Genomic DNA, 121896 nt, shown 5'->3' on the forward strand with positions numbered 1-121896 from the left:
AAAATCTAAAACACAGATAAGGGAGACTCAACCTGTACTCTGCTAACAAGAGGGCTCATGTTTTGAATCTTTCTCACTATATACTGGCATTAAATACTGGCAGTTCATGATTTGAACAGGAGTGGGTGCTCAACCTTACCACTTTGGGGTGAGGCATCCTCCTGCTCAGAATACAGACTTCCCCTGGTATTAAGTAGTCCTCTCTTTCCAGTAGGTAACAGAGACTTAATTTTATTTTTAAAGCTCCTGATGAAATAGAAAACCTCTAGAGCACTTGAACTGCTGGAGAGAAAGCTAAATGACATGACAACACTACTGTGAAGCATTCCTTCAAAGATGGGTCCAGGAGCTCCAACTATTCACCGTGGAAGGCACAGTTCTCACAGTGCATAACTGGAAGATAAAGACTAGACTTCCGAAAGGGATTCACTTTCTTGGACACAGCCCAGGACTGATGCTACAGGAAACTAAGCACAAATGCTTGGGTTACTTGAGGGCTGCTTCATTTGGTACAAGACTTGGATAAGTACAGCTCCATGGAGGATAAGCATAATAGCTAATTGCTGCTGACTGAACTATCTAAGCTTGCAGCAGTGATGTAGTCAAGGGGGGAGTCCTTGGGGTCTGGACCCCCCTTCCGTTAGATAAAATGAATGGTGCGTGCTGCCGTGCCACTGCACCCAACCCCCATTATAATGGTGGCATTTAGTCTGTATCCCCCCTTCCCAAAATCCTGGCTACGTCCCTGCATCAGAGACGGTGTGAGACCATGCATTTTCATGAGCATTTCTCCTAATATATGCATTTCTGTATGAACTAAAATATCATTGAGTTTCAATCTGCATTATAGGTCAGAAAGTACAGATTGGATGCAAACTGAATGACCTTCTCCCCTGTTTGTTTTTAGCACTAAGTGTACATTTCAGCCTTGATTGAGTCAGTTCTCCATTAATTTTGTTAGAAAGTCAACAGAACTCTGTTGATAATGTTGTTACAGGCTGTCTTCCAACTGAGTTGGAAAAGCATGCGGAGCGGGGGGAGATTGTAAGTAAACTTGCCTGAACACCATCTGAAGAGTACCATCCTTCATTGCAGATAAGCTGAAAACGTGCATTAACCAATTACTTTATTTACACATCTGGGAGACTACTTGGCTATGGTTAAAATCTTTGAGAACTGGGATGTATGTTTATATTTAAAACTGGTTTGTTTTCATTATAGTCTTCCAAAATGCATTTTTGTTACTTTCCAAGTTCTCAATCTGAAATATGTGAATAACTCTATAAGTGTCACAACCCAAAATAAATTGTTCCTTAGTTTTCTATACTGTTTTTAATATACTGTGATCTTTGAGCAAAGATTAATCTTACTCTTATGCCAAAATGCAGGTGTAAGTTCATGTATATATTTTTATTTTTTAAAAAAATAATAATTTTACTACATTATAGTAAATTGATCTGCTTTTATTTTGATCAATTAATTTCTGGATGATTGACCATATTTAAAATAAAAAAATACATTGCCTGTAGGCTAGCATTCTGTTAGTGACATACACATGTGTAAGTCATACTGCACAAATTATTTGCCACAATGCAATTGACATTCTGCTAAAAGCAGCAGAATTGCAGTTGTGCATACAGCAATATTCCCTGTGCTTTGTGTTTGTGCACTGTACATTGTGGCTGTGCATTTCAATTGTGCATTGCACATTACACAGTGGTACCCAGTCATTGACGTGTTGCACAATGTTGCTGTTCCACAAGGGAGTTGTGTCATACTGGTTCAGGTATGTCTGTGTGTGAATATTTATGCTACTCTGAGAGGATGTTGGATTGTTGTCACAGATCACCATTTGCCAGGTGATCACAATGTACATATACATTCAGCTTGGTAAGCAGGTTGTCTGTATTGTCTGCCATGTTCTGTTGTTGTTGTTGTTGTTGTTGTTGTTGTTGTTGTTGTGTGCCTTTAAGTTGTTTCCAAACTATGGCGACCCTCATCAGGCAAATCAATCATGGGGTTTTCTTGGCAAGATTTGTTCAGGGGAGTTTGCCATTGCCTTCTCCCAAGGCTGAGAGCATGTGACTTGCCCAGTTGGTTTCATGGCCAAGATGGGAATCGAACCCTGGTCTCTAGAGTCATTCCAACACTCAAACCACTATGCCACACTGGCTCTCTATCTCTTTTTCTTTTGTGGATTTCTGTTTGGGTGTAGAAATGGGGATGAGACCTCTGCTATCACTAGGCAGCACAATAAGAGTTGGCCATCACAGTAGTCACTATTTTATGTGAACCACTGTGCATGCAGCATAGTAAAAAATGCAGTATATATACTGCATGTATAGCTTTACCATATGATATATTGTACTAGTATAATATTAATGAGATATTAAACTTTTTTATAAACCATAATAGCCCAACAACCATAGTACCTAAGAAAAACTATAATATGTACTCCTATAAAATTGCATAGAACATCAACAGTTGGTTGTTCATCTCAAACATGTCAAAATGTTAAATAATCAGAAAGTAGCCTTTCCTACGCAGCACTCTCCAGTTGTATTGGACTATACTGTAATTTCTATATTCCCCAACAGGAATGACATTGGCCATGATAGCTGGGAGTGATGGGGATTGTAGTCCAACACATTTGGAGGTTGGAGACTTCTACCTATGGATTGTGTGTATCCTCAACATTTTGGGCTTCAAACATTTTGGGCTTCATTTTGGAGACCTTCCCCACAGTATTTCCTAGTTTATATGAGAATGCTCAAGATGTCTAGGTCAAAAATCTTGGGTCATGTTTTGTTTTTCTTTGTAATCTGCAGTTATTTTCCAGAGGAAAATTTATGACTCTTTTAATGCTCTTTAGGCACTTGGAAGATGTTTACAAATTAGTTTGTGTATCACTGGAATGTGGTATTTTATTTGCATAGGTTGTCAGTTTCCTAGGAGCTTTATTCTGAATGCATCTTTCAGCCTTTAATTCTTCATTTGGATTAAGCCTAATGGAATCTATCTTTAAAGTAAACTTGAAGTAAATGGATACTAAAAGCAAAATGTGTTGAAAGGCTCCCAGAGAAACTTTAATACTCTGTATGTAGGGGAATAATGAAGATACTTAGGATATTCTTCAGATGGACAATACCAGACCTGAAACAATGCATGCATATGTTTCCAAAGGCAGTGTTGGCTCTGTCAATACAGTGGGGTCCTTGGTATCCACTGGGGTTTGGTTCCAGGACCTCCCATGGATACTAAAATCCATGGATGCTCAAATGCCATTAAATACAATGGTATAGTAAAATGGTGTCCCTTGTATAAAATGGCAAAATCAAGGTTTGCTTTTGGGGATTTCTATATTTTAAAATAATATCAAGCTGTGGATGCTTGAATCCGTGGATAAGGAGGGCTGACTGTGTTAACTTAATAGAGGTTTTTACAAAATACTATGCATTTATTAAGTTCTGGATTGGACTGAAAAAATACATTTCTGGAAGTATTAAACAGATTGGAAAGGGCCTGGATTTATTTTCAGATATGGTTCCCTCCCTCTCAGTTTTATTTAGCCTTCATACAAGTTTTTATGTTGTTTTCAGCTAAATTGGAAAAAAAGACTGAACAATCTTAAGGTCACAAATTTAGTTTTCTAAGGGCTAATCATCACAGTGGGTAGCTGCATGCAAGACTGCTGATTACGACATTTGTCAAAATCTGGTTTATGAAACTAAGTAGGTACTGTTGTGCATCATGATGGGTGCCTTGTAAGAGGAGTAACTGGATGCCGTCTTCCACAATGTCCAAAAAAAGAAAACAACCCCACTGGTGATAGTACAGAGGGAGACCTGTCACAGATCTGCCATAAAAATGTAGTGAGATTTAAATACCATGAAAATGCAATTTCCTTTTCACAGTTCTGCTCCGCAGGGGTGAGATGTCAAATTTCCTCACAAGAGGGAAACAGGTACATGTGCATTGGACAATAAAGCAATTGGCTAGAAAGGTGACTGGCAGAGTGCTCCTTCTTTTGTCCTAGAAAAGAAAGCATGCTCTGCCATTTTCCCCTTAAAAGATATCAGCCTGCTAGAAGCTAGCAAAAACTTAAGAATGCATATCTATGGTAGTAAACAGGCATCCCTCTTGGGTTCACTTGGCTGGGCGTGTATGTAGCAGAAGCTCAGAATTTCCCTCATGAACAACCACTTTGAAGAGGGAATATTTTGCATCCTTCTGGGAGCTATTTGACAGTGAAGTGTGCAGATCATGCTAAATATACATCTCCTCAGCTGCCCATATGTATGAATCTGAGATAAGTATTGGGCTGGTTTCCTTTTGTCATCCTGGGAAAGTCCCACCCAGTTTCCCTACTCCTACTTGTCTACTTCTGCCCTAAGAAGATATGAAACTATATTGTGCTAGTGGTAGTTGGGCTGAAATCCTCTTTTTAAACACAAAAACAGAACCTGATAACATTCTTTAAAAAATGTGCAAAAGAGCAATGGCAGAATTCATATAAAAGGCATAGCCCTGTATAGCAACCATTCGGTAAGTGGTTGTTCACAGAAGTAACTTTTCCAAACTCTGGATCAAAGGGAAGTTACTTACATAATGTAGAGACCCTGATCATTATGCTAAAGCTTAAATGTATGTAGAATTGTCACTGTCTATTGATAAACTCTGGCTGTTATTCTGTTATTGACATATGCAGACATACGTCCACTGTGTTTTGTTTGGGGTATTTTAGTTGTTGTATTTGCAGATCTCAGATTCAGCTATCTCAAATTCATGTTAGTATTCTCTTCACCCTCAACAACAACCAAAGCCCTCTACCCCCAGTGTTAGAATTAACTGAAGACACCCTGGCACTGGTAAGCTATGGTGTCCATAATCTCTTGCTTGAGAATTTTCGACACAACCAAGGGATGGGGAACTTGTGGCCCTTAGGATTCTTGTAATTCCCCAGACTTCCACCAAAGTCCCTGAACCACAATGGGGAAAAAAACTTTTCTGGGCAATTTATTCTTACACATACATACACATACAGACCAAAATCCATAAAAACAACCTTCATCAGACGTCTTGCAATTGCAATTTATGGCCAGAATGGCTGAAAACATGATTAAGAACTGCCAGAGGAGGTACAGGATGGCCAGCACATGCTGGCTGTAAGCACTTTATATACATGCTTCATGAATGGAAGTTCGGCCTTTACATCTGATGGAAACATAGAAGATGACCAACTTGGCTGGACCTTCCTCTTACAAAGTCTAGAATGGCTCCATCCTTATGTCCTTCCATCGATAAGTGAAAACTTTTCTACTCAGAGAGGAACTAACTTGCAATAGTGTGCTGTTTTACTGACTTTTGCCTTGATAATAGATTTACTTAGAAGGTTTAAATTCTATGGATAGTTTGTGTTCTAACAATATTAGCTGGCGTTTTGTAACCAAGAGTTGTGGATCTGGAAAGCTATGTAACTATCTATGTAACTATCATCTTAGCCCCCCTTAACAGCCAACTGCACTGTATGAAGGCAGTTTGTTCTACTGCCAATTGAGGCACAAGGAGGAAGAAGCCTCTGGGCCCCTACCAGCGAGCAGGAGCAATTCTTCCTTGAATCCTGATCAGTGACTGAACAGATCTCTTTTGTCTCATTCAGGTGCTTGGTCTTAAGTGGATGTAAGTGGGGAGATCTGGCCCAGAGATGTTACTTAGGGGTCATTCAGATGTCAGTTTTTTTTGCAGGATTATGTGAATAGGTCAACTTCTGCATTCCGGGTTTGTTATTCACACCATTTTTTCATCAGAACTGCATCTCTCCGCAACTCTCTTGTGTTCTGTAGCTCAACCATGCTCGCCAGCCCTGCATCTCCCCCACCAAGTGTGCCAGTGACCCCTGGGAGAAACTGTCCTCCACCGAGTCTCTTGAGGTGGCAATGTCTCCCACTTCTCCCTGGAGCCACTGGCTGCCAAGAGACAGGGGGAGGGGAGACATGCGAGAAGGAGAGTGCCCCGCTTCTTATTGGAGGGGAAAGATGAAGCCAGGCATGCAGGGCTCAACCCCGGATCTATTCAGATCATTATTCACACTGCCAACGATGCAAATCTTTTTTTTAAATGGGGGAAAGGGGAAACGGTACTGATTATCCTGGGCTAGATGGCTTTTTTGGCATCCCCCCGCTCCCCCCCAAAAAACCACCCTGAATCGAGTGCATTCGGAATGCATGCGAACAACAAAGATTCAACCTGGATTATTTTCACTATCTGAATAACCCTAGTTATACACTAAGTAGCTGATGTAGAACTTTGTGTGTGTATGTGTGTTTAACCTATCTCTTTGTACATCTGTACTGGTTTAAATTTTTGTAAGCCACCTTGAGGTAGTTTTGGGGTGTAAATGAGTAATGGATAACAATGATGATGCTGTGGTAGTAGTTACTATTCTGGACTGATTTGCTAAAAGCTTGGCCAGCTCAGTGCTGAAGCTGGAACATAGAAGGAAAAAGCAGGTGCTTCGTTTATGAGCATTTGGCATACTTAGCATTGGGGTGTGCTGCCAGTTCTGTTCACTTGTGTGGGAATAAACTGCAGAAAGATGAAAAATGGATTAGAGACCCCGATTTATTAAGGAACTAATTGACTGTATAACGTTGAGCTGGCAACTTACATAGCTGATGTTTCACATATTCAGACCAGGCTTGGAGTGATTGTGAAATGTAAATGTGGAAGAACAATAAGGGTTCCTATGGCTATCTAAATTTGGGATTGCTTTTTCAATTAAAAGGATATGTAGGCTGCCTGTACTGTACACTGCAGAATTAATGCAATTTGACACTGCTTTAACTGCCACAGCTCAATGCTATAGAATTCTGGAATTTCTAGTTTTGTTAGATATGTAACATCTGTCAGAGCTCTGATACCACAACAAACTACAAATCCCAGGATTCCATAGAATGAAGAGTGACAGTTAAAGCGGTGTCAAACTGCATTAATTCTGCAGTGTGGCAACAGCCATACTCAGGCTGTAGGTTATATCTACAGTATAGTCCTGTTCTTTTTTAAAGTATTTTAAAGCTAGACCCTCCCCTTCCCAAAAATGCCTTTTTGAAACAAAGGATGTAAGTGTGATTAAGTAAGATAAATTTTGCTCACAATAAACTCTAACATATCTTGACATAAGATATCAGATATACTGGAAAGCAGGTACAGTATTTTCATTCCACCATTTCTGTTTTTAATTCTGCAGGCTAATTTGCTATCAAATGAAACATTTTTGAAACCTCAAAAGGCATGATTCTTTCCTGCTCTTTAAAAACAGATCCTATCTTTTTTGAGATAAATGCTTTATTCCTACACATGGGGGAAAGTTTGCAATGATGTAAGAACAACCTTCAGAGGGGAAGTGAAGGGAATTTGGAGGGGAAAGAGAAACTGATTTTGCTGCTGCCAGACATAAACCACAATGATAAAGACACAGTCTCGGGTTCTATTTATGAAAGGTTATGAACGTACAAATGTAAATATGGAGATCTCTAACATTTTCAAATCACAAGATCCAAGGAATAAGGGGTTGCTTGCAAAAATGTGATGAAAATTCAATTTGAAGAATGCAGTTTGGCACAGCTCTGAGTGCTTGCATATTAAGGAAGCTTTATGATTGTCATAGCATGGTTTACAGTATGAGAGGTGTTTATAATATGTAAACATTTTAAGGCAACTTGAGACTCTCCAGAAGTTGAACTGCAGCTCCCACCATCCCTCACCATTGGCTTATGCTGCTGAAAGGTGATGGCAGCTGCACTCCAACTACGTCTGGGGAGAGCCACAGGTTGCCCACCCCTCCTTTAGGGCATCATAAATCTATCCTATCTTGATTATTCCAGCAAAGAATGTAAAGCCAAACTCTTCTAGCATTTGGCCCACAAATCACAGGAAAGTTCCTTACTGAATCATAGTAACTCTTTCTAAGGCACCTATGTAGTGCAGCACATTCCATTTGAGGGCGTATTTCTGGAAAGATGCCCTAGGGCAGCGTGGAGGCTAGTAGACTTGTCTGTTGTTTCCATGTGCTAATTGCTGTTCATTTCAGGAGCACGATTTTGTGTGGCACATTATTACTAATATTGTTAAACAATTGGGAGTTGCAAATCCTTATCTTTGTGAAGAGGAGGTTCACTAAGAGAGAAAATCATTCCCCCTTCCAGCTCCATAATCTCTTCATGCATGTACATTTTTTCCTGTGGGAAGTACGTAAGCATAGGCATCCTCTGAATGACTATATGTATCCAAGCGTTCTCACTTAAGTGGATACAGTGGTCATATGCACAGTTTGCCATTTACAAGTTCCCTGCAGACAAAACTGGTACCCCTGCAGCAACACATATAAATATCGAGCAAATGGTACAAATGTACCCTTCATAGTTAATGGGTAATAGTTTAATTGCCATGTCTTTTTGCAGGTTGATTGTATTCAATGTGCCTGACAGCTAGAACAGTCACCATCAAGCAATTCTCTTACAGAGACTGCTTCTGTACAGAGTTAGGCAGGAAAGTCCCAAAACAGAGAGGGTCTGTTTATCGTATTTTGAGAGAACGTGAAACAGCACATACTGCTATCGAAAGACCGGAGTCTACGTACCACTGACTACTTCAGCTGCTTATACAGTAACTTGGCGCTAGACACTGGATATTGTAGTATAGGCTGGAACAGACTTTGTGGAAGTGATTCTATAAAGGTCTTTCCTTGTGTGCGTTACCTTGAGAATTTCTGCCAAGTTAGCTTAAGGGAATTTTCTGGGGCTTTCCATGCTTTTGTAAGTATGCAAGTGGGGATAATTATCTGAGATCAAGTCAATGGAATGCTAAAGTATCACGTGTTTGGGAATGGGTGGAAGGTAGACTTTGCTTAGCTAGAAGATCTTTGGAAGACGTGCTCTTGGTCACTAAGAATTTCCCCAAGGTTTTCCCCACGGCAATCGCTGACAGGTTGCCATTAGGCAGGATAAACTTCCTGACATGCCCTTGTCTGTCAAATTAGTCCTGTTGCCAGAAGCCCCCCCTTCAGTTCTGCCCTAGGAAACAACAGGAAAAGTGCATTCATTTTCCATGATGAAAGCCCAGAACCTCTGCCCTTAACAAAAGTTTTGTGAATATTCTGAGAACACAAACTCTTGTAACCATTTTGTTTTCCACATGGAGAAGACTTAGCAGAAAATTCCCATTTAAAAAATGCAGCCAAATATCCCAACAAAAAGAGGAGTTCATTTAGGAAGAAGAGAGAAAATAAAGGAAGGCAGTAATCATGCATCTGTTATTCCAAATAAAATTACTAAATTCAGCTGCCAAATTAAATAATAAGCATTTGGACAAAGTCTTGGGTTTCAAAGTACATATGGAGTCAGTTGTTCTAAATGAAAGAGGATGGCCAGAGAAAGAGTGTGCACTTGGACACTACCTTAATGTTTTTAGACATATGAGTAAAACAAAACTTCCTTTTATGGAAATCTGAGTTTATTAAAATTCATTCTCTTTGCTGAGACTGACTATTGGTCTTGATTCTTGCACAGCAGGCTCCATCTATAATGTTCATGGTCTAGGCAAATTAGAAAATTACAGAGACACAGATCTGCTTTCTTTACAACAGTAGACTTTGCTTGACTAAGGAAGGGCAAGGTGCAAAGCTGCAATAACCACACAGAAGCACATAACTGGAGAAAAATAGGCTACAGCTATATTGATTACAGCTGAATCAGGGTCAGCTCAAATGCATGGGTCCGGATCCCGGCATTGACCACCTGTCTGCTGAACATTGAACCCAATCTGGCTATGTGCCAGACCACTGGGATGACAGGGATCCACCAGAGCCCTGCAATATCATCTGTCACCAGGTAGTCCCACAAGATGTCCACCTCCACCTGGGTGAGCCCTTTCCATATCACACTCCCCAGGTCCTATAAGGGGGCTCCCTTATGTTTCCAATGGCCACATACCACTGGTGAACAATTTCTCAGATCAAATATCCCACAACAACCACCCAACAAAACAGCCTGTGAAACTGCACAAAACTAGAGATGAAACAGTGCCTGCCACTACGTGGGGAAAAAAGGGTGGGACAATGGTTAAAGCAGGACTCTGGCCAAGTGAGCTGGTAGCTGCTTATATGGCTCCCAGCCCAACTGGAGAAGACAGCAGCACTGTGAAGTAGAAAACTGGCAATGTTTCGTTCCTCCTAAGACCTTCTGTATGGAATGAGGTGTATTTCAAGCAACAAACTGCTTTTTTAAAAAAAGCTACTAAGCTGTCCATAACTAAAAACAAAAGTTAAAGGATAATGCCATTTTTAGGACCACTTAGGCCGCATCCGCACTGCAGAAATAATCCAATTTGACACCACTTTCCATGTTCTAATGCTATGGAATTCTGGGAATTATAGTTTTGTGAGATATTTAGCCTTCTCTAAGAGATCTGGTGCTGTAGCAAACTACAATTCCCAGAATTCCACAGCACTAAGCCATGGCAGTTAAAGTGTCAAACTGGATTTTTTTGACTGAATGCAATCTTAATGATACAAAATTAGGGAATATGCTAACAAATTAATCCAAAAATCAGGCGTAATTCATTGGATATCCTCCCACTATGTGCATCTGTAAGATGGTTATTACAGGTCCACAGAAGAGTTACTATATCAGTTTTCAGTTTACTGGGATGCACTATTTATTTCTCTCCATCCCAATGAACCAAGGTAACTGACTGAAGGCCTAAGAATTCCCCCATTGCTTTTTCAAAGGTTACAGACTCCTGATGACTTAGATCTGTTGCATGGAGCAACAATTACCTCTATATGTGCAAAGCTAGATATAAAATTAATGAGATTGTTTACTACATAAATAATAGTGTAAAAGAAGAGTCAACTGAAGTCAAACTAACTGTGGTAGTGGTCTGAGATAGGATCCCCTCTGTGTTGCAGTTCCTATGGTGCTGAAAGACATTTCCTCCAATGTTAAATATGGCCAACAGAAGCTGAATGTGATACTTTCCAACGCAAACTGAATGAAAGGTCTCTACCTACTATTTAATCTATTCATGAGCAAGCATAATGGTCTGCCACAGAAACAACAGACTGGGGTCCTTATTGAACTGTTGGAATGCTTGGAATGGGGATATTAGTTCTTCATAATGAACTGACAACCTTCTATGGTTGTTAAATTTATGGGGTGCAAAATGAGAAAGATAAATTAATCTGACAAAAATCATATCCAAAGAATGAACCAAATGCATTTTCCTGGATGCTGGTTTGTTCTGTAGACAGAAGCTTTCATTAATGGAAGCAGACCCCTCCATGAATATATAACTTACTTCTGTTCACGGAACAGTTATTGTTTGGATTTGAAAAAAAATGATGTGGCTAAAATCAGCTTGCCAAGAGTTCAGGTGAAGAAATAATTCAGAAAATAGAATCACTATTATATTGGTTCTCCAACATTTTACCCATTCAAAACATCCCCCTTCAAAACATCAAAATGGATGTAGAGAAGTAGGTGTGTGTCCAGAGGAGGGCAACCGACATGGTGAAGGGTCTGGAAGCCATACCTTATGAGGAGAGGCTTGGGGAGCTGGGTATGTTTAGCCTGGAGAAGGTTGAGAGGTGACATGATAGTTCATTTTGGAGAGAAGTGACCAGTGGGGTCCCACAGGGTTCTGCCCTGGGTCCAGTGCTATTCAACATTTTTATCAATGACTTGGATGACAGAATTGGGGGTATACTTATCAAATCTGCAGATGACACCAAATTAGGAGGAGTAGCTAATACCCCTGAGGCCAGGTTCAAAATTCAAAATGACCTTAATAGATTAGAAAGCTGGACCAAAGCTGACAAAATGAATTCCAACACGGAGAAATGTAAGGTACTGCACTTAGAGCAGACAAATTAAATGAACAGATATAGGGTGGGTGACACCTGGCTGAACGAGACTATGTGTGAAAGCGATCTGGGAGTCCAAGTAGACCACAAATTGAACATGAGTCAACAGTGCTGTGGCAGCTAACAAGGCCAATGTGATTTTAGGCTGCATCAATAGAAGTATAGTGTTTAGATCAAGGGAAGTAGCAGTGCCACTCTATTCTGCTCTGGTCAGGCCTCACCTGGAATACTGTGTCCAGTTGTGGGCACCACAATTTAAAAAGTATGTTGAGAAACTGGAACATGTCCAAAGGAGAGCAACTAAAATGATGAAGGGTCTTGGAAACCATGCCCTATGAGGAATGACTTAGGGAGCTGGGGATGTTTAGCCTGGAGAAGAGAAGATTAATGGGTGATATGATAGCCCTGTTTAAATACTTGAAGGGATGTCATATTGAGGAGGGAGCTAATTTGTTTTCTGCTGCTCCAGAGACTAGGACCCGGAGCAATGGATCCTAGCTCCAGGAAAAGAGATTCCACCTCAACATTAGGAGGAACTTCCTGATAGTAAGGGCTGTTCAACAGTGGAGCAAACTCCCTCAGAATGTAGGGGAGTCTCCTTCCTTAGAGGTCTTTAAACAGAGGCTATATGGCCATCTGTCAGGGATGCTTTGATTTAGATTTGCTGCGTGGCAGGGAGTTGGACTAATAGCCCTTGCGGTCTCTTCCAACTCTATGATTCTGATTCTATTCTACTGAAGATGGAACAAGCTTGTTTTCTGCTTCTCTAGAGAATAGGACCCAGAACAAACAACAAGAAAAGAGAATCCACCTCAACATTAAGAGAAACTTCCTGATAGTAGGAGTTGGTCAACAGTGGAACACACTCCCATGGAGATCTTTAAAGAGAGGCTGGATGGCCATCTGTCAGGGGTGCTTTGGTTGTGCATTCCTGCATGGCAGGGGGTTGGACTTGATGGCCCTTATGGTCTCTTCTATCACTATGATTCTATTATCTACATGCAGACTTTGTGCCCCCCCCCCACACACACACAACACAGCAAATCAATAAAAATATTTTGTTCACTGTGCACATTTTTATTCACACATTCATATATATTCATATTTTATAAGGAAATACTTTTGCTCCTCCCTCAGGCAGAGGCTCCAAGCACACACCTTGTTTTTCTCTTCCCTTCCAGGACAGTAAATATTTGGGAAGTGGAGGGGGGTTGGAAATAGGGCCTACAAGTCTTGTGCTCCCCTTGAGCAAGTCTCATGCATACTACAACATACTCTTATCAACATTCACATAGATGCTTTCAAAGGATAGTAATGCCCTTGCACACAATAACAATTATCAAGAGTTTTATCAAAAGATGGCTTCAGTACTTCTTGCAAGTGAGTGAACAAAGTAAGCTTAGCACACTTATCAGGAATTCATTATTTTATTTTTGTGCTGAATTCTGAGAGCTGCTATTGTTACCAAGGGATTTTGCAACACATCTTGTGTTATGCTGTGCCTGTCATAATTTACAATATCGGAATCCTTCTTCTCGTTATTTAGACTGGAGATATATGCCCAGCCCAAAAATGTAGTGGCTGTCCATATATTTCACAGAAAGATGCAGATTAATAATTCTGCTGTTCTTCAGTCCCACACCCAATTTACTGGAGTACAGCACAAAGTCAATCCAAAAATCCAAGTTCAAAAATGTTAAGGTCACTAAGTTGTGTATATCATTGTTACAACTTCCACGCTAATACTATTGGGACCAGACAGCTGCTCAGCCTTACAACAGTAATCTTGATAAAAACATGATAAATGATTAGGATAATTTTTAGAGATTATACTATTCATTTAAATTGCTTAATGGAGTCATTATCAATTAAGAGATTCGTATGCAGGAAACTTCTCCAGAGGAACAGACATGTCGTTGACTGTATAACTTGTCTGTTATGCATGGCATGATTCAACAAGCCTTAGTTGTTCCAGTGTTGGAAATTAAACAAGACAGTCCAATTCCAAAGTACACCATGTCACTTGAGTGTTGTTGGGACTTCAGTCTTCCAAAAGACCATTGTTATTGCTACTAAGGGCATCCATTTCATTTTCCTGCCAGCTTCAAGACATTTTTTACCATAGCCCCAATACCATCAAAGATGTGATGTAAGTCAGTTTCACACATAAAGGCTGGGGTAGTTACCACCTTGTGCTTTGTGTCCACATGGGCTTCATGGAGGATAGTTAAGGAAAACACAAGAGCTAAGTCAAACAACCCAATAAAACAATAACTCTTCCCTATCCACCCCTCCAAAATCCTAGGCAATGACAGTCAGTGGTTTTAAGATGTCAGGTGCCTTTCAAGAAAATGATCCAATATTGAGAGGCCTTGTTGTGTAACAGTTGAAGTGCAGACTTGGGAGATTCAGGTTCAAGTCCTCACTAAAATATGAAGCTTAGTGGGTGATCCTGGCCAAAATAATCGCTCTCTCAGCCTACCCTACCTCACAGGTTTATTCTCAGGATAAAGTGAAAAGGAGAGCTGCATTTAGTTCATAGAAAGACAGGTAAAAATAAATGTAACAAACCATCTACACATTTCACAACTACATAATGCCCAGGAGACAATCTCTGCCAACTCTTGGGTGTTTATCACACGGAGGTTTTTGCAGCTCCGATCCAGGATGACTCCTGGTTCAGCTATGCGAATTCACGTAACGTGAATGTTTTATCACACCTGGTTGCCCTTCCGAATCAAGGGGGAATTGAATCCAAAACAAGTAATGTGATACGGATTCACGCAAAGCAGAGTGAGTGCAAATTGTATTACCACACCGGTGCATACCATGCAGATTCAACGATTTGAATCTGCAACCTTGCACATGCGCAGTGGGGGTTTGAATGTATCGTGACCTTGTACTTGTCAGGGATTTGAAGGGTTAAAACACAGCACACAGGGAAATGCTTGATGTGTGTATGTTTGGCCATGAGCATTCAGCAGAGTGGCAAGGCTGATCAGCACAGCTGAAGCTCATTGGCTCAAGGACACTTCAGTGTCCAAGTGCATGTAGCCATGGATGATGAAACCATGTGTCTAGATTGCACAGGAGACACATGACATGGTTACACACCTGAACTCACTGGGTTTGGGAGACCACATGGTCTGGAGACTATATAAACCCAGGAGTTGCAAGGGATTGCTCGTGGGTTTGTAGAAGGAGTTGGATTGGTATGGTTTGGAGTTTTAGATATCTTGATTTGTATTATAGCACTGTGAATAAAGAGCACTCCGGGAGACTTAGTTTCTCTGGTGGTTTATCAGAAGAAGCTATAGCATCGGTTTGCTGTGTGTCCCCGGAGGTTCCTGCATTGCTGCAGTTCCTGGAAGACATCCAGTTGCTGTCATCCCAAATTGGACTTTGGAGCCATGCTTCGGCTTCTGGAAATTTGCCAGCTCTGCTCCAAGGGTCTGATTTAACCCCAGGACTCGTTTGAGTTGCTGACAGTGGTTGTTGGACCCCAGCAGTTGCGCTGACAGTACTTTTCCGGGGTGAAAAAGGGTGCAAGTTCTTGTTCCCTGTTTTGCGTAATTGCATGATTGCGTGGATGTTTGCCTCCTTTCTGTGTCTTCTTCATCCCCTTTTTTATTTTCCCTTCCATTTCAGCAATTTCAACACACACACACATAGATAGATAGACAGACAGACAGACAGACATATCTGTATATTCATTCACACACATACCCACAAGTATATATTCCCAAAAAATGAGTTGCCCTGAAAGTGAAAGGACCACCGAAAGGAAATGGGGGGAAATTGCAGCCCTGCAACCCGGGGGGTTTGCGGTGGTGTACCAGAGCAGAAGCAAAGTTGCATTCCACACCAGACCAATTCGGAGTGAAATCGAAGTGAGCTTGGAAGCGATTTCTGTGAATTTGCTTGTTAGCGATTTCACCAAAATGAGGGGTTATTTTGGAATCACTGCGGAAGCACCACAGAAGGAGCCCCCATAGAAAGGAATCACGTGTGATAACACATAACATTATTGCGTGAATTCGCATAGTTGGACCCGCAGTCATGTCAGATCTGAGCTGCAAAAACCTCCATGTGATAAACACCTTGGTATCATTCTGTCCCTAAAACACATTTAACAACAACCTGGGAGCTATCTCATTGAGAAGAATGGGGAATTACTCCACAATTTTGTTTTGGGTCATAAGAAAATTAAGCAACCAAGAAATAGTATTATTTAGACATTGTGTGAATGACCTAGTGAGAACCTCAAACTTATACCTTCCCTGTTGTCCTCTGGCATGTCTGAAGACAACAAAAGTTTCATTTTGCTTAACTAACCATTCCTTAGTTTTGCCAAACCCAGATAGAGGCTGCAATCCGACATGATTCAGTGCAGTGTAATATGTAGATATGCTAAGATGAGCCATATACTGCTCCCTTGGATTTTCTGTACAGCCTCTGAAGCACTAATGCATAGCCTTCAATGCCTCATGCGGAGCAGAGGCAGGATCAAAGAAGTATCTGGATACATCTACTGTACATGCAAAATATTTAGAGTATTGCTGAGATCCACTGGAGTCCTCTAAAGGTCTCAGTAGTGAAGTAATCATTTCATGTCTGGTTGTGGTAACATAGCCAGGTGCTTCTCTGACCCAGTCAATTCCTCATAAGGCACATAATGGCTGGTGGTAGCAGCTTCAATAAGTTCTTTGGGGAGGGGGGAGGAGTTTTAGGTATTGTGAAGAGAGGAAGGGAACACCAACATCTGCTGCACCCAAAAAAGGACATACCTAGGAGTAAGGGAAATTTATGCATGCATATGACCCTAAGAATGCCAACTCTGGATATTTTTGCCTACTGGCTTGTTTCAACAAAACCAGCATAAAGACTAATCTGCCTCGATCCAGAAGTAACAATAATCTGTGTTCATTAAAACAGAAGCAAGAGCTTTTGCTTGCCCTCAGTCCGTGCCAGAGAAGGAGAGGGGAAGCGAGTGTTTAACAATGCTAAAGGATGGTAAGTTAAAAATGGAAGCAAAAGTTCCCAATGTCCTCCTTGTGCCAGAGGAGGACAGAGGAGGGAGTGTATATGCTGGAAGCTAATTCATAGTTCAGCATTACATCCATACAATGCAAGTAACAGCAGTTAATAACTTTCCTGACAGATTCATTACATTTTCCAAGAAGGCGAACCTTATGAACTTAAGGAAACTAATCTCCTAAAGCAAATATTACCATTTCTGTGATGCAGAAACAACTATACTGTCAAAAACCAGGTGTCCTGAATCTGGAAATCTGGAGGGGAAAATAGGCAATGCTACTAGTGGAAATTTATCAGACAGATTTGACATGTGTTCCTGAAAGTTCTTCAATTCAGCTGTGAAATATTTATTTCTTGAATGGAACTTGTTTTCATATATGTGTACTGAACAAGAAATTGCAAGAAAGAGGAAAATTCTTCAGTTACTACCTTAATCCAGCCACACACAAAAAGGATATTGTTACTTCTTTAACATGGTGTTTTCCTCCCAGTGCTTTTATGGCCCCAGCAGTTCCAGCATAAGGCCATTTACCACCTTGCTCTTCTTCATGTCCTACAGTGACTTCCGTACCAGGAAGAACCTTTGCAGCCAGGACTGGTGAAATGCAACACAGACTAAAATAATAATAATAATAATAATAATAATAATAATAATGACAAACTCCTTTGAGACTCTTCCCAAAGATGATCTATTTTGTACAACATCAAACTACATTTGCACCTATCTTCCCTTATTAAAAATAGCAAGCACTAAAATACAAAATATTACTAAAATCAATACAGTCCTCATAAAAACAAAACAGCACTTTGTCCAACACAATCAGGAAGGCAGGAGTCTTATTGCAGTCATTTTAACACAACTGATGAACATGGCTGTCTTTTTGAAAATTACTCCAAGAGATAAGTTATGTTCAAAGGTCTACTTCTTTATCCTATTTTCTTTCTATTTTTTTCTTTTATCTGAATGTTTTATGTTGATTGTAAAGAAGATTGTTTGCATTAAACCAATTAAAAAAATTAAAAAGAAAAGAGAGAAAGAGAGGAAATGTTAAGCAGCTACACTGCATGTTCTTTCTATATTGCTGATGGCAATAACAATAACTGGTTTCAGGATAAGATTTTTGTATTTGATGAGTAATTTTCTTTGACTTTTTAGGACATATGTTTAATAATCACTTGGTGTCTGTGTCAGCGCAACTGCTGACAGTCTGTCAGGTAGATTTGACAGAATTGGCTACTGGGAAAGTACATAAAGGCTTCAAACTGTAGAAGCTACGTGAAGTTAACTGGAAAAGGAAGAAGCAGCATAAATATTAGACATTTGGAGGTGGGGGTTCAGCAGAAGTAAACCAAACTTGAAGAAGGCCCAGAAGCAGAGGAGAGGGAGGCAAGTAGTGAGATGAGAATAGGGACTCAGGACAATACTAGGTGGAGGAGACAACATCTAAAGAAAAAGGAGTGTGGAAAATTAAAAAAAATCCTGTAGAGGACTGATATGCTATACAGTCAAGAAGTCAGGAGGCAGTAAAGAAGCTGCAGAATACATATTGTGAATCAGGGATGTGGCGTTTGAGTCAGAAACAATTCTGAATCAGTAGAAATGTAGTGACTCCAACTCTGGCTTCAAAAAGAAATAACATAAAAATACACTTGTCCTGCCACATTTGTGGCAGATTTGATTATTCACGGATTTTATTAATATGTTCTCTCTAAGACTATCTAGGTCCTCCTCTATGGTCAACTTTAACCAAAAGTCATACTGAAGGACCTAGAGATTCCAAGAGGGAACAGTCCACTAATCATTTGTAGCTCCTCCAGCATAATTCTATGGTCAATGTCTGGCAGATGGTGACCACAGAGCTGCACTGGAGGACCTAGAAATTCCTAGACAGGCGTTCTCTCAGTAAAAACATTGTTTTTGTTATTTGTGGTTTTTCCACATTCACGGGGATCCTGTGCCCCTAACTGCAGCAAATGTGGAGGGGCGAGTATATATGGTAATTATATCAGTTTATAGTTATATGGCAAAAACATCATTTTTGTACTTATATTTTACATTGTCTATTTTATGTTTTATAAAACTTAAATTGCCTGATGATTCACAGGGTGGTAATTAAATGCCTTATGCTACTATTTTATTACTGTCAATATGGTATTACTAATTAATATGCATTTATCATTTAGAAAGCAGTTAGATTCAGACAATAGAAAAGCAGAGGCATTGGAGTCGAAGGTTTGGCGTACTGATTCCACAGTCTTGTATTGAATCACTGCCCTCATGTCCTGCTTGTGATGTTTCCAGAGATTGACCACAGCTGGAAACAGCAATAGCAATAGTAAGGACATTTGCATACTGCTTATCAGTGCACTTAAGCACTCCCTAAGAGGTTTACAATGTGTAAGCTAATTGTCAACAAACAGGCTGGGTACTCATTTTAGCAACCTATGGAAGATGCAAAGCTGAGTGGACCCTAGAGCCCTGTCTGGGATTGCACTCACAACTTTGTGGCTGTGAATGGCTGCAGTACCAACATATAACCACTGTACCACCAGCAAGCTAGATGAAACAAGCCTTTAGTCTGATCCAGCAGAACTATTCATATTATTCATACATTAACCATTTAAGGTCCAAAACACACTGCAGAAATAATCCAATATAAGACCACTTTAACTGCCCAGACTCAGTGTTACCAGAGCGCTCTGAGATAGTTAAATGTCTCACAAAAATACAGTTCCCAGAATTCCCTAACATTGAGCCAGAGCAGTTAAAGCAGTCTGAAACTGAATTATTTCTACAGTGTGTTTTGGACCTAAATTGACTTTGCCCAACTTGTGATCCATCAAGCTAATAAAGCAGGCACAAGTAAATAACGAAAACATTCCTCGCCGGCAGGCTTAGATTTACCTAAAGTTCCAAGGGATACAAGCATGAACAAATTTTTCCTTTAACATATTCTTGACAAGACTGCAGCATTCCATGTAATCTGAATTATATTTTACCTCAGAGATGGCTCATTTAAATGCTCCTTCATTATAAAATTTACATACCCAATGGGCTTTCCAGCTTTGTGGAAATCCTTTAATACACGTTCCACATCTCCATTCACTTTACAGTCCTTCCCATCCACAGCAAAGGTAGACCTATCACAGCAAAAAAACTTATATTATTTGCAGTCTCAACATTCATAAAGGTAGGAAGAAACTATTCTAGAACATGGCCACATAGCCCGAAAAACCCACAAAAAACTATTCATAAAGGTATCCTAAAGTTCAAGATAACAATGGCTAACATACCATAACTAAGCATGGTTACTATGCTTAAAATGACTAAAAAAAACCCTCTCTAGGAATGCAAATACCCTAAAAAAAGAAAATTATTCAGAGAAGGAAACAAAAGAAGAAATTATTAAGGGAAAGAAAACAATTAAGGCAAAGAAATCCCACCACTTCCTTTCAACGTGTGGAAAGTTTTTTCCCCCCAACTCTGGAGCAACAGTAATAGGAAACAGGAAACCCAACACTTGCCTTTCCCTTTCAGTGCCACCTATAAAGCCACATTATAAAGTGAAAGCAACATTAAATTCAGTTTTCTTCATTAGGCTAGGTACAATTTGGCTGGACAAAAATGGTATATACATATTAGAGACAGCGAGACTTCAAAACATGTACAGCACTGATATTTATTCTTAATGAAACAAGAAGCTGGTATGAAAAGTTAGACAAATGGTATGTGACAATTAAATCCCATGCAAGACAGTTCAGAAACATCCCCAGTCAGTGAGACTCTCTGGTAAGTGAAGTCGAAGGCTTTCATGGCCAGCATCCATAGTTTTTTGTGGGGGTTTCGGGCTGTATGTTTTTTTAGGCTTCTAGAACAGGGCCACACAGCCCAAAAAAACCCACCCCCAAAAAATCTCTGGTAAGTGTTTATAAGCCTGCAGCCACAGTCAACTTGTACTTTATTTTGCAGTGTCCCTTAGTAATAACTGTTTAATAAATAATTCTTACTATTTACTAAATATTTATTAGTTAAGTAAGAATAACTTAGTTATGAAGTAATAACTAAAAGTAACTAAATTGTTATTACTAAAGGATACTGTGATAAATAATACCTAACTAAATAACTAATCAGTAAATAGTAATATGGAAGTATATTGTAATGTTTAATAGTAACAGTAACAGTAAGCAAACATATTGTGGTCACTTATAAAATTCAATACTCAACAGGTTTTTGGCAGCTCCAAATCCTCCAGGAAATATCACAGCATCATGATCATTTGCAGTAAGTTTATTCAAGTCTGCAATTTTCCCACGAGCAATCCTTGCTGATTCTGCCAAGACGTTTCTTAAGGAAAAAACAAAAACAATAGAAGTGTTTATAAAATTTTGCTTTCAAACTATACAAAAAAGAAACAAACAACTAATACACCTAATTGCTACAGCCTCTCAGAAAATACACTTGCACTGAGGAAGCAGCTGAATAACAAAGTTTTAAAAAATTAATCATAAGTCTTAGACTGGCAGTGCATATTACTGCATTTAATTGTAAAGTATTTAATTGTATCATTTTCTCAAACCACTTTAGTACAATTAGATGATCAAATATTTTACCAATCAACTCACTAATGTTCTCTATCAGCCTTTCTGAAAATGTTAAAGCATTATTTCAGACAGCCAAACATTCCTGCTTCCTACAAAGAACTTCAAATATATGTCGACATACACACATGCATAAAGGAACTGTCATATTAAATTAAGTCTTACCTGGATTCCCCTTCAGCTGGCTGTCCCTTGCTATGGTCAATAACATGCATCTGAGAAATATTTGGGGCATACATCTGAACGTCAGCTCCCCCACGGCTCAAATGGACCAATATGCTATGAAACACATTGAGAAATATAGAAAGGGAAGAAGCAAAATGTCAACCATACAGGAATTAATATTAACTTACAACCAAGGTTTGAAAGGAAGTATCTGAGTGTTGGCAGAAGAAACACTCCAAATTGCTTATGTGATAAATTACACATTAGTAACTGGCACTAGATCCAGTCTGATCTTAAATGTAAGTAGGGTCAACTCTGGTTAGTACTTGAATGGGAACAGCCAACTAATATCAAGTGCTGTAGGCTATACAAATGGGCCCTTTTTATTCCTGGAGGTTTGGTTCCAGAGACCCCCGCAGATGGGGAAAGACATGGAAGCTCAAGTCCCACTGGATAATATGGGGCATGGCAGATGCTCAAATCATCAGATGGGAAGTCTGCCAATACCAAGGACCCACTGTATTTCAGAGGAAGAAACTTGCAAAATTACCTCTGAGTATGCTTTGTCTAAGAAAACTATGAAATTCATAGGGTCACCATAAGTCGACAGACAACTTGGAGGCACATATACGCATACAATTGGACTGTTCATCAGTTCAACTGATGATCATTTGGGAAGCCTATACTTATAAAAATTTAGACTTACGCAGAAGCTTCATGGATTTCAGTACCATCATAAACGCCACATCCCGAAAGGACCTAAAAAGATAAAAATGTTGTGATTATTGGCATCTGGTCACCATTGTGAAAATAGAAGATTGGATTAGACAGGGCTTTCATCTGACCAAGCTTGGTTCTTCTCGTGTTCCTATATTCAAGATCACAAATTGCAAGTGAACACATAACTTTGGAAATACAATGACAGCAACCGGAGTTTCAAAAGTTTATTATCAGACCAGTCAACACAACTAAGGAGAATATCACACGGGAAAATCAGGAGATTAAAAAGGCATTTTCCCGGGAAAGTCACTCAATCGCAGCAAAGATTCTCAGATGACGTCGCAATCTAAGAGGATTTATTATTGAAAGAACCAGGAATGACTCTTTCCAGGATAAGTCCTCCCATATGTGTGTGAAAATCTTTGCCTTGGTCGCATGACTTTCCTGGGGAAATGCCTTTTTAATCCCCTGATACCCCCCCCCCCAGTATGTGATAGTCTCCTAAAACAGTTGAAATAAACAAATATAGAATACTTTATATGTAAATTATGCTCAGCTCAATGGGATTTACTTCCAAGTAACCTGTTTAGGTTCAGGCTTATCAGCCATTGACACAAATTCAAGAAGAAAAACAGGACACCTATCAACCATTTACTTTTCTCAAACTCAAGCTATATTTTCTTGTGGGTCAGAAAATGTTATGCAATGTTGGCACACATCTTTACCAAATGCTCTTTTCTCCAGCCACCTCCTGGTGTGATTAGTTAACCACATTTATCTGAGACTTAAACTGAGAAACAAATTATGTTTCACAGTATGTTACCCAAAAGAGGCTCAGTCAGGAGAAGTACTACGACCCAGATGGACACTTTAACAGATTATAATAACGTAAGTTCCTTTGAGACCAGTGAAACCATATATCCAAGAAAATGTGTTTAAACTATTTAATACTCCTTTCTGTTCTATGCTGACAAAGGTGTTAACCTGTTATCTGGCTCAAGGCTATGGAATTCTGGGAGTTGGGAGCTTGTTGTGGGGCCCAAAGCGGAGCAGAGCTCCGTTCTGGGCCCCACAACAAACTCCAACTCCCAGAATTCCATAGCCTTGAGCCAGATAACAAGTTAAAGCGCTGCCAAACCGGGTTATCCCTCCAGTGTGGATGCAGCCCAGGAAGATTTGAATCCATGACACGCCTGGCCTGGACTCACCACCGCCACTTTGGCCCCGCGAAGGCGCTGCGCCGAGGAATGGAGGGCAGCCTGGCCGGCTGGGAGCCCCCTCAGTTGCAGCAGCGCCCTCGACAAGAGGGGCCCAGGCCTGGCGCTTGCCAACAAGGAGACCCACATCTCTCTTATTACTAGTCAGGCTGGAGGGCTTCGTTCGCGGCCTAGCAGCGTCCCAAGCGCCTCTCTGGTAGTCTGGGTAGAAGAACTAGGCCCTGAGGCGGCGCAGCAGCGACCCCTAGAGGCAGTGGCGCGCGCGGGGAAGGGGAAGGCTGGCCGCCATTTTGAGGCCTCCGTCGAAAGGTTCCCGCACTTTGGTCCTCCTCCTCAAGGTTTCTTGGACTACAGTTCCCAGCAACCCTAGCCAGCCTGGCCAATAGCGAAGGATCCTGGGAGTTGAAGTCTTGCAACACACATAGACATTTTATATATAATGGGTCTTATAATAAAAATGCATAATATAATTATATGTATTGTGTTATTATTATATAATATAATATATTATATTATTAATATTATGCAACATTATATAATTATAATGTATACATTATATAATAATATAATATATATTATTATATTATGCATTATAATTATTATAAGACACATTATATTATTATATATAATGTGTGTATACATTATAATAATATAATATATAATATTATAAAATAACATAATATATATAATTAAATTATGTGTTATAATTATTATAAGACACATATATAATGTAGTATTATATAATTATGGGTTCTCAATAATTATACTGTATAATGTGTCTTATAATAATTATAATGTATATTTATATATATAATTGTATACTTATATATTATTATTATATTGAATTATTAATATTATGCAGTAATATATAATTATAACGTATAATTATAATGTTTCTCCCCAATCTGTCATGAAAACAGCTGAGCTTAGGAGGTGGAAACAATACCACTGGAACAAGAAGAAAGAAGCTCTCTGATGCGTAAAGATCATCGCAGTTCACCAATAGTGTAGTGGAGTCTCCCTCCTTGGAGGTCTTCAAACGGAAGCTGGATGGCCATCTGTCAGATATGCTTTGACTGAGACTTCCTGCATGGCAGGGGGTTGGACTGGATGGCCCTTGTGGTCTCTTCCAACTCTATGATACTATGATTCTATGAATAGCAGACAGTTGGATTCCTTCATTTGCTTCTTGGGGTACGTTGTTTCTGGTCACTGGGCCACAGACTTCACAACTGCCATCCGCCAGCCTGAGAGGGAGTTCACCAGGCAGGTCCAGCTCCATCAGGACTAGCCTGGAAGAAGGAAGAGCCCTCCCTCCAATCCATCTGCCTTGGTCCAGGCCTTAGAGGGAGAGAAGAACCACTGGACCTCATCCCCTTTCCCTCCATCATTCCCTTCTCCTTTTGTTTCGTGTCTTTTAGATTGTAAGCCTGAGGGCAGGGAACTGTCTGATTAAAAACAATAATTGTAAGCCGCTCTGAGAGCCATTAGGGCTGAAGGGCGGGATATAAATACCTAAATAAATAAATAATAGAGTGAGCGTTACTTGAAGTTGCAGGAAATGGAATGTCTGTCAGGGATTTGAAGGGTTAAAACACAGCACACAGGGAAATGCTTGATGTGTGTATGTTTGGCCATGAGCATTCAGCAGAGTGGCAAGGCTGATCAGCACAGCTGAAGCTCATTGGCTCAAGGACACTTCAGTGTCCAAGTGCATGTAGCCATGGATGATGAAACCATGTGTCTAGATTGCACAGGAGACACATGACATGGTTACACACCTGAACTCACTGGGTTTGGGAGACCACATGGTCTGGAGACTATATAAACCCAGGAGTTGCAAGGGATTGCTCGTGGGTTTGTAGGAGTTGGATTGGTATGGTTTGGAGTTTTAGAGATCTTGATTTGTATTATAGCACTGTGAATAAAGAGCACTTCGGGAGACTTAGTTTCTCTGGTGGTTTATCAGAAGAAGCTATAGCATCGGTTTGCTGTGTGTCCCCGGAGGTTCCTGCATTGCTGCAGTTCCTGGAAGACATCCAGTTGCTGTCATCCCAATTGGACTTTGGAGCCACGCTTCGGCTTCTGGAAATTGCCAGCTCTGCTACAAGGGTCTGATTTAACCCCAGGACTCGTTTGAGTTGCTGACAGTGGTTGTTGGACCCCAGCAGTTGCGCTGACAATGTCTTCATCAGTCCTTGTAGAAGTATCTCTTCTCATTGATGTTGGCGGCATTTCCAAAATGATCTCCCTCAGCCTTCTGTTCAACTGGTGCTCCCGGCTGAACACCATTTTTATTTCCACACAGATGAGTAAAATATCATGAATCAGCCGCACATATTCCATCCATGCCTCACGACTTCCTCCATCCACAAACAAATAATTTCAAGTACATGTAATTACCTGGGGTGTGTGTTGTCGTTGTTGCTAGTGTGAAGGAGGCGAATACACACCGTGTTTTATTGAATTAACTATTTGTTATTTTTATTGATTAGTATTTTTCCCGAGTGCATTCTATGGAAAAATACTGGTTCATTAGCTTGGGAAAATTGTTAGTGGATGAGATTTGCCTAGAGCTTAACAAAACTATTTTCAACTGTGTCATATAAACACCAACCAATGAAATTATCTGATTGTTTCTGATCCATGAAGTTTTCCATTTAAACCACACTGTCCTATTCAGCTGAAAAAAAGGAAGATGAAGGGCTGTGTTTATTGAGAACCCATTGCATAGTATCTTAAAGAAAGAGAATCTACAGAAGTCGTTTCAATTGCAGCACCAAATGCAGCCAAGTTCATGTGGAAAGAAAGTTATCTGGCCATGCCTTCAGGGGATAATCCACATTGGGTTGGTTCTACCTTTAGGAAAATTGAGGTGATGGCTGATTTTAGCTGTTGTGGAAGTGAACACTTATTGTAATTTGCTCACAGGAGGTGATTGTGTTTTGTTGTTTTCCTTTCCCTTCAGGTGACAAAATAATAACCAGCCTTGATGGTATGCATTTTAACTTGAGGGCAGAAATTAAACACATGTGCAATTTTGGCAATCTGACAGTAATTCTCAATGCACAATTTGGGGAGGGGGGGACTTCCATTTACTTTAGCCAATGGTTCAAAGGCATTGTTAGCAGATGGAATTTTTCCACGGTTCCATTTCAAATTCCTACTCTTCCTCATACAAAAAAGACCAGACCATTTACTGTGATCATGAACAATTTTTAATGTATGAAACTCACAATACTGCACTTGTTTTTTAAAAAAAGGATCAAGAGACAAAACAGACTCTTGAAACTTATTGAAGCTATGAACACACTTTCATCTGTCTACTGTATGACCACTCTGATGTTTATAAATACCTTCATGGATGAGGAACATTTCAAATATGATATGCCTGATCAATTTTTAGAAGTCCTACTCAGCCATAGAATTTTGCTTTGCTTACAAGCCTCATATCCAGATCTAAATCTATTTATCCTGTTGATTTTAGAATCCAGGGTTCCTTGTAGTCATTTTTGACTAGTTTTAAAAACTGAAAAAGCCTGGAATTTAACAGCATTAAGAAAGTATATGCTAAGTAGGTTCTGTTACAGAATGAAAAAAGAGGATCAGACTCATAATTGGAATGACAAAAAAAGATAGATGTTTACTATCAGTTTGAATGCTGAGCATTCAAGTCACATGCACACACAAAAAAGCCACTATGAGGGCTGTTCAGCTCACAGTGAATACCACTGTTTAAATTACTGTTGAATCGGGGGAAAGTTCTTAATTGCTTTTTATGGAAGCACAGCTGATTCCTCCATAACAGAGTCATTACTAGAGTCCTCCAAACTCTGCAAATCTTCATCATTTTCAGATGCTTCTGCTGGACGTTTCATACCTCGGTGTTGTGAAAGGGACAGGATATATTTCATGTTGTAACAATTCCAGTCACAACTGCAGAAACAAAACCATTGGAAATATTTTTTAGGGTAGCTTCAAAGCAATGCTAGCAAAATTTCTTTATCTGTATATAGCCAAGAGCCAAAAAGTAACATACTAGTTGAAACTGATTCATATATGGACCCAATTACTCAAGAATTACCACTGATCTCAATGAAACACAAAATGACTGAAGCAATATGGACACCTTCCTATGGAACTTGATCTATTATGTCTCACTCACACATGCAACTATTATTATATACAGGTTTGAATTATCAAATTAGATGTGTTCCTGAAAATTACTTCTTTAACTCAAAAGAGATGGGTGTTAGATGATTTCCCCCCTCTTTCACTGGCCTCCACTCTTCCTGTGATTCCCATTTTAGTGATTGAACTTACAGATGTATGCTTTTAATAAGCTGGAGTGGGCAGGCTTATCTGTTTTCTCTGTTTTGCTTTTCACATATGCTAAGGATTCTGGAGGCACCTGCTGTTTACCTTGCCTGTTGTTGGAAAGACATGGCTACAGTACCATTTAAAGCAGAATCTGTTCTTTCCAAGCTCAAGATTTATGCCATTGTTTACTACAGATGTATTGCTGCAAAACTTCACCAAAAGTGTGTGTTTCACCAGCCCTCTTTTACTATCATCCAAATGCTGGTGCAGCTTTAAAAATTGTTCCAGATAGATGACAAGGAGAAAAATAGAGGCCAGGTGGGCATAAACAGGCTTTGTTAAAAGGATATTCACTGTCAGAAGCTTTGCTACTGAGGTATGCCTGTACGTATACACACACGTTTGAATAAGATCTTTCTTCCTTATTAGTAACCTTTGTAGTTTCATTACCTAATGTGAGATGTTCTAATAAACAAAGAGCAAAAAGAGCTATGCATCTATTTTCAGATATTATCATTTTCAAAACTGACTAATTCAGGCAGGGACTACTTATTAAACACTCCCTGCTTACTAATCAACATTATCTGATGTACATTAATAATCAATGCACTGTTGCTGTCCCAGAATGTTGATTACTAAACAAATCAATTTAAAGCAAAGGTGGAGAATTTCAGAACAGATTGCCTAATTAAAACAATATTTAGGGGTCTTGAAGATTTGGAAGGCTGCAAGGGCAGTTTCAAGGGCCACACGTGACCTCTGGGCACTTTGCCCACCCTGGCCTTAAAGCCTCAGAATGAGAGGTGTGAATGACTGCTCAATGGACTTGCCAAAGCATAATCACATAAAACTCCTAGGCCAAAAACCCTTTTAGGGAATGGGAGTAAAAGGGAAAGGCCATTTCAGTTTCGTTACTCAATATTTATCCCCTTGCTATTAGGGAGGGATGTGGTTTGAAAGAAAAAAACAGCGTAATACATACAGTTTGGAAAGATCTTCAAAGTGACGCTGAATGCTCCTCTGGAGAAACTGAATGGTAGGGAGCAATTTATTACACCTGGAAAAACACAGCAGACACATACACCATAAATCTCATAGTAGTTATAGTCATTCTGAACCTTCTTAAAATAAAACAGACTAAATAGTTAATTTATGCATCTAACAGGATGAAGTATTAAAAAGCTGAGAAGGGCTCTACAGTTGGACCTGTCATTTGGAGTATACCTACTATTTGCAACAGTGGTAAATACATGCACGCTAAGCAAATGCCATCTCAAATGGTAAGCTTATTCTAATTTCATCGCTCTTAAAATTCAACATTTAAGGAATCATTTTGGCTGATACCGTTCAGTTTTCTAAAGCTAAGCAGATGTAAGTCCAATTAACAGTAACAGGAACCATTCCAAAACTCTTTAAAAGGTAGAATTCTAGCTTGTGTTGCACTCTCCTATCTTCACTCCCCTCCTAAGCAGTTACTCACTAACCTTGGTTTTAACTTGCACCCATGTAACATTAGCTGCTTCTGAGTCCAGGTGAGGTAGAATTCCAAGTGACGAGACTTCTCAAATGAAGAAGCTAAAAACTCTAACAACTTTTCTACATATAATTCTGGAAGCGATGAGGAGACTACTTCAACTGTATTTTAAAAAAACAAACAGAAATTATTACTTAACATCACATATGCAAATATATAATTTGCATAAGAGTAGGCTGTAGATCAGGGATGGATAACTTCAGTAGGTTCAGGGACCTGATTTGTACCCCAGAAACATTCCAGGAGCACATGGACAGCCAAAAACCATAAATTAATGAAACTTATGAATTTCATTCATAAATTAATGAAACTAAATGCTGGATGCACCTTGAAGACAACTTGTGGTTTTGAAAGAGATATATTGTTATGTCAAATAGTGCAAAGAGCCCTATAACCTATTTAAAAGATGAACCACTGTTCCTAGAGATTTCGAGGGCGGGGCAGTTCACCCTTTTTTTGCCAAAATGGGGCAAATGTGAGAGAAGTTGAAGATTGCAAAATAACCATGAGGGGCATACACAGCTCCGTGCTGCACTTCCACGCTCTAAATTCTACATGACTCAATATCAAGTTTTCAAATCTCAAGTTTTAGTTATGTGCATGTTTGCCACAAATGAAAGCCAAATCAATGAATTCCTATATTTTATGATATCATATATATTCATGTTCACTCCTTCCTTCTGTTCCTATGGTAGTTACTCATATGACCTTCCACCCCACATAAGATCATTTGGGGTGTTATCCTTTCCGTTGCTGATAGCACAGAAGCCCAGAAAATCCAGCCTTCTGCTACTACCACACTAAAGTGGCAGCAACAGTCCAGCTTACTTTCATTATACGGCACTGTTTCCAGAACCTCGTAAATTAGCTTCTTTTCATTCAGCCGGAAAGCCATGACAATCGCCTTGGTGTACTCCTTCAGAAGCAGTACTTTACGAATATTGCTAGGAGTGATGTCAATTTCTAGGTCGTAGGGATCAAAGATGAGACCAGCATCTAAAGAGTAGATGAGAAGTCCTTCTGTGGTGGTTGCTGCCCAACTTCGTCCTGCAAGAGAAGCACTGGTTCTGTTAATTAAAACTGTACATGCCTAGAGACAGCAGCAGATTCTTAAAAAATGATATTTAAATACAAACAACTTTCTTAGGTTCATTAGCTATTACAAAGACACTTGATTTCACTACTCACATGTTATGAAAATGTCAATATTTGACAAATACCTAATAATTGTGGTTAGTTACATTGTTCTAGATATGAACTAAGATGGACACTATTTCACAACATAGTCGTGAAGAGACACTAAAGGAACTGATAGCCCCATTGTGAAATACGCACCAGTAGGAGAGAAGCGAAGAGACGTCACTCTTATCTCTGGTTTAAAAGATCGAGAACTCATGTCACCTGAAACAAAGTGAAAAATAAATTCAATATCTTCCCTCAGTAAATAATCAGTCTCATACATACCATAATCAACTACATGTATAGCTTGTACATAATTCACAATATTGCAAGTTAATTCCACTCAGTTACTAGTAAGTGTATAAAGGTAGCAGATAAATATATGTGATTGTGCTAGTGTATGCTAGTGTTCAAAATATTTTTAAAAACCCAAAGCTCAATCTTTATTAAGTGTTAGGTTTTTACAAGGTTAAATGCTAAAATGAATAGTAACTATATCTTACCTTCACAACAATCACCATCCCTGAACTATTATCTAGATATGAATCAATCATTCTATGGCTTCATCCACACTGCCTGTTATTTTAATGTTGTAAACTGCCCGGAGTGGTTCGCCACAGGGCGGTATATAAATTAAAATTATTATTATTGTTGTTGTTGTTGTTGTTGTTACTGCAGAAATCATCAAGTTTGACACCACTTTAACTGCCATGGCTCAATACTATGGAATTCTGGGATTTGTAGTTCTGTAAGTTATTTGGCCTCCACTGTCAAAAAGCTCTGGTGCCATAACAAATGACAATTCCAGGTTTCCATACCACTGAACCATGGCAGTTAAAGTGGTGTCAAACTGGATTATTTCTGCAGTATGGATGCAGTCTAAGAGGCACCTATTACAATGGGATAGAGAACATGTTTTGATGTTTCCATTTAAGGAATCCCCTTGGATGTTGCTCCTAAGGAGGGCACAGCACTCTGGGGGGGGGGGGGGAGTGAGGTTACGGCATTTTCCTTCATATACCTACATACATAATTCATGTGCATTCATATTCATTCTCCTACAAGGCCCCTTTGCTGAAAAAACACATTAAAAACACACTGTCATCAATAGAGGCTTTTAAAAACCCTAATTTCCAGGAGGAGGGGATTTTTTCAAGGGGACATCACAATGCACAGTAAGGTCTAGTTTTTTCCCCACTTCTCCCAGAAAATGTCCCTCTCTGTGATCAAGCTTTTTATTGATGAGGGTTTTGTTTTAGCATATTAATATATTATTTTAGTATTTTAGAATTTTATAGTTTTGTGTTTTATTATTCATTTTGATTGTATTTGTTTGATGTATCACCCTTTGGTAAAAAGGGCATTATAAATAAATGTTAATATTGTTTTTAAAAGCCTGATATTTATTTATTATTGAATTTATGTCCTGCCTTTATAATTGCAATACAACCGGGGTGTGTGTGTGTGTGAAGAAGAAAGGCTGCAGACCAAGTGTTCCCTCCCCAGCATTACAGAAATACCAAGGAAACAAGTTCAGACCGCATGACGAATCAAGGCTCCTCTGCTAAAAGCCATATAAACGTTAATGAATGAAAACAGATAAGACTGTGAAAGAGAACCAACATGAATAATTTTACAATGCAAGATTAGAAATGAAAATGCCGCTATCTACAATACAAATAGGCACAAACCCTTGTTTCCTAGAATCAACACAAAACATGAAAGAGGTTGATGCAGTTACCTCAAAAATTTGAAATATTCAACTTTTCAAATGTTCAGAATCTGAGGGAGATACACTCTACACCTCCTCAAATCACTTGTTCAGTTGGACTCCTTTATGTTTCAGAGTGGAGCCCTGGTACTGAAAATCAGGGAATTTACCCACATGGGAAAAGGGGGATATTTTTAGTGGTTGGTCTACAAGCTAAAATAAAATGTCTGATCACCACTTTGGCAAGTGAGAGCCAAGAAAGCATGTTTAAAAGATAATGTTTTCAATGTTCTCACCGTTTCCATCCTTCATTGACTTGACAAGGAAGGACACATGCTCACATAGTGATAATTCATATGACACAGGTAATATGCTAAGCACTGGTATAAGGAAGAGATACCTCTTTTCACTCCTGGAAGAGGAATGGCAACACTATCATCATCCCCAGCTCCTTCATCGATTAATGCCATGCTGCCAAATTCAGTCATTTTCCTGCGATCCAAATATTCCTGTAAAATAAGTAACATGACTAATGAAGAATAACTTCTCTATGCAATTTATACATCATTTCAGATTTAAGTGTCTGAAATTTCTGTGATGTTGCCTCATTTCCTGTCACCATTTTGGGAGGGACTTCAGAGGAAAAGTGACATATCTGGGAGTAGTGCAGGCTTTGGGGGCACTTGTGGGGCTGAGGTGGGATTATTTTCACACAATCGGGGTGGGGTTTCATCACTGTTTGGGGGGAAACTGCCCAAACTTGTGCTATTTTGTTTTTAATTAGGGGGTGGGAAATGGATGGGGGGTTGGGCATCTGGTGAGGAGTTTCAGGAGTCACAAAATTTGGGTCTACAGACTGCAAGGATCCCATGGGCCACTCTATGCCCACCCCTGCTTCCAGGTAAATCCAACAGTGCCTTTGGTTTCTGGATAAAACTGAAGCACTACAAAGGCAACACACAAAAAATAAACAACACTGCCTTAAAGCAGCATTGCTTTAGAATAGAAACACAGGTCGGAAACATATGAAAGTCTATATCCCTGGGCCCAAAGACTAAATGGTCAGTCTACTACTCAAGCTGCTGTAGTGAAGCAGCAGCAAACACAACTCCATTTCATAGGTCAGGAATAGGCAATTCTCTAGGTAGTTTGTAGGAGATCAGAAAGTGTTCTAATATTTTTCTAATAACTATAACAATTAAAAACTCAGTCACCCCCTAACCTGCAGATGGAGGGGGGGGGGGTGCTGGAAGAGGAACAGTAGCAGATTTATGTGTGAAAGAACTGATGACCTTGGTTCTAGGATCACAAATTCTTGGACTTGTTAGCCTGCCTGGAAACTAGCATCTGGAATCAGCAACAGAAAGCCATCTCTTCAGTGAAGAGAAATATATTTATTATAGAATTATAGCTAGTGATTGTTGGAAGATTTTTGCCTGCTCTTTCCCCCTCCTTAGATAGATAGGGATTTCCTGCAGGGAATCTCCTCTCTCTCTCTCTCTCTCTCTCTCTCTCATTCAAATTAACCTTTTGGGACTAACAGACACACTGCTTCAAAGATTTTCAACTGAACTGTTGGTTTTCCATCTTTCTCCTCTTTCAACTTTCTTTGGAAAGATGATGAGATAAAGATTTCTTTTTACCTGAACTATTTACTAGCTAGATTAGGATACAGCCCTTTATGTATAAATAGATTAAAACCATTAGTAAACTTTTGTTTGTACTACAAGCTACTTACATTGTTTTTGGAGTCAGTCTCAGTTCTTAGGGAAGCATAGTTAGACAAAAGAACACTTCTGCTACTCTGCTAATTTAAAGCTAGACCCTAACAGGCTTGGCTTTGATATTTTTGATATTTAAATATATTTGTTTCCTTTACAAAGCCTGAAGCCTTAGGAAACTTAAACTACCCTACAGTTATGAGAGATGCCAAAGATGAGAGGTTGGGGAAGGAGGTGTGTAAGGAAAGTGATGCCTGGAAAAATTAGTCTATATAGAAAAGAAAGCAACAGAAAAAACAAAGGAGACAACCCACCAACTAATCCTAGCCCCCTGCCTCTATTGTCCACATAGGGACATTATTATATGTGTGTGGTTGCACATTGCTCTATTTCCAATAGGAAACAAATAAACAAATACTTCAATTCCATTGTTATTAGTTGCATATGCCCAGCCAACCATGCCAGTATTCTACATGTGGTTCTAGTTGGAAGACTATTTTCTCATAAGAAAAAAGCAAACCAGCAAAGTTGATCCTGCAAGCCTGCCCCCACCCCCGCCACAATGTAGATAATTCTGAGACTGCATACCCAAACATACATAACACACATTTCAATCACTAACCTCCATTGCATCTAAGGAAAGATTGCAGGATATTTCAAATTTCTTGATGAGAATCTGTTCCTTAACATGATAAATACAAACAAACTTTGACAGCCCCCCTGCCAGAATACATTGTCCATCAGCTGAGTAACAAAGAGTAGTAAAAGATCTAAAGAAAGAAAAAAAGTGTAAATGAGTAATTTCATCTTCATCTCATGGTTTAAAAGTCATACAGCTTAAACCTTCCTCCAGAATAATTATACCAGAATACCTCCATCTATTCCAAAACAGTAGTTACACTAGAACAATTAAGCCTGAATTAAGTATCTTCTGGATGTTAGAGTTTACTGTATTACCATTAATTTTATCTTCCTTGCCTAGGAACAACCATGAGAAACAATAGAACCTGCAACAATTATAGGTATTATAAGTTGAGTCTCCCTTATCTGAAATGCTTGGGGCCAGAAGTGTGTTGGATTTTGGATTTTAGGGGTTTTTGGAATATATGTATTTGCATATACATACATAATGAGGTATCTTGGAGCTGAGACCCAAATCTAAACACAAAATTCATTTATGTTTTGTATACACTTTATACTCATAGCCTGAAGGTAATTGTATACAATATTTTAAAATAATTTTGTTGCATGAAACAAAGTTTGTGTATTCTGAAGATCAGAAGGCAAAGGTGTCACTATCTCAGCCACTCATGAAAAAAGTTTTGGTTTTTGGAATATTTCAGATTTTGGAATTCCAGATAAGAGATACTCAACCTGTACAGTATAAGAGTGATTCTGTCCAGTACTTATTTCTGCAATCTATTCCATTGTTCATTCCGTTTTCTTTTCCAGCTGAAACATAACATTCTGTGGCTCCTTGGACTAAATCCAGTTCATAGTCCTGACTGGAGTAAACCGATTCCACCGATGGGAGCTTGATCAGTCAACACTTATGCAAGTTCCATCAGTTCAATTTTTCTGCAGTAGTTGGAACTAACAAGCAATTTAGGCCCTAATGCCCTGAGTTCTCCAAACATTCTCTGGGATGGCTGTAGGTTGTGAATCTTAATTTTTTTATCTTTTAAAATAGATTATACTTTGTACTTCGGCAAACCTCTGGGTTCTCACAGGCATGAAAGCAAGCACTTCTCCTTATAATCATGTTCATGATTTCACTTCAAGATCTCCTTGTAATACTCTCTACCTATAAAAAGTATCTGAAGAATATTTTTTTATATAAATCAGCAAAATTAGAAAGATTTTGGAAGCATTTACCTTCCTTTCTCTTACTATCTTCACCTGTTAATATTATATAAGAAGGATGCTGAGCATCTTTACTCAGATGGCAACCCAAATATTTATATATTCAATATTCAATCCTTTTTTATGTAGTTAAAAGCTACATTCCATTTAAGGAAAAAAGGGCCATAACTCCTGAGATTTCAACATGCACATGGAAAACATACGAGAGCCTTGGAGTAAACATGCAATGCTCATTTTTCCATACCTGTTGAGCAAAGTTACCAGACACTCCGATGGAAGATTGCAATAGTAAAATAGGCATGCCTGACTCAAAAGAAAATAGCTAGTTCTCCATAGAAAGTTAACAAATATTCAACTTACTTCCCCTTAGCAGCCTGCTTGGCAGTTATTTTGTCTAATTCCTTTCTCCCCATCTGCAGGTCATGCCTTCCCACAATTGATCCAGTCTGCTCTGCATTTTCATGATCCCAAAAAGTTATCTGTCCATCCAGGGAAGCAACTGCAAGTTCCTTGCCATCCGGACGGAAAGCAACAGCAAGCACTGCAAAAGTTGGTGAATGAAGACAAAGACAAGAATGGTTTAAGAAACGTTCCTTCACCTGCTTTTTGATAATACTTCTGTCAATTCCAAAACCCAAACCAGACTCATACAAAAGCCAGATTAAAGACCTCCACAAATCATCAGCATCTTACATTTCAGAGACAAATACATTTAATATTCACTGGCATATCTGTCCAGCCTTGTGTTGAAACAAAAAGGTGGATGCTGTCAATTCCATATTTTCTGAGTGCCTGCCTTTGTATCTTTTATCATTTTCAATATTATTTCCACCTTACCAAGTAGGCACAGTTTCTAGTATTGGTTTTAAAATGTCTTGTCCCCTATACATTTTCTTCCCAGTAAGTACACTAAGTAGTTTCCATATAGTTAAAAGCTGAAACATCCAGGCTACTCTGTACTCTGAACATCATACAAACAATACAGACATCAGGAATTACTGAAAAGTTTTCAAAAGGAATTACCATCGGAGCTGAGTGGAAGAGTTTCCTTGGTCCTCCAGCTATCAAGCATATCCCACAATCTGACTGTTTTATCCCAAGAAGCACTTGCTAGGAGACACTTTACTGGATTAAAAGATAGACTGCTGATGGGTCCCTCATGGCCAGCTAACACCTAATGAGAAAATGCACAAACACATGAATGTCATGAACTTTACGCAACCTTCAGCATACGTTGAAAGCCACGCGGGGAGGAAGGGGCGATGTGTCCCACAGGTAGGGATGCCATAACCCGGCTGTGCCTGTGCTTGTAATGGTTTTTGCAGTTTGGCACGATCACGGTCCGGTTCACTCTAAATCCCAGGTTTGGGCCCAGCCGGCAGCCATCATGCGTGAAGGGAACACAGCAGCTGGGGCGGAGCTGTTTCCAGCCCCATTCTGCCATTGGCCAGCCTCAAGGAGGAGGTGGACCCTTGGAGGAGGAGGAGGAGTGAGACTCTGGGCCAGCCAGGGGGAGGGAAAAGCGCCCTTTCTTAGTGCATGGCAAGGAGGAGGAGGAGGGGGAAACAGGAGGAGGAGGAGGAGGAGGTGGGTGCCCATTTTCAAAGGTTCCCCCCCCAAAGTGCACTTTCCGTGTACAGTAGAGTCTTGGTGAAGAAGCATGGGATGTCAGATTGGGGACAAAAGTCCCTCACCTTGCCTCCTCCCTCCCTCCCTCCCTAGTTCCCTACTTACCTTCCCTGCTTGGGTCAGGTTTCTCCCTTTGGCCTGAGGAAAATGAAGCCTCCGAGGAGAGGCCTGGGGCTGTCCTCCGCAGCCACCAAGTCCTCACCTTCCCTGCTCCCCTTCCCTTCAAAGGGCTCCAAAAAGAGTCCTTTGGAGGAAAGGGGAGGTCTGGGAAGAGGAGAGTGGCCTTGAAGGACAGGCCTGGGCTGAGCACACAAGTCGCTCAGGAGCCTGCATTCTCGGTCTAGGCTTGTCCTCCGCTGCCCAGGCTTCTCCTTTCTGGGGATTTCCTCTCCCCCGAAGGGGTTGGGGGGGAAGGAAAGTGAAGCTGGGAGGGAGAGGCTTGGATCTGCTAAAAAAAAGTGTCCTATATTTGAAAATGTTGTCCTACATTTGTCCCGGTTTGGAGGTCCTGACTTATGGCAACCCTACCCACAGGGAATAATGGGGTGCGCGCCTGTGGCGCGTGTGTGCCGCCACACCACCATGTGCATGAGCCCCATTCATTTAATGGAGCTCGAGCATACACGGAATTTGCTTTATGCAGGGGAGTCTGGAACGGATCCCCTGCGTAAAGCAAGGGCACACTGTAGTTCTCTATATGACCCTAAAGCAAAACCACAAAAATATATGCACATACAATCTGTGGTTGAAAGGCTGCACATCATATAGATTTCATTACTGGGCTGAAATTCCATCATTTTAATTTTCCATAGTATGTAACTTTCATACCACATGATAAACAATGTGGCTGAATTTCTCATCTTTTGAATGCACATACAATTCAAGACCACAAGCTGCTCCTCTAAGCAAACTGGTGGACAGACTGAATCGAGAACAAGGATGCCAGAACTACCACAAAGTGGACAACTTGCACCAGAATCATAATTAAGAACAATGGGCTGGGACTAGCATAGGGAGATAAGGTAACTGGTCTGGATACATCATTACAGTAGCATCATAGGAGAAATAAAACTAATCAGAGGTAAAATGGAATAGACCTTCCTGTTTGCCTCACACAGGATGCTATTACAGCTAAGTGCACAGAACAACAGGAGAATAATGTCAATGCAAAAAGTTTTCATTAAGTAATAAGATAAATTGGGAATAGTGTACTGTAGACTTGAGTATCTTCACTCTGGCTGACAATCAGTTTTAAAACTCACAGGAGCTCAGTATTTGTTTTTAATGATTATTTAAAACTCTGCCAGTATCTGTTTTCTCTTCTAAAAGTAAAGATGGGCATGATAAAAAGTTCATAACATATTAGGACTACCACAACAGAAGTCTGTTCCTTACATCCAAAAGTCGTCCACTCTGCACAGACCACACAAATATTTCAAAGGAGTCTTGAGAACCTGCTGAGACAATCTCGCCACTGGAGTCCACAGCCAAGCAAGAGAACTGGGTTGGTCGTGGGGAAGTAAAGGTGCGAAAATTGCGGTATCTGTTTAAAATACCCAAAAGTGATATTTAAGAACAAAACTCTATGCTTATGTAATGTTCTATACGAACAATTCCATATTTCAAAAGTAAATGAATTTCACAAATGAAATTTCACTAACTGAACATTTTTATTAGGTTTTTCATTATATTTGTACAACAAAAGCCTTATGTTCATTTTGACATATCCATTTCTGATATGGGTGTTATTTTGATGTGGGATATTTTCAACTTGTCAAATGTAAAGGAGGCCTCTTAGATGGTACAACAATACTTGAGGATAGTATTACATCAGAATTTTCATATATGGCCTAATGAACCTGTGTGTAACAAGCATGCAATAAATCTCCAGATTTTACACATATTTAGCATAATTGTTAGTCCTACTTAGAATAAGCACATGAAAACCAATAGCACATGTCAGTCACTACCCTAAGCTCCATTCAAATGTCTTGATTCTTGGTAGGACTAACACTTGATTGAGCCCCTCACTTCTAATCCATGTTAAAATGGAGAAGTTTAAAAAATTACCTGTGCATATCAAAAGCTCGCACTGTGCCATCCAGGGAAGCACTCAAAATGACATAACCTGAGCTGGTAAATGTTACAGCAGATATGCTGCTAGTATGTTCTGTAAAAGTGACAAAACAGAAACCACTGATGGTATTCCATACCTTCACCTGTAAATAAAACAGAAAAAAAAAAACATTTGGCTCCAGATATGTGCCTTTCTAGGACTGACACAGCATTTTACTTCAACAAGTCACAATCATGCACTGAAAGCACATTCCACTATGTAATACCCTTAATAGTTAAGCTCCTAAGGAAGGTAGCTAGTTAGGCTTAAGTGCAGAACTCAGAATCTTGCCTTCTGAATCTCCATGCCTCAACCATCTCATTTTGCCCTCATAAATCCCATTGGAAACCTACTAGCCTAGGTCCTTGACTCCAGTGATGCACACTTCTGCCTCTGTTCCATGAATAATGTGTTTCAAAAATAAAACCATCACTTCCCATAGTAAAAGAGGGGTAAAAACATACATAAAAGAGGAAAGAGTTTCTAACTCTTACAAATTGTTTGCTGGAAATGAAGAAAACAGCCTGCTACTCGTGAATGCTATTTGCAATGTTACAGTATATGAACTGGAGAAGGCCCCAAACTCAGTTTTCACCAACTACAACAGACTTACCTTTCCATCATGCCCTCCAGTAACTAAGTACTGCCCATCTGGGGAATATGCAAGGGATGACATACTGTTGAAATGACCTTGCTGCTTCAGCACATAGGATTCACTTTGCCATTCCCACACCAGGAGCTGTCCCAGTCCTGTCAATACAACAAAAAGACATACAATTCAAATTCAAAGCCAACTATAACACTAACGTATTTTCCTGAAACATTTTAATCTTTGTAAAGTCAGCAGTCACACTGATATACAAAACACAGTGTTTATTAATCAAGTTTAAAAAACAATAACAAAACTACTAGTTATTTCATCAGTAAAAGAAGAGGTAACACACATTCATTAACACATCTGAAATGTTCAGATATCTTTGTGCTAAACGTATAAATTTAATAAAGATGCGTTCTAATCCTAAATAATACCTAATAAAACAATGACTGTAGTTCCTGTCCACATTTACACCATCAGGTCCATCTAGGGTTGCCATAAGGCAGGACCTCCAAACCGGGACAAATGTAGGACAAATGTAGGGCCACATTTTCAAATGTAGGACACGTTTTTTTAAAAATGGAGGACACATGAAAAAATTGATAATTTTTTTAAAAAATGTTAATATAAATGCATGTTTCTTAGGCATGCTCAAAATGGAGGACATTTTGGCATTATTCCTAGACAGAAGGCTGAAATGTACTTCTCTTTCTGGCCAAACACCCCCCCCCCAATTCTACAAGTACATTTCCCACTCCCAAGCAGGGATAGCATTTGCAAGATCACAGGCAGTTCCTTGTGCCACTGCAAACTACATTTCCCACTCCCAAGCAGGCATAGCATTTGCAAGATCACAGGCAGTCCCTTGTGCCACTGCAAACTACATTTCCCACTCCCAAGCAGGCATAGCATTTGCAAGATCATAGGCAGTCCCTTGTGCCACTGCAAACTACATTTCCCACTTCCAAGCAGGCATAGCATTTGCAAGATCACAGGCAGTCCCTTGTGCCATTGAAAACTACATTTCCCACTCCCAAGCAGGCATAGCATTTGCAAGATCACAGGCAGTCCCTTGTGCCACTGCAAACTACATTTCCCACTCCCAAGCAGGCATAGCATTTGCAAGATCATAGGCAGTCCCTTGTGCCACTGCAAACTACATTTCCCACTTCCAAGCAGGCATAGCATTTGCAAGATCACAGGCAGTCCCTTGTGCCATTGAAAACTACATTTCTCACTCCCAAGCCTTCTTAGGAATTCTCCCCTTCCTCCTTTTCCTTGCCCCCTCCAACCCCCCCAAACCCCTGGCCCCTCTTTTTCCCAGGTATGTCTCAACTTAGGAGGGATTTATGGGACAGATCCAAAGCCTTTTTTCTTTTCTAATGGGGGCAAAGCCTTGAGAAGCCCTGGACCCCTGAGAAGAAAAGGAGGGGGGCTTAGAGAGAGGAAGAAAGAGAAAAAGAAGATGAGGAGGGGGAAGAAAGGAAGAAAAAGGAGAGGAGGAAGATGAGGAGGAGGAAAAAAACGGAATAACAAGAAGAAGAGAAGGAGGCGAAAGAGAAAGAGAAAGAGGGGAAGAACCAAAAGCAACTTGCCTGCAAAGCCCTCTGCACTTGGAATTTGGAGCATGCCCAAATAAGGAAGCAGAGGGCTGGCCAATAGAGGCAGGGCAGTGCAGCAGACCCCGCCCCTGCTGGTTTCAGTCGTCCTGCTGCTGCTCCAGACAAGCTGCACAGGCAACACTTTATAGAAGGCAGGCAGCAGCCCTGGGAGCTCAGAGTTGGGCAGCCACCCGGGAATGGGGGCGGGGGCGGGGTGGGACCGGGCACGCCCCCCAGGGGCCCACCGCCGTGAAATGGCAATCCTAGGTCCATCTCACTTTTTAAGCTTTGTTATACTCAGTTCAGCAAAATATGGCCTCTTGAAAATCCTAATAGCCCACCAATACCTTATTCCAATCCATACCTTAACCATGCAAGTGTTCCTAAAGGCACATTCCACAACTTTCATCTGCTGGCAATTGATTAAAAAATCGGATAAAAGTGTAAGCAGAATATTTTGGGCTTGTACCTAATAGTTAAAACTTAAACTGCTGCAAAAACATTAATTATTTAGCTGTCTTACTTGTCTTAAACCAGGGGTAGGCAACCTGCGGCCCGCGGGCCGGATGCGGCCCAGCGAGGCCTTGGGACCGGCCCCAGCCCGGTCCTGCCACCGATTGCCGCCGGGGCCTTTGGCCTCTCGCACGCAGGGGCAAGGGGGGCAATTGTCTATAGAAGCCTCAGAAACATGCATTTATCTTAACATTTTTTAAAAAATCAGCAAATTTTTTCGCGTGTCCTCCATTTTTTATTTAAAAAGTGCCCTCCATTTGAAAATTTTGCCCTACATTTGTCCCGGTTTATTTATTTATTTAATTTTTTAAAATTATTTAATTATTTATTTTTTGGCTTCGGCCCCCCAGTTGTCTGAGGGACAGCAACCCGGCCCCTGGCTCAAAAGGGTTGCCTACCCCTGTCTTAAACTTTCAGTGTTGTTTTGTCTTGTCTTAAACTTTCAATGTTCTGCTTCCCATCAAAATTTGGGAGGATAACCTCTGTCCCTAATGCACAGTTATAGATTATCTGAATGAACCACTCTGTCCATGCATCCATACAGACAGAGCTTTGACCTGTAAATCCTTTCTGATTTGACCTTTAAGTCACTGCTCCTGAAAGCAGTGGTCTGTAGATCAGTGCCAGCCCACAGGCTATCAGCTGCTGTTCTGTGGCAGCTTTCCAGGAAACAATGAAAATACAATTGGCACAAATATGATATTAATCTTTGGCATATAGGAAAACCTGCCTTGAATCCCATTGTAGAGAAAGGCAAGATATAAATCCTAGAAATAAAAAAATTTGGATGTGCCCCACCCCCACATCAGACAGTGTAAGAAACACTGATTTTGGACGCAAGAGCAACTGCAGCAGGTCTTCTTCCTGTAACTTTCTGGGCACAATGATCTGTGCCATAAGGGAAAAGTTAATTTTGCAGCTGTTTGCCATGCCAGCTCCTCATTTCAAAGGGGATGCTGCTATCAAGAAGTCATAAGATTGGTCCTTCCAATATGGCTCAGATCTTCAGATGTTACTGGAGCAACTCATAAAGAATTCACGCTACAACAGCTCCTATGGTGCTATAACCAACCTCAGAAACAGCTCTCTTCTTGAGCCAGTGACAAGTTGCTGTGTTTTTATAAATAGTTAAAAACAACAGACTACAATCTTCTTTTGCATTAGCCTCCCAGCCTGAGGCCAGCCATCAACACAGAACAATACACATGCAAATCACTCCTGCATTCCCAGGCTCACACAGTATATATACACCCAATTTTTCCAGGCAAAGCATTCTCTGAAAATACCAGCCACAGATATTGGCGAAACGTCAGAAAGAAACTCTACTAGAACATGGCCACATAGCCTGAAAAACCCACAAAAACAACAGACTACAACTTAGCTCAGAACCCACCAATTTTGCCAGGACTTCATATGATTCAAAAGCGTGAAATTGCCAGGATATCATATGGTTCAAAAGTCTGAAATTTACAGCTAAAATGTTTTCATCTAGTGAGCTAAAGGATTATTTCAGCATAATTGATTTCATGAATGGGCCCTAATACATAAATGTGTCCTGCAGATACATACCTGCACATCCAAAAGCAATCCAATCACCCGTGCTGTTGACAGAAATAGATGCAATCCTCTGGTCTGAAATGCTATGCAAAACAAACAAACAAACAAACAAACAAACAAAAAGATTAAAACTAAAGAAAGAGATTAAGAGCAAAGCAGAGCTTTTGAGTACTTATGCCAGACATCCAGAAACATATACAGGTGGTCACTAAAATGAGGAAAGGACAGTAAATTCAAGCATTTATGTTAAAGTCAAGCTGCCGAGGTTTTACAAAACTGAACCCCCAAATTGGGCTGGTTTGGCTGTTCCATCATATCCCAGTATTCATTGAGGCATTACAAACTGCCGCTTTGCGGCGGTCTCCCGGTGCTGCTGTTTGCTCCGCGAGGGAGCCGCCGCAGCCAAACCGCACGGCTCCCTTATGGAGCAAAAAAGAAGCTCCAAAATGGAGCTTCTTCTGGTGGCGCGCTAATGACGCTGTGAGGCACCAATGGCGCACTCGCGACGTCATTAGCGCCGCACGACGTGCGGACGCACAGCATCCGTTACGTCAAGATGGCAGCGGCCGTGTGGAACGGCTGCCGCCGTTTGTTACGGACAGAGTCCGTAACAGGAATAGGGGCGTCTGGAAGAGACGCCCCCTTTTTAAACTGGGACGTCCTGAGGACGTCCCAAGTGGCGGTTTGTAACCCGCCTAAATCAGTAGGTTACAGATGTTGGCTCTGCAGCTGTTTTGGTATTCAACACCCAGAAGCCCCAGCCAGTTTGGGCAGTGGTCAGGCATTCTGGGAGCTGACATGCAAAACATCTAGAGGTCCAAGTAGTGAGAACCACAACTCTAGATCACTCCCTTTCAAAAAGAGAAAATCTATTACCACTACCATGAACAAGACTACTGTGTCAAGTATGAAGAGTGAGAATTAATTTAAGCTCTTATAAAGATTTACAGGAAGCAAGATTTAACTTAAGCTTCACGTTGCATCTTTACTGAAAATGTATTCCATTTGTTTATCGTATATTTTTCCTTAACCTTCTTACCAATCTTAACCTCCTTCTTGGATGATGTTTTTTCTGTGCTTATATTCAATGCAGTTTTCCATGCATACACTACCAGACTTTGGGAAAGATATGTTCCCAAAATTTGCTTATTACACCATCTTGGTTCCCTCCTCTTCTAGAAAAAGCAATACTGTATCTCCATAGAGAACTCTAGTGCTGGTCAGCAACAGTCTCCTTGTGAATGAAGCAAACTGAAAAGCAAACTGAAAAGCCTGAGCCACTGCTACCCATATTAAATGACTCCCAGTTTTGACTATGATATGCCAACTGCAACCCTTCCTAGAACTGGAAGATCTAACGATGGTAGTGCATATGCTGGTTAACATCAAAACTGGACTTTTGCAATGTGATCTATATATCCTTGTACCAAGTTCAGAAATTTCAATTAGTTTAAAACATGGCAGCCAGACTGATTGCTAGTACATCTAGGAGTGAGCATATCACACCAATAATAAAATCACTCCACTTGTTGCCAGTTAGTTTTCAGACAAAGTACAAAGTGTTTGTTACTACTTTTAAAACACTACATGGTTTAGGTTACCTATGGGATTGCCTCCTCCTGAATAATCCACCTTGAACACTCAGTTCCTCCGGGGACATTTACTCATCAGTCAAAACTAGACTGGCAGTTATCCCTAGACTGTGGAATGATCTGCCAAGAGAGATTTGACAGCTAAACATGCTGTCTGAATTTTAAACAATATTGAAGACCTATCTTTTATGCCGGCCTACCAAGTTGATTTTAAACTACAAATTTTAAATTGGAATATTTTAATGTTGGATGATTTTAATGTGCCCTATGTCTATGTGTTTTAACTGAATGTGTTTAAATGGTTTTATGTGTTTTAATCTATGTTTTACCCCTCCTCTAGCCTTGGGGAGAGGCAGGCAAGAAATAAAATGCATTATTATTATTATTATTATTATTATTGGATAAAAATATAAACAAAAATATTTTCAGACAGAGGCAATATGTAATTCAAAAAGATAGCCCATATTTCCCAATATGAGCCTGTCTGCATCTTACATTCATTGGGGAAGGCTTTCTCTCAGTTCCTCTCATGCTTGTCTGGTGAGCTTTCTCAAGCGCTGCTCCTAGGCTAGGGAACTAATTGCGCCCCTCTCTGATCTCTTTTTACTGGCAGGCAGACCTTCCTATTTAAGGCAGCCTTATGCCTTTAATCTGACTGGGATAGAAGGATGTGCAATGACTGTGGTTTAATATGTATTGTGCATTTTAGGTCTTTCTAAATCAATGTTTTAAAAGTAATGTTTTAATTAGATTGATTGTTTAATGCTGCATTAACTTTTGCATCATGTGGTGTTTTTTATTAGCTATTTCGTTTTAACGTGCATTGTAGGCTGCTTTGGGAGGAAGGATATAAATAAATCAGACAAACAAAATATATAGAAATCCAATCATGCATATACGGATAGCCACTATTTTTATACAACCCATGATTCACCTAACTTTTTTTGGAAAATACACACACAATGGAATTCCTGCCAACAAGAAAAAAACCCTATTAATCTAATTTACTCAAGCAACAAAAATAGCTCCTAAAGAAAGCCTAAACATTGTTTTAAACCCTACATTAGTCTTCAATCAATAATATACATGCCAACCTTAAAGAATGGATGAGATTGAACTCTGGAAGCTCATGAAGGTGAAATATTCCAGAAGCAAAACCAGTGACCAGGAGATGAATTTTCTTGTGGTATGCTGCTGCTGTCAGAGTGTTAAAATCTCCCTCTTTGTTGAAAAAATGTCTGAGCAAAAGATAAGACAAACATGTTCCACCAACATATGTTTAATAAACACATACTTATCATTCAATTAGTTTCACTATAAAGAATGATTTGACAGATTTGGGAAGAAGCACTTATGGTTTATGATACACTGAAATTCTAGTCATGATGATATAAAAAAGAAAGGAACAGTGCTAATGAAAAATCTATCTGAAATCCCACTTCCAATCTTTATGTCAAATAAAGATATGTGTAATTTTAAAAAAAAATTGTTGAAACTACAGGAGACCAAGCTGGACCTCTTGATAAACTGTTCTTCAGTTCTCACACATTGAAATCTGTCTTTGAAGCTCTTTTGTTTTATATTGGCCTGTTACAGACTGCCAAAATAAAGCTGCTTCAGGTCTCTTTGGAGGTATGCTATTTAAATGATGCATGGGTCCTAAGAGTCCGGAAGTCGTGCCAAAGCCACACTCCATTCCTAAGCACCAGAGTGCAGCTTTTGGTGCAGCTTCCAGATTCTTAGGATGCATGCATCATTTAAATAGCATACCTCCAAAGAGACCCGAAGCAGCTTTATTTTGGCAGTCTGTAACAGGCCATTGAGCACATATTATGACTCACAGATTTATACTGTGCTGATGAGATGTTCTTTTATTTTGAGTAGCTAAGAACTGGACAGAAATGTACACTGGCTTTGACTGTACAAACATGCTCAATAAAACAAATTTCTCCTATAACCCTTCTATCGCCTGTGCCTCTAGAAGATCACTTACTTGACAGCACATGAATATTTTACTTTCTGTGTTCTCTCTTTCTCATTTGTGCTGACTTTCCCATGGACCTCTTTGCCCTTCTGTTCCTCTGTCAACTCTTCATCTAGATCTTTTGCAGTTTCCTCCTTGTATTCAGAATGGTCTTTTGGCAATCTAGGTTTCAAACCACTTAGCTCTGTGTCACACTGCCATATACACAAAGCTCCATCTCGGCTGAGAGTATACAACTGCAATACCAAGACATAATTATTACAATTATTGCACAAGAGTAGCAACCCTTAAACAAGAAAAAGTGTACAGTTCTTCAAGATGATAATGTCAATAAAGACTGGACAACACTTGCCCCAATAAGATATCTAATAGTAAATCTCTAACAGTGGTTCCCAAACATTTCTATATCCCACACCACTAGGAAATGCACTCCCTACAAAAGTAATATTACATTTGAAGATGAAGCCTACATTTTGAACCACAAATTGAACCACATGCAATACAGCAGGTGGACAAATTGAACTTAAAAAAAATAAGCTTTTAACTTTTAACATAAAATGCAAATCTAAACTGAGCAGTTAGATTCTAATTTATTCAGAAGAAAAATGAGTGATGACTCATGGCTCATCACGCAGTGATGGTGAACCTTTTACAGATTGAGTGCTCAAACTGCAACTCAGACCCCACTTATTTATTGCAAGGTGCCACATCCCTCTGGCTTTCTAGTTAGAAACTCTGGCAAACTCTGTGCTAGGGTGACAGCATGTGTGCCCACAGAGAGGGCTCTGAGTGCCACTTCTGGCACACGTGCCATAGGTTCGCCATCACTTACTTAAGGACACAAGCCACTCTGTCACACCCCTTGAAATTCCATCTTGCAATCCCTGCAGGTGGGGGCAGCTCAGGTTGAGAACTCCTGATCCCACAGTAAAATTCTATTGGATGGAACTTTAAAACAGAATTTATAAAATCTTACTGACCTAGAATATTACAATACAGGGCATTTCAATGTGTACTTTTTTTTTTTTTGTCAAACTCGTTTGGATGTGTGACATTTAATAAACTCAGTTTTGCAATCAAGAGAATCTTTGTTATGATCATATTTGTTCAATCTGTGTGATAGAGTGGTACTGAGTGTACAATAGAAATAAATTAATATAAATACCACCTTCTATCAAAACCCATTTAGGTGACTCAACATAATATATCTGAGGTGCTATTTACTAGCTTGCTTCCACCTGCTCAATCAGGATACAAATCATCACCATATTTTAAAGGATAGCTTTCCTTCAATATATAAGCACTTCAAGAAAAACAGTCCATTCACAAACCAGTCAGTCTTGTTTTGTACAGTTATCTTGAAAGAAAATAAACAGCTAAATAACAACATTAAAAACTAATGTGAACAAAACAAATATGGAGGTTACATACATCAAGACTGTCTTCTTCAAAAAAACAGGCTACTATGGCATCCTTATGACCACCTAGTGCATAATAAATCAGATTGGCCCATCGTTCCGCTCCAAACACCCAAGTTGACATATCCTTGCTGCCTACTGCAAAACATCTGGAATTACAATTTTAAAAAATGTGCTCAGAAAATAAATGTCCTGAAAAAAATTCAACAAGCACTGCACAGTTATAGATAAGTCAACAAATATTTTATAACACCCAAGTGACAGCTGGCAACTTTAGGAAAAATCCAGAGAAAGGAACAGGCAGAGCTGCATGCAAACATTCATCACCTGAGGAAAAGTCTTGTCAAAAGAAAGAAACCTATAGATCTAAACCATTGGCCTATTATCATATATAACTTTCTTCTGCATCCCCTCCCACACGCAGCCCTCTACATTACTTGGAAATGTGCTAGAAAGAGTTTTCCAGACCTCTACAGCAGTCTGTGCTAAGCAGAAGACATTGTCCTTCTTGGTTCTTTGATGAAATCAGTTCCTCACAGGATTTAGGTGTCACTACCAATTACCTAAATAGTCTGAAGGCACCAGATCCCATCTGATCTTGGAGGCTCAGTGGGCTCAGGTCTGGTTGGTACTTGGATGGGAGACCACCCAGGAATACCAGGTACTGTAGACTATACTTCAGAGAAAGGCAATGGCAAACCACCTCTGATTATTATCTCCTTAAAAAACCCTATGAAATTCATGGGATGGCCATAAGTCAGCAGGTGACTCGAAGGTACATATGCATATGTACAGAGGGTTACCGTGGTGTAGAGCTTTAAGTGTTGTACTATGACTCTGGAGACCAGGGTTCGATTCCCAACTCAGCCATGAAACCCACTTGGTGATTTTGGGCATGTTACATGCTCTCATCTTCAGGGGAAGGCAATGGCAAATTTTGCAAGAAAGCCCCATGGTAGGTTTGTCTTAGGGTCACCATATGTCGGAAACAACTTGAAGGCACACAACAGCAGCAGCATGTTTCAACGTCTATTTTTAAATTAATGAAATGATTATGATGGGTATGACCACATTACAAATAGGGTTGTTGATCTAGATATCCATGAGGGAATTTCATTTATGGAATAATGCGACCTGTTTTTTGGCAGTTCCCATTTTCTCCTGGAGTCCTTGCACTTTCCATCTCTCTAGAAGACTCTGTACTAGAACAACAGTAGAGGATGGCATATGAGGGACAGGGCAAATGAAGCCTTGGGGAAAGCATCTTTTCCCAAGGCTTCTCCAACTGGTTCCACTGGACTGAAACCACTTCCACAAAGAGATGGGCTCTCCTTTCTAGTCTCAGAATGACTCTGCTGGACCCAACCCATGAACGTATTTATGTAATACATTTCCACACATCTATGCACCTCAAGTAGTGATGAACCTTGCAAAATAAAATAACAAGATAAAATACTGCATTAAAACTACTAAAATCACTAGAGGTTGCGGACCAGTGTAGTGATCGGGAATATGCTTGGCAGAAATACCCTACGCTGGGAACATATGAGCTTTTGACAGGGAGATCATTTTACAAGATTGATGCCACAAAGGAGAAGTTTCCCCCTTATTGTGTTATTATCAATTGCTTGCCATCAATTTAGATACATAAAATTTCTACAAAAAGGAAAAAATAGTAACAAATGGAAAAGGTAATATAACTGATTACAGCCCTGTAGCAAAAAACTTTACCTGAACAACATTCCCAGACGCTCTCCTTTAACTATGGAAGATTTTCAAATCTCTTAGAAGAAACAAACAGCACTATTTTCACTGACATTCAATGTATTTGCTAATTTTTGTTGTTGTTTTAATGAAATACATAAATACTTACTTGGAATCATCAGTCCAATCAATGCATGTTGTTTCATCATATGCACCATAATAGGTTGTGTCAAGTACAAAGGCATTAAATTCTCGCTTCTTTCCAGGGGCATGATACATCATAGCCACGTTGTCCTTTGTGACCACAAATTTTCTGTTTCATATAAAATGAAGAGTCAACTTCATGTATATAATACTTCAGCAAAAATATGCAGGTCAAAGATGAAGGCAAGCTATTTAGGATGCCAAGTATTTACACAATTAAATTTTAAATGTGTACGTTTTTGAGAGAACAAGAAAGAGAAAGAGAGAGAGAGAGATGTTTATACCAGTGTAGGCAAAGTTAAGCCCTGCAGATATTGCTGGACTGCAGCTCCCAGCATTCCTCATCAGTGACTGGTGAACTTGCATCAGTCAAGTTAAACATCTGGAGGGGTATATTTTGCCTACCCTTGACATTGACAGAATAATACAATTATTTATATTCAATTTTCTATTAAGAACTTTCACAAACTATTAAATTTGTATTCATTTTCAGTATGTGAAGATGAATCAAGGAAAAAAATATTTTTTCTGTTATGTTTAGTCTATTAAAACAGGTTCCCTTCCCTTTCTAAACATGTCTACTCAGGAAATGATAACAGAACAACTACTACTAGCACTTATAAATAGTGAAAAAGGTCAAAAACAAAGACAAAAACTTCCTCATACTTTCCATTTGGAGAAAAGCAGACGCTGTGCACAGGTTTATGAAAATGGAACTGGTGGATCACAGATTTACTTATCAAGCTGACAAGTAAAGCAGCTCCCTCTGTAGGAAAGACAATAATGAAATAATTCAGACAGTCTTCAAAAGATTCAAATATAAACAGCATAATCTGCAGTGTACCTCTTATATTTATGAAAGAAATATAAAATTAATCTAGTTGATCTAATTTCAGCAGCAAACACTTAGGGACTTGGCCGCATGCCAACAGAACAAATAAAGACAGATAAAAATGGTCACTTATTCTTAAAAGGAATCTAACATATTTCAGTATTGCTTAATGTAATTTTTGATGCTGATAATCTTTTCCAAGATTTTTTAAAAACAAATACCTTCATCAACAAGTATAGCAAGATTTCCATCTGGAGAGAGTCCCACACATGCCACATTGTATCGGGTCGCTAGTGGTAATGTTTCAGACTTGTTACTGGAAGAGAAGGTGAGAAAACAGCATGGTAAAAAGTGACAAAATGCATATTTCTGCCTAAACTACGAAAGGAAAACTGTACGTCTGATTCTGTACACAGAATCAGGCTTTCCAGGCAATGCCAACCAAAACATATGAGACACCGGTGTACTAAACAGAATCTATACCCTCTCCAGCATTCCTGGAACCAAACCCCAGAGGATACCAAGGGCTCACAGTTTGAAGATCATCATCCAAACGTTGGTCAGCAGGTGATGAATTGACCACTGCAATCATGAGTACAATGACAGTGTGAAATAGTTAAGAGCTGCCATCAATGAAGGCATTGGCTGCTCTAATGAACCACAGATCTTGAAGGTCTTCAAGATACAGCAATGTATGTCAAAAAACGAACCAAAGAAGCTTTTAAGCAGTATATTTCATATACTTTATCCGGAAGCAGAGAATCATGCCCTGCCTCCAGACCTCTAGTAATCAGGCACCATTTGAGATTACTGTTATGATAACAATGGAAGACAATGCTTACTTTTTCAAATCAAAGAGAGTAATTCGGTTTCCCACTGGACTGATCAGAGAATTTCCATCTGGAGTAAAATTCAGGTTTCCACGTCGGTAGACTGTACCCAACAAGTTGGAGAACTAGGAAGAGAATAGGAATTATATTAATCTGACTGAACTAAAAAAAGTGAGATGGTGTGCAAAACATTCAGTTATTATTGCCCTCATGAAGGTGTCAAAGAGGTCAATTCAGTGGATATGAAGGATGTGGAGTGACATAGTGGGTTGAGCTTTGGACTATGACTCTGGAGATCAGAGTTCTAATGGTTTTCAGCCATGAAAATCCACTGGGTGACGTTGGACAAGTCACATACTCTCGGCCTCAGAGGATTGCAATGGCAACCCCCTCTGATGAAACATGCCAAGAAAACCCTTTGATAGCTGTGATAGATGAACCCAGGTACAAAAACAGTTGAGATACTTACACCAATCTCCACGACCTGGTGATGTCCTGGGCTACAACTCCCATTGCCAAATCCAACTTGGTTACCCCTGCTTTCTGGTAAAGAAGGGAATTGTAGTCCAAAACATCCAGAGGATGCTAGGTTAAGGAAGGCTAATGTAAGTAATCTGTTAATATTTTGGTTCTAAGATGACAACAGCTGGAGAACAGCTAGACATAAGAGATGATACAAATGAAAGCTAATACAGACAGTTTAATAATATGTCAGTCAAGTACAAGGCCAAGTTAAACTCACACACAATCCTAAGACCAACTAGTGTAAATGTCCTTTAGATTAGTGTTGCTCAAAGTAGCCTATGAGCCACTGGCTTCACAGAGAGCTTCCAGGGGAAAAAGAAACACAAAGGCACAAATATGATGCAGGACCCTGGTACACTACAGAAATAAAAGTAATTCAACACTGCTTTAACTGCTGTGACTCAGTGCTATGGAACTCTGGGATTTGTAGCTTTGTGAGATTTTTAACATTTTGTGTCAGAGCTCAGATGCCCTCCAAACTCCAAATCCCAGAATTCCATAGCATTGAGTTATGCTTTATTTTTGCAACGTGGCAACATAGAATCCTAGAGTTGGAAGAGCCCACAGGGGCCATCCAGCCGCAAATAACAGAAACACCATGTCTCTACCTGAGAAGACACCTCTAGGGATCTCTGGGTCCTCCAGGGCAACTTTTGGTTAAAGTTGACCATAGAGTTGCGTGGGAGGACCTAGATATTCCTAGAGAGAACATATGCAAATGTGGGGGAATGAGTGTATATACCTTCATTGGTTTTAGTACTTGTACTTTGGGATACATAGGGTGGGACACTTTGCTATTCCCTCCAATTCTGACCAGGACTGAGAAGCATCAGTCTGGGCCCACAGCAAAAATACAATTCCCAGAATTCCAGAGCACTGAACCATGCCACTTAAAGAGGATTGTTTCTCCAGTGTGAATGCAACCCCAGAGCTCCTGTTTTAAAGCCAGGCACTGCAGAAGTAAATCCAATCTGACACCGCTTTAACTTTATGCCAGGGCTCCATGCTACGGGATCCTGGGCTTTGCAGCTTGTTGTGGCACCAGAGCCCTCTGAGAGGGAAGGCTACGATGCCTCAGGGAACGACCAGCCCCAGGACTCCGATGAACCAGGGCAGTTAAAGCAGTCTCAAACTGGGTTAGTTTCTGCAGTGCGGATGCAGCCCCGGTTCCACAACAAGAAAAGGGGAGGAGGGAAGAAGGGGACAGGGGACAAAGCCCTTGCAAAGCCAGCTTCCCCCCCCCCCCAACCCTTAAAGTGCTCCCCAAACTGCGCCCTTTAAGAGATGTTTTTGGACTTCATCTCCCAGAAGCCTCAGCAACGTTGGCCAATAGCCAGGGATTCTGGGAACTGGAGTCCGAAATCACTTAAAAAGCCCATTGCCATAAAAGAGCCCCGCGCCTTCGCTTGCCTTGTAGGCGAACTTCATCCCTGCGGCCAAAGCCCTGGAAGATCCCACGAGGAAACCTGGGTCGGCCGGAAGCAGCTCTTGGGTTTATTTCCGGGTCAAAGCCTCAACCAAAGCAATCAAGGGGAGACAGCTCTGAGAGGGCGCCCCCTGTGGCCGAAAAGGCAATGGCAGCCTTACAGAGTTTTAATGCCATTCATCCTTGTGCCTCTCCAAGCCCTTTCTGACTTATGGCAAACCTACCACAGGGTTTTCTTAGCAAGATTTGACCAGAGGGTTTTTTTAATGTGCCATTCCATTCCCCTGAGGCTGAGAGAGTGTGACTCTCCCCAAAAGGAACAAGCTTCTCCACTGAGCCTTTAGTTCAGCAAAAGACACAGTCCTTGGAAGTAAACGCAGTTGAAATATTCTAGTCTATAGGGAGGGGTTGTGGGTTTTTTGGTCTATGGCCATGTTCCAGACGAATTTATTCCTGACGTTTAGCCAGCATCTGTGGCTGGCATCTTCGGAGAATGCGAATGCATTCTCTGAAGATGCCAGCCACTGATGCTGGCAAAACATCAGGAATACATTTATCTGGAACATGGCCATAGACCAAAAAACCCACATTAAACTATGGATGCCGGCCGTGAAAGCCTTTGACTTCACATTCTACTCTATCATCCATGAAGCAGCAGACAGAGAGGAGATAAGCTCCACGTGCTCTGAGATGGTCAACTGTTTATTCACTGATGCCTTTATTGGCCAACCAAAATGCACAATATACTTGTTGCAAGCTTTCGAAGCTCCATGGGCTTCTTACTCAGGCAAACAAACCTTTGCTGAGCACCTGTAATTCTACTGCCGTGAGTCTCTTTTTAGACAAAGGAACTACTATTTTCCTTCTCTGGGAGCGTCTGGAGGCTGGTGAATGTTTCATAATTCCTTTCTTGTGACCGGACGTCATAAAACAACTCCTGGGGTTGGCTTTTGCTCCCATGAAAGGAGAACGTTGTGGCGGTGTTGTAGATTCATTGCTGTGTAGTTGTCAGATCCCATTCCGCTTCTCCCTCATTGACGGTGTCATGTGTGAGGAAAGGCACCGTCTTCGTTTTTTAAATATAATCATAATATAAACCCTGTTTTGTCTGTAGTCCTTCTCATCTCTAAGGAAATTTTTTTATTTAAACAATTCAAGATTCTTGTTTTCAGTCCTTTTAAGAATTGTTTTAAGTTTGTTTCCAAGCCTGCTAGTTTTCCTTCAGTGTACCTGTCATTCTGTTGTCTAATAGTTTCTACTTTTTATAACCTTGATAAGTTCTACAAAGATATTTGTATATCATAATTTGCTGAGTGTTGTCCTATCTTTAAGTATATTTATATTTGTTTTCAGCCACTGAAGAAGGCCTGGTGTGGCCAAAACACGCTTGGCTTTTTAAACATTGAATAAACACTGAATAAAAGTTGACCATCTTAGAACACATGGAGTTTGTTTCCTTTCTGTTTGCTGCTGGACCTTGTCAGAGGCCTTACTGAAATCAAGATATGCTATGTCCACAATGTTTCCCTTCATCTAGCAAACTGGTAATTTTATATACATATAAAAAAGGAGATCTGACTATTCCGGCATGACTTGTTTCTCTGAAACCCATGTTGACTTTTTGTTATTATGGCATTGCCTTCTAGATGTTCACAGACTCTCTGTTTAATGATCTGCTCCAGAATCTTTCCTGGTATTGATGTCAGACTAACTGGATGATAATTGTTGGGATCCTGTTTTTTACCCCTTTTGAAGATGGGGACGTTTGCCCTCCTCCAGTCTGCTGGGACTTCTCTTTTTCTCCAGGAGTTCTCAAAGATTATTGCCAATGGCTCTGATATTACATTTGCCAGTTCTTTTAATACAATTGGATGTAGTCCATCTGGTTCCAGAAACCAGATATTCCTGTACTACCTCTTTATTCTGTGCTTCATTTTCCCTATTGTGTCCTCTGCTCTATTTTCTTCAGTTTCAGCACCCTTTTCCTTTTGTGAAAAGACCGAGGCAAAGAAGGTATTAAGTAGTTCTGCCTTTTCTCTGCCCCGTTAGCATTTCTCCATCTTCTCCATGCAGTGGCCCTATCATTTACTTGTTTTTCATTTTGCTACGGATATAACACACAAAAAAGCCCTTTTTTACTATTCTTAACCTCTCTAGCAAGCCTGAGCTCATTCTGTACTTTAGTTTTTCTAACTTTCACTCTACATGAGCTATTAGTTTGAATTCTTCTTTGGTGATTTCCCCTTGTCCATTTGTGTGCATGTCCTTTTTAAGTCTTAGCTCAGTTGAAAGTTCTTTAGTTTCTTGAGACACCTCCCATTTCCCCTCCTCATTGGAATAGTTTGAAATTGTGCCGTCAGAATCTCCCTTTTGAGAAACTCCCATTCATCCTGCACTCCTTTTTCTTTTAGTATTCCTGACCCCAGGATCATTCTCAGTATTTCCCTAAGTTTACTGAAATCAACTCTCCTAAAGTCTAGAATGTGTGTCTGACTATGCCTGGTTTTTCCTTTCCACTGTATAACAAACTTCAGGAGAACACGATCACTCCCACATAAGGATTCCACCATTTGTACCCCGTTTACCAGTCATCCTTTTTAGTTAGGATCAGATCTAAAACAGCTGATCCTCTTGTTGCCTCTTCCACCTTCTGGACAAGGAAATTGTCTTCAAGGCAAGTGAGAAATTCGTTGGACCTTAAATTTTTGGCTATTTGACTTCCAACAAATATCAGGATATTTAAAATCCCCATTGTTACATTTCTCCTTTCTGAAAGTGTGGTCATCTATTCAAGGACGCATTAACCAAGTCCTCAGTCTGGTTTAGGAATCTGTAGTAGCTCCCCACAATGACATCACTGTTGTTTCTTTCTCCCCTTAATTTTTACCCAGGTGTTTTCAACCTGGCTTCCAGGATCTCTTTACAGGAGTAAACATTCTTCACATATAATGCTACACCTCATTTCCTGTTTGATTTGTTTCTCTGAAACAGGTTATGCCCCTATATTACTACATTCAGTTTCAGTGATGTTTATTATATTATATTTGCTTTGCTATGTTAAGTGTTCATGTTTGTCTCTATAACATTTGGTCTATTATTTCCAGTACTCGATAAACTCCTGCCTTAAAGAATAATGTCTCCCTCCCCCACATATAACCCTCCTGATCAGATTTTTTAGACAATTGTTTAAAATGTTCCTACCAACTGCTGTGAAGCAGTTCATCCCTTGCTAGAAGTCCATCTGCATGAAACCGCGCACCATGGTCCAAAAAGTCCGACTGTTCCTGGTGGCACCATCTGCGGTGCCAGTTGTTCACCTCTACTATTTTTCTTTCCCTTCCTGGGCTGTGCCCTTCAACTAGCAGAAGAGATGAAATGACAACCTGTGCATCCAGGTTCTTCAGTTTCCTACCCAGAGCCTAAAAATCACTAATGATATCCTGAAAGCTATGCTTTGCAGTGTCATTAGTTCCCACATGGACTAAAAGGAAGGGGTAACAGTCAGTGGACTTGAAAGTCTTGCCAGCTTCTCTGTTACAGCATGGATTATTTGCCCCAGGAAGACAACACACCTCTTGAGCTACCTAGTCAGACCTGCAAACCACTGATTTGGTGCCCCTCGGCAGGGAGTTCCTTACCACCACCACACACCTCCTTCGAAAAATGGCAGAGGCCATTTTATGTGCTGAATCTTCCAAGGTCTCTTACAAATTCCCTGGGGACTGGCACTGCTGCTCTTTTTGCTGTTCCTCATCATGAAGAAGAAATAAGGTTAATCCACACTGAAATCTGCCTTAGGTCCCGTGCTAGGAGGTGGAATATAAATTTTACAAATAAAATTATAGCCCAGAAATCTCAAAATCAAGTAACATATACACAAAGGCTGGATATCAGGAGACCTGCAAGCAATTTGTTTAAAATACTCAAGATTTTTATTCACTTTATCACTAGTTTGTTTTTTAATTGACATTTTATTCCCCAAGTTTCATGGCACCACTTTAAATCAGAAATAAAACTGGGTAATAGTGCTTGAGATATCGTTTCTTTCCCACTTGCTTTTCTACATTTAATCCTCTGTGGAGTGTAAAAGGATATTACAGAACAGCAAGTAGGAAACTCCAGAAATGTCACATTAAAGTCCAACCATTTTCATAAGAGGAGCTAATTTTTCCAGTCACAAATAAATCTGTGAAATTCACAAAAATTATACTCCTTTAAATCATTTGATAGTATTTACAAGCTTGAGACATATTTATAAATAGTATTTGTAATTTTTTGAGATAGACATATTGCAAATTGAATCAATTATTTACAACTTTCACCCCAAAACCAATCCCCTTCCCTTCTATACAGAAGTATCTCATCAAATGACAATTGGACTATGTGTGCTGTATTTTACTGAAGTCCATAATTTCAATATAAATATGAAAATGTTATGGTGCTCTAAAACCAGTCCAGGGAAAACCTATCAACAGCAATTCATAATGAAACCCTATCTTGCTTTTAAAGTGTTTTCACAGCAAATCAATTTGTTCACTATATTCAAAATGTACTTTTAGTTTCAAATGTTTGTTCATAATTTTTAAAACAGAAAGACTATCTCCAGTTTAGATAAATTCTAAAGTTTAAATGTATACAGACAGACACTGTGTGGTCTATTAATTCTTACAAGTGAAAAAACAAGTAAATTATACTGAAAACATATTTGAGGTCCTGCACGTATTTTTACTAAGTAAATTACAGCAAATTAAGACGAAAAACAATCAGCCAATCTCCAGTAGTGACTTTATGAGCACTGAGTAAAAGAATACAGAAATCTAATTGCAAATTTCTTATCTGGGAAGAAAACTGAACTTTTTGTTTTCAAGTATTCAAATTTCAAACTCAAGATACTGAAAATATTATTGGAAACATGTAACTTGCCTTGCTGCCCCTAAAAATAAACTTCATTTGCTCTTTAAAATAATCAAGATTTAACAGAGATGCACAATGTTGGAATGCAAACATCACACAAGAATACTACTCTGAAAGATTTGTATTGTTTCTTATTGTCTCCTGGAATATTAAAAACCTATGGAAACCATCACAGATTCTCATTCCTACAAAGCTTGTTCGTAAGAGGGAGTGTGCTGAGATGGTGCTCACAGAATGGCTACATATGTTGCAGGAAGAAAATAATTGTATAAACCAGTAACAGGCATGAACAGCAGCTAGGATTATAGCAATTAATTTTAGAGAAATGCTTATGTACAAAAATACATAGTTTCTGAGAACTGGAAAAGAGCCTACACATTAGGTTTATTTACAAGCTTTGACTTTCACACCAATAAAAACACATTTATTTTGTCCTTGATCTGTGAAGTAAATTATACACAGACATTACATCAGTTAGGTTAGTTTAGACTTTTTAAAATAATCATTTATACAGTAAATTTACAACTGAAAAATAATCAGTTGGTATGGTGTAACTGCTGTTTGCTGGACCAGAGGTTATTCAAGCAGGACTTTATTTTCCCCATAATCAGACTGGAAAAGCAGCAAGCAAGGTTCTCTGTAACCCTTGCATTTATCTGCTGCTTCTCAAATTACTCTAGAATAAGGTGCAAATACACGTATGGCTCTATAGTTCATAATAAGTTAACAGTAGTCAGGAAAGAAACTTTGGTCTTTAAAAAATATCATGAGAAATACTTAATAAAACGCTATTTAGTCAGACTCAACATAGTAACTTGTAATAATTTCTGCATCAGTCTTGTGGGGGTGGGGGAGCTTAGTCCAGTGAACCTTTATGCCTATGTGCCACTTCATTACTTGCATCAAGTTAGGTGTGTGTATGCATTTCCCCTCAGTGAGTTTAAGCAATGGCTCTCTATATGGTTTGAATTCAAGGGTGCTAATGGGGTAATAAATCTTATATATCCCAAGGCACAGAAGAAGTTAAGTCTTCAAGAAAATATATATACACACTATTTAAAATCTTGCAGACAGCTGTGGGATTTAGAATCATTCATTCTATTATACAGAGATTTGGAAAGTTACCATGGTCCAGAAAGCCAGACAGACGTGTGACAAAAAAGGCACACACTTTAGTTACCAGCAGCTACACTGCAAGGCTTATACCATACATCAACCTGATATATTCTTTGAACAGAAACTTAATTACTACTCCCAAGGAAATAGCAGTTCTCAAAGCTGCTCAAATTAAAAGAACCAACTGCAGCAAGCATATTTTATTTCAACAGTAGAATGACAGAGGGAGGGGAAAAAACCCAAATTCATTTTACACCAACACCCCAAAGTAGCAATATAAACTAGATGACACAGGCATCACTGTACATTTAAATTGATACAACTGTTTGATGCTTCCAAGGCCAAAAAGGGTTGAGTTGCAGGCCTTGTTTAGCGTTAGAATGTTTCAATGAAGAACAATCAGGTTATGATCCCTTAAAGTGCATTTATGTTCAAGTTTCATGTGCATATCTATACACAGCAAGCAAAAGCTGTCATGTGACATTGACCTCCAGAATATGATCATCCTTGCTGGGAATAACAAGGATCTGCATGCCAGAACTGGAATTGAAAACCTGTCCAGGGGGAAATGATTGAAGCCGGGGCATTGGCAAACCTTTGTGTTCTGTGCTGGCTGCTGAATGTATGCTGCCCCTGCTCTTTAAGCTACTGCTGTCAGCTTGATCATCCATAGTCTTATCCACAGATAGATTATCATTTTCAATCCAGCTATCTGCATAAAAAGAGAAACACCAAGTTGTATCCCATGTGCATCTGAAATATTAATTACAATCAGTTTGTTCATTTTTTATACCAACTCCAAAAATTAGGCCTCATTGTGGCGTTTATAGTAGAAGTATTTTAAGTGTACTAAAATGTGCTGCAAAGAGAAACTGGGCCAGACAGTTTGTGACATCAGTTCCTGAAGAAGATGCCAACAGCCTGAGAGTCTAGTACGGAAAGCTCCTCTTCCAGAGCTGAAGACGTTGATGTCTCAAAGGGGAGACAAAGAATGAGAAGCACTGAAAAGACAAGGTCAGAGGCAATCCAGCTATTTTAATTGCTATCTTGTTTACAACTGTGTGTGGGGGGGAGGCATTTTGCTGAGTACCTTGGTAGAAATACAAGTTATGAATGCAGTAAATGTAGTCTTTGGGAAACCCTAACACATACAGATTTTTATGTGCTTAATAGAATTCCCACACATGCTAGAAAACATTAGATCATCACTCAGATACCTGCCCATGGCAGTCTTATAAGCAACAGTAGCATCCAAGAAGTTGTGAATAATGTGTACATCAAGAGAACAGACTCTCTTTCAGTCTTCTCTGGTTGCTTACACTTGGTTCAAGAAACCAAGGCATAGTACTCCTGAAATGACTAAGAATTTAATCCCAAACACTTTTTCTGTTTTGAAGCTTGAGTTTAATGTAGTTCAGCCATGACTTGGATTTAAGTGCTTTTAACACTACTAAAACCTGATGTTTTCCTGACTTGTTCAGCTGGAAAGTCTCACACATTTTAATAGAGCGAGTATACACATAACTACCTAAATAAATTGCTGAAGATATCCATTAATAGTTTGGAATATTAACAGGGTGACCAGATGTTATAACCGCAAAAGAGGACAAGGCAATGTAAAATGTAGGGCATTATTACAAAATAAAAACTAAAAATACTAATATAAATATAAATCCATGCTCAAAATGGAGGACATTCTGGAATTCCTCTTGGTCACAAGGTTGAAATGTAGGATATGTCCTGGGAAAGGAGGACGTCTGGTCAACCTGGATATTAAGTGGAAAGATCACATGATGCTATCTTGGAAGTTTCTCACATAATTTTTAAATAAACATATTCTTACCAGCATCAAGCTGCATAGAGTGCACAGAATGATGAGGGAGGTATTTAAATAGTCTAACATCTGGAAAAGGGAGGTATCCAGCAAAGAGTGGCATTACTTCCATGTGTACTTTGTGGGTTGCTTGAATAGCAATTGGCATAGATATTACTCCTGAGCTCTTTCCACAGACTGCCCAGTTGCTGCTGTTGTCTACAACTGGAAAAAGAGTGCAATTAAATTAGATATGTAAAACCATTTTTCAACTACTCATGTACACTGACATATACAACTAAGTATGTGGGCCATCTATTAAAAACTGGGGGGAGGTGTAAGATCCCTTCACAAACCTCATTGGTAATATGTATATTCAAAGGGAACCTTACAATCTTAGATTGTAAGCCTGAGGGCAGGGAACTGTCTAACTAAAAGATTGTATGTACAGCGCTGTGTAAATTTACAGCACTTTATAAATAAAGGTTAATAATAAGAATTTGATAGCATTAGGTTATTTACATAACTTGCTCCTGTTATGAAAGAATTTGGTTTCCTTCTTAAACAAGTATGGTAATGACATGGAAAGAAGGGAAAAGAACAAGAGAGGGAAAAGAATTCTGATGGAGCAAAGAGGAACAGAATAGAAAGCCAGTTTCAGGAAGTGAAGCAGTGATAGTACCTGGAAGTATGTCACAGTAGATGTGCACCTGACAGATTTTTCAGCTCCTTTAACTGTTGACTAGTAAGCTACGAAAATGAATGTACTTTACTATATGTGGAGGTAAATAAAAAAAAAACCCACTTAGTTATGTAAAAATACTGGGATTATAATCCTATGTTCATTTTTTTGGGATTGCTTCTGAGTATGTATAAAATCAGTCTGTAGAATCTTTAATAATGATCAGCACACAAAAACTGCAACAAACATGATTTCTAATTACATCACTTGAATTTAAATCTGTAATGGTCTGAGATTCCAAAGGAAAAGTGGTCTGATGACTGGTACTATGATTGGGAATTAAAAGGCTCAGCAACATGGCCAGATAAACCAAGTCCAGCTGAGCATCCTAAACATAACATCACAAAGCCCAATCAGTATGCTTACCTTCATACATTAGTTTTGTTGTACAGTATCCATCAGATTCTGTTAATGCTTCATCTTTATCTACATCCAGAAGTTCTGAAAGCCGAGTTATCGATACCTCCAATGAGCAGAGTGAGCCTGTTTTACAGTATTCTGCCCCCAATGGGGGGGAAATCTCAGCTTTCACATTATATAATGTCTAGCAGGAACACAATGATATTCACAATCAACATTAATAACATTCAACCTTTTTATACACATATAAAACTAATAAGGAAAGATAATATATTTCCAAGCAAAGATTTGGCAGAGTAGATGGGAGTCTGCCCCTTATATCTTTGCAGAAAAATAATATCAAGCTGCCAAAACTAGAAGGGAAATGCTGAAAACAATGGGACCGAACAGACAAGCCAAAATAAAGCTGCTTTGGGTCACTTTGGAGGTATGCTGTTTAAATGATGCATGTGTCCTAAGAGGCCAGAAGCCACACCAAAGCCACACTCCAGTCCTAAGGACTAGAGAACAGCTTTGGCGCAGCTTCTGGCCGCTTAAAATGCATGTGTCATTTAAACAGCCTATCTCCAAAATGACCCGAAGCAGCTTTACTTTGGCCTGTCTGTTCAGGCCCAATGATATATACACCCACCCTGTAGAAACTAATGCCACACATTACCCACAAGATATCACAGCTACCTCAAAAGACTTTACATAGCAACTGCTACAAACTCTCTGTAACATAGAGAGTGTCTTTTTTGGTGCTGATATCTGCCATCAAATCAGCTTTGACTTATGGTAACCATATGAATAAGAGACATCCATGAGCCCCAGTCAAACAACAGGTTCTTGTCATTATATGGAAATCTATGCTATCACCAGATGATATCAGTAAAGATACGACAAATATTTGTTGAAATCCTCTGGCAAGTTCTAGATTGATTTGTATCCCAATCAGTAGAGTGGGATGGAGGTATGTAGAGAGAGAACTGTTTACTGCTTTCTAGATTGAAAAGAGGAAACCTGATTTATATGTGTGTGTGTGTACACATGCATCACACTCTAATCTCTGAGCCAGGTGTCATGTTTGGCCCTTGGCGCTAAAAAGGATGTGCATCTTCACTCTAGGTGCTGCAGTTCCACTTAGAGCTATGTCTCCAACAGAGAATGTTTCAAGGGCTCAGTGTGCCAAGGACATAAACCAGTCCTTACAGTTTCAGTGTTGCATTAAAAAAACATCCTTCCCTATGCAGATTTTTAATGTGCATTTCTTGAATCTGTCTTTCACTTCATACAACCTTGACCCTGCCTATTCTAGATATTCTATTTCAAGGTACTTATAACTTACAAAAAAGTTTTCCAACTGGAATTCATAAGTGTACGGCTTCAGAGAAAGTGAGTGCTCCTCAGAGGGTGCTGAGCAAAAGCTCATTGAGAAGTGGCACTGCAAGCAGGATGGAAGCTCTTTTGTCCACTTCAATTCCCAGACAAAAAATACTGCTTGCTTGCTGTGGATATGCTGAAAAAGGATTTTAAATAAACATAAGATATCAAATTACTAAATAGAAGAAAAGTTGTTTTATGAAGTTACAGAAACTAGGTTCTTGTCTAGGTTCTTACTTCTGCCCTCCTGGATGGGACAGAAGCTGTGATGAATTCAGATTGATTGGGGGGGGGGAGGGGTAACCAAGAATAGCAGCCATTTCATACTGTCAATGAAGGCTATTTGCTTCTTATACTATTGGGAGTACCAGATAAAAGGTAATAGCTAATTTATACAGTTATATTTACTGACAGACTAAGAATGTAGTTTTTTGATTCAATTCCTACAGAGAATGTGGGCTAGTTATGCCACACCAATCTTTGTGTGTTCTCTCAATTATTCCAGTTCTGATTTTTGACTTTTTTAAAAAAAAATCATGCTTTTAAGTAGGGCAAAGGGGGTGGGTAGACAGCTCATTCTTCCATGAAATGCAGCAACTCCTTCTTGGAGGCTAGATCTCTCACTTGTTTTCAAATTAATGCCAATTTATAGCCCTCATGGCCTCAGGAAAAACGAAATGACCATTTCTATTTGGCTGCATCAGAGGAGGAGACACTGAGATCCCTTCCATCAGCTTGACTGGAACAACCTGCCATTGGACTTACGCTAGAATGGTCTCCTGCAATTCCACAATCCCACCATTTATTGTGCAGGATTTGGTACTTGAATTTAGCATTTTTCACCCCCTCTTTCTTTTTATATTACATCTTTTAGATTAGAAAGTATTATTTTAAATCTACCTGTAATGTGTTGGTAAAATTGTGGTACATTTAACTGTAGTAAATAAAACATTTAAAAGAAATTATCTATCTTTCTCTAATGCTCTTCATCTCTGTTCTCAAACCACACATTTCCTCCCTCTTAGTTCCCAGTAAAAAAAATAGAATGCAAATTCCCCAAATTAAGAATTTTGAAAGGATGAGCTGCACAGATTTTAGAGAAGACACAAATGGGCACACGTAAAGCTGCATTTTCAACACATTAATCACACATTTTGTGATTCTGAATGCATTCTCTGAAGATGCCATCCACAGATGCAGGTGAAACGTCAGGAATAAACCCTTCTAGAACATCGTCACATAGCCCAAAAACCCCACAAAAAACCATTTTGTTGATTGTATCTGTGTCAATTATAGCAAATTACCATTTGTTCCTGGTAATTTATTTTTACCATTATCTCTTGCTGCAGCTTCTACTTCATTCTCTAGGATTTGGGCTTCATCTTCATATGCTTTTTCATTCCATTCATCATATAATTTTCTTCTCTTTTATGTAGCTCTTCTGTGTATTGCTTCCTTTTTAAAAAAAAATTCTTCCTGATCTTGTGGTATGTTCTTCTTCTGGTACTTATATAGACACTTTACAATGTCTTTGGAAATTTTTGCTATTGTTAACTGCCATCAAGTCAACTTTGAGTTATGGTGATCCCATGAATAAGAGACCTCCAAGGCCATGGATTCCTTGATTGTGTCTACTCATTTGGAATGCAGTCTTCCTCCTTTTCTACTGCCTTCTACCTTACCAAGCATTATCATTTTTTTTAGTGAGTTATGTCTTCTTGTGATATGGCCTAAGTATGACAGTCTCAGTTTAGTCATCATGGCTTCTAGCAGGAGTTCAGGCTTGATTTTCTCTAGGTCCCATATACAGTTGGCCCTTCTTATACACAGATTTTTTATATATGGATTCAAGCATCCACGGTTTGAAAATGTTCAAAAAAAGTATAAATTTCAAATCTAAAACCTTGATTTTTCATTTTTATAAGGGACACCATTTTGCTATGTCATTATATTTAATGAGACGTGAGCATCCACAGATTTTGTTATCCACAGGGGATCTTGGAACCAAACCCCAGCGTATAACAAGGGTCCACTGTATTTGCTCTTTCAGCAGTCCACCAGCACCAGATTTCAAATGAGGTGATTTTCTTCCTATCAGGTTTTTTCACCATTCAGCTTTCACAACCCTACATACAAATGGGAAATACAATGGCATGGACCATCCTAATTTTAATTCAGTGCTACATCTTTACATTTAGAATCATAGAATCATAGAGTTGGAAGAGACCACAGGGGCCATCCAGGCCAACCCCCTGCCATGCAGGAAATCACAATCAAAGCATCCCCGACAGATGGCCATCCAGCCTCTGCTTGAAGACCTCCAAGGAAGGAGACTCCACTACACTCCGAGGGAGTTTGTTCCACTGTCGAACAGCCCTTACTGTCAGGAAGTTCTTCCTAATGTTGAGGTGGAATCTCTTTTCCTGCAGTTTGCATCCACTGCTTCGGGTCCTAGTCTCTGGAGCAGCAGAAAACAAGCTTGCTCACTCCTCAATGTGACACCCCTTCAAATATTTAAACAGGGCTCTCATATCACCTCTTAATCTTCTCTTCTCCAGGCTGAACATCCCCAACTCCCTAAGTCGTTCCTCGTAGGGCATGGTTTCCAGACCTTTCACCATTTTAGTCGCCCTCCTTTGGACACGCTCCAGTTTCTCAATGTCCTTTTTGAATTGTGGTGCCCAGAACTGGACACAATATTCCAGGTGGGGCCTGACCAGAGCAGAATATAGTGGCACTATGACTTCCCTTGATCTAGACACTATACATCTATTGATGCAGCCTAGTCTTCTGATTTCTTGAAAGCAGTCTCAATTCTGATTAATGGCTGTAAAATCATGAACTATTTCAATGTCTTCATTGCCTCCTTTAAAGACATGTAAATCATCTTTAGTCATTACTTTTGTTTTCTTAATTTTTAAATATAAACGTGTCTTAGCACTTTCTCCTTGATTTTTCTCAGCAATCGTTCCAAGCTTTTGCTTCGTTCTGCTAGTAGTATGGTGTCATTTGCATATCTTAAATTGTTAGTGTTCCTTCTTCCAATTTTCATTCCAACTTCCTCTGTACTCAGGACAGCAGCCTCTTGTCCTGAGTACAGGTTACTAATAAGGACAATCAAATGTTGTCAAAAAATAATAAAATAAAAATAAAAATAAAAACAAAAACAAAAACAAAAACAAATGTTGTGGCACACCCATTTATTTTAAAGTGATCCATATTTTGATCTATACAATCAAAGGCTTGGAAATAAATCCCTCCAAAAGGAAATCTGTACTTAACAAGCAGCAGATTTGCAACCATGGAGATTTGAATTAAAAGACTATCCTAAATTAATCTTATTTCTAAAAATACAGTGTGCCGTTATTTTACGCGAGGGATCCATTCCAGACCCCGCCTTGTAAAACAAAAAACATGTAAGCACAAGCCCCATTACAAGTAATGGGGTTGTGCTCACAGCAGCGCGCACGCTCCATGGGTACATTCGCCATTGTTTCTTCCGGCATACTGTATTCTTCAGAATCCCATTCCCATGCTACCCTGAAACAGTCAAAAAGCATCTGAAATTCCACAAGGAAGTGCAAGCAAACAGTGAGCAATATCTCTATGCATGTGAAAAAACGCCTTAGATCCTCTTGGGATCTTACCCCTTCTTTCCCTCCAAAAAATCAGAAACACGACACTATTAATGAAGTTTTCAAGACCAGACTTCCTTCTCTGCTTGCTCTCTTACAAAAGTCATACACCATCATGCTGCAATTTTCTGAAATAAAGAAGTTGTTAATAACCCTGTTTTACTGATGAATGAGTAGTGTTGAATTGCAGTTCCTATTTCCTGTCCTAGAAAGTTAGAAAGAATAGAATGATGAAATAATAAAGATGAAGTTTACCTGTTCAGTCCTGGAATTTAGAGGTTCAAGACTTAAATCTGTGCAAATCCCAGAACTTTTGAGATTACTATCAGATAATTGAAAAGAGATTTCTGACATGTTCTGCACACAAATCTGTATGTATTTCCTAAAATAAAAAGTGAAAAACAACATTTTGATACTTCATGAAGTACTATAATGAACATTTTATCCTGTCTATGACCACAATGTCTGTCTTATATTTTAATGCTAGATTCTCATTTGAAAGGTGAAAGAAAAATACTACACCATATAATTGACAGTGGTATCCTATACATCTCTACTCAGAAGTAAATTCCAAGTAAAAAGATTTACTTCTGGGCAAGTATAACGATTTCTACTTGAACCAGAAAACAAAGGAAAGCATAGGTCAATTTTAGATGAAGAGATGTTTTCACACTCTTGACCCTTCTGTATTCTGTTAAAATATAGCTGTGATGAGAAAATGGGAAAGAGACCTTGAGGAGTTTACCTTTTGCCTGCTGATAATATGGAATGCTTGGCCTTAAAGGGTATACTGAATGTAAGAGCAATAATGGTGGAGTAAATTGACCAAGGACAGTCAATGGTTACCTGCAGGGAAGACAGAATAACATTAACTAGGGTATTTATTTTAAAAAATATTTTCTAATTTTATACAACTGCAATTTATTTATACTTTGGGGGGGATATGAGAAGTAGTTGCCAAATACAAGAACCAAAGCAAAATCTGTGACTTAGATACAGAACTGATGTACTGCCAGACTACAATGTTACATGCGATATAGATGAAAACTGATATACAGTCATCTAATGTAAGTCCATTCAAGACTTTTTCTGAGGAGATGATGTTGGCATTTCAACAAAAATAAGAGTTAAAAGAGATTATTCAATTCAAATAAAGCAGAAATACTGTAGAATAAACAACAAAAAGTGCTGCACAGCAGATTTTTTCAAATGTAAGCATAGTTTACATAACCCAACAAACCTGGGTTACAGCATGGAACATGACATTCAGTGCCAAAAAAGTTACCAACATGTTTAACAGTAAGGTGAAATTTTATTATCAGTATATTCTGAAAACTTTCATATCTATTAATTGTTTTTAAAACTGAAACATTATTCGTATATGCTCACCTTTTGGTCAATTGTAGCCATGCAACTGTGAGACATCTCTTTCCCTTTGCTTTTTCTCCGAGGCTCTTTACTAACTAGATTCTCATTTTCCATCATACATATTGGGGTTGAGGGCAAGTACAAAACCTCAAGCTCAAAAGCAATCACGTGATATGCAGGAGCCATTGGTAAACTGATGCTTGTGATTTTCTCTGATGACTGAATTGTTAGTGATGCTTCTGAAGCCTTTTCTGTAGTGACATGAAATAAAAACAATCTTTTACAAATTTAGATTATTTTTTTCAAAGAGAAACCGATGGTATTGTCCAGAAGAACGCTTTGGAATGATGCATTTCAAAAGGAGAAAGTACAAATTTTCAATTTTAAAATTATGTCAGAGAAAATGAGAAGGTTCAAATGAAATATTAAAGCATGGTTTGCCAGATATGAACTAATATTATCCATCTCACCAATCATAACTCACAAGTGCTTCTTAAACCAGATCTGATGCTACAAACTAATGCTGGTTCCCAAACTACAATTCTGCAAAATGTATTGGCATCACATATAAATAAGCCATTCTAGTCTTTGACATCTTTCCACTTTGAGAAAGCATATGAGGATTCTTAGAGAAAGTGGAGAAAGAGAAAATCCACAAATACTATAATAATTTGCCTTATGTTTGGAAGACAAACTGTTATGAGATAAACAAGATGGTTGTAATTACAATATATTCATATCATCCCCTTTTCTTCAAGGTAAGTATAATTGCAAGGTTGGCCTTATGTCAATACATCCAAGTTAATATAATATTGGTGGTTTAATCCAAAGGCTCACATGCACAGCACACACCAGTTCCTTCAATGATCTTCCATTAGACTAGAGGCTCTCTATGTTCAGATTTAGTGAACTCCACAGAATTTAAAAAGCAACCTATGAACATTTGAAAAAAGGGAATCCTAACATTAGGGAAGGCCAGCAGCCAATAGGGAAAAACCACTTGAAAAAATACAGTGCAGTATTATGTGAAGCAATTCACCTTCTGGGTAACTTAAGGTGATAATCTGCTGGTCTGATGTTCTTTGTCAAATAATTCATCCTTCCCCCAGACTAAAATCTGTGCAGTACCAAAGCTGCATACCTTTAGTGTTTGAGTAAATCACAGCTTTACTCTCTGGATGGTACAAGACTGGCATGGCATCAGCATTGCTTAGTTGTAAAGTATCTCCATTTTTTATGGTGTAATGGCCAGTTGTCACTGTAAATTTTATCTTCTGAGGAATCCCAGCCAATAGACTGTCTGGAAAAAAATGTGGTGGCAAAGGTAACCACAGTTAATTCTGTTATATCTGAAATAGCTGTAATGAATGGATAAAGCCAAGAAATCATTTTTGCACATTAACAGTACCATGATGGCAAGCATACTTCACTTACTCTGAGCAGAGAAAACTGTCCTATTATCCCAGTTCCCTATCATGTAATTAAACAAGGAGTTTTAATGTTCAGTAGATTCAATTATGGAACACCTCCCCCAGCAACAGCCTGATTTTCCATGTTACATTCCAAGATTCCTTTGACAAGCTTTTTTCTTACATAAATGATAAGCTGAGTTGTTCTATATATTAGAAACAATTCAAGCAAACTCCCGAAAACTAAAGACTGACTAGCAAGGTACATATTTTGTTCAGTTTAACATTCAAATATATTTTAGATGCTGCAATGGATACGCAGAAAATTGTTTGAAAAGAACTGTGGTACGTAATTAAGTGGCAATTAAGTCAATTAAAAGATCCCCATGGCTTCAACAAATCAAGTTATTAAAGGTACAATGGTCTCCAAACCAATAGGTATGGGGATGTTTAACTAGGTTAAAACTACTTTGCAAGATTATGAGCACACCATTTCCAACTCTAGCTAGTTAATAATGAAGCTTTATTTAAAATATATCTATGCAGTTGTTTAATAAAATTATCAAGGTGACAAATACATTACATTGATACAGATTTGTGTGTTTAAAAAAATACTGAGTTTTTGTATGACTTGCCTGTTTTTGCAAATTTATTATACAGTATAATCCTTCAACTTAGGTCAAAAATTGCCCAGTGTAGTTCAAATTCATCAAGAACTAAGGGTTAGACCAGACCAGCAAAATACTCTGGCATCCCGGAGGCTTGGGGGCATGGCGTACACATGACACATGTCTCTAAGCCGGCAGAAAGCATCCCGAAGCCACCCAGCCATTTACACAGCGGCAGCTTTTTGGTACTGTGGCACACCACAGTAGCGCCAAAAAGCTGCTGCTGCGGTGGAAAGGTTGCCCTTTTTCCCGTGCAGAAAGGAGGCATTTTACCGCTTCTTTTGGTTTTGGAAAAAAGCCAGATCGAGGCCGCGGCCCTAAACTCGCGCTCAAAGCGGCAGCGTCCCACCGCCCTTTGGGCTGGTCTGTTTTGGCCCTTTATTAAACATTTTTAAAAACACACACACATGGAGTATAGAACTTTATTAATTTACCTACCAGTACATGGTTCAACTTTCAACTGTGGCTCCTGAGAGTAGACATCATACTGCACAATTGGATAAATATGAGGAAGAGCAAACTGCATTTTACCCACTGAAATGCATAACTGCCTAAGTGTATATGTCCCGGGCTCTCTGCCCTATGAGAAATTTTAAAGAAACAGTTTGTAAAGACATCAAAAAGGTCATCTGAAATATTATTTTAAGAATTACATAGCATATAATTATGCAAAATAGGCTATATCTTAAACATTTTTGAAGCTATGTTTGTGATAACATGCCTATGTGGCTAATAGTACGCCCATAATTTTGAGTAGACAGTAACATGTAAGGGCAGTTTCAGATGTGCTTTAAAGGTGCAGACATCTTTTTAAAAAATATATAATGTAAAGTACTATACCCTATACATTTCATGCTAAACACACATTCTCAAAAACATAATACCTGTACGTTGCCAATCAAAGGGATGTGGAAGTTAAGAGTGGAAGCTATGCGACCAAGATATCTAACTACTTTTTCTACTGGCACCCAACAAAACCACCCATTTGGAAAAACATGTCTAATTCAATGTGAAGTCGAAGGCTTTCATGGCCGGCATCCATAGTTTTTTGTGGGTTCTTCGGGCTTTGTGGCCATGTTCTAGAAGAATTTCTTCCTGACGTTTTGCCAGCAACATTGCTGGCGAAACATCAGGAAGAAATTTTTCGGGAACATGGCCACATAGCCCGAAAAACTCACAAAAAACTACGTGTCTAATTCAGTTCAAAAACAGTGCAGTTAACTGTGATGAACAGCACAATTTTCCCCCCCAAACAGGACACAAATTCCCATGGAACAACTGTAACAATTAAGCTGTTAAGATATACTTGTGTGTGGTATTTTTAGAACATCACCCAATATTTTTGTTTGTGATTAATGCGAAGCAGCCAGTGAAAGTACACTTAAATCATTTTTATGGACTTTGTGATAATATATTAATGAAGAATCTGTTCATTTGCGATTCCTGGCTGCAGCCAAGAAGTAGCTAACAAGTAATTGAATGATATTACTGTAAAATTACTGAGCAGTACATCAGCTGATATATACTGTAAAGAGGGGTAGCTATTTTGTCTTCTGGAAAAACTTTCACGGAGATAGCCCTGGCTTCAGGCAGAAAACACAATGTTTCTTTTTCTACAAGAAGATTCTTCGTAGAAATTCTCTGTAGATTTCATTGTAACATAAAAAGAGAATGCAGAAGACCTGCATTTGTGCTCAGTAAAGCTTGCAGAGGGCAGATTTCTGGTAAAACAAAACAAAACGCTTCATTTATATACCGCTTCATACTGAACTAAGAGGCGTTACAAACCACCGCTTTGCGGCGGTCTGCCGGCGCTGCTCTTTGCTCCGCGAGGGAGTCGCAGCATACAAACCGCGCAACTCCCTCGCGGAGCAAAAAAGAAGCTCCAAAATGGAGCTTCTTCCTGCAGCGCCGTTATGATGTTGCGAGGCGCCCAAGGCGCACCCGCGACATCATAACCACCGCGACCCATCTGGACGCTATGCGTCCAAGACATAAACATGGCGGCAGCCGTGTGGAACGGCCGCTGCCATTTGTCACGGACTGAGTCCGTGATAGGGAAAGGGGCGTCTAGAAGAGACGCCCCTTTTTTAAAATGGGACGTCCTGAGGACGTCCAAAATGGCGGTCTATAACCTGCCTAAGAGTGTCTAAGCAGTTTACAACTGTAAAGTAATTGCCCCCAACAATCTGGGTACTCATTTTAGCGACCTTGGAAGGATACAAGCCTGAGTCAAGCTTGAGCCCTTTTGCTGGTATTTAACTCGCAACCTTATGTTTTTGAGTGAATGGCTGCAGTACAGACATTTAACCACTGCGCCACCTGGGCTCCATAGTAAATCATCGTTATGACTTGAGAATAACAAGGGCTGTTCGTCAGGAGTTCAAACAGTTTGTAGTGAACTCTACACTGACAGTTGTGACAAGCATCAGCTTTTGAAAATCAGATGACATGAGCTCACTTTACCATCTTTGCACAGATCTTTGCTCTATGACTTCAGAGAAATTGAGTACGGACTAGCACAAATTTATACAAAATGGCTTATTTATAGCAAGTAACTGTCAAAAACTGAACCATCTACTATGCAAATCTAATAAAAAGAAAATGTACAAATGTCACACATATGAAATGTAAGCATGGGGAAGAGGATAGGCTCTGGTAAGCCAAGTTCTCCCCTACAAACGCTTACTGTTTTTGAAGGTATGGCAATACAGTATTATTGCTCTCTTTCCTCACTTGTACTATATGCATTTTCACAGAACAGAGATTTTATTGACTACTTTAAATACATTTTCAATAAAGTGCTTAGCAACCTGAGGGATATATATATGGATTAATAGCACAACTGCTTCAAGATTACATTACAAATGAAATTCCTTGAAAGTGTTTTGAAATCCACTGGATAGCTATGGACATGATATACTGAGTTATTACACTGAGATAGGCACAAAGCGTTGCCCTGTGCATACAACCCCATCATAAACAACATCAGCATCATAAACATGATCCACAACTTTAAGAAAGCCAGGGTTTAGCATTAAACTGTGACTTCATATTCTAGTTTGTCCCAAAAATGGTAGCTGTAGTTTCCTGTTCTAGATGAAACAGAAAACTATGATTAACTAGACACTTCCTGATTTGATTGGTGTGCACTGCAGAGGTAAAAGTGAAATGGCTGATGTATAGAGGAAATGTTTACGCACACCTTAGGTTCAGCATAGATGTAATTGTCCAAATGTAATGATTTTTTTCAAATGATAAAATAGCATCATGGCAAATGTGACATGAAGCAAATGTATAATATTCTTCTAAAAAGCAGTACAATGTTTTCTATTTATATACATTTCCTAAGGACTAGTTTTAGAATTTGGCCCAGAAGAGTTGTACATGTGGGAATGGGCTCAGATCACAAAACCACTCTTTCCTGCCACTATACAAATGATGTCACAAATTAATCAAACATTCAGATTTACAATTTATACATGTGATTTACCAACATAAACAAGTACTTTAGGGCTGAAGGGCAGGGTATAAATATTGTAAATAAAATAATAAGAATAAACCCAAATACCAAAACTGTGCAGTCATTTGAATGCACAAGCATCTAGTCTGCATGTAAACATTGTTGTATGCTGCTGCACATATCTGTACACCAACATCAAAGTGTGCCCTTCACTTAGACATAGCTGCTTACTACTGGGCCAGATGTCTAACTATATAAAATCCAAATTAAAATACATGGCATTTTATTTTAAAGTCTTCAGCTTTCTTAAGTTAGTGAAAAGCTATTAGAAGAGGTAATATCTGGTAAGTGTTAGGAGAGTTATATACACAGAAATTGGGGGGGGGAAACCTTTTTTTCAGAATTAATGCTATTAACTGTATGCCTCAAAATGATAAAATATGTTTTGGGTTTTTTTTGTAACTGAATCAAATGGGATTTTAAACATGCAAAAGAGTTTTAAATATATAGTGTTTTGATCACCTTTTCACTCCCTTACATATCTTTATGTGAGAGCTGTGAGAGAATTTGACCAAAACAATAAAAACCTTTGGTCAACTATCTGAGGGGCTCCTTTCACAAACAGTGCTAATTCTAGTTATTTAATTAAAACTTTAATCTTTAGAAAATCAATAAGAACTGAAAATAATATATTTAAAATAATCTTGATAAGAATGATCCTATATTCCTATAGTTACGTACCGAAGATTTAGCCAGACCAATCTGGCACAGTGAGTTTAACTTCCAAGTGTGCCTGGTTTGGCCTTGGTCTAAGAAGGAATGAAGAAGGAAATCGCAAAGCAGAGGCAAGGAAGCAATACTGGGTTACAGCATGCCTTCTTTAAAAACATACCTGCGTTCTGAAAGTTATTTTATTGACCCCTGGTTCCAGTATTAAGTTGCTACATTTTAACATGTGGGCACCATCCTCCAGAGTCAGCCCTGTGGATATTTCCAGAGAAGAGCTGCTCTCTTGCCTTCGCAACAGCATGTGCACATTTTTGCAGATGATGCCTGTTGTGTTCAAAGAATTATCCGAGGGACTCCTTTCATACATCTCATACAACTCCAGCATTGGCAAGCTACTTCTTGCCAGAGAGAGACCTACAACTTCACTTGGAAAGCTGATAATACCATTGGAAGTCTTGTGTTTCGTAAGCCATTCAGCTGTCTTCCGGTAGCTATTTTTTTCAATGCTGAAATGAACATTAATAGCAATCTGATCCACTTTCACTGAGATAGGCATCTGATTTGCCAGCGTCATTTCAATAGAGAGTGTTCCACCCACATGGACCAAAGCATTAGGAGGATCAAAATGTAGATTCTTCAACTGTGCAAAGGAATGCATTGACAGTATAACTTCCTGGCCTGGAAATAAAGATAAAAGGAATTCATAGGACATCTGGTTGACTATATCAGCTTTAATCAAGGCAGCATTCCTTTCCAACAAATATTAGTAATTATGGGTGGTGATGGTAGTAATAAACTCTCAAGTAGTCAATAATTATAAGAATAAACTACATTCGCTGGAGTTAGGGGCACAGGACAACCATGAATGTGTAAAACTGCAAATAACAAAAACACTATGTTTTTACCTGAGAGAATACCTCTCTAGGAATCTCCAGTGCAAGTCTGTGGTCAACATCTGCCAGACATGGACCATAGAATTGTGCTGGAGGAGCTACAAATGCCTGGTGGAGTGTTCTCTCTAGGAATCTCTAGGTCCTTCAGTGAGGCTTTTGGTTAAAGTTGACCATAGAGATGCCCTGGAAGACCTAGATATTCCTAGAGAGAACATATTAATAGAATCTTTGAATAATCAAATCTGCCAAAGTCAAAGCAGCAAATATGGAAGGATAAGTTTATAGTTGACCCTCTATTTTCATGCACTTGAAGTCTGCGTCCCTTGCCCATTTGCAGGCAGCAAACAGAGGGAGACAAAATGGGGCATGCCTGCAGGTGCCCAGGAGCGCACGCCACCATTCAAGCCAATGGGGCTTGAATATTGGCAAATTTTCATTTTTGCGGGAGGGTTTGGAACGGATTCCCCACAAAAACGGATCTATACATCTATATATTCTTATAAAAATAATTTACATTTTTGTAATACAAAGTATGCAAAGACATAGAACATATAAAATTTCTGTGGGTCTTATAGCCTAGCACAAGCCTTTGGGTTCATCTGAAATATTTCATATTTAGATCCTACTTGTAATACTGATTCTGCTTAAAAGAAGATTTGTACGGATAGCAGGGTTAAAATATTAAAGCAAGAACTGTAAAGTTTATTCAGTCATTCCCTCCAGATGCTACTGTTTCAGCAGCTACTGCCCAGCTGTTTCAGCAGCTACTGCCCAGGAAACTGAATTACCGTAGGCATCCACATTTTACAAATGATGTGTGCTTCCATGCAAACACACAGACACAATTAAAGTGTGTGGGGGGGGGGGCTCTTTTTCTATTTAGTAACCTTTTACAGTTGCTAAACCATCAAACAAGGTAGCAGACAGAAAAGGGGCAGCACGTTACAAAGGAGGCAAGCACTTGCAGAAAATTGCTCTTTCAAAAAAGAGCAAGTTAAAATCTTGGTAAAATAATAAATCTAAGTCTTCTTGAGAAGCCACTCAAAACAATGGATTTGCAAACTTTGCTTCTCTTTTTTCCCTTTTTTTCTCAATGTGTCTCTCTCATATCTTACCTTCTTCTGTGGGCTGTTTTGCAAAATCTAATATTTCTTGGCAAAAGTGTTTGCGCTCAACTTCTGTTAAGTTATTATCACCAGCTAAAAGACTGCTTGTTTGGAGATAGCTGGTACAGAGAGATAAGGATGTGTGAAGAAAATACTATATATGAAAGACCATCTTAAAACAAAAACAAAGAAGTTTATAATCTGATACATTTAGACATTATCTTAAGCAGTCATAATACAATACTAATACTGTATCTCCAATAACAAACTGGAATGCAATGCACTGTGGAGATGGCTACAATAAAATTAAAGTTATTAAAGGGGAGGCACATAACAAAGAACTAAGTACCACAGTGGCCATTAGCCATCTTATGCTCTAATCCCTAAAACAGTAGTTCTCAAACTTTAGCCCTCCAAGTGTTTTGGACTTAGCTTCCAGAAGAGCCACCCACCTTGGCCAGCAGTCAGGAATTCTGGGAGCTGAATTCCAGAAATTCTAGAAGACCAAAGTTTGAGAACCATTGCACACATCCCTCTCTCTTCTGTTCTATCCTTGTTACTGTTTTCCTTTGACCTGGAAGGATCAAAGCAGGCTTGACCCCTAGACCCTGACCAGGAAAAAATGGGGGGGGGGGGAGAGGAAAAAAGAAGACAAATTTGAAAAAAGTAAGAAAAACAATTATGGAATATTTTATTTTAGCATGATCCAGGAAAAACACAGACAATTGTTTTTCCCATGGGCCTTCAAATCTCTAGTTCAGAGTAGACAGCATTCTTGAGTCTGAATGGAGGATAATAACACGTTAATAGGACACACTTGAGAGCAGAAAAGAGAAGCCAGCTAGAGCTAAAGCAGAGATGGGCAAAGTCAAGCCCCCAAAGCCCCCCGCCAGTGTTTCCTCTGAATTCTTCAGCACAGTTTTTGGAAAAATTGGGCTGATTTTGCTTAAATGAAGAATTGTACAGATAGTAGGGTAAACACATTAAAGTTAAGAGTGTGTGTATATTGTAGTCCTGTGCTTTAAAAAAAGCCAAATTCTGTAATTACGCATATTTGCCTTATTTCTCCTATTTAGTAAAACCATCCCCTACACACTAAAACATGCAAAAATAGCCCACTCCACCTCCATATGCATGCAAGAACCATTTTCTTTTGCAGCCACTCTCAAAATGAAGACAGGAAGGTATATAACTTCTTTTCCTGCCACCATTTTGAGAAAACCTGTAGAGGAAATACCAATTTTCCTCTGCAGTACTTCTCAAAATCTTGATAGAAGGGGGAAGCATGCCTCCCTGCCAGTTTTATGTAAGTAAATTCAACATTAAACTCAGTGCATGTGAAAATTTTACACATAAAAAAGTTTGGAAAGAGGAGGAGGAGGAGAAGGGAACAGGGCCTCCATGTCTCACATCCCCCTTGAGCAGTTCTTTCACCCTCCTGCTTAGGGTCCCATCCCATAGTTTGAGAACCATGGTGCTATACAGTGCTAAGTGGATTTGTAACTGGTTGACAAATCAAACCCAGAGAGTGCTCACCAATGCTTGTTCTTCATTTTGGAAAGGAGTGAACAGACTCAGGGTTCTGTCTTGAGCCTGGTGTTGTTCAATATCTTTATAAATGACTTAAATGATAATAAGGCATGCTTATCCAATTTAAAAATGACATTAAATTATGAAGGGTGGTTGATACTCACAGAACAGGATCAAAATTCAAATCTCAGATTGGAGAGCTGAGCCCAAAATTAATTTCAATAGGAATAAATGTAAAGTACCCACTGGTGACCTTGGGCAAGTCACACTCTCTCTGCCTCAGAGAAGGCAACAGCAAACCTCCTCTGAACAAATCTCACCAAGAAAAACCCATGATATGTTTGCCTTAGGATTGCTATACGTCAGAAATGACCTGAAAGTACACAACAACTACATATAGGCAGGAAACTGAAATGCACAAATATAGGATGGGTGATCCTTGTCCTGAAAATAATATATGTGAAAAGGATCTTGGGGTCTTAGTAGACTACAGGCTAAACATGAGCCAACCATGTGATGCAGCAGCCAAAAAAGCCAACAAAATTCTTGGCTGCATCAACAGTATAGTTACCTTAGTAACTGAGAGAAGCAGTAGTCCCACTCTATTTGCTCACACCTCACCTAGAATACTATGTCCAACTCTACAGCACTACAATTTGAGGAGGATATTGAGAAGCTGGAACACGTCCAGAAAAGGGCAATCAATATGATCAAAGGTTTGGAAACCAAGCCTTATGAACAACAACTTAGGGAGCTGGACATGTTTAGTTTGGAGAAGAGAACAGAAGACTGAGATGTGACATATCCATCCTTAAAAATGTGAAGGGATGCCATGTAGAAGATGGAGACAGCTTGCTTTCTGCATTTCAGAGACTAAAACAAGAACCAATGGTTTCAAATTACAAGGCATACCACCTAAACTTTAGGAAAAACATTTTTACTGTAAGATCCTATCTGACAGTGAAAAAGAGGATGATAGACTCTTCTTCGAAGGTCTCTAGACAGATGAGTGTTTTTCAGGAGTGTTTTAGTTGTGTATTGCTGCATGGCAGGGGGTTAAACTAGATAGCCTTTATGTTTCCTTCCAACTCTATGATTCTGTAAAATTCCTCTGTTGGCTTCAGTATACAATATGTGCTGGCCCCAGCTGCTGGGGAGATCAGGGCACATACTAGCCCTGTTGTTAAGAGTCAACAAAGCAGGGCACACTGGAGAAGATTAAGGAGTTTTCGGGATACACTCTGGTGTTTACACATGTTTGCAGAAACTTTGATAGTTCAGACTGGAAGAGAATGTATATTGCATCAGTTTGAAGAGAAGGAGGATTTTCAAGTAGATCCCAAATATACTGGAAAGGAGCATAGGATACTTGGTAGTAACAACCCCCTTTCCTTCTGATTTGAGAACACAGCAGGCATTTTAGAACTTGGCTTAGCCCTGGCAGGCACTCAACTGCTTAAACCTATGGCCATTAGTGGTTACTTGGCAAGAACTAGAACAAGAATTTTATTAGTCCCTTACCCCTTATTAATCAGACATTTTTTTCAAGTTCCTGAAGTCAATTACAGTTCTCCCATGTTATGTAACATTAACTTTAGTATATTTTATTCCAATGACTGACGAAAATGGACTATTAAAAACTGGCGCACAGGATTAGTTGACCCAGACCTATGAGCTTGCTGGATACTGCAACAGTTTCTTATATGTGAGTTGATTTTAAGGTGGTGCTTTGTATTACTACTGATTCAAGGTTATTGTCAGTACATTTTTTTGACTGTGAGTCTAAGGAGAAAGTGCATTTTTGACATTCTGTAAACTTGTACAGAGGGTTACCATGGCGTAGGGCTTTAAGTGTTGGACTATGACTCTAGAGACCAGGGTTCAATTCCCAGTTCGGCCATGAAACCCACTGGGTGACCATCAGCAAGTCACATGCTCTTGGCCTCAGGGGAAGGCAATGGCAAACCTCCTCTGAATAAATCTTACCAAGAAAACCCCACGATAGGTTCAGCTTAGGATTGTCATAAGTATGAAATGACTTAAAGGCACACAACAACAACCTATTTTTAAAAAGAACTGTAATAAAGAGGGAAGGTACAAGCTGCATACAGTCCTTAATAGTTAATACTGTGCTTCCTGTTACACAATCCACTCTCATCCAATAAAATAGATCAGATGTAGAAATGCTAACTGTAACTTTTCCCTTTTTTGAAGGATACTTTTCAATTTGTCCAAGGTGTTTCTGACATTCAGCTAGTTGTTTCCGTGTATGTGTGATAAGCAATGACCATCCCTCAGCAAGGTAAGTTTTTAATGCTCCTTGAAGATAAACTTCAGCCTGTTGGGGACTCTTCTTCTTCCTTTGGATGAGTCACAGAGGAGGAAAGAGACAAAACAGACATTAAAAATTGATTTGTGAACTATGGTACCATGTAATTTTTTTCTCCACAGAGGAGATCCAGTGATAGCTGGTTTCTTCCATGTCAGAAGAAATCAGTGCACACAGTTTTAATCAAAACTGTACAGGACCAATCCAAGGTGCTGAAACCAATCCCCCAAAATGGTTCAGCAATAGCTCCCTTGAAATTCAAGCTAAAACCTGCAGTGAATTTACTGTCCCATCCTCCGGGGAGACATCAGCCAGCACTGAGTGCCTCTGCTTCAAACACAATTTTTTAAAAATGGTATCTAGTGATTCAATTAATATTTGTAACATTCATTGTGCATACATGCTGGCACCTTTCCAACTCATCATAAACTACTGAAATTGCTCATGAACAGGAAGTATTATTCCACTTAAGCCACCAATTTATTTCAAAATATACTCTCCTATGCAAATAAACATTCAACATCTTGACATCCATGCTTTTTTTTTGCACTATATCCCAGAAAAAAGACAAGGGGAGTATTAAAACAGCTGGGGTTATTTGAAGTGAATATCTTTGTAGCATGGAAAAGCTCTTTGCTCAACCTATTGATAATTTGGGTTTGTTAGCAAGTATATTTAAAGATGCTCTTTTCAAAATACTACCATATATACTCAACTATAAGTCAACCTCGTGTATAAGTCGAAATCAACTTTTGAGGGCAAAAGTATGGATTTTGGTATGATCCGTGGATAAGTCGAGGGTCAAACTTCCTGAGGCAGCCCGGCTGCGGACAGGCTGCAGGGCGATTGCTCGCCCTGCCCAGCCTCTCCGCAGGGGGGACTTTCTCTTGCGGAGGGAGCCGGGTTGGGAAGAAGCTTCAGGGCAATCACTCACCCTTCCTAGCATCTCCCCAGCTGGGCTCCTTCCCTGGGGAAAAAGCCCAGCCAGGGAGAGGCTTTTGTGTGAGTGATCGCCCTTCCTAGCCTTTCCCCAGCTGGGCTGTCCCTTGCGGAGGCAGCCTGTCTGGGGGGAGGCTCAGGACAATTATCATATTGACCCATGTATAAGTCGACCCAAGTTTTTTGGGTCAGTTATTTGACCCAATTTCTCAACTTATACATAAGTATATATGGTATGTTATGGTCTTTAAAACTCAGCTGTTTAAAAAGGTATAGTTACATATAAAACTCTGCCAGATCCTTTCCAACAAGCTTCGCTGACCGATTTCTTCCAATGTTTTTATACATTTCAATTGTGGCATGGGAAAGATCCTAAGAGAGAAAAACCAAAGAGTTTTAGAACAAACTATATTACCACAAATCTTTGTTTCAAGATCCTATATATAGTCCACTGTTCAATGTTAACATATTCAGAAGTACATGTGCTATTGATTTCTTTCAGTCGATATAAGCACACTGTCTAAATTTTCATTATACCTCACAGAGGAGTTTTTTTTGCTGTTAGCTACTGAAGTTTACTACAAAACCAGCAAATATTTTAAGAAATTGATTATACACACAAAATCATATTCAGATCTTAACCTTACTCATCATTATACAAGGGCATAGATCTTTAGATTTTGGACTGTAACTCCTATCAGCCCTAATCAGCATAGCTGATAGTGAGGGATGAAAGGAGTTACACTCCAAAAACATCTGAGTGAGCACAGGTTTACTATTCTTGGCATAAAAGCAGCCAGAAAAAGATACTCTTCAATACAAAGTACCAAAAATTAATGAAGTCTACAACATTCTGCCCGTATCAGTTATTTGTTATTTTCCCTTCTCCTTATGTTGTGACCCTACACAAATACAATTTATACGCTATGTTCCTTGAGGAAGCAACTAGGGGTAAGATCTCCCTTCCCACAGGACTCACATTCTTCCTGTGACCTCCCCACATGGTCATTTAGCGTCTGGTAGAGAACTGAGAGCATTGGAGAAATATTTAGTTATGTCCCTATAGAAAGACATCCCTGGAGGACCTCCAGGTGGTATTGGAGAATACCTTGTTGTTTTGCATCTGGCTGTAGAGACACAGCCAGAGGCTTCTCCAACACTTTACACCAGGCTCTAAATGGCCAAGGAGGGGGTGGGTGGGCACAGGAAGAAGGTAAGCCCTGCAGGAGGGCTGGTTGTTCCATGAAGGGGGTAGTAAATTCCTCTCAACATGACGACTAAAAAGTTCAATACAAAGGTTAAACTTTCAGTTACATGCGTATGTCAATAAAGATGCCAGATCTATTTTTTTATATGCCATGCCAATCTGTAAAAATCTATTTAAAATAAATTTAAAACATTTAACAACAGAATCTCTACAATTCTGTTATGGATTTAGTTCTCTAGAGTTGCTCTGATCAATGTTCTTAGCTGTGATAAAACTGATTATCCATATCCCAAACATTACCTTCTTTAGTCAAAACCTGATTGCTGGTCCCAACTAGAATAGGCCCATTGAATCAATTGTTGAATAGTAACTCAATGCCTATATAAATTTTATTGGATCTATATGGATTAACTCTACTTGGGAGCAGTAACTTGATTTAGGCGCTTATATTCAATATACTAACAGTGTGATCCATCTCTTTAATAACCATCTCTTTTGAAAATTGGCTAATAAGACACATCTTGTTTTCTATTTTATACATTCTATTTATTGTATTCTATTACAGATACTGCCATTTCTATGAATAATGTATACAAAAGGCATTATCATTATCTTAGCCTTTACATGCAGAATACACACAGAGAGAATACTTACTAAGTAGTGCTTTTCAAAAGCTTCAACAGATGATAAGGCCTCTTTGAGTTTCTTATAAGGAGACTGTGCTGTATTGGCTTCAAAATAAAACAGGGCAGACCTAGTAAGATTCCTACTTTGAAAGGTACCACAAATTTACATAGGGGACCAGTATAAACAATGTAAAACATTTAAATGGTAACCCAAGAGAGCAAGAGCGAAATCCAAAATTCCAAATGTTGAAGGGTAGAAGAGGTTATGCCTTTCACTGCCTTCACCTTTACAGAAATTATGCTAGGGGGAGAAGACACTGCTAAAGTTTTCAATGGCAAAAAGCTTTCATTCACATTAGCAGGCAGAAAGTGCTGAAATAAGAGAGTGTATCTCAGTGGTAGCACACACGCTGCATGTAGAAGGACCAGTTTCTATCACTGGCATATACAGATAGGGCTGGGATAGGCTTTTGCTCCCAACCCTGGAGAGCCACTGCCACTGAATGTCAACAGTACTGAGTTAGACAGCTATTTGTACTGTAGTGGAAGGCTGAAGCTGGCTAGAGACCTATTGCACTGTCTTCAGTGAAGTCCAATTTCGGCCCCTCACCTACATCAGCCTGGAAATGATGGAAGAATATCCCCACCCCTGTTGTGATCAATGGGAGATAAAATTTTAAGCACTTTACTCAAGGAAAAAAATGTTTCTCATCCAAGTCAGCAGAGATATGGAAGTAGATCTAACTCATTGTCCTTGTTTCCACCCCAGGCTGATGGAGCTGAAGAGTCTGAATTGGCCTCACTGCCACATAATCACACTTTCCTCAAAAGAAGAGGCAATGCTGGGAAACATATATATTCAAATTTTGATTCCTCCTCCCATCATGCACTAATTTTGTATATGCAGCTGAGGTATCAAACATTCTGTCAGTACAGCAACTTAGGGGCTATACAAGGGGTGGCCTGCAGCCACCTCTTTCTTTGCCAGATCGGGGCCACAGCAACTGCATGCCGCAGCCCTGACCTGACCTTTCTGTGGCACAAAAAGGAGCTACAAAAAGTGACTGCTTTCTGTGCCACAGAAATGGCACCAAAGCTGCTAGTGCAGTGGCTTTTCTGCACTCCTTTGGCACTGTGTCATCTGAACGCAGCGCCAGAGGAGCACCATGATGTCGCCCACCGTGTGGTGGGGTGCACGTCATCATGCAGACATGGGGGCGGAGTCAGGACGTGCAGATGCCATACTCCCACTCTGCCCCCATGCCAGCCTTTATGACCTGTCTGTACAGCCTTTTTGTTGGTAACATTATCATGAACACAATCCTCTTTATTTTCAAAGAAAATATTGATCCTTAAGAGTTTTTGTTTTACAGCCAGAACAAAAGTGCCACTTAAAAACAAAAAAGCAGCAGTATGCAGATACACCAAGTGATATATTAGCACATCAAATATATAGTGAAAAATTCAAGTTCCCAGCATTGAAAAGTTAGATAGTAGAGATGAATATGTCTTGCCACTGCAGTATGACACAGACATCATCAAAAATATCATCATCATCATCATCATCCTCGCCGCCGCCACCGCCAGTTTCCCAAAATTAGAACTCAAGTCAGCTTAGAGACAAGATGGCAGTATCAGTTGTGTTGCACTGTAGCAAACCATCTCTGAATACAGATTAGCTTTGGCATAAAATGAACTGTCCAAAGAAACGTGGCAAGTCATTTCAAAGGATAGCTGTGTTAATCTATTGCAGGAAAATACAAAAACATCTTGTGATATCTTAGATGTTACTGCGATATAAGCTTTCATAGATTACAACTCTCTCTCAGTGTCAATAATTCACTTGGAAAAGTGTAATTTAACAAAAATTTATGTAAGTACCTGTTTCAGGGCGTTCAGTTCCAAGTCCTGCTAGGAGATCAACTGTTCTATTAAGATCTTCTGAATTTGGGCCTTTTTCTGACACAAGTCCACATAAGTAACCCAGAGACTTCAACTGCAATAATAAAAAAATATATAAAAATTTGTCATTGCATTAATTCCAAACACACACAAACACATGTACCTTAAACACTAACAACTTAGTGCACTATCATGCTGCCTCATTCTCAGACTGACAAACATAGGAGTACCACAGGAACTTTTGCTATAACCGATTAAGCTAAGTACCTGAAACTTGCATATCAAAAATGGGAAATCCTATCCTTTGTGCATAATGCCTTATAGCAGGGCCTTACCTTTCAAAGAAAGTTTGCTCTGCAACTAAGAACTGAAGTTTACAAGAAATATAAAAGAAATGTTAAAATCATTTTATTTTAAAACTAACTAGGTGTCTCTCTCTCTCTCACACACACACACACACACACACACACACACACACACACAAACACACAAACACTTACAGAGCATTTGAAATATGCTTGTCCTGCTGAGCCAGAAAATTGTTGTTATCTACATAACTCAGCACTCTGTACTGCATACAGTAACTGATCAGAAGTTTCAGGATGTTTCAGTAGCACAGCATGAAGGCAACAATGATTTTTTTTTCATTCAAGAGATACCCAGCCTTTGAAACTGGAATGCGGAATAAAAAGTGTTGTCCACTGATTAAATTTGCCTTGGTTCTCATCAGCTAGAATTCATTAAAATATATCCTAAGAGACAAATCTGCTTTAATAAAAATTAAAATACTTCATTTCTTGGTGAAAGCATCCAACTTAAATTAAAACTATTTGAATTATGACCTACACAGTTTACAAAAGGAAAAGCCATCTTTTCATATTAAAATACTCTATTTGTTTGTGAATACATCTAAGCTAAAATTGTTTGAATCAAGCCTTTCAAAAGTAAAGCTTCAGAAAGCAGCTGTTTAGGAGGGGAATTCCCTCCATTTCATAAATTATATTGCCACAGTGCTTTGAAAATTTTCACCTGCCCAAATCCTATGGTCTCTAAAATGTAGAGAAGACCAAAAAGTTGGCTGCCTCAACACTAAAGTCTTTCCTCTTGGACATCATGTCCAAGTGCAAAATAACTATGAAGGATGAGAAGAAAGACATAAGACAACACGGGGATGTTGAATAGAACAATGCAGAATACTTAAATATGGAAAGCTGAATAGAAAGATGAAAGATATACACTTGAATTTGTTAAAAAGACATTAAATAATGCTATTACAGGCCCCCAAAGAACACCATGAATATCACTGAGCACATTGTCCTAGGTATCTATTCCAGAGGTATAACTATGTGTCAAAATAAGTCTTGATTGTAGCAGCTTCTTTTTCATTTGAACCTGGTTCTATTAGAATCTGGCATTGCCAGGAAACACCAATTTTCAATTTCTGTCACATAATTCAAAATGCCTACATTCAGCGTACATATATATATATATATACTATCCCAAGAAAGACTACACACACTGAACTGTACACATGCAACTGCTAAATGCAATGGTAAACACATGATGTGTGGGACAGCATCATGTTGAGGGAGTGGACAAGCACAGCACTACACTACCATTTACAGTCATATTTAGATCTGCATGCCAGGATCTTTATGGAGGAACAAGTTGCCATTTGGACAGATAAGAGTACAAAGGTGCATTAGATGGGAATGAACGCAGCCAAATATATCTGATATAGCAATATTTGAAGAAAAATTGGTACACGGCCCTCCAAAATATTTTATTTGCTTGTTTAGAAGCAGAACATCAGCATCATGTTGCATAGTTATCATCTTATAAAAAGAACAGTTACTTGATTTTGACAAAACTATGGAATTTTTCTGCTAACATTCTTGTAATGCACAGTATCATTTCTTTACCTTTTCAGTGGCGTAAGTCCATAAGCCAACCATGTGAGAAATATTGGCATCAATCTGAGACCGATCACAGCAACCTTCTATTCTCTGCAAAACCTCCAAGCAGCTCAAAAAAACCCAACAGTCCAAAGCTCCAGGAGGAACAGATACCTTGAGCGAAAACCAATAAAGACAATGCTAAGACATGAGGTGTAATCTAAAAGAATAGAATCTGACGAAATCTAATTACTATTAAATTTTAGGGGAGTCTGCATGCAGCTCAAGTGAAGTTTTTGATATGTATTCTAAATAACATCTAAAAGAAATATTTATTTGCAAATTCAGAGAGTTTACACTTTGAGTTTTTTCAAGACATATTTATATATCGAGGAACTAGAGAGTTTTTAAAAACAAACAAACAAAGGATCCAGGTTTCTTGTTCTCCTAACCCAAAAGTGCAACCTGTGGACCAAGTTGATCTCTACAAACCCAGTTGATCTCTACAAACACTGACACATAGCAACACACTGGCTGGAAAATAAGATCACTAAGCAAAAGGGATATTTCTACAGGTCTGCTAAAGGTGCATCACAAAGGAGGATTAGGCAACTGTAAAAGAAGCAAAAGACGCCCAATTTAATCTGCACTGATCATGAAGAAAAAGAGCTGCTTATAAAGATCTATATTGCACAATCATCACATATACATTGTAAAGCCAGGGAGTTTGTCTCAAAAGCCATGCTGTCTGTATCTCTGACTGTATAGTGTTTTTCAGAAGCATCTAGATCACTGATTCATTACTGAACTTTTAATAATTCCTCAAAAGTTCAGTGACACCTGGGAACATCCTCTACTCATCCCATAGCTGGAGTGCAACATGCAAGTCAGTGGCCTAATAATCTCCTTTAACTCCCAAAACTATGGCTGCTTTAGCCCCTCCCCGACAAATAAATTCTAGAAAATAAGCACCAAGCAAATACGTTGTAGAGGTAATAACTTGTCTGTTTAAAGCACAACTACTGCAGAGCACCGAATGAGATTATTTGTCATAGATGAAATATCAGCACATCAAAGCATCAGATTTCCTATCCAATACCAGTAACTCTACAGGCATTTATGGTGACAGGTACGAATAAGAAGCCAAAATAAAATAAAAAAAATAGCGGACTTATCTGCTCTGACTTGAATGTTTGATTAAGGTTAATATTAATAATATTATATATTGTATTATATTATATATTATATTATACATTGTATTGTAAAAATTATAACAAAGACTAATAACACTTCTTCCTAGACACAACAAACTTCCACGTAAACAAGGTCTGGCTAATACCCTCCAAAGAATGCTAGCTAATACCTTCCAAAGAATGCTCAAGAACTAGCAATGCTAACTGCATTTTTAACAGACATATCTAATCTATAGCCAATGAAAAACAACAGGGAAAGCAGCTTAGGTATTAGTCACTTGGCTGATTAAATTACACAGACTTACTTCAAGGAGCTTTAGCTCTTGAACACAGTTGTGAAGAAGTTCTAGTGCTCGCTGAGATACCTCCCATGGCCTCTGAAGAAAGATTAGCAATGTACATTGCCGAGAAAAGAGGTAACTGCGCAAGTCTAACAGAGTGGCTTCTTGGTTCTGAATTAGTTCTCTTTTCTCCATGTCAATTGGCTTACGAAGAATCAGCCCATTCCAGCTTCGCACTGGCTGACAGAAAAAGGTCAGCCAATTTGCCCCATCTATGTAAAGCAAGCACACAGTTAACATTTCTCTGAAGACATCAGCCACAAATGCTAGTGAAACATCAGGAATAAACTCTTCTAGAACATGGCCATGTAGCCCACAAACATCACAAAAAAACTACACAGTTAACACCTATCTAGATGTATCCAAACAAAATACCTGAACTGAAATACATACTTTGGTAGAAGTTTCCTACAGGGCCAGTGGTTAAATATAATCAAGAGGAATTCATCTAACCTTTGGACTACTTTGGACCCTAGTTAGATTCTGAGTATTTGGCAAAGGACAGTGGATCTCCTCATGAAGATGCACAAATGTACTTTTTCATTTAGTTACTTACCACCAGCACCAAAGTTGACAACATACTGTGAGAACAGGGCATCCAGCTCATCATACTGCACCAGAGCATCTTCAAATTGCTGTAGCATTTCAAAGACAAAGGCCAATTCTTCCTTTTAATATATAAAAAAGAAAAGTATGTGTTACTCTATGCAATCAGATTTACAGAGCAAGGATACTACGTAGTAAAAGGATGTGCTACAGATGTTGCAATGTGGAGCATTCCTATTCTGGTGCTTGAGCACCAGAACTTGGAGAATTCAGATAATCATTACTAATTATCATTATCATCAAAAATTAATAGTGGAATACTATGTACAAATCCTCTTCCTCTAAATCACTGCAGATTATTCCAAGGCCAGTCCCCCCCCCCAAAAATGCCTGCTGTTCATTATACTAGAGCAAATTGATCTACATGTGTATCTTCAGATCCCATTTCTATTACACTCTGCCAGATATCTGACTTGACTTCAACATGCCTGCTTGTTTCACTAAAGTTGAATTCTGGAACAGGAGCTTTTGCTCATGGTATCAATTCACCAATTGCTAATCCCAACTACAGAAGACCCACTGAATCCATGAGATTATTATGCAACTGATGCAATGTGTCTACTTTAGTTGTAACTTGCAATTGGATTCAGATTTCATGAAAAACAGTTATTAACACTAACGTACTCCTCCATTAATAGGAAAATATACTTTAAAAACTGAGGTTAAAATTTTCTAAAGGTACATTTCCAAAGTGCTAATCTTTTACAGAAAAATCAACAAAGAGCTGTTGCTATTAACATAGTATTTTAAAGATTTCTGGTATACATTTTTTTGGACTGTGCCACATTTGTTACTGCTAGTGTCTTCACTTTTTCAAAAATTGGATTTGTAAAAAAAAAAGGGAAAAGTTAAAAAAAAAAGCAAAGGAAAACAGGATTTAGAGCAGAAAGTAAAGCAAAGTATTTAGGAGTATTAATAACCAAAAGGAACATTGATCAATTTACATATAATTACGAGAAGCTGTGGAAAGAAATAAAAAGTGATTTAGAGAGATGATCTAGTTTACACTTATCATTAATGGGAAGAGCTTCCATCATCAAGATAAACGTACTACCTAGGATCATATTTTTATTTCAAAATTTACCTATAATTTCTAAAGAAAAATACTTGGAAAAATGGCAAAAAGAATTATCAAATTTTCTCTGGCAAGGGAAAAGAGCCAGGATCAAATGGAAATTATTGATTGACGATAAAAATAGGGGAGGCTGGGCTCTCCCAAATCTTAAACTATATTATCAAGCATCATGTTTAAAGTGGTTAGAGGAGTGGGTGAAATTAGACAATGATCATCTACTTTGTTACCACAGTTATATGTGGTATGATAAATCTAAAGTTGACAAAAAATTTGAACACCACTTTATTTGACGTTCTTTATTCAAGGTGTGGACTAAAATAAAAAGACAATTCTATAAAGAAATTCCAGGGTAGACCTCATCACAGGAGGATTTTTTATGCAGAACCAGAAATAATAAAGAACCATGGTTGAAATATAAAGATTTATTATCAATAGAAGTTAACAGCGAATATAAAATGAAACCTATAGATCAATTGCAAAAAGAAAAACCAAATGTAAACTGGTTCTTATATAATCAACTACATACTTGATTTAGACAAGACAAAAAAGAACAAGGAATAACTAAAACTAGAAATGAATTAGATGAAATTTTCTTTGATAAGAATGGTCCTTGTTTAGCAAATTTTTATAAACTATTAAAAAATCAAGATTTAGAATCTGAGGTGGTAAAACGCACAATGACACAATGGGCATGTGATATAGGAAGAACTATAGATCTTGATTCCTGGGGAAAATCTTGGTTAATTACAAATACATTTACGCTATGTCAGAATCTAAAAGAGAATTAATTTAAAATGTTCTATTGATGGTACATGACACCTACGAAGATAAATAAAATATAGAAAACAGGAACAAAAAAATGTTGGAAATGTGATATACAGGAAGGAAACTTCTACCACTGCTGGTGGAAATGTCACATAGCAAAAGAATAATGGAAATCGATACATGAAATTATGACTGATATTTTACAGATAATAATACCTCTAACCCCTGAGTTTTTCTTGCTCAAGATGATAGATAAAAAAATCAACACAAATATTTATAACAGAAACCTTGACAAAATTATAATTCACATGGTCACCTCAGAAAGAACCCTTTATGCTAAGAATTGGAAAAAAACTCAAATTCCATCTACTGAGGAATGGTTGTTAAAAGTAAGAGAAAACATGGATATGGATATACTCACAACATTAATGAAAAATTCTTCGAAAAACATTATAAAAGATTGGGATTATGTAAAAGAATTTTGTAAGAAACAAGGATGGACCTTTAATGTAATATAATTAGTAAAATATAACTAATTAATAGAACACAGGAAATATTATATCATTTAGTAATGTTAGCAATTTATAGAAAAGATGATAGAAATCTTTAAATTTATCTTTTTTGTAATAGTTTATTTATAGTTCATTTAAAGATATCTAAACCAATATGTGATATTACCACAGTCAAACCAATATTAATATACAGAATCTATGATTACCAGCAAACTAAGAACCTAAAGATTCAGAAAAATTATAGTAATAAAGATGAAATAACAAAGATAGGAAATACGGTACATGGACAGAAAATGATAAAATGTATCTTAGAAGAATCTTCTGATGTTGGTAACTATGTTCGTTATATGTTTTTATATGTTATATATATGTTTGTTATATATTGTGAATTTGTTTGTTTGTTATTCCTGTCATTTTGGTTAGTCCATGTTTATGCATTTGTAAATTTTATGAATAAAACATATTTTAAAAAAGCAAAGGAAGAAAAAAAATACAAAAGTGAGGGGCAGTATATGAGGTAGGAATGTGGACTAGGCATAAACATAATAATAAAGATAAGCTGACCATATTTCCAAAAACATATTTTTGAAGCTGATGTCTATAAAATACATATTTGTCCAGATCTTGTGACCACTGAACAACAATGGGAAATGTTTATCTTTCCATCCGTGGGGTTTATGTCTTTTAGCAATTTTTTTTTAGAAAAAATTGCAGGATTCATCCATGTCGACCATTGGTTAAATGCTATGTTGCAGGGATATAATTTAAAACATGTGAATCTACAAATACCAAGGGTTTTTCTAGCTTGATTTATTTTAAAGTTATGTTTTCACATCCTGCTTCACCATACCTGAACCATAAAATATTCACAAAAACTCCATCCTGGTTCTGTCCTCTTCTCCCTCAAAGTTCGCATATCATCCTCAAATTTACCTAGATTTTTGGTAAAAGACATGAGAAGCAACGTCCTGAGTTTTGTCAAGAAGGCATTCCAGGACTCCTGAGAACGGGATGAGTCTTTTAAAGGGTCAGACAGTACCACACATCTGTAACAGGATAAATGACTGTATTTATGAAAAATTCACAAATCATATGGAACACTAGCAACAGCAATAGCATGTACATTTCTATACCTGTTATCATTAAACTTAGGACTCTAAGCAGTTTACAATCTGTATGCAAATTGCCCCCAACAAGCTGGGTACTCATTTTACCAAAAGGATGGAAAGCTGAGTCAACCTTGGAGCCCCTGGGATTGAACTCACAATTTTGTGACTGTAGTACCGGCATTTAACCACTTTGCCAACAGGGCTCCAATTTAACACTAGATTTAATAAGTTCTCTTCTTCTCAATCAATGACAGAGAAGACAAAATGTTAACTCTACCTTAAGCAGGGTAACCTGCTTTTCACTTTCAGATCACAGTTATTGTAGTTAATATTTCCCCAATAAGATATAGGGGGGGGGGGGGGGGAAACAACAACAACCCAATATCACAAACGACTTCAGTGTTACAAGAAACAGAAACTGGAAGAAGATAGATTAGAAAAGATTCCTCGGAGGTCCCTAGCTAATACCACATTTGAAGATGGACCCATTACGATATGACCTTGCCTTCTCTTCTAAAACATCCTTTAGACTAGCATGGTGAATTAACCTGTTCACTTTACAGTAAATTGAACTTTCCAATCTGATTAATCCAACAGGAGAGCAGGTAACACAGAGATGACCAGAAGCAATACACAGAACTTAACTCTGGCAATGCTTTTCTTCCTTTACCAATAATGGAAGGACAGAAAAAGAGAAAATGAGAAAGTGGCAAAAAGCTGGTAGGAATGACTTCTGTGACAGCTTGCCAGAAACCCTTTCTCTACTGCTTCTACCAGCTGTAGGTATTGCAGCAAGGAGAAATGCTGTTATTGTGGGGGGGAAATACAAAGCTTGTTATAATGTAAGAGTTATAAGAGTTTAGGAGACACAGTGATCTCACTTCCATTACTAGGCAGAACACTTTGGATGGGATGATATTTACTAGTAGTACCTTCATATAGAAGAGAAACTATTTACAGCTTGCTCTAGTAAAACCTGCACAAGTATGCACATTTTCATTTGAAGCATTTTGTTAAAGTGGTCAGACTAAATCAAAGCCAACAGAGTATTCCTTATTTCAAAAATATTTTGAAATATTCTATTTCACCTTCCTATTTTGCAAGATTTGAGTTACTATTAAATTATTTATAAACATGGGTTCTATGAGGTTTCAGTTTTGTGAGTAACATCTAACAATCTAAGAAGCCACATAGTTTTTCATAAAGTAATCGCAACTGTTATTTTCACAGCAAATCAAATAGATGTTTTATTTAACTGATATTTCAAAAACAGAACAGGCTGCAACCTGTAAAGGCAGCTTGTCTCCATCCAATTTTCCCTAATTTTACACTTCTAGTACAGCCACTTGTTCCACATCCCTTTTCCAAAGGTCCTTCCGTTCTCAGGAAAGTTTTTTGGGACTGCAGCATGGTGGGAAATTCCCCTTGTACAATTGCAAAATTGCAGCAACTGTAACTGCCATCAATTAAAGTGACATATCCAAAAAGCAACTTCCATATGAAGAAAGACTATCTGGGACTATTTAACTGAGGAAAGGTTTCAAAGAAATGAGGAGACATGACTGATGTACAAATTTATGTATGGTGTATAAAAAGTGAATAAAAAGAAGTTTTAACCCTTCTCTTCTAATATGGGGATCATCCAATGAAGGTGAATGGTGGAGGATTTAAGACAAACAGAAGGAAGCATTTCTTCACAAAGCTCACCGTTAAATTATAGAATGTATTATGATAAAACAACATGATGGTTACGAACTCTGACAACTTTAAAATGGGATTAGACAAAATCACTGACAGTAAGGCTATCAGTCACAACGACTGTATGGTATATCCAGGTTCAGAGGCATATGTCTCTCCGTACCAATCAATGTGAAATAAGAGCAAGTGTGTTTATTATATTCATGATCTGCTTGTGGGTTTCCCACAAGCATCTGGTTGGCTAATAATATGAGAAACAGGATGTATGCATGGGCTCTTCATATATTGATTTATTTTAAATATTTATTGAGAATTATTTTCCTGAAGGGTAAAATCCTCTTGAAGCAGCATATACAATAAAACAGCCATACAGAATATAACTACAGTATGCTTTCATATCCAGGTTTATAGAAACTGATATACAAATATATGCATATTATAGCTTTACAGTACAGAAGTTTCATTTGTGCAATTTACAAAACTGACACTTATCAAGGACTGTTCCACATTTATTTAAACTTTCTTCTACAGAAGCAATGAAGATTAATTAAAGATCTACTAGATGGCTTGTAGGCCATGATTTTTTAAAATAGTGGGCTGAAAGCGCAATACAACTTTTCCTCTCAAATCTAGGAAACAATTTGCAAAGGTTGCCACACAGGTATGGAATTTACAGACAGAAGGACCTAGGCCAGAAGCCACTCTGAGGCCACCAGAGAAAGGAGCGGAGAAAAGCCACTCCTGCCAGCAGCCAGCTTTGGCACCGCAGCAGCAACCCACTTTAAGAGTGGGTCATGTGGTCGCCACTGTCCTCGACTGATTGCAGGCCGACTATGGGAGGAGCAGCCAGGGGCTGCTCCTTTATGCCCCTCTGCTTTGCTCCCTAGTTACCTAGGATCTTCTAGATTATCTTTACATAAGACTATCAATATGCACTAGGACCAATGATTGCCAAAGTGGGTGATACTGCCCCCCTGGGAACAGTGGAAAGATCCAAATTGGCGGTGAAGGGGGCAGCAGGGCAGGCTGGGTGAGAAAAAAGGGGTGCCAATCAAAATATTGGTAGACAAGGAAGACAAAGGCAATCCACAGCTTTTAGGGCCATGGCAGGGATGAAACATCTCTTTCCTGGATCCCTTAAAACCACTGTGCAGCCTCGGGGATCACTTTGTGTGGTGGTATCTCCTGCTCTTTGCCTGCCTGCACAAACTCATTCTCTTAGCTGTGTTTTTCACTACTAGTGGTTGCAACAGTTGGGAAACTCTCATAAGGTTTGGATGCAGGGCATCACTTCTGTGTCTCAGAGTGGCAGCATTTTAGGACAGATGGACTGACTGAAGCGAGGAGTCAGAGCATGTGGTAGTGAGAGAGAAACAGAAGCAAAAATATACATTTGAATTTGGGATCCTGCTTAAGCTTTGTGGGCTTTGCCAGGACTCAGCTGGCAGGTTGGAGATATGCTGCTATTCCTGCTTTCTTTTGTCCAGTGCTGGGGGTGGGGGTGGGAGGACTTGAAACTGTGGAGGGAAAGCAGGTCTTTGGGAGAGGAATATCCAGGGTTAATTCTTAGAAAGAGTCCTTCGTCTCACAGCAGCTCCTATAATTATAATCTTTCCTTTTCCCCATCCACACCAGTCTCCAGTCCAGAGCATGTGGCCTCTCTAAACCCCTTACACACACACACACCAGCTGTGCCTCTCTCAGCCCTGGTGAAGGATTGAGAGTCCTTCCTCACCCTTTGTACCCAGTCACCCTGGGAACAGCAACGAGGGAGCTGGCTAAGGAGCAACCAAGACGCCTCTCACCCATGCCAATATGATCGAGAGGCTACTCAGTTGCTGCTTAGCCTGCTGCTGCCAAGGTTACCAAGTGCAAAAGGGGCAGCGAAAGATACGGCGTTTCAAATTTCCAGTAGAGCAATAGACCTAATATCAAGAAATGGGGGGGGGGGTGTCTTGTTATCTCTTGTTCCCAAGAGGAAAGAGGGCAGTAGCTTGAAAATGTGTGGGGATCACTGCATTAGATGAAAACTATGAAGCTGGCAATCTGCAATGTACTGTAATACGCTTGTTCTTCAACAACAATCTAAATTCATAATGTTCAGATCCTTGCATTTAGCTTCCGAGGACTGCTTCACTTTTTTACACAGAAATGAAGTCACATTAATGGAAGCTCTTCAAGCTTTTTATCCAAGAGATGACAGTACCTGTTTGCATTCAGATGAGTTAGAAATTTCATCAAATATTTAAGAAGTTTTAACATTCTCTATTTACTACATTAGAACAGATACAGCCATCATGTCAAACTCAAAAAAGCATTCCAATGAAATCATCTTCAACATTTAGAAATAATCTAATATAGCAGCAAATAAGATAGACAAATACAGTGCTACCTCGGGTTACGAATTTAATTCGTTCCGCGGCGCCGTTCGTAACCCGATACATTTCGCAACCCGAAAAAGCCGCTGGAAAGCCGCTAGCCGCGGTTTGAATTTCGTGCCGAAACGCGCCGAAAAGATTTTCGTAACCCGAAAAATCATTCGTAACCCGGAACAGTTTTTTTAAATCTAACTTTTTCGTACCCCGGAAATTTCGTAACGCGGTGAATTCGTATCCCGGGGTACCACTGTACTCAGAAACCCAAAAAACCAAGTTGAAAATAGCTTGCTAAAGCCAGTGTTCATACCCTATCCACTAAATGCCAAAGTTTGGTATTTATCAAAATGTTTAAAATCCTGAATTTTTGAACTGACAGCAGCTTTGGAGACGAGATGGATGTGATGTGAAGTGCAAGCAACTCAAATACGCATTGCCTCTACGGTGCCTGTTGTCTGAAATGCATAGGCAACCTGGTGCCCTCCAGTTGTTTTGGATTGCAATTCTCATAAACTTCACTTAGCACAGCCAATGGCCAAAGACTACCGGAGCTGTAATCCAAAAAGCATGTACTGTAAAACACAAAATGCTTATTTTCCTAGTTTGGACATATCCATTCATATTACTGTACATTGTGACCTTAGGCTTAAAGCTTTAACCAGTTCACTATAAGCGATGAGGAAGTCAAGGGAACAGTACTATCTTCTCTTAAACTACTTATAGCACTTAACATTCAGCAGCTCTGCAATGAAATATCTCATTCTGTATAGCCAAGATCCAAATTTACTACACCCACATGAAGAAAATTGCTCTCTCTCAGTACTTTTTGCCGCAATAAGGGTCGCACTTTAAAGCAGTTTTTGTGCTTTTAGAAAAATTACTGTAACTGTGGTATGTCCAGCAGTGAGTAGCATCAGTTACATTATGTAATACCAGAAAAACCTACCTGTCACTTTGTTTGTTGCAGAAGTCATTTCTTATTTTATCTACTATAGACGTTCGTGGAAGAATATTAGTTTTGTTTTTTTTCTTGGCATCACATTCTACCACAACAATTAACCAGTCCATAGAGCTGTGAACTTTCAGAACATTCTGCCACTTGGTGATGTCATCTTTTACTGTAGCTTTGTATACTTCAGTGTCCTAAGGGTATAAGTGTAAATCACATGATTAAATTAAATAGTTTAGACAAGCTTCACATGCTTCTTCTTTGTTTTTTGGCAATACCAAGAGAAAAAAAAATAGTAAAAAGGTTGTATTTTCACTTAGCAGATTTCAACATTAACAAGTTCTTAAACAAAACCATTTGCCTCTAACAACCTCTCATACATTTGCACTATTAATGATCATTTTGTCAAAGGTGTAAGGCAAGGTTTTAGTTGGAGCAAACACTGTTTTGCCATTTATTTGTCTTCATGTACAATATTACAGAATGCAAAATCTACTGCAAGTTTATGATCTCCAATCATAACCTTCATGTTAACAATTTGAACATGCACCAATACTTACACAACATTCTGTCCAATATATGTGAAGAAAAGGAAATGTCAGAAGAGCTTTGTTTCCTTCTTTAGGTAGTAGCTCTTCTTTAAACTGTACAAAGTTGGATTCTAGATGAATCATCTTAGGAGCACGCCCATAAGACCTAAGCAGAATTCAGAATACTTAAATTAGTTGATAATAAAGAGGAAAGCTAATGAAATAACAGAAGGAATATATAACAGGTACAATGATAAGGCTATGCAGTTTGAAATCCAAGTGTAGTAGCACAATGTATAAAAGGTTTTTGCAAATTTCATATACAGTGGTTCCTCGGTGTCTGTGGGGGATCCTCCCACCTCCTCCAGCCTCTCCCTCCTCCCTCTTCTTTCCTCCTCTTGCCTCCTTCGCCCTCTTCCTCCTGCTCCTGCTCCTCCTCCTCCTCCTCCTCCTCTGCGGCTTACTCCTCCCTTCCTTCTTCCATCCTCCTCCTCCCCCTGCCTCTTCCTCCTCTTTGCCTTGCTACCTCCTCCACCTCTCTCCCTCCTCCTCCCTCCTCTTTGCCCTGCCACCTCCACTGCCACCACCTCCCTCCTCCTTCCTCTTCCTCCTCTTGCTCCGCTGCCTCTGTTGCCATCACAGCCTCCCTCCTCCTAATCTTCCCTGCCCTAAAACTCAGCAACAATTTGAAAAATTATGCCTCACTTTCAAGTGATTTAAATTATTCTATTACTTTTACGTATATTATGCACTTACACAGCAAGATGTTATGCTTGTAGTAGTCCTCAAAAATCTTTAGCTGGAAGTCAATTAGTTTTATATATCTTAAGAGCAATAGAGAAAACCTACAGGAGAAAGACTCCTCCACTGCTTGCCAATTCACAGTTGTGAGCACTTTTATATTATTCCCGCTTAACTCTTGTCAAAAGGCTGTTAGGGCCTATCATTACAGACATCTCGCCCAATAAATCTAATTAAGAACAATATTACTACCTCCTCCATTCCATGGGCTCTCTTGGGAGCTGCTGGGAAAGTGTGGGATACAAAGAACTGAAGAGATTCTGATCACCTGCACCTAAAAGACAATGATAGGAAATACTTGATTATTCTTGTCCAGTACATAAAAATTATTTCCAATTATTAAATATTTTTAACAATCTGCATCAACAACTTGTTTTATAGCGGTAGCAGAAAAAGGGGGAGACAACAATAACTGAGGAGATATATAAAGGAAGTGATGAGGTGTTATATGATTGTAAATGACATACATGTTAAAGTGAACAGGACGAAAGTATATGGTTATCTTAGATCACACGTATGAAGTTGAAATAATTGTTTTTGATATTATGAATGAAATGGAATAAAAATATTTACCAAAAAAACCCCAACTTGTTTTATAGCAATCTAAAGGCACAGCACATACACGTTGCACAAGGAAATAAGACTTGGAAGCCAGCCATTGTTCACTAAGTAAACCAGAATGTAAATTGAGGAAATGGCCAGGACCTTGGGAGACGTGAGAGCTACCACATGCACACTGGACCCTTGAAACAGATTATCTAGATCCAACTATCTCAACCAAGTTCTTGCTACTGAAGGGTTTCAACATACCAAGACTGATAACTAGTATATCCAATTGTAATGAATGCTTGCTTCTGTGGCACTTGTGGATGAGAGAAATTTCATCCACTAGCCTTTGACCAAACTCCCAACCATTAGTACAGATGTAAAGGCTAAAACCTCTCTTAGGGGTAGATGGGGAATTTTTACAAATCTAGAGCCTAAATACAGTTCTTAAGAAGCAGAGCCCTCCCTCCGGTCCATCTGCCTTGGTCCAGGCCTCAGAGGGAGAGAAGAATGCTGGACCTGCTCCCCTCCCTCCCTCACCATTCCCTTCTCCTTTTGTGTCATGTCTTTTTAGATTGTAAGCCTGAGGGCAGGGAACCGTCTATTATCCCCTCTGTTGTAAACCGCTCGGATTCCCAGTGATTGGACGGTATATAAATAAAACCTATTATTATTATTATTATTATTATTAGACCCAGCTAGATTTGCCCCACTGAATCAATGGAACGTTTATAAATGTCAGCTTACAGGCTGAACATCCCTGTATTCCAAAATATTCCAAAATCCAAAACTGTCCACATAGGTGCGTAATTGATACCTTTGTTTTCTGATGGTTTACTGTAAACAAACTTTGTTCCATGCACAAAATTATTAAAATTATTAAGTATAAAATTATTTTCAGCCTATATTTATAAAATGTATATGAAACATAAATGAATTTCATAGACTTGAGTTGCATCTCCAAGATATTACACTACATATATGCCATGAATGGATGCAAGAGGTGGACAGTGAAGCAAGTGGATAAAGAGAAAATCAATTCATTTGAGATGAGGTGCTGGAGAAGTGGTGAGCACTTGTGGGCAGCCAAAAAGACAAACAAATGTCCTTGAAAGATCAAGCCCGAAACCTCTCTGGAAGCAAGATGACCAATCTGAGGCTGTCATACTTTGGATATATTATGAGCAGGCATGACTCATTAGAAAACACAATAATGCTCGAAAAGGTGGAAGGAGATAAGAGAGGAAGACCACATGCTAGATGGATAGACTTTATTAGGGACGTCACAGGTATGAATGTATAGGACCGTCCTAAGCAAAGCAGTGGCATATGTAGATTTTGTGGTTGCTGCCACTGATTTCCTTTCTAAGCAGTGACCTTACTTACTGGAGATACTGCTGAAGATTCCTTGCCACCAGCCTCATCTTACACAATTATTCAATCAACAGGACTGAGTGTTGCTACAGCAGTGATTGATAAATTTAATAAACATAGCCTAATTGCTTCAAGAATATTCCAAATGACAGAATTATCATTTGATAAGCATCGCTTTAATTCAATGAACAAATAAAGTTCTTTAAATACTAGCTGCCCATTGTTTTATATCATGCCAGGCTATAGAACAGGGAAGACCTAACATTTCTTCAGTTTTCGAACTCTACTGTCAAAGTTTTAATGTTTCTTTAATAAAAGAGCTGGAAAATATAATAATAGAAAGCAATCAACTTTGTACTTTTTTACAGAGTGCTTAGAATTGTAATAGCTTTAATAATTTTCATTAGAAGGGAACAGAATGCTGAATAAGAAAACTGTTTCTCATTCCATATCATTAAGCTATGTCCTATCAGACTATGGATACAGATGATGATTGAAAGGATATGAAATAAGGACCTTACTATTTCTTGAAATGGGATATTCTGGCAAGAGCAACTACAATGGACCCATTCCATCTGCAGTGTTCCAGTTCCAGCACCCCACCCCACCCCACCCCACCCCCCAGATAGGAAAAATATGCATGTTCGAGCCCCATATTATTCAATGGCTGGCAATGTGCACTCATTCATGTCAGTATGTCTGTATGCATGCACCACCATCTAATGGTTATGGGGAATGACAATCTGCAGGCAACTGGACCTGTGGATTCCTAGCCTGCCGATACAGTGAGTCCACTTTCATACTATTCCAGCCTTTGCAATTCTTATAAATAGCTGTCAACACATACTTTGTCACAGTCCAAATAACCTAATAATATTTGTGTTTCAGGTCTTTTATCCAAAGAAGATGCACATTCTTCACCAATAAAAATTGTTCTTATTATCTGTCTGGCCTACTGCAGCCTAAACAGCTCATTCACCTCTGAGAAACAGTACAAAAGTACTAGAGATATATTAATGCCACTCCTCACTCAGCTTCAAAGGTACTGGGCAAAGATACACATATACACATGTCCTCCATTTTTCTGAGATCTTTTAAATCTGTTTGAGCCTAACGTTATTTTCCTCTCTGCTATTTGGCTTTTATGCTGCACTGTATTTCATTGCTTTGCTCACTGTTGTCATTAATTTTTAACGTTTATTCCCTGATGCAAAAGAATGAAACAACTGTTACAATAAGGCCTAAAATGTGGATTTAAAACTCTTCTTTAACTAAGATTTTGGGATGTCTGTAACTAAAGTTTTAGAAGAAAATAATTGTAATAGTACCCTGCTACTGTTTTCAAAGGTGTAGGAAAAATCAAAGCAGTAAATCAAAGAGGCTTTTAAATAAAAACCATGAAGGAATGCACAAGGCTGCTGTGTGGATGAATGGAACAAAAGATAGGATTACAAAGTTATTTATGAGTCTGTCAGACTAGCCTTTGGAAACTGGGTCTCACTTGATTGCTGTTAGTGTTAAGTAAGGATTAACCAAAGAATTCTGATCTTCTTCCAGTCCTGGACATGGATAAAGCCACATCTATGAACTATTTAAACAAGCCAGCAAACAAGAAAAAAAGGAGGCAATGACATTTGGTGTTTTATTGGAGAAAAACTGTAGCTATGCCACCAAAGGTTGAGCTTACATTTATGGAAATCATATTGGCACAAAACAAAGTGCACATTCTGTATACAGAATAAAATATATTATTTATTCTATTTGCAATATCAGGATTAAAGAACAGAGAACATGAAAGAGAGCCTTCAGTTGGGAGGTGACAACGATAAGCCCCAGGCAACAATTTAGAGATTTAGACATTATTTATTTATTTCCCTTTACATTCTTAATAAACTGCATTTGAGATTCCTGTAAGTCAGTGTTTCCCAAATTTGGTCCTCCGAGTATTCAGCTCCCAGAAGCCCTAGCCAGTTTGGCCAACAATCTGGAATGCTGGAAGCTGAAGTCCAAAACATCTAGAGGATCAACATTTGGGAACCACTGCTGTAGGTGATGCACACTGGTATAATCTCTAGTTATGCTGGTCTATACATTCTGAAGGACATGGTGGAAAGAGTTATCCTCCGCTTTGCACAGTCCCCCGTCCCACCTGTGCAACAGCACATCAGAGGGGGGGAGCTGGTCCTAGTCACAGCTGCATTTCCAAGATATTGCTGGGGTTCAGGGATGTACTGTGTACTGTAGCTGCTTTCACCCACCAAGGGAAGGAGCATTACACTGATGCAGATACAATTCTGTCATCTTCAGGTCTGCACAGGCAGCTGGAATGTGATTGAGTAGATTTGCACAACCAAACAATGGCTGAGGAATGGATCTGCAAACAGCCCCTCCATGCCAGCTGCTGTTCTGCAGCCAATGGAAAAATGGGGATGGATGAGACGCCTCCAGTACACTCCCTTAAACAATGAAGAAGTATACTTGTGAGGACAGGTGCCCCACTAGTGTACTTACTGGAGATGAGATAGTTTTTATGAACAACTAAAATTTTAGACATTATTAAAATTATATAAATCATAAAATATCCAGCCATAAAAATCAAAGTAATAAAAATAATCATTTTTTAAAAAAACTAACTTCAACCACAGCTGTTTTCAATGTAATCTTGTGCATGTGTTTCTACCCTAGCCAATTATTTGTAGATACCGCATGACACTGTCAATTGGAAATTTTAGAATTTTAAAACTGTCAATTGGAAATTTTAAAATTATGTTCTGAAAACTTGTGTGGCAATTTTTACAACAACCTTGTCCCAAAAGAAATGTTAATAATGTTGTTGTTGTTGTTGCTGCTGCTGTGTGCCTTCATTTATGACCTATGGTGAACCTATCACAGGGTTTTCTCGCCAAGATTTGTTCACAAGGAGTTGTCTTTGCCTTTCTATGAGGCTGGGAGAGTGTGATTCGCCCGAGGTCAACCAGTGAGCTTTCATGGCTGAGTGGGAAATCAGAGTCTGGTCTCCAGCATTGTAGTTCAAAGCTCAAATCACACCACACCAAGTCTCCTAAAAGAGAGTACCTATGACATTAAAGACTTATCCCTTGTGCATTATTCCCTTTTGCACAGAGTAATAAATATGGTTCTCAATGTGTTTTGCTTGTTTTGGCAAGCTTCCCTGAAGTGGCTCTCACAGTTCTCACAGGAGGCTTAAGATCTTACACAACCAAACCCTGGTCACTCTGTTTTATGACTGAAAGAGTAAGATACTTCTGTAACCTACCAAAGAAACATATGCATCTCAGTGGCCAGGCAAAGGTCAACTTGATTTTTTCACCACATGACATGTGGCTGATGAGTACTCCCCTCAGGTCTTCAATGACCATCACCATTTGATGGGAAAATATCAGAGTTGTTTAATTATACACATACAAACACAAAGGTTTGATAAATCATAGCTAAAGTATAACATTTTGGAATAAATGTAGGCAATACGACCTTTGAAATTACACTTACTATTCAAACACACACACTTCTTGCAATGTGAGAAAAAAGATATAAGAAGTACATTGTTGATTAACTTGATAAGTATCCTGCATATTCTGGAGTTTTAAAATTCTGCAGTAACAGCTCACCTGGCACTGCCTAGAGCAGGGGTAGGCAACCTTTTTGAGCCGGGGGCCGGATTGGTGTCCCTCAGACAACTGGGGGGCCGAAGCGGTAGGGGAGCTTCCACCCTCTGGGGGCGGGGCCACGTGCTGGGGGTGGAGCTTCCACCCTCTGGGGAGGAGCCGCATGCCAGGGGCGGAGCTTCCACCCTCCGGGGCGGGGCCAGCACTGGAGGCCTCCTGTCTTTGCCGGCCCCTGACAGGGCCCCAGGCCCCGTCAGAGGCCGGCAAAAGAGCTGGCTGGGGGCGCCAGCACTGGAGGCCTCCCCCTCTCTGCCGGCCCCTGAGGGGGTCCCAGGCCCTGTCAGAGGCCGGCAAAAGAAGAGGCTGGGGGCGCCAGCGCTGGAGGCCTCCCCCACAGGGGCCCTTCCTCCACCAAACCTCCCTCCAGAGAGAGAGGTCTAGGGGAGGAAAGGCCCCTCAGGGAGGCGGCCTGCCAGGCCCTGGGCTCTCTGGGGGTCTTTCCTCCGCCAAACCTCTCTCTCCAGAGGAAAGTTTGGTGGAGGAAAGACCCCCAGGACGCCGGCCCGGCAGGCCCTGGGCTCCCTTTGGGGCCCTTCCTCTGCAAGACCTCCCCCCAGAGAGAGAGGTCTGGGGGAGGAAAGGCCCCCAGGAAGCCCAGGGGGACAGCCTGCCAGGTCCTGCGCTCCCTGGGGATCTTTCCTCCACCAAACCTCCTCCGGAGAGGGAGGTCTGGGGGAGGAAAGGCCCCCTGGGAGTCCAGGAGGGAGCAGGAGGACCCCCGCCTCCCTCCCGCCCGGCCCGTGGCTGTGAGGCAACCGCGGGCAGGGCAGGAGGGAGGAGGAGCACCACCGCCCCCTCCTGCCCTGCTGAGGACTAGAGGAGGAGCTCCTCCTCTTGAGGCTGGCTGGCCAATGGGGGCAGGCTGGAGCTCCAACAGCCCGCCCCATGCCAGCAACCATTGGCCAGCCAGCCCCAGGAGGAGAAACCCATCCTATTTAGCCCTCCACGCAGCCCTGCAGGCACGCACAGGGCTATAGGAAGCCGCCGGTGGGCGGGCAGTGGCGGCAGCGCACTGTCTGTGCCCCACCCTCGCCGCCGCCGCAATACCACCTGCGGCAATTGGCGGCAGGACAGGGCTGGGGTTGGTGCTGCCGCCTCCGCGGGCCGGATTAGGCCCGCGGGCCGGGGGGTTGCCGACCCCTGGCCTAGAGTTCCATCCGTTCCATCGGGGCTAGCCTGAAGAAAGAGGCTCCTCCCTCCCTAACTGTCATCTTTCGGCCTCTGAGGGAGAGAGAAGGCTGGCCCAGTACCATCAGGGGCTAGCCTGAAGAAAGAGGCTCCTCCCTCCCTGTCATCTTTCAGCCTCTGGGGGAGAGAGAAGGCTGGCCCAGTACCATCAGGGGCTAGCCTGAAGAAAGAGACTCCTCCCTCCCTAACTGTCATCTTTCAGCCTCTGGGGGAGAGAGAAGGCTGGCCCAGTACCATCAGGGGCTAGCCTGAAGAAAGAGGCCCCTCCCTCCCTAACTGTCATCTTTCGGCCTCTGAGGGAGAGAGTAGGCTGGTCCAGTACCATCAGGGGCTAGCCTGAAGAAAGAGGCTCCTCCCTCCCTAACTGTCATCTTTCGGCCTCTGAGGGATAGAGAAAATGTCATGCCCAGCCTGGAGGATGGCTTGGAGGACTCAGAGGATGAGCTAGAGCCCCTGGGACCTGAACTTGTAATGGAGGAGCCAGAGCCCCTGGGGCTTGAACCTGTAATGGAGGAGCCAGAGGCTGGCCCTAGTTCTGCTGGAGCAGAGTCTATGGCCCCTCCAGAGGTTCAGCAGCCAAGTTTGCCTGGTGCCGAGGCTGTGGACATGGAGGAGGATCTGGGCAGTGTGCCTACCTTCAATGAGCGTCGAGCAGAAAGAGAGGGCCTTCGAAGATCTCGGAGGCTTTATCAGAAGCGTCTTCGTAATCAGACACAGCTGAAGGCCGGCTCCTTGCCTTCTTAAGCACCTGGAGCATGTGTGGCTCTTTGCCAGTGGATATCTGACTCTTTTAGAGGAAAGACTCTGTCTCTGGCTCCTTTGGCTTCTTGTCTTGACTACCTGGAAACCTTGACCTTGGACTGCTTCATCGACCTGCCTATCTGTTACCCTGAACCTCGGACCGTCTGACAATTCTCTTGGTAATCCCTTTTGCTAGAACTACTGTGAATCTCCAGGACTGTGTAGCTTACACTGACTTTGCTGTGCTGGGAGGGGGTTTGTTTGTTTGAGAACTAGCTGCCTTATCAGCCCTTTGGCTGCTTTCCCGGACAGAAGGCTGGCCCAGTACCATCAGGGGCTAGCCTGAAGAAAGAGGCTCCTCCCTCCCTAACTGTCATCTTTCGGCCTCTGAGGGAGAGAGTAGACTGGCCCAGTTCCATCAGGGGCTAGCCTGAAGAAGAAGAGCCCTCCCTCCGGTCCATCTGCCTTGGTCCAGGCCTCAGAGGGAGAGAAGAATGCTGGACCTGATTCCCTCCCCCCCCCTCACCATTCCCTTCTCCTTTTGTGTCGTGTCTTTTAGATTGTAAGCCTGTGGGCAGGGAACTGTCTGTTATCCCCTCTATTGTAAACCGCTCGGATTCCCAGTGATTGGGCGGTATATAAATAAAACCTATTATTATTATTATTATTATTATTATTAGAGCATTCTGACAAATATCTCAGTTTAGGTGGACCTTGCCACCACGGACATGATCAACTGAGTTGTGGAGAGGACTAGAGCAATGTCTCTGCTATCTAAACCTGCTGGCACTACCTAAATAGTATTAGCATATTCGTGAGGTAAATCACTTGCTAATGCTGGCCCACTTAGAAATATTGTTTACTATACCACTTATTGTCCATACCAGGGGTAGGCAATCTTTTTGAGCCGGGGGTCGGGTTGCTGTCCCTCAGACAACTGGGGGGGGCGAAGCCAATAAATAAATAAATAAATAAATAAATAAATAAATAAATAAATATTTTTTTTTAAAAAAATTAAATATATAAATAAACCAGGACAAATGTAGGACAAAATTTTCAAATGGAAGACACTTTTTTTTAAAAAAAATGGAGGACACACAGAAAAATTTGCTGATTTTTTAAAAATGTTAATATAAATGCATGTTTCTGAGGCTTCTATAGACAATTGCCCCCCAAAGGCCCCAGCGGCAATTGGCGGCAGGACTGGGCTGGGGCCGGTCCCAAGGCCTCGCCGGGCCGCATCTGGCCCACGGGCCGCAGGTTGCCTACCCCTGGTCTATATTATAACCTACCCTGAGATCTTCTGACAAGGCTAAGATTTACATATCAAAATAAACAAACAAATGAAATCTGTTTTATTTGAAGCAGTAAATATTTTGCAGCTGGTACTTGATAGCATTTGAGAAACTTTTATGTGCTATGTGTAGGTTGTTTTGGGGGGGAAATTAAGTTCAGTAAAAAGTTTTCAATAGCCTGATATTTCACCTTTTTGCAGGAAGTTTACAGGAGGGATTGTGGGGTAGTTTACAACACAACCAGAAGGAATTTCTCAGCACAGTTTCCTTACTCTAGTCCTTTTATGTTATGTGTCTTTTGGCAATTTATATCCAGGAAAGAGAAATATGAAGTACATTTTCCATTTACAAAGAACGTTTTAATTTCAAACACAAGTCCATGATTTCCTATGGTACTGCAGTTAATAGTTATATAGCCCCAGAAACCCTCTCTCCATTGCAACTGCCACCATCCTAGCCCTGGAGGAAGAAAAGAACTGGCAGTATCTGCTGGACCTGACCACCTTCCCCACTGCCATTCCCTTCTCCTTTTGTGTCATGGTTTTTTAGATTGTAAACCTGAAGGCAGGGAACTGTCAAATTAGCAATGTGTAAGCCTTTGTGGCTACAGAGTGGAGCATAAAAACTCTAAATAAATAAACTATCTGCAATCACTGAAATATAGGTTTGCCAAGTACACAATAAGCAGTAATGCTCAGAGTAATAGTTCTCGCTCTCACTTTCCAAGAATACAGGACACAAGGGATCTGGCACCTGTGGTGCTCATATTACAGTCTTTCACTATGTATATTATCGTTAACCAATTTGTTGGAAAGAAAGGATACTACAGTGGGCCCTCCCCTTACGCGGGGATCCGTTCTGGATGCCTCTGCATGAGGGGAAATCCACATGTGCTGAAGCCCCATTAGAAGTAATCAGGCTCACGCCCGTGGTAATATAATAATATTATAATATACTGTAATATAAAATAATGAGAGTGCGCCCCATTACTTCTTCTGGGACGCGTGAGGGGCTCTTCTGGTGCATCTTTCAGCATATGCGTAGTTATCTGGGGTTAGATAACTATTAACTGCAGTACTATTCTCTCCAGTAAAACCATAGTGTTTTTGATATTCACAATTTTTTCACATTCACGAGGGTCCGGTGCCACTAACCTCAGCGAATGTGGAAGGATGAGTATTTATAGTTTTACAACTCTATATAGAAGGAAACTGTAAGCTTTTTAATAAAGGGGAAAACTGTCTTGTGTATCAGTTTTCTTGGCTCACATACCTCCCAGGGTAAACATAGCTACTAACTCACCATTCAAGTAACTATGACAATATCAAACCTTGACAACAATCCATGGATCCATCTTGCAAAGCCTAAAAAAATGGCTTATATATGCAGCATGGTTCATAACTGTGTTAACATTTAACTAAGCATTTCATTCCATTACAGAGAATTCAGGCCAAATAATTTGTTTCTTGGTGAAGTTTGCAAAAGATAGGATGAAATGCTAGGTCTGTCAAGAAAAACACACTTATAAAAGGAAAGTGCTTCTACTAGCTGGCAATGTTAGTAGTTTGTATATTCCACTCTGTACAAGAAAACAACATGACACATGGAAATTACTCTGACAGATAAAATTTCCTCTCATAGGGCAGAGCAAGTTTAACAATTCAAATACAGCAGGATACAGAATGGTAGTAACAGAATCAACATCCGGAGGCACTCAAAAACAATCCTTTCTGAAAGCATGAGTTTATGTAACCACAAAATCAATACTTTTTGCCTGTAATTTTCCAACATATGTTTAATTAGATCTGCTTATTGCTAGGACAAACTTTCATCTTTTAGCCTTGAAAGACCTGATGAATAATGTGTTTTTCCATTTTCAAATAATAAACTAAGAATGCATTCCAGCATTAACTTTCCCCACACAGGACACAAGTAATTTTGAAAAGATTCTTGTGAAAACATGCACATGGAAATAAAAGGTCACATGGATTTTCCAGGAAAGATCCACTTGAAGCAGAAGTCAGCATTATAGAAACACTCTCAAAGAGCAAACATACTTGATTCACACCAAACCGAAGATACGCAGGCTATCAGAAAGCCTGCATTCCCACAATTTGATGATGGCATCCAGGAATTTTTTGGGGGGGATCTGAATTTGCACCCAAATCATACTATTCCGGTGCATTTTATGAAGTGGCCTTCCATTAAGGCAGGAGTTGGAACTGTGTGATTCTTCAAATCTTCCTGGAACCCAAGTCCCAGCAGGCATAGCTAACGGTAAAAAATGCTGAAAACTGCAGTTCAAATATTCTGGAGGGCCATAATACAGTCATCCTTCCATTTTTGCAGACTTTGAATCCACGGTCTCAGTCCTTCACGGACCGGCAAGCAGGGAGGTTAAAACGGTGCATGTGCCTGCAGAATGCGCACAAGAGCGCACGGTCATTCAAGTCAATGGGGCTTGAATATTTGCAAATTTCCATTTTCAGGGGGGGGGGAGGTTTCCATAACAGATCCTCCCATGAAAATGGAGGGTCGACTATATTTCCATTTATGCACTACAACAAAACCAAGAAATCTGTGGGTGTCCAGATTATGCTGGGTTCTAATTCCCACCACTGCAACCAGCATGATTATATAAAAAAAAAAAGCACAACAGTAGTTGTAGTTCAACACGTGGGGAGACCAAGGTTATCACCCCCACACTACAGTCATTACTTTCACCCTTTTACCAGCTTTCATTTTCTTTCTCTGAAGAGTGCCAAGCTTAACTTTTCAGCATTGGCTCTCCCAGTTTTGATACAGGTCAATAGTCAATTGAATTGTTCATGATCTTATTACTTTCATGATCTTATTATTCAATCGAATTGTTCATGATCTTATTACCCTTTGGCTGGAATTCCAGCAAGGCCTCATCTCTTCCTATTTTATATTCACTATAATTCTGAGTTCAAAGAATATGCTATGTTCTAGTCCCATGGCTCAATTTCCCAGAAAGCCCTAAATAATTTGGGGCCAAGATAAATGAGATAAAATCTGCCCAGTATCTATGTGTTTCATCTGAAACCGTGCTATGTGTTCATCATCTTGGGGAAACAAACCTGGCACTGACCTGAGGGACCTTTTCTGCTGCACCACCATAGCAGTCAAACTCCCTTTCCAGGGACCTTCAGTTGATTTCTTTACTATTGGCATTACAATGGTTGGCAAAAACTATATTGTTTCACCAAACGTTTACTCATTAAGGCTGTGCATAATTTTTATAGTATATACTTGACTATAAGTTGAGAAATTTATGCCCCAAAATTGACCCTAAAATTTTGGGTAGACTTATATAATGGTCAATACATCAGTAGTGATTAGAAAGGTCCTAAAGCAAGCAAGCCTGATGCCCCAATCTCCACTGAACATCAATTCCTTCCCCATCCAGTCTGTTTTGCAAGCCTTTGCTTTCTATCGGAAAAACTCCCCATTTAAATCCACTTGCTTCTCTCTCTGATCCGTTTTGCAAGCCCTGGCTTCCTATCAAAAACCGTCTTCATTTAAAACCATCTCTGCAGTCCCTTTTGCTTCCTGTGGGGAAAAAAACTCTCCATTTAAAACCATCTCTCCATTTTGCAATCCACTTGCTTCCTTTCTCAATGCGATGTTAAAATCTCTCCTCCAGCACCTGGGAATTGGTTGGGAGAGGTCCAGAGAAAGAGAAGGAGGAAGTGGTATTTCTGCCTTTCTATCCTTCCTTATAGCCCTCTAAGTTTTACCCTCGACTTATCCACAGGTCATATCAAAATCCAGACTTTTCACCCTGAAACCTTCCCTCAATTTATACACGAGGTCGACTTGTACACAAGTATATACGGTAGATAATTCTCCTGTGTTGTTGTTGTTATTATTATTTATTGTATTTTTACCCCACCCTTTAGAAATTCTCTCATAGTGGCTCACGAATTGTTGCCTAGACTGTTCCCTGCCCTCAGGCTTACAATCTAAAAAGACATGACACAAAAGGAGAAGGGAATGGCAGCAGGGAAGGGGATTAAGTCCAGCTGTTCTTCTCTCCTTCTGAGGCCAGGACCATGAAGAGATGGACTGGAGGGAGGGCCCTTCTTCTATCTCTGGGCTAAAAATAATGTATGGCTGATTATAAATGACAAATCTAAGTGAATTATAGAATCATAGAGTTGGAAGAGACCACAAGGGCCACCCAATCCAACCCCCTGCCATGCAGGAACTCTCAACAGGGCTATCATATCACCCCTTAACCTTCTCTTCTCCAGGCTAAACATCCCCAGCTCCCTAAGTTGTTCCTTATAGGACATGGTTTCCAGACGCTTCATCATTTTAGTTGCCCTCCTTTGGACACGCTCCAGTTTCTCAACATCCTTTTTGAATTGTGGTACCCAGAACCGGACACAATATTCCAGGTGGGGCCTGACCAAAGCAGAATATAGTGGCACTATTACTTCCCTTGATCTGGACACTTTACTTCTATTGATGCAGCCTAAAATTGCATTGGCTTTTTTAGCTACCTCATCACACTGTTTACTCATGTACAACTTGTTGTCTACTTGAACTCCAAGATCCCTTTCACATGTAGTCTCATTCAGCCAGGTGTCCCCCATCCTATATCTATGCATTTCATTTTTTTGCCCTAAGTGCAGTACCTTACATTTTTCTGTGTTGATTATCATTTTGTTAACTTTGCCCCAGTTTATTCAGGTTATTTTGAATTTTGATCCTGTCCTCTGGGGTGTTAGCTACTCCTTCTAATTTGGTGTCATCTGCAAATTTGATAAGTATAGCATACACTGAAAGCCGCGCTGGAAAAGCCCCTCGCGCACCCCGGAAGAAGTAATGGGGCAAGCGCCCGTCATGTGCACACTGCTGTGCAACCACATGCCGCACACTCCATTACTTCCAATAGGGCTCGAGCACACACAGATTTCCCCTTACACGGAGGGATCTGGAATGGATCCCCATGTAAGGGAAGGGCCCACTGTATGCCCCTAATTCTGTCATCCAAGTCAGTGATAAAGATGTTAAATAGCACTGGGCCCAGGACAGAACCCTGTGGCACCCCACTGGTCACTTCTCTCCAGGATGAAGAGGAGCCATTGCTGAGTACTCTTTGGGTTCAGCTGGTCAACCAATTACAAATCCATGTAACAGTTGCCTTTTCTAGCCCACATTTTACAAGCTTGTTTTCAAGAATGTCATGGGGAACTTTGTCAAATGCCTTACTGAAATCAAGATATGCTATATCCACAACATTCCCTTCATCTACCAAGCTGGTAATTTTATAAAAAAAGAGATCAGATCTGGCATGACTTTTTTTTCTGAAACCCCTGCTGACTTTTTGTGATTATGGCATTGCCTTCTAGATGTTCACAGACTGAACATGAATGAATGTTCATTTAATATAAAAAGGTTAAACAAATAGTGTAAGATCATTTCATTCTCCTAAATACAGTATGCTCTTAATCTCATTACATTTTTAAAAAGGCAAATAGTTGAAAGCACCTGAAAAGATATGGGTGATTTTTCTAGAAATTCCAGCTCCTTCTCATTTACTATTGTTTGCTATCAAAGTTAATGTTTTAATATTCCTAAACTTTGCATTCCCATTAATTTTTCACCTATGATAGAAAACCATTTTGCATACAGTTTACACACAGTTTTGAGCACGCCAACCTCAAGGACAACTAAGGCTTTCAAGCACTTTTTGTCCTGCTCTGTCTCTTGTTATTATTTTACATTCTGCTTAGTTAGGAATTTTTGTGGAATGCATAGTTTGGCTATTCTCTCTCCACATCACTCTCTCAGTCTCTCTTTCTCCCTCCCATTAAGTTACCTATGCTGCCAACTGCAATGTTTATATTCCAACATGCTTATATTCTGATCTCTCAAAAGGACCCTACTGTCTTTTCCTGTCATATGTGTCACTAAGACTCTTCCTTTCTCCTATTTCCACTTACAGGTAACCACACAAATAAATACAATTAAAAATGCTGATCCAAGCTGAATGCTGCTTGTGAAATCAACCTCTAATTTTTGTTGCAACTCCTGATACTGATGAATTTTACCTGCTCTGTAATAAAGCTGTAGTTTGATTTTAAACTCTTGACTATTCCTTGGTTGCTAATTCCCTCTCAGTATAAGTATCATGTTGTTGTTGTTGTTGTGTGCCTTCAAGTCCTTTCTGACTTACAGTGACCCTAAGGCAAGCCTACCATTGGTTTTCTTGGCAAAATTTGTTCAGAGGAGGTTTGCCATTGCCTTCCATGGAGGCTGAGAGCATGTGACTTGCCCAAGGTTACCCAGCAGGTTTCATGTCCAAGCTGGGAACTGAATCCTGGTCTCTGGAGTCATAGTCTAACACTCAAACTACTATGCCATGCTGGCTCTCATAAGTGACATAACTTGATTGTAAGTTAAAAATCTAAAAACAGACATTCTTCTTGAACATTTAAGCAAGGAACTACCAAACTAACTTGAACTATCCTCAGAGTTCACCAAACAAGTTATTGTGTATCTAATTTATTTAAATTCCTTCCAATAAGATGAAAAAGAAGGTTCACTACTCTGTTCAGCATGAAGAAGAAAAGAATTGACTCAAGTCAGTAAATTGCCTAATCTGAAAATGAGCTTACGATGATATTAAACTATGCTTTGGATTACAAATTTAGAATATTTTGAATCACAAAATGCTAGAAAGCCAAAATTTTATAATGAAAAATTGTATTACTTGCATGTACTTTTACTGAAATATTACAGTACTTCTTAACTTTTAACCTTCTTAACTTTTGAGTTTAAAGAATAGGGTGTAACAGATAAATTACAGGACCACGGCAGAATTTTGGTGCAATTAAGACACATGCAGTTCAGTTCAATGTCATTTAAACCTACACAACAGACTACCAGACATTTATATGTAGCAGATTACTTGCAGTGGGTAGCTTCACCGGTCAAATTATCTTAACAGACTAGCAGTACAAATTTATCTTGGAATTATGTTGACTAAATAAGGTTGGTTTAGTTATATCACTACAGTGAAGCTCTAATAACACAAGTACTAGTCTAGCACAACCTTGCCCATCTTGGTCTCAACTCCAGAATTAGGACTGGGGCTACAAAGACAACAGTTGTACACAGATAAAAGGAAAGACCCCCAAAACCTAGTCATTGTCCATCCAATTCCCATTATCATATCTTGTCATGCAGAAATTTGCAAAAGCCACAGAGTATCTCCTAACTTCTACCTAGAATGTGGGATAATTGCTACACAGAATCCTTTTATTCCAGAATAGCAGCACAGCTTTGACAAAGAGAATATATAAATTGTGTAGAAAGGAACAGAAAGGGATACTGTTATCTATTATAAAATTATTTTAGTCAACAACAACAACAGATGGCTGCCCAAAAACCTATCTTCTTTGGGTAACTAACAAAATATCTGAAACAGTATGTTGAATCATTAAAATATTTTTATGAGGACAGAAAATAAAACTAGTATAGTGGTGTGAATACAAAATGAATGATAAATCTGACAGTAAGAGTGCAGGTTTTTAAATTACAATTTAGAAGGCCTAAATAAATAAAGTTTTTCACTTGGCATTAGAAGGCTCATATCCAAGACATGAGGGAAACTGCCTGGAAGGCATGCTATTTCACAGTTCAGATGCCTCAGCATAGAAGGCCCTCTCCCTGATGCCCACCCATTGCATTTTACTAGGTGAGGGTATTCTGAGCAGAAGCTCTAATACGGACTTTAAATACTGGGTAGTCTTAATGAAATGTGATTGATTGACTGTTATGAAGGAAAAGGCGATTAAAAAAAATTAACCTGGCCACAACTCATGAATCAATGTTATCATGCAACTCTTCCCTATTTATAAGCCGATAGCCATCCTTTTCTCATGGAAGCAAGGATAGTTCACTACTCAGTGTCTTGCTGAACACAGTAGAGGACAGCAGCATATAAAGCACTTTATGTATAGCTCCCTATTGGATTTGTTTCTCTCCAAAGAACTGCAAAAAGAATCAAGAGATTAAGGGTTCATTCTCTAATTTGTTAGAAGAGAAACATGCCTTGTTCAGATGACATGCCAAGGAAACCATGGAACAAAGCTCTGCTGTTTGTTTAGGCTCTCCTTGCAAATGGAACAGGTAAGGCAGTAAGCCCTAACGCACTGCTCATAACCAATAACCCAAGATTCCCATGAATCCTTCCATCTTATTGTGTCATCTGAACTGGCTCAGTAACTATGTTTACTTAAGAATAGTTATGGAAGCACTACAATGTTATTTCAACTATTATCTAGTTAGGTTTCCTCAAACTGTTAATCTCCAGATGCACAAGACTTCAGCTCCAATCAGCCACAGCAAGTACCACAGTAAAAGGTCGGGAATTGTGGGATTTAACAATCTTTACCTATTTTAGATCGTTTAGCAAAAACTGCATCTTGCCAGAAGATGACCCTGACCAGAAGTGAATTCTGAAATAAACTACATTTTGAGCACTATGCAGATAGTCACATTGAATCATGTGCTGAGAGAAAGGCAAGATATAAAATAAAGGAGTAAAGAAACTCCATATGCAATCTATGTAAACAGACAACAGAGAACAGACTTAATGTAGAGTAAAGTCCCTGGGTTCATATTCCTTAGCCATAAAGTTCTTGTTTAGCACTGGACAATTCATTATTGCTCAACGTAAGTGCATGAACACACATACACACTACAATGTGACATTACAAAATACTGTAAATACTCGACTACAAGTCAAGTTCATGTATAAGTCAAGGGCAGGTTTTAGGGCCAAAATTATGGATTTTGATATGACCTGTGGTGTGGATAACCCAAGGGTAAAATTTAGAGGGGTGTAACAAAGGATCTAAAGAATGAAGCAAAGGAAAACAATGCCAAAGAACTTACAGGCATAAATGTCTTTACAGGGAAGACTGAATGGATGGGAGAGTAGAGCAACGTCGCTACTTCCAAAACAGATTACGCTCTTGCCTTTCACCAGGGGATAGTTCCCGTGTTTAATAAGAATTAAAGTACAGTACTTACACTGATCCATGGATAAGTCAACTCTGTTTTTTTGGGCCAATTTTTTGAATAAAATTTCTAGACTTATATGTGAGGATATACAGCACTTTAGCATCACTATAAGGATTGCTGGAACAGTTTATACATGTGAGGTGTTCTAAATACCCTGAAATGTTTTATCAACACTTACAACTGCCAGCAGCAGATGGCAAATCATACCAGCTCCTAACTTTTCACTTATGAAAATAAACTGCTTCAAGAAATCATTTCTGCAAGTGTCTTTGGGAATCAGTGCGTGGATCCTATTTTTCCAATACTGTACTATGGAACACAACAAGGTAAAAAAAAAAACCTAGTTATATTCAGTGCTTTCTACAAAAGATTCTGTATGAGCTGAAACATCTCCCCAAAATGCAGTCACTTTGCCTATACCAAAATGGATCTGTATTCCAACCAATGAATAACATCACCACAATTGTTGTATTACACAGCACAGATTATAGCACAGGCCTCTGGAACAATGTACATGCTGACACAGTCTTTCCACACATAGGCCTAAATCCAAACTAGAGCAGATCCCCCCCAATCTGTGGGGTTTATCTACATGTCGATTCACTCAAAAAATAATTGAAAGGGTCACCTCTAGCTGGAAATAACCAACAGTATGCCAGCCAAGATGAGAAGGAATGTTTCCACATTTATTTTACATGTGGTAAACAGAGTTTGACAAACTGCAATTTACCATGAGGCCAAATAGGAGGTTCATATTATTATTTGCTCAGATTCATGTTCCTGAAGGCTGGAAAAGATAACACTTCTTTTTCACAGCTAAAAAAAATGTTTATACAAGAGATAGAAAAATTTACTATGTTGTTTTCACACATACACATTTTATATTAGTTTATATTATAGCCATTATTATCACCTTTTAAAGCTAAACCCGTGGCCCATCAAATGCAATTAGGGCAATTTCAAGTATTCAACAGGGGCCACACCTTTCTCTTTATGAGAGGAGAAACAGCCGGGCCCTTGGCTAGTAAGTGGCATAAGGCTTCCCTCTGCCAATTCTCTATAGCCTGGAGTCCTCCAAACCACACAACGGAGGTGGCTCAGGGACAGAGGCCTCTGACTTGCACCTGAGCTTCAATATCCAATTGTTCCTTGACTCTGAGAATATCCTTCCCCCCTCTTTCTCTCTCTGATCCACCTTCCCTTTTTCCTATTTTAGTTTATGGAAGAGTGAAATGTAACGGGAAAATCAGCCTAACATGTCAGAACGTCAACAAAACCAACCACAGACGGTACATGTGTATCCCTCCCTTTGATATACTAGTGCCTCCCAACTAACATAGTGCAAAGAGACTCTATATGAGTCTTCAAATCACCTGCCAACATATTATGGTGGCCCAATGAATTTCACAGCAAGCGCAGGTAGAGCTGCCACATGTTTTTGGGGTGGATGGAGATGAGCTTCCCAAGGATTTCCCCTCAGAGAAGTTGGGGAGGTGTTGGAGGAACTTTTCCACAGAGACAGAAGGGAGAGAAAGCTGTAGCCCTTGGGCTTCAAAAATCCTACTCTGTCATGACTCCAAGAATGTTTCCCCCTCCTCTCAGACCCACTTTCCTATTTTAGGGTTTGGGGTGTGGAAGCTAGAAAAATCCAGCCTTAAGGTGTGTATGAACATCTCATATGTTGTCAAGATGTGTATGGGTATCTCATCTATCTAGACAGATATGCGTATGGATGAGTAGAAGATGCACATGAGCACCTCATGTGTATGATATGTAGATGTGCATGAGAATCTCATATTATAGATGCGTATAGATATGTAGATGTGCATGAGCATCTCGTGTATAGATGTATAGAAAATGTGTGTATATGTACAGATGTGCATGTGTATAGATACATATGACGTGTAGAATATGCATATGAACATGTGTATAAATGTGTATGTGTAGTACATGTGCATGAGAATCTCATGTATATAGATGTGTAGAAAATGTATATATATTGAATATGTATAGATGTGTATATACATATAGCAGATGTGTGTATAAGTGTATAGATGTGCATATATGCATAGATGTGTATACTGTGTAGAATATATGTATGAGCATCTCATATGTGTATAGAAGTGTATGGTGTGTAGAATATGCATATAAGCATCATATGTGTATAGCTGTGTAGAAGATGTGTGTATATAGAAAATACATAGAATATATATGTGTGTGTTGTGTATGCGTATGGACATATCATATCATATCATAGAATATACATATAGAAGATGTGTATAGATGGGCATGAGAATGTCATGTGTATAACAGAATGTATATGGAAGATGTGTACAGATGTGTATGCTGTGTAGTGTATGTGTATGGGCATCTCATATGTGCATAGCTCTGTAAGATGTGGATGAGAATCTCACATATACACATATATATATATATATATATGCATATAGATGTGGATGAGAATCTCACATATACACACATATATATATATATGCATATAGATGTGGATGAGAATCTCATGTATACAGATGTGTAAAAGATGGGTCGATACAGAATATACACAATACAGAAGATGTGTCTAGATATGCGTATGTGTCTAGATGCGTAAGGTGTGTAGCATGTGCATATGGGCATCTCATCTGTGCATAGCTGTGCCTGAGCCCCACCCGCCCAGGAGTAGAGGCACACAGACCCCTTCAGGAAGGAGACCCGTGGGCTTGGGGGGGGGGGATTTCCTCTCAGAAGGGTCGCCTTTGGAGGCCATTCCCAGAGAGGCAAGAGAGAGCGGTCTCCCTGGGGCCGCGGAGGCCAACGCCTCTCCGCCTAAGAAGCAGCAGCAGAAGCGCCCCACTCCACTGCCATGTCCCTGTCTCCACTCACAGGTGACGATGGGCTTGTTCTCCATGGTGTAGATGACCGGCGGCGGAGGCAGCGGCGGCGGGGTCTCCTCCTCGTCGTCGCCCGACGCTCCCTCAGGGGCCACCGCCGGGGTGGCTTCCATGGGCGGACAGGGCGCTCAGCCCCGCGCCATCGAGGAGGAGGAGGAGGAGGAGGAGACGACGACGCAGACGCCGCCACACCTTTCCTTGCTGCGCTCGCCTCTTCCTCCTCCTTCTCCTCCAATCAGGAGAGCACTCTTCCTCCTCCTCCAATCAGGAGAGACCTCTTCCACCTCCTTCTCCTCCAATCAGGAGAGCCCTCTTCTTCCTCTTCCTCCTCCTCCAATCAGGAGAGCTCTCCTCTTCTTCCTCCCACCCGCCACCCCGCTCCCTCCCTCGCGCCCCCAAATGCCTTGGCGCGAGCACTCGCTCGCGACACCCCCCTCCCTCCACAAATGGGACGGAAAGGAGGGGGAGAGAAAAAGAGACTAGCGCCAAGCTCATCCGCTTCCTGTATCTGTGGACCAGCATTACCGCTTCCGGTTAAGGAAGGAGAGGGAGGGGTCAGGGCTTAAAGGGGAGGAGGAGTAAGGAGTACCAGGAAAAGGTTTTTTCTCGCCTCCGATAAAAATGATAATAACGGTCGTCTTTT

The 121896-nt window shown here is 39.6% G+C and overlaps 4 protein-coding genes across 7 annotated transcripts in view; 1 reads left to right on the forward strand and 3 right to left on the reverse strand.

Moving 5' to 3' along the window:
- LOC149319529 (ICOS ligand-like) overlaps window positions 1–1286 on the forward strand; it is a 20559-nt gene extending 19273 nt beyond the window's left edge. Inside the window, exon 6 of the mRNA XM_089511905.1 lies at window positions 244–1286. Coding sequence (XP_089368031.1) covers window positions 244–269 — 26 coding nt within the window. The 3' untranslated portion in view covers window positions 270–1286. The remainder of the gene's footprint in view (window positions 1–243) is intronic.
- Window positions 1287–13328: 12042 nt separating this feature from the next.
- Window positions 13329–23969, reverse strand: LOC149319530 (glutamine amidotransferase-like class 1 domain-containing protein 3, mitochondrial). 2 transcript variants are annotated; one of them, XM_089511906.1, is made up of 7 exons: window positions 23650–23968; window positions 22428–22480; window positions 21722–21835; window positions 21183–21302; window positions 20006–20098; window positions 17416–17572; window positions 13329–14136 (listed from the first exon to the last, which is right to left on the reverse strand). In XM_089511906.1, exons 1-7 carry the CDS (start codon window positions 23785–23787, stop codon window positions 14008–14010), a joined length of 804 nt encoding a protein of 267 aa, XP_089368032.1. In that variant the 5' UTR covers window positions 23788–23968; the 3' UTR covers window positions 13329–14007. The 2 variants fall into 2 exon arrangements, with proteins under 2 accessions (XP_089368032.1, XP_089368033.1); XM_089511907.1 differs by having other exon boundaries at window positions 14096–14146; window positions 23650–23969.
- Window positions 23970–26223: 2254 nt separating this feature from the next.
- On the reverse strand, window positions 26224–54557 carry LOC149319531 (periodic tryptophan protein 2 homolog). 2 transcript variants are annotated; one of them, XM_089511908.1, is made up of 21 exons: window positions 54497–54557; window positions 52574–52686; window positions 51953–52047; window positions 51566–51665; window positions 50865–51008; window positions 49005–49140; window positions 47583–47809; window positions 46684–46827; window positions 44010–44080; window positions 40345–40481; window positions 39686–39834; window positions 39011–39158; window positions 37010–37160; window positions 36347–36527; window positions 34746–34893; window positions 32803–32911; window positions 30848–30913; window positions 30341–30559; window positions 29463–29613; window positions 28961–29035; window positions 26224–27594 (listed from the first exon to the last, which is right to left on the reverse strand). In XM_089511908.1, exons 1-21 carry the CDS (start codon window positions 54512–54514, stop codon window positions 27435–27437), a joined length of 2742 nt encoding a protein of 913 aa, XP_089368034.1. In that variant the 5' UTR covers window positions 54515–54557; the 3' UTR covers window positions 26224–27434. The 2 variants fall into 2 exon arrangements, with proteins under 2 accessions (XP_089368034.1, XP_089368035.1); XM_089511909.1 differs by lacking the exons at window positions 51953–52047; window positions 52574–52686; window positions 54497–54557 and having other exon boundaries at window positions 49005–49129; window positions 51566–51653.
- A 3870-nt stretch (window positions 54558–58427) lies between these two features.
- Window positions 58428–121595, reverse strand: TRAPPC10 (trafficking protein particle complex subunit 10). Of its 2 annotated transcripts, XM_089511911.1 has the most exons (23): window positions 121246–121595; window positions 100665–100746; window positions 99702–99837; window positions 99139–99335; window positions 93861–94056; window positions 90609–90720; window positions 90017–90264; window positions 88546–88692; window positions 86603–86717; window positions 84750–84826; window positions 83169–83260; window positions 81840–81980; window positions 78100–78209; window positions 76255–76769; window positions 72338–72479; window positions 70964–71122; window positions 69844–70073; window positions 69200–69300; window positions 68710–68836; window positions 64785–64955; window positions 63464–63641; window positions 62386–62580; window positions 58428–61254 (listed from the first exon to the last, which is right to left on the reverse strand). In XM_089511911.1, exons 1-23 carry the CDS (start codon window positions 121364–121366, stop codon window positions 61016–61018), a joined length of 3831 nt encoding a protein of 1276 aa, XP_089368037.1. In that variant the 5' UTR covers window positions 121367–121595; the 3' UTR covers window positions 58428–61015. The 2 variants fall into 2 exon arrangements, with proteins under 2 accessions (XP_089368037.1, XP_089368038.1); XM_089511912.1 differs by lacking the exons at window positions 99139–99335; window positions 99702–99837; window positions 100665–100746; window positions 121246–121595 and having other exon boundaries at window positions 93944–94020.
- Between the last annotated feature and the right edge of the window lie 301 nt (window positions 121596–121896).

The sequence above is a fragment of the Sceloporus occidentalis genome, unplaced genomic scaffold (assembly GCF_023333645.1).
Source record: "Sceloporus occidentalis isolate IW3139 unplaced genomic scaffold, rSceOcc1.0.p SCAF_2, whole genome shotgun sequence".
Taxonomy (NCBI): domain Eukaryota; kingdom Metazoa; phylum Chordata; class Lepidosauria; order Squamata; family Phrynosomatidae; genus Sceloporus; species Sceloporus occidentalis.

What these genes read in the sequence shown, in the direction of transcription:
- LOC149319530 (XM_089511906.1), bottom strand. Translation starts at nt 23,787, where the DNA reads ATGTGGGTCTCCTTGTTGGCAAGCGCCAGGCCTGGGCCCCTCTTGTCG. An exon ending in GCGGGGCCAAAGTGGCGGTG is followed by an intron (nt 22,481 to 23,649) that starts GTGAGTCCAGGC and finishes TTATCTTTTTAG; the next exon opens with GTCCTTTCGGGATGTGGCGT. An exon ending in TTTGGAGCTGCCAAAAACCT is followed by an intron (nt 20,099 to 21,182) that starts GTTGAGTATTGA and finishes TTGCTGTGATAG; the next exon opens with GTCTACCTTTGCTGTGGATG.
- LOC149319531 (XM_089511908.1), bottom strand. An exon ending in TCTTCCAGGAGTGAAAAGAG is followed by an intron (nt 30,914 to 32,802) that starts GTATCTCTTCCT and finishes ACTTTGTTTCAG; the next exon opens with GTGACATGAGTTCTCGATCT. An exon ending in TTTGAAGATCTTTCCAAACT is followed by an intron (nt 27,595 to 28,960) that starts GTATGTATTACG and finishes TTGTTTCTGCAG; the next exon opens with TTGTGACTGGAATTGTTACA.
- TRAPPC10 (XM_089511911.1), bottom strand. Translation starts at nt 121,366, where the DNA reads ATGGAAGCCACCCCGGCGGTGGCCCCTGAGGGAGCGTCGGGCGACGAC. An exon ending in GTGAATATTTTATGGTTCAG is followed by an intron (nt 90,721 to 93,860) that starts GTATGGTGAAGC and finishes ATATATTAAAAG; the next exon opens with GAAGAATTGGCCTTTGTCTT. An exon ending in GATCTGGCAGAGTTTTATAT is followed by an intron (nt 81,981 to 83,168) that starts GTAACTATACCT and finishes ACTCATCCAAAG; the next exon opens with GAAGAAGAAGAGTCCCCAAC.